General features: G+C 50.4%; 5 protein-coding genes across 5 annotated transcripts; 2 read left to right on the top strand and 3 right to left on the bottom strand.

The window, feature by feature from the left end:
* Positions 1–1,589: 1,589 nt before the first annotated feature.
* DUOX1 (dual oxidase 1) lies at positions 1,590–32,737 on the bottom strand. Its single transcript, XM_070378517.1, has 33 exons — positions 32,636–32,737; positions 30,476–30,559; positions 30,116–30,280; positions 29,191–29,378; positions 28,834–29,035; positions 28,563–28,729; positions 28,140–28,200; positions 27,921–28,017; positions 26,209–26,299; positions 25,134–25,236; positions 24,700–24,872; positions 22,957–23,132; positions 22,628–22,746; positions 21,673–21,810; positions 20,890–21,003; positions 19,961–20,160; positions 19,120–19,305; positions 16,678–16,903; positions 16,314–16,407; positions 15,874–16,049; positions 13,796–13,865; positions 13,459–13,590; positions 12,752–12,930; positions 12,288–12,518; positions 11,651–11,750; positions 11,305–11,354; positions 9,735–9,862; positions 5,623–5,776; positions 4,992–5,224; positions 4,585–4,743; positions 3,116–3,271; positions 2,844–2,972; positions 1,590–2,302 (listed from the first exon to the last, which is right to left on the bottom strand). Exons 1-33 carry the CDS (start codon positions 32,691–32,693, stop codon positions 2,180–2,182), a joined length of 4,662 nt encoding a protein of 1,553 aa, XP_070234618.1. The 5' UTR covers positions 32,694–32,737; the 3' UTR covers positions 1,590–2,179.
* A 2,536-nt stretch (positions 32,738–35,273) lies between these two features.
* Positions 35,274–46,091, top strand: DUOXA1 (dual oxidase maturation factor 1). Its single transcript, XM_005889386.2, has 7 exons — positions 35,274–35,490; positions 41,976–42,150; positions 42,473–42,530; positions 43,473–43,607; positions 43,855–44,068; positions 44,332–44,549; positions 45,221–46,091. The coding sequence occupies exons 2-7, from the start codon at positions 42,004–42,006 to the stop codon at positions 45,460–45,462; spliced, it is 1,014 nt and encodes a 337-aa protein (XP_005889448.1). The 5' UTR covers positions 35,274–35,490; positions 41,976–42,003; the 3' UTR covers positions 45,463–46,091.
* Positions 46,092–46,631: 540 nt separating this feature from the next.
* On the bottom strand, positions 46,632–50,243 carry DUOXA2 (dual oxidase maturation factor 2). Its single transcript, XM_005889385.3, is given in 7 exon segments — positions 46,632–46,857; positions 47,267–47,481; positions 47,836–47,947; positions 47,950–48,048; positions 48,304–48,438; positions 48,721–48,778; positions 49,869–50,243. Coding segments are annotated over 7 exon segments (960 nt in total). The 5' UTR covers positions 50,016–50,243; the 3' UTR covers positions 46,632–46,663.
* A 157-nt stretch (positions 50,244–50,400) lies between these two features.
* DUOX2 (dual oxidase 2) lies at positions 50,401–69,078 on the top strand. Its single transcript, XM_070378516.1, is given in 35 exon segments — positions 50,401–50,509; positions 50,883–50,959; positions 51,215–51,304; positions 51,561–51,725; positions 52,340–52,527; positions 52,682–52,883; positions 52,988–53,097; positions 53,099–53,155; positions 53,521–53,581; positions 53,717–53,813; positions 54,264–54,354; positions 54,631–54,733; positions 55,325–55,488; positions 56,015–56,190; positions 56,410–56,528; positions 56,893–57,030; positions 57,253–57,366; positions 57,556–57,758; positions 58,055–58,240; positions 59,318–59,543; positions 59,623–59,716; positions 61,575–61,762; positions 62,275–62,344; positions 62,779–62,862; positions 63,399–63,577; positions 63,718–63,948; positions 64,134–64,233; positions 64,923–64,972; positions 65,227–65,354; positions 65,609–65,762; positions 66,992–67,224; positions 67,445–67,603; positions 67,746–67,901; positions 68,009–68,137; positions 68,423–69,078. Coding segments are annotated over 34 exon segments (4,638 nt in total). The 5' UTR covers positions 50,401–50,509; positions 50,883–50,889; the 3' UTR covers positions 68,546–69,078.
* Positions 69,079–84,626: 15,548 nt separating this feature from the next.
* Positions 84,627–119,506, bottom strand: SORD (sorbitol dehydrogenase). The gene is made up of 9 exons (XM_005899312.3): positions 119,297–119,506; positions 108,989–109,022; positions 101,618–101,782; positions 99,572–99,731; positions 93,786–93,904; positions 90,936–91,001; positions 90,027–90,202; positions 86,408–86,529; positions 84,627–85,475 (listed from the first exon to the last, which is right to left on the bottom strand). Exons 1-9 carry the CDS (start codon positions 119,357–119,359, stop codon positions 85,310–85,312), a joined length of 1,071 nt encoding a protein of 356 aa, XP_005899374.1. The 5' UTR covers positions 119,360–119,506; the 3' UTR covers positions 84,627–85,309.
* Between the last annotated feature and the right edge of the window lie 1,454 nt (positions 119,507–120,960).

Here is a 120,960-nt window from a genome sequence, read left to right as displayed (position 1 = left end):
AGCGCGTCTAATTTCCTGCCAACAGCCATTTGTCTGGGAGGAGGGGAGCCGCGGAGAGACAAAGAGGCAGCGCGCCAGGCGGGAGGGAGCAGGGCGGCCCTGCCACGCGGAAGCCGCGCGCCGGCGGAGGCGGGAAAGCTGGCGCGCCGACCGCGTTTCCTTTCCAGAGGAAGCGAGGGCCTGCCGCGCCTCACCCGGCCCGGGTCGCTGGGTCGGGTCCCGAGACCTGCAGGCGGCCGGTCCCGGGCGGGATCTCGCTCGCGGCTGCGGCGCCCAGCGGGGTCGTCCGCGTGCGCCGCCTGCTGGCCGCACCTCCAAGAGCCGGGCCAAACCTTCCACGTCCCTGGTGGCCCCGCAGCGGCAACCCGCCTCTGGATACCACTGGGCCGCCAGGCGGAGCTGCTGTCAAACCACTGCAGGCCCGCCCGCCCGCTCCCATGGGCCAGCTGGGCAGAAACTCCTGAGGACGGGCTGAACTAACACCCTGGGGACGGCTGCCCTGAGAAAGCAGCCTGAGAACCGCGCCCGCAACCCCCACCCGCCACCAACACCTGCAGCTCCTAAGCGCGGTGTGAAGCAGGGGAATTTGGATTTTCTAACCCAGTGGTTGAATTTATCAAAATCGAGGATCTGTGATCAGACAAATTCAAGAATTCTGTGGGGACACTGGAAAGGATGACTTGAAATTGAGTCCTGCTTCAGAAATTCGCTCAGAGGTTGCCCTATCCTGAAGTAGACTTGGAGGGCATTCAGTTATTTTGCAGATTAGAAAACAGGCCCAAAGACGTTAGGTGATGAGTGCATGTCTCCTCACTGCCATCTCACTCCATAGAAGACTCATGTGGGCACAGGTGCTCAACCCTTCCACTGCTCAGAGAAGAGCTGGGAGTAACTGACGTCTTGGAGCAAGTCAGGTGACCTCTGGCTCCCTGCAGATTCCTGCAGTGTCCTGCTACACTGCTTCCCACTTTGTGCCCAGCCCACCTTCTCTAGAAGCCCCCACGCCTCCCCCTGTCCCTCCTGAACAGGCTCAGAAGCCCCACACCACCTGCCCTGAGAGGCCTTCTGTCAGGAAAGGTGCCGCTGAGCAGGGAAAGAGGTCTCTAGCCGCGGCAGGTGGCCTTGGAGGGGTTCCCTTATTCAGTGGGTGCTGGCAAGCTCAGAGACAATGTCTGGGCCAGCCATGGTGAACTAGCCACATGAATGGCTCTTCTGCCAGTACCTAACCCATCCTGGAGCAGAATAAAGAAACCCTTAGGGCAGAAACGGAGAAGGCAATGGCACCCCACTCCAGTACTCTTGCCGGAGGAGCCTGGTAGGCTGCAGTCCATGGGGTTGCTAAGAGTCGGACATGACTGAGCGACTTCACTTTGACTTTTCACTTTCATGCATTGGAGAAGGAAATGGCAACCCACTCCAGTGTTCTTGCCTGGAGAATCCCAGGGATGGGGGAGCCTGGTGGGCTGCTGTCTTTGGGGTCGCACAGAGTCGGACGCGACTGAAGTGACTTAGCAGTAGCAGTAGGGCAGAAAAGTGGTTTATTTATAAAAGAGACTATTAGAGCAGGAAGAGGGGAGGAGAGCGGAGGAGCACCCAGACATGTTGGGCCAGGTTCTGACGACAGTACGTGTTTAAAAACTTGGGGAAAAGATCAATTGTACTGTTGGAATGGGGTCCTCAGGGGGGCATTCCTGTAAATTGCTCTCTGTGGCTCTACCCTCTCTAAGGCATTTTCCAGCCCTTTGACAGTGGAGAGCTCAGAGGAGTGGAGATTTGGGTGGGGGGTAGGGGTTTTAGGATGCCAGAATCTATATGTGCTCCCACTTCATTCCTAAACTCACAGCCCTCTACACACACACACAATTTGTCTGTTCAAGCCTTTTGATTTTTTTCCTTATTTTGGAAGAAGAGGTGTCACTTAGTCACAAAACAATAATAGATCTCCTAGCTCCCAACTTTTAGTCCCTACACAGTGCCTTGCATTTCTCCAGGCTGAGACATTCTGGGCCTGGGAGTCCATGAACCCACATGGGGTGACTGACCATGGCCACCTGGACCGAGGTTGGGAGGTAGAAATGGGGAGATGGCTGAGGAAGCCAGAAACAAGAAATCTGGAGGTGACGTGTCAGGCCGAACCTCTGCTCAGCTAGACAATGGGCAGAGCCCCTGGGCAGGAAGCCTAGAAGTTCTCATAATGGTGGGAGAAATGAGTCCTGTCCTGCCTGTTGATGAGCTGACAAGCCTTTTCTACATTCTTGGTCATGCCAGGGGGGCCGCAGCTGAACACCCCAATCTTCCGGACCTGTTGGAGAAAGAAGTGAAGGCCAGCTCAGTAGTCACTGTCCAACTCAGTGTCTAACTCCATGTTCATGTGAAAGACCAGCAGGAGTCCTTGGTGAGGACTCATTCCATGATCCTGTGAAGGTTTACTCCATACTGTGCATGGTGAGGGCTGGCTCAGGGTTTATAAATCTCACCGAGTTTTGGAAGACTTGTTCTCTGTGAGGCCAGCCTTGACTCTTTTCCAAGGCATTTGCTAGCCCAGTGTTTGTCTGGATAGTATTAATGGTAAGGGTAGCTCTGAGTTTATGGTGAGGACCAGCTCCACCACTGAGCCCTTCCTTCGAGACAAGGCATCATAGCTTCAGAAGTAGCAAGTCCCTGCTGCCTGCTTCCTCCCTTGGCCCTTGAGTGGCCTGCATCTCTCCCTTTCCATTCCATCACCCCACCAGACTCCTCAGGGATGGGTCCTCCTCCCTTTATGGGTTTTGGAGGTTTGGGAGCTTTGCTCAGGCCTCAAATGATGAAGGTGAAGAAAACCTGAATGTGGGGTGGGAACTGACCTGTGGATGGACCTTCTGCAGAGAGTTGAAGAATGCCTCGAAGGGGGGGCGGCCAAAGTGGGTGACAGAGCGCAAGCCTGTGAACAGACTCCGGTTCAGCACCTTCTGGAAGTGCCGCTCACAGATGTACTGGGGGAGGAAGCAGAGGAGGAAGGTCACAGCCAGCAGACTCGGTCAGCTTCTCGTCCAGAGGCTGGTCCGCCCACCCACCTTGGCCATCCTGGCTTGCCCTGCCCACCCACAGAGCCACTCCTTGGTTGGCCCTGACACACCAGCATGGTGGTCCTGAGGTCGAACTTCTCAGCCAGCTGGGTGATATAGATGTGTACAGACACGAGGTCCTGGCGGTCATTCTCCTCCACCTCCCGGATGATGTCAGCCAGCCACTCAAACTGCCGTTGGGTCCGAGTCACCCAAATGAAGTAGATCTGGGAACACAGGGCTGGAGCTTAGGACCCAGCTCGTCTCAGAGTCCCTACCTCCCAGGAATCGCCACTCCTGGTCTCAGAGCAGCTTGTGCCTCTCCCCCGGCAGCCAGAGGAGGTGAGTGTATGGGGCCATGCTCTGAGGTGGGAGACAGAGTTGCCCTAGGACACGGAGAAGTGAAAGTGAGCAATAGCCTGGGGCCGTTGAGAAAGGACCCCTGTCAAGTGAGCTGAAGGTCTGGTGGGGTGGGAGGCAGCCTGCCCTTCCACTCAGTCCAGTGGGCCCTGTTCAAGCTGCTAGGCTCCCAACCTACAGGCTGCCCGAGGGGAGAGGGACCCAATAAGGGGTGCGTCACAGAACGGCCTCTGGGAAGACTGACTTGGCTGCCTGGAGTGGATGGGCATGGGCTCAAAGAGAGACCAGGGAGGACTTCCCTGTGGTCCGGTGGCTAAGACTCCATGCTCCTAATACAGGGGGCCCAGTTTTGATCGCTGATCAGGAAACTGGCTCCCACATGCTGCAACTGAGTTCTCAAGCTGCAACTAAGACCTGGTATAGCCAAATAAATAAATGGGTCCCTGAGGGACCCATCTCCAGCTTCTGATAGGAAGAAATGGGGCTGTGTGAGTTAAGAAGCAGAGACAGCTGGCACAAACAGGGAAGCCAGGTAGCTGTCTGTCACCCTCCGAGTGCTGACAGCATACAGGCTGGGCCTCTGCCCGCTGCATTCTTGCACCCCTGACTCACCTGCCGGGCCCAGAGAGACAAGCAGGGGCCTGCCACCAGGGCTAGGCTCAGGTGAAGGGGCCTGCTGTGGAGGGGCCTGAGGGCCTGGGCTGTGTTCCTGGAGCCGACCAGGCCCACCAGCCCTGCCTTGCAGCCTCTCCTCCTCTTCCTCTTGAGAGCAGGGCCGGTTTCACCGGTGCCCCACCCCAAGTGTTCCCTTCCCTCTCCCCACCCAACAGTGCTTGAGGGGCGGGCCCCCTCTCCATCCCTGGCTGGAGGGACTCTCAGAAGCAGATTCTATGTGGGGCACCGCATAACTGAGGGCAGAGCCTGCAGGCATCAGCAAAACCACTCTGTCCTTTAGGGTCCAGGAATAGTCCGACTGTGCTGTATGCTGCAGTCCATGGGGTCGCAAAGAGTCGGACACGACTGAGCTACTGAACAACAACAATATCCTGACTCTCTTGGGTCAGGCCAGCTCAGCCTTGCCTAGAACAGGGAGGCCAAGAACAGAGGCAGGGGACAGGCACAGATGGACACAGTGACAGGGAGCAGGGGACCACAGCTGGTGGGAGGAGGGGCCACTCACCTTCTTACAGAACACTTGGCAGCTGACTGATGACTTGAAGACCAGGTCTTTGAGGATGGAGGCAAAGGGGGTGACCCCAATGCCCCCTCCCACCAGCACTGACACCTCAAACTTATGCCACTCCTGGTGGCCCTCTCCAAATGGCCCATCGAGGTACAGCTGCAGGAAAGGGTTAGAGTTAAAGGGTTAGAGTTGAGTTCGGCTACCACCACAGTTCTGAAGCCAGAAATGGGAGGCAGAGAAGTGCAGGTAGGTTTATGGAATGAGGGAGCAGTGGGAGCCTTGAAGCATCATCCGGAAGAATCAGTCTCTCAAGGAGGAACACAGTGGGGAGTCTGGTGCCGCAGAACCAACGCCTACTAAGGGGATGTGGGAGCATGTGGTACACCTCGCCTGGGTCTGGGCACCTTTGGATATTTGGCACAGCTGTCATCCGTCGGGGGTGAGTAGATCTCCCTGAGGCGGGTGGTCCAGGGCCCCGCTGCCCGGATGTGCAGGCTAAGCGTCTCCTCGTGGGGCGCTGACGTCAGCGTGAAGGGGTGGTACTCGGTGGTCCCCAGAGCCAGGCAGGCGATCCGCACCCACTGTCCTGACTTGTACTCAAAGCCTTGGGGCCGCTGAAACTCCAGGTGGGTCACTCCTGAGGGGAGGTGGGCAGTAGCCCGCTGTTCTGAATCCAGCAACAGTGGGGCCCCCCATGAGTTTCCCCACCTGCAACCTCAGCTCTGCTTTTAGAATATGACAAAGGAGGCCTCCCCTCATCAGAAGTTACAACACCCCCAGGCCATGTCTACCCTGAGCAGGGTTTGGGCAGCACTGGGGCTGGTGGGCAGCAGGACAAGGAGTGGCCTGGCCCAGGCCCCTCCTCTCTCTGGTGTGAGAGCAGCTTAGGTCCCCTGGCAAAGAGCCTCTTGTTCTCACTCCCCCATCCCTACCACCTCAAGGACCCTGCTAACTCCACTGGACCAGGCTTTTCCCTGCCCTGTCAGCATCCACAGAACCACCAGCCTGCTCCCCCGACAGCCTCTAGGCTGGTACCTGAAGGCAGCAGCTCCGCCTTCACCACGCTGATCTCCACCTTCTTCCGGCTCAGGCTCACCAGCTTGTCCCCCACATAGATAAGTGCTGGGACCAGGAAGAAGATGTGGAAACGGGGCAGCTGGATCAGGGCGAAGCTGCCGTGGATGATGAGCTGGAGAGAGCAAAGAGTACAGCTGAGGTTGAAGCCACACCCACAAAAGGGTCTGACCCCTGCATCCTTCCCCAACTGGCCTATCCAATCCCCACCTCATCAGGTGCAGTGCTCCTTCCAGGCTCCAAAACCTAACCACTCCCAACCCATCCTCCATAGCATCCATCTGCATCTTCCTGATACCATCCTAGACTAAGCCACCTGCACTCATGTGGTAGCCTCCTAACTGTCTGCAGGCTGCCCTACTGTGATGTATTCTTTCCAAGACAGTCAGTATGACTTTTTAAGTTCCTTTTATCATGTCATCCCAGCTCAGAAAACCTTAGAGGATTTCCCACTTCACCACAAGGCCTTGTGATGCTCTGTTTTCTGCCTGGCAACATTCCCCGCTCCCTGTTTTTCAAACACAAGTTCTTTCTATTTCTGGACTTTCCACCTGTTGCTCCCTCTGGTGGGAAGGCCTTTCCCCTAGTTCCTCCCACCACCTCATTTTTCAGGTCTCCGCAGAAAGGCCTCCTCAGGCCTTCTCCCTTCCCCCAGCACACTCTCTATCCCGTCTCCCTGTTAACTCCATTCACTGTCGTCATCCACGATATTTGTGTTCCTTCATCCATAGACATGTTTACTGTTGTTCTCCCCACTGGACTGGAGAAGTAGGGACTGCATCCATTTTCCATGACACTCTCAGCTCCCAGCAGTTTCTGCCTGGCACATGGTAGGTACTCAATAACTAGTGAGTCAGTGGAAGGGGTTTCCCCAATTTACCCAACTCTTTTGGAGACTAAGACACCTAATCAGTCCTCTTTTTCCATTTAGTAACTAACAGGTATTGTCCAGCTCTGGTTCTTTCCCCAACCAGCTGGTCTAACATGGTCAGAGACAACTTGCCCCCTTCTTTCCGCTTGCTTGTTTGAGTCTGGTCAGTCTGGCTCCCCCCTCCACCTCTTCTCAGGATCTGCTCACATCAGACTCACAGTAGCAAGTCCCCGAGGTCTCCCTTTAGATGGCATTCACTCCCACCCTCCGCAGCCTATGGCTCTAGTGAGCATCCCTGCCTTGCCTCTTTAGCAATAATGTCCTGCTGGTTTTCCCTCTTTCCCTCTCTGACTGTTCACTTTCTATCTCCTGCACTGGCTCTGCTCCTCCCAACTCCTAATCCTATGTGTTGCCCAAGCCTGATTTCTTCACCCTCTGCTCTTCTCCTACAATCTCCCACACAGCGTGGCCTCTCAGCTGAGCCACAGCCCTTCAGCTTTGAATATTCTATTGTCATTCCCACCTCTCCACCAGTGCTCCTGCCTTTCTTCTTCTTTTTTTTTTCTCTCGATCAGGGATTGAACCCAGACCTCGGACCCTTGGCAGTGAAAGTGCAGGGTCCTAAGCCCTGGACTACTAGGGCAGTCCCTCATAGGTGCCATTCCTTCCACCTAGAATGCTCAGTTCCCACACTGCCCTGTTAAACCTTAGCTTATCTCTCCTTCAGGCTTAGCCCAAGTTCCGTCTTCTCTGTGAAATCTTCCCTAACCAGTTTGGCCCAAATGAGGCTCCCTTCAATGAGCTCTTGTAACTGACAGACTGGAACATTCAGCTCAGCAATTAATCCCATATTATCTGGTCATTTTGATCATTGCACGTGCATGGCACTAATCTCTGCAGCTAACCCTCAATTTCCGAGGGCAGAGTTTAGAGTCTCCCCCTCCTCTGCTGGGCCTGTGTGTGTGTTAGTCACTCAGTCGAGTCTGACTCTTTGCGACCCCATGGACTGTAGCCCACCAGGGTGCTCTGTCCATGGACTTCTCCAGGCAACAATACTGAAGTGGGTTGCCATTTCCTTTTCCAGGGGAACTTCCTGACTCAGGGATCCAACCCAGCTCTTCTGCATTGCAGGCAGATTGTTTACAGAGCAAGTATATCCTAGGCCCTCAACAGATAACTGTTCAAATGAACTCAGTCCCTCATTCAGTTCTCCATTCCTCCAGCTGAGTGTTCCCCAATTCTTGAACCTCTCCCCACAGAGCTAACTCGAACCTTTTTGGGCTGTGAATTGTCTCCAGTTTTCCCAAGATCCTCTTTCATTACAGAGCCCACGCCAACCCCTGAGGCTTTCTGAGCATCCACTGGCTGAGAACAATGTCTGGATGACTTCATACTCCTCTGTTTATACACCTTGCTTGGTGTTGGCTCTACCTTGAAACCGCAAAGCTGCTGCAGAGTCATGATTGATCAAGGAGCCTGGGGAACAGCCTGCCAGCTCAGCTTTGCTGCACTAGCTCCAGCCTCTACAGCCTGAATCAGGAGCCTAAACACCTTTGCCCAGGGTCTGCTCCACACTGGAGTCATTTACTTGTAACTTCTCTTTCTGTCTGAGGGCAAGTGGCCACATCTGAGATAAATGGAAAGGCAGCTGATGCTTTGTGCCTGCATGCTAAGTTGCTTCAGTTGCGTCCAACTCTTTGGACCCTATTGAGGAGCCCACCAGGTTCCTCTGTCCGTGGGATTCTCCAGGCAAGAATACTGGAGTGGGTTGCCATGCCCTCCTCCAGGGGATCTTCCATGACCCAGGGATCAAACCCAGGTCTCTTATGTCTCCTGAGTTGGCAGGCAGGTTCTTTACCACTAGTGCCACCTGGGGAACCCTGCGATGCTCCCAGGCTGCCAGTGCTAGGACTTCCCAGCTGAGGGTCCTGCACCTTGGTTAGCTGCTGACTTCTCTGTTGGCTTCCCCAGTGATCCCCAGAACCCAGGGATAAATCAGAAACCAGTCTTGCTCTCAGAAAACAAGGCTGGCCACTCTTCTGGATCTAGTTTTTTTAAAAAGCTGCTTTATCAGCAGGAACAAAACTATGATCTCCACCCCTAACAATAACAGTAACCCAGATTCTAGGGCTCTACCCATTATCAAGAAATTGGTGAGGGAGGCATAAATTAGCCACAGCTTCCAAAGAAACAAACTCATGAGTTCTCGGAAACATCTAAGCTGAGGCTGGGTAGTTCTCCAGAACCATGAAGTGCTGAGCCTCAGGCAAGATGGAACCAGACATTCTTACTTCCCACTGAAGACAGAGCTGCACCTGGGAGGGGGCAGGGCAGACAACCAGTGCCATCCAGACCCAGGCAATGAAGACCTTTCTCCCTTTGTCTTAGGACAAAGAAGACCCCTGTGTGCAGTTGTGTCTAGAGCCAGGTGACCTCCAGGGCAGCCATGTGTGAGCTCTGCATGTTTTGAATCCTGGCAGCCAGGCTATCACCAGTGGGGACGTCAGAGCTTTGGGACTTGGTTTACCTTCTCAGCAAGGCCCTCAGATGCCCTTTGGGGAAGTGCCTGTGTCTGTGAGGAAGGCAGGCCAAGCAGACCCATGCCGCAGCAGTACAGATCAGAGTTATCTCTGGAAACAGCCACTAAAGTAACAGAGAGCAAACCCAGGGGAAGAGGGAAAGGACAGAGGCAGGGAATCTGAAGGAAGGGAGGCAGGAGCCCAGGATAAGAAGGAAAGGGGAGAGGTGGAGTCTCAAAATCCATTTTATCAACAATCCAAAGAAGACACTTTGAGCAAGTTCATTGACATTACAAGTGGCACTTAGCTAGCTGGATGGGGTAGCTAACACCGCAGAAACAAAATGGCAGAACCTACTTAAGGGTGAGTTTCTCTTTAAAAAGACAATGCTTCCTTGAGTGAGTCCACCCAAGAGCCCAAACCACCACCCAAAGACGGGAAAGACTGACTGGGCAGAAATGATGTGGGGGTGTCTAGAAGGAATGTAGATCAGCCTGGTAAGGCTGCTCCTGCAAAACACATGCCAGGGAGTCAGCCTTCTGAGTGCTGCATGTTGGGTCAGTCTACCTGAGCGCCCCATACTATAATCTCCATCTTTTAAGGTGGATGTCTCGGCCATTGCTGCCTCCCTGGGAACATCCACCCAGACTCTGCTGGTCTGGTTCATATCCCAAACCCCTCACCAGCACATAGAGCAGGATGTAGAGGTGATGGGTCAGCCAGAAGCCCCGGAAGCTGCAGCGCCGGAAGTGGCGGGAGGCGAAGATGTACATGATGGCGAGAATCAGGAGCAGCATGACTCCCGTGAGACCTGCAAAATGAACATGGGGTGAGGGCAGAGGAACAGGGCCTCACAGAGCCGGCTGTTCTGAGGCTCCCAGGGTCCCCTCTCCACTCCACAGCTCTAGGCGAGTGACAGAAGCCCACCATCCTTCCCTCTTCCTCTCCCCAACACCACTGATAATAAGCGCCTTTCACTTCCCCAGACCCTGCTTGTCCTTCATAGACCCTGTCACGATGGTTATGTCTCAAGCACCCGTGTCATTATTTGTTTCGTATCTGTCACTTTCTTGACTCTCAGGTCCACAAGAACAGGGCTCAGGCTAGGCTAGTTCACCACTGCACTCGGGTGCCTCGTGTAAGGCCTGGCACACCACGGGCCTTAGGAAAATGTGTGCTGAGTGAATGAATGGACAGGGCAGCTACTCTGAGTCCTCTGAGTAGAACTCCGGATGTTGTAGGCCCTACCCTTGGGGAGTCGAGGCTTGGTCAGGGGCCAGGTAGTACTCTACCCGGCAGCCACATCACAGAGCATGAACACTGACACAGTGAGTGAGTGGGACCACATCATCACTGCTCATCACCAGAGCCCCCCTGAGTTCCACCCACTCAGACCTGGTGGGAGACCCCTCCTCTCACAGAGGATCCTAGGCAACACTGGAGCCATTCCAGAGAATGGTCCCTCATGTGATCAAGGAGGAGGAGGCAGAAGTGAGGAAGATTAGAGCCCTGTAGTGTGGAAAAGCAGAGATTAAGAAGGGATCTAGCCAAAGCCTATAAGTCCTGAATGGAGAGGAGAGCGTAAACATGGCTTGATCCACTAAACCCCAGTGTGCAGGATCAGCAAGCACTCTCTGAAGTTCAAAGCAGATCGTTTTAGGGTTTAAAGAAAAATAAAAAAACATGCTGTGTTTTACAGAAAGGAGTGTAACACATTTACAGAAAGATGTGTTACTCCAAGGAGGGAACAGACTTAAAATATAAATAGCTTCAAGAAGCATTTGAATAGATTCATAGCTAATAGCTCTAAAATGGGTGATTATGGGGAGTGGGGAATATGGGCTCTTGTAAAGACTACAGAACAGAGGGGAAGCCTATTTGCCAGGAGGGGGAAGGGTATTTGCCAGGCTCCATGAAGAGCCCAGCCCCTCCCCCACATAGCTGGGGCACAGCATTCCTCAAAGTCACTGTCATGGTAGGTGTGTGTGTTCAGGTGGAGGGGATACACTGCTGTTCCTCAGAGGGAGTAACTAGCTCAGAACTGGGGGAGGAGCCCAGCTAAGCTCTTGAGAGAAGGCCTGGAATGCAGTCCCCTATAGCCCAGGAAAGCACTCTGGGCAAGGGCAGAGCCTGGCTCACGGTCAAGGCCAGAAGCACCAAGCCAGAGTGACTGGGCTGCCTGTGGCAGGCAAAACCCAGAGCCTGGCACTCAGAGCCAGGCCCAGAAACACATGCAGCAGACAGGGCTCTCACCTGGCACAGTCTGGAAGAACCACCAGTAATACTTCTGGGGGAACTCAGATCTGTGGGGAAGGGAAAGCAAGTGAGGGGATGTCTAGGACTTCCAGAAAGGACCCTCTAGAGGAGGCACCCCAAACCAGCCACCAGTCTCCCTTTCTGCAACTTGGGATTCGGGGCTCAAGATGATCATTGTGCTATAACCTGGAGGGGGACCCACTCCTGAGCCAAGAAAATTTTTTTTCTTTTTTTTGAGCCAAGAGGATTTCTGCAAATAATTTCACCCTCTTCACCCCCAGGCCAGGCCACACACACACACACACTCTCACTCTCTCACTCTCTCTCTCTCTCTCTCTCTCACCCATTGTCATGGAAGAGGCCAGGAAAGAGGCAGGAGAGGACGCTGAGCGGGCTGATGGAGAAGAGGTACACGTTCACCACGTGGCCTGCACTGTGTAAGACTGAGGAAGACCAGACAGGGTAGGGATGAGCCTGGGGCCAGCCCACTGGGGGTGCTCAAAGCATTCAACCCCAGCAGGAGGACTCCAGCCAGCCAGAGTTGGGGGCCTGAAGAAGGACCCTGGGGATCTAGACTTCTGTTTTCTAATCAGCCTCCTGTTCCTCTCCTGCCTCACATACACATTATCCATGAAAACAACCCCAGAGGTCTGAAATTATACTATTAGAAATTCATTCCTTTGGTTTCTCTCGCAGAATTATGTTTTAAAACATAAAAGTTGGGGGAGATCACACACTATTATGTGCACTCATTTTGGGGTGTGAGTAACTTGTCAGTGGGAAGTGGTGAGGTGGACTTTACAGCCTGGGGCAGTGAGGGACTCCTGGGCTTACTTCACACCACCGTCATCCTACGAGAAGGACATCTAAGACTAACGCTCACATTACACGCGGGTGGAGAACAGGGGGGCTCTCAGAGGAAGGGGAGCCTGCAAGGGGCGAAGGAGATGGAGAGGATCCCTGAGACTCCCAGGCCCTGCCTGTGAGGACGATGGCAGTAGAGGCAATGAGGCGATGGAAGTCCACGGCGGCGTCGAAGGGCACGTAGCGGTTGAGGAAGGTCTCTCGCAGGAAGGTGATGAGGTTACGGCACATGGTGAGCAGGATGTAGGAGAACATAAAGGAGATGCTGGCCGCCGTGCCGCGAGACAGGATGATGCCCACGCGGGTGGTGTCCGTGATGCCCTTGTGGTGAGCCGCAAAGGCGTAGTCTGCAGAGGGCCCTGGCCGGTGAGCTCAGCGCAGGCCCCGGCCCCCGGCCACCACTGCGGCCCACAAGCCTCCCGCAAGCTCTAGTCCAGCCGGCACCTCGCTCCCCTGAGGCCCCGCCCCCAGGGCTGTCACTCATTGCCGCCCCGCCCCGGGGCTGTCCGTCCCTCGCTTAGGCCGCACTCCCAGGGCTGTGGCTTATTGTAAGCCCCGTCCCTCCACGGCTGTCACTCACAGTAGGCTCTCTCCAGGAAGAGACCCCCCGCAATCGCGTAAAACACCGCCAAGCAGCCGATGTGGCGCCGGTAGTTCTCAACGAAGCGCTTGAACTGCTGCACCGTCTGGTGACGACGGCTGCGTTGAAACTTCTCTCGGTGAGCCTCGGTGAACAGCAGGGGCTGGAACGATGTCACCCTGGAAGACAGGAAGTCTTGGTTCTCCGCTAGGGACCCGATGCTAATATGTACCCGTTCTCCAGAGAGGAGAAAGGAGCATCAGGTTATTTAAGACAGTAGGGTGTAGACCTCAAAGGCTCCTTAAGACCACCCTCCTTAAGCGGGCTGTCAGTGAGGGGACGCCCTTGCAAATGGTCACTTGGTCACTCTTCTTCCAGTCCGTTAGCTCTCAATTCCCACCAGCTCCATTCTCATCCTTTACTGGAGGCTCTTCCTCCAGGAAGCCTTCCCTACCTCCCAGGCATAGGTGACCACTTCCTTGAGCTCTGAAGCCTCCTGTTCTTACCACCATTACAGCATTCATCAGTGGGACACTGTAACTATCACTGTACCAGACTATTTCAGCAGACTGTGACATTCTTGGGCAAGGACTGTTCATCTTGCCCATACCCCCAGTGCCAGCACAGTGCCTGGCGTTAAATAATCAATGTGTGCGTGCCAAAGGGATGGGTGAACTGCTTGGGCTAAAGGGAAGGAGCAAGCATACTTCTTGCCAAACCTCCGGCGAATCTCCTGGGGAGGGTCTGTGTCGTTGGGGTACTGCAGTCTCCGTGGTGTCAGCTCCACCTCGATGTCAGCGTCCTTTCGGGGACGGCGAGCACTCACTCTGGGAGAGGGACTAGGACAGGAATGCAGATTAGGATGGGACCTTGGCCATCTGAGCCACCAGATTCTCTGCTGCCCCTCCCAGAGGGCTTTCTCTGCCCTTTTCTAATTTGCATGAAAGCACTACTTGGGCTAGTGAAGGTCCTGATCCCAGACATTGTGGAGAAATAAAAAGCACCCTGACCCTCTCCCTCCAACATCTCCAGATGAGGGCTTACCAGAGCTTCTCCTGGCTGATGTAGGAGGCTCGCCGGCAGAGGTCCTTGATGACTTCAGGTACCTCCACCCCTGCAATGCAGAGCCGGGCTAGCTAGAAGCTCAGGGTCCAGGGCCCAGGAGGACCTATCTCAAATGCACACCGCTCACCCCATGTCCGGACACTGTAGAGGGTCCCTGGCCAGTACACTGCCTCTGGGTGAGCCAGCCTCAGTCTGTGATCCCAGTGGTAGCTAGACTCAGCCATGAGGGGTTAGGGAGAGGGTTTGAAACCAAGGTGGCCAGGCAGGCTCCCCTGAGTATGTGTTCAGTTTCAGTCCTACACCTGAGACTGGTATCAGGCTTGTGGGCTAGGGTTCAGGAACTGTACATAATCTGCCTGATAAGACTGCTGCTGCTGCTGCTGCTGCTGCTAAGTCGCTTCAGTCATGTCCGACTCTGTGCGACCCCATCGACAGCAGCCCACCAGGCTCCCCCATCCCTGGGATTCTCCAGGCAAGAACACTGGAGTGGGTCGCCATTTCCTTCTCCCACCTGCTAAGACTACTCAGCCACAAAACCCTGCTAAGGATCCTCTGGCTTAAAAACTCCCAGGAGTTAAGTGTAGACTCTAGGTAGTACATGTATGGGAGATGACTATAAAATTCTTTCCCCTTTTCTGTGTTTGAAAGTGCTCGTAATAAAATGTTAGGGGTTGGGAGGAACCCTCCCAGAAGCCGCCAGAGCTAAGGGGCAGGGCAGGACTGAGCTGCAAATCCAGGTTCTCACAGGAGGTCTGGGAACATCCAGGTCACTTTCGAATGCAAAACCAGTCTTGAAGATTACCCTGGTCTATAGCCCAGAGGCCAAAGTGACTAAACTGAATTTAATGAAATGAGCGTTTAAAAATAAAGTATAGATGTCTGTCCTCTCATACGGTTCAGCAAACAACAGATGTGGGAAAATGGTAACAAATGGCCAATGTAGGTGAAGGGCAAAGGGATGCTCCTTGTACCATTCTTACACCTTTCCTGCAGGTTCATGATGTTTCCAAGTGAAATACAGAGGAAACAGCAAAGCACAACAACAATTAAAAACCAAGCAGAACAGTACTCAATGCTAACGCTCAACTTAATCCTCAAGCCTGGTCCTCCCACCCACACCAGGGCCTGGATGTCCCCAGGACTCGTCTAGGCTCACTTCCTGGCATCTGTCCCTGCTTTCCCCTCAGGCCCAGGGGCCTGTCTGGTAAAGGTGGGAAATTGCAGAATCAGGAGTGCTGGGTCTGTGCTCTACCAACCCCCCTCTCACCCTGGGGACCAGAAGCCCTGACCAGAGGCCCAGCTGTGTCTTATACAATTCACCCCTCACCCCATCTGGGCTGCTCAGCCCCCCAAATTCTCATAATACTGGAAGGGACTGGGTTTGGTCTCAACATGTTCCAGTGAGAATTCCAGGCTGTGAAGACTCTGTAACAGCCCAGAGGAGGCCACAGGCAGTCCCTCTGCCTGCTACCTGGCCCCTCCTCACCCTGACTCTAGCCCCTAATCACCTGAGTCAGACATAGGTGGGGCAGGTAGTCAGGGGGAGGGAAAAAAATAGAATGGGACTCCATATACTCAGCAAACATTTAACAAGCACTCCTCCGAGGGGTAAGGTGGGAAACAAAACCAGAACAGCCCACTGCCACCATCAGACCCCCAGCTGAGATGGGTATAGCCAGATACGAGGAAACACGTTTTCCCTCATGACGTAGGCACCAGGCACTGGGGCCTTTGACAGGAAAGCAGAATTCCAGCTGCCATCCCCAACCCTATCCTGACCCTGCCCACCCCACCAGCAGGGCTGCACAATGACTTTTCTGGGCCATGGGCACTACTGCCTTTCTGTATTAAAAAATTATATTTTAATAATTATGTTCGTATAAAGAAGAATATAACCCAAGCTGGATACATTACATATTTATCAACAGTATTATATTAATTCTTCTGACTGTAAAAGAAACATAAACATTTCAATGGCACCTCAAAGCATGTGGACCCTAGGCAGGTGACTGCTGTGCCTACTAACTGAGTCAGCTGTGCCCAGCCGGCTGCCCCACCTTTGACACAGAGCTGCGTGAAGCGGAGCTCGCTGTCGTGGTCCCGCAGCATGAAGTGGAAGTCCTCCCACGTCAGCTCCTGCTTGTCCTGGAAGCCTGACTCCCGGAACATGGACTCCACCACCTCAGCCAGCTGGGTCTTGGTCAGGCAGTTGTTGGAGATCTCAATGAAGGACCTGGGGCCGGGGGGAGGAAAGCCATCAGGCCCCAACAAGCAGCCTGCAGCTTAGATGCAAAGCCATCCCAACAGACCTTCAGAGCTGAGCCAACATGGAAGGGCCCTGACTGACTAAATCCCAAGCCCTCTCCGAGTTACAGCAGTCTCTGGCTATATGGACTCTATATCTGCTGTTTACCTCCTGCTCTCTCCTTCACGGCCCCCCTCTCTCCCCCACAGTTCCTTCCCTGGCCCACTCTCCCAGCTCTCCTGCAGCACCAACCTCAGCATTCTGATGAACTCATCCTTGGAAATGAGGCCATTCCCATCAAAGTCATACATGCGGAACATAAGGCGAGACTTCTCCTCGGGGGAGCCTGGGAGAAGAAGGACCCTGTGAGAGCCTCGGCCCACTGCCTACACCCCAGGCTGGCCAGGAGGAGCCTCACACTGGATCGACCCACTGCTGGACGCAGCTAGGGTTTGCTCTGCTTCCTGACCCCTACCCGGGCATTCCCAGGTGTCTGCCACGACTGGAGACCTGGCCCCAGTACTTCCCGTGTCTTAACAAGTCAGCTGCACCCCAGCCTCAGTCTCCAGCTCTTCTCATCTCCTCCTGTCTAGGTAATCACTCCCTCCTCCCTCACCTTTCATGAAGACCACCAGGATATCGAGGAACTCCCGGAAGGACAGGTAGCCATTGCCGTCTTTGTCGGCCAGAGAAAACATGGACTGCACAAACATGTCCTGGGGCTTGAGGCCCAGGGACTCGGCAAACTCAGCCCGGCTCAGCTCACACGTCAGGGCCTCCTGCACCTTCTGCGATGAGTCCAGGGGCAGGGCCCCTGCATCTGCCTGGTCGATGTCCAGCACCTGTACTTGGGCAGCAGCAGAGGAGGGAGAGAAAAAGACAAGGCTTCCTTGACTTGAAGGCCAGTGCAGGCTTTTGGTGCCACCTTTTAAGGTGACTGCTCAGCAGCCCCACCGCTAAGCACTAGCCCATCAGCCCTGTGGGTGGTCCCTGGGTCTCTGTATTAGCTGATTGGACCAGGGATGCACACTTGACCCAAGCAGAAGGTCTGAAATTGAGACTGGGAGGTCCCAGGACAGTCTTGACCTGAGTGTAAGAAAACAACCACACTGCTCCTTCATGTGCTCAGAGACAGAGACAGGAGGAAGTGGGGGGCGGGGTTGACTTCCCTGGTGGTCCAGTAACTAAGACTCTGTGCAGGAGGCCTGGGTTCGATCCCTGGTCAGGGAGTTAGATCCCACATGCCACAGGAAAAGTTCTAGCGTGCCACAACTAAGACCTAGCACAGCCAAATAAATAAATAAAAGGAAGCAGGGGCATGGAGAAAATGGAGGCAGCCTGAGACAAAAGTGGCCTTGTTTGATGACAGCTTTCCCTTTCCTGGTCCCTTTCAGACCAGATCAGTCTTCCCTTTGGACTTCCTGAGACACCACTCTGTCCTCAGAGTCACTGACCCTTTGTCCGTACTAGCTTTAGCAGGTGTCTCTTATCTCCAAAGGAGTTTTGACTGAGAACATCCTCAGCTGGGCTGAGAACACGTTGGGCTGGGGCAAGGGGAATTCTCATGGCAGGTCATCTTCAGCCCACCCTCCCTGGGGCTGCGTGATCATAAAGACAGACGGTGAGGGCAGCAGGCTACTGCACCTGTCCTCCCTGCCTGTCAACTGGGGGCCTCCAGGTCCAGGGCCGGCTGTGATTTTATGAGCTAAACCTCATTGCTTCAAGCAAGGTGCTGTGGTAGAAAGAGCCTGGGGCTAGAGGCAAGAGATCAGGGTTCATGTCCCAACTCTGCCACCCACTCACACTGCATGACCTCAGGTAGGTCCATTCAGCTGTCTGGCATTCATTTCCTCACCTGTCTTTCTTATATCACAGGGTTATTGTTAGAATCAATGAGAGGTTGTGTGGAAAATGTTTTGAAAGCACTGAGCAGATAGAAAGGGTTGGCAGCTACCCGCAGAATACAGTAACACACCCTTGACAGTTCCCAGCACAGGGAGTTCCCAGAGCACTTTGGGTCCTAAGCTGAGAGGAGGTGCCCAGGTCCTGGCAATGAGTCACCCCAGTGGGGGTCCCTCCACTCTCCTGCACACTCAGGTTCAGCTTGTTGGAGGAGTGAATGACATGCCATGTGCCTGGCATGTAATGAATGACCATTAAATAGTGCCTTCCTTCATAAATCCTTTCCCCAGTCAGCCAGCCCTGCTCCTTCACCTCAAACATTCATTTTCTTCCCCTCTACTAAGCATCTCTGCTCAGCCCTTCATGCTGCTTTCTTCTGAGATAAAATTTTTCCAACTTTTTTTGAGTACTTGCCAAATCTCACCTCCACCAAGACTACCTTACATCGGCCTGAAGCCTTATTACCTTTTCTGAACTCCTAGACCACTTACTTCCTGGATCTCTTTTGTAGCTGTCATTCTTCCCAGTTATCTTTCTTCCTATGCTCACACCATCTTCCTGGTGGGATGATAAACTCCACCAGTGGGGGCTGTATTTATCCTTCATCTCCCAAGCTTCTCCTCTCCACTATTCTGCTTCCAGGCTGCCTGCATTTCTGTACCAGATAGGGACTCAAGTCCTTGCAATTCTCTTCCTATCTTGTTTACCCACATCCTCCCAATAGACTCAAAAATCTGCAAGGTGAACACTAATGTCCCATCGAGGCCTCTGACAGCTGTGCTCCCCCAAGTACACGTGGCCAAGGGCCCCCATACTGCTCATCTCACCCTAAGTTCCTGCAGCCATTGGGGCAGGATGAGCTGCATGAGGGCAGCAAAGTGGTTAGCTGTGAGCAGTGAAATAAGAAATGACACATTCAGATAACCGCCTTCCTGGGCATTGCCTCCCTGGAATCTTACAGACGAGGGTAGGCTTGGGAAGGGGGCAGGAACATCTCCTTACAGCAAGGTCAGGTAACTTGGCCCAAATCACAGCAGAGTTGATTGTTAACTAGGAACTCGGGGCTTATAATCTTCCCTGGTGTCACCCCCTGGCCTCACACAGGTATACCACTACAGGCAGGCCCACATGGACAGAACCGACCCCACATACACACCTGGGAGAAAAGGTGCCTGAAAAAGGTCTCCAGGAGGTGGCTCCGCTGCTCGCGTGTCACTGCCGCCCTCATCAACTCCTGCTCTCGCAGCTCCCACTCCTGGAAGTTCAGCCCGCTCTCCTTCAGAGCGCCCCGCAGGCTCTCCACCATCACTTGCCGTTCTTCCTCCAGGTCAAATAGCAGCACCTTTGGAGGAGCCATCGGGAGAGCAACCATGTGTCAAGGCCTTGTAAGGCCAGAAGGTTTACGTGAATCTTGTTTTTTTTGGGGGGTGGTGCGCAGGGGGCACTGGAAAAAGCACTCTGGCCAAAGAGATATTGTTACTCCTGGGCTCCATGGAGTTAGGTGGCTTGCTTGTAGGTGCAGAGGTAGCACACAAAGGCACGTGTGCAAAGCTATTCTTCCTCTCTACTCCATACTGGAGAAGGGAGGGGAAGGCGGGAAGGACAGAGGATGGAGAGGCCCAGGAGCTCAACAGAGTCAGAGCCAAAGACCAGCGCCTGACTGAGCTCCCCTCCAAATCTCTAATTCACCAGATCCTGCAGCTGGGGACAGGAAAAAGGGCCCAGCTTCCTCTAAGGACACTCAGCTAGGGCCTGCCACGGCATTCATAGAAAGGAAGGGGGCAGACTGAGTCTGTAGGAGCAAAAGGGACAGTTGAGACTGTGGCATCCAGCAGACTCAGAGCAGCACAGACACATTCCAGTTTATCTCACCATCTAGCACCCCACCCAGGGACTAGGAGCCAGAAACCCTGCCTGGCCCAGGGCCCCTCCCCTCCACCTGGCTGCCCCCATGGCTGTGGCTGCGGACAAAGAGCCAGGGGCCGGCTGGGCCATACCAGGTCATACTCCTTGGGGATCTTGAGCAGCAGGGCGCGGCGTCCGTGGTTGCTGGACAGGATGAGGTTGACCTGCTGTGGGGGCCGCAGCTGGACGGTGCGGAGCACGGAGAGCCTGCCATCCACCATGTGGATCTGCCCGGGCTGCAGGTGCACCAGCACAGGCCGGCAGGGCTCCTTGCAGCCCTGCCATTCCACTGCTGGAGAGAGATGAGGCTGGGTCAGCTGGGGGCTTCCTCCCCGTGCCCCACCACCGCATCGGGGAGGAGGGCCGGCTCAGGGCTGGAGTTAGTTCAAGGCCTCTGAGCTCCACGTCCTGTCCTGGGTACTGGCGGTCATCCCCTGCCGACAGTCGCGCCTCTAGTCCATGAGCAGCATAACTACCATGTCCCGAGTGTTGAATATGTGTCCAACACTGTACCGAGTGCTTTACGTGAACTACTTTATTTAATCTTCACAAATCTATGAGGTTAGTGCTATTGTTATTATCATGTTACAGATGAGAAAAAAATAGGTTTAGATAGATTAAAATTTGTCTGAAGTCCAATAGCCCATAGGGGTGGAACCAAGATCCCAATCCTCAGTGAATGTGACTCTAGACCTTCTTTAATGACTTCCTTGTTGCCTGAAATTCCAGTGTGAGACACTGCAAAGCAGCAGTTTTTGGGAATTTGTGAGTCACAATGAGCCTGTGAAATGTAGGCAGGGTCCTGTGACTCCTCCCTGTGAGTCTATCACATTCTGTTTTTGGGGGACCATCAGGAGGAGCTAAGGAGGATGGAGGACTCCTGATCCAACTCCTCCTAATGCCCCAGTGACTCTTCCCGCCTGACCCGGCCTGACCTTTGCCCTAGGCTGCTGAGGGATTCAGGGGCTGTAGCCTGGAATCATGATCTCCCCTCCCCGACCCTGGCCAGCCCAAGGCCTACCTTTTATGCCCCCCATGAGCTTCTCACACATGATGCTCTGGCGGTCTTGGCCCTGGAGCCTCTTTAAATTTCTCCTCCGGAGCTGGGCAACGATCCAGGCACTGAGCAGGCTCACTGAGAAGCAGAGGCAGTAGGATGCTCAGGGGAAGGTAGAGGTCTGGGGAGATCAGTGGCTTCCTTCACAGGTTTCTTTCCTTGGGAAGAACCCCTGCTGTCCTCACCTCCTAGGTTACCCATTCAGTTGTCTCAAATTATGAAGTGCCCTGGGAGGGAGGTGCTCTGCATCCCACAGGAAGCTTTGTGGAGCATCTAAGGTGCCTGCCTACGCTTGCCTGCTTCTACCACTCGGGTCCCTTCCCAGCTAGAAATTGGTCCTTGTGCCAGAGACTGGACCCACTCTACCAGGCTGCTGATCGATCCACACACTTAGTCAAAGACTACCCAAGCCGTTGCCCCAGCAGCTACATCCCAGCCCTACTTCTTAAGCAGGCATTTGCTTCTGACAGTTTTCCACGCCTAGGCTCCTGTAAATTGCTGTGGATTGTGGGTTGCCCATGGCTCCTGAACCAATCTGGGCCCTGCGAGGGACCCCAGAAGACCAGGAAGACAATTCCCCCTGGACTGACTTATGTGTAGCTTTAATACTTCTCACGTCCCACCTGCTCTGATGTTTTCATCTCCTCGGAGGAACAGTACTCTGTATTGGTTGGTTGTCATAGATGCAGCTGACCCCACCCCCAGCTGATACCTCTCACCCAGCCCCACCCTGCCCATCACTTTTACCCAAAGGGAAGCAGCACAAAGTCCCGATGGTGACCCCGAAGCCAAATCCACTGCCTTCAAAATAGTCCCGCATGATGGGGGGAGCACAGGCTGGCAGGCCTTCGGTGCTGAGCTGTCCTGGCTGTGGGCAGGGGTCTCCTGGGGAGACAGAGGAATGTACAGGCCTGGGCGTGCTGGGCCACAAGCTCTGGGACAGGATCACTGAGGAAGGTAGGGTGGCAGAAAGAGTTCTGGGGAGCAGAGGAGAGGGGGCTTCTTACCCCTGCCATTGTACCAAGAATGTGGCATCTGCCTACTTGGGTAACATGTGGGATAAAAAAATGAACCTCAACCTGTCTCTCCCCCACACGCACATAATACACACACACACACACATAGAGCCCTTTCCTCATCACTGCAGTGGGATTAGGATATCCTTGGCCACCTGATGCGAAGAGCCAACTCATTGGAAAAGACCCTGATGCTGGGAAAGATTGAAGGCAAAAGGAGAAAGGGGTGGCAGAGGATGAGTTGCTTGGATGGCATCACTGACTGAATGGACATGAATTTGCACAAACTCCAGCAGGTAATGAAGGACAGAGGAGCCTGGTGTGCTGCAGTCTCCATGGGGTTGCAAAGAGTCTGACACAACTTAGCAATGCAACAACAACAAAGGATAGCTTGGCCCCCACTATGCTATAACCATCCTGGCCAAATGTGAGGAGACCTGGCCTCCTCACCGGGTCTTTCTGCATCTCAGTACTACCCTCGCTTGGGTACCTGCTGGGGTTTTGCAGAAGGGACCCTACATGGCTGTATGTGGCCACCTGGGGCCCCAGAACCCAAGTCTTCAGGGGCAGAATCAGGGTCACTCCCCACATGGAGTCTACTACCCAGCCACCCTGAAGCAAGCCCCCAGCTCAGGAGAGCTGAGGCACTAGATCCCAAACCCCACCAAGCGCCCCAGGCCACTCACCAGCATGCCAGAAGAAGACACTGGGCTGCAGGGCACCAGAGTCCACCTTGGTGACAGCTACTAGGACATCCCGTAGGGAAGTGTTTCTGATCTCTGCAATCTCTCTTTCAGAGAACAGCCTGGGAGTGAGAGAGGTAGTGAGCTGTTGAGATGGGTGAGAGAGGCAGGCCCCTAGGCCCAGGAACCCAGATGAAGGAAAAGACAACAGAATGTTGGGGTGGGAGTGGTGGGTCAGCTGGGAGTCAAGGGCCCATGGGGGCCATTCACGGGCAAAGGGTCTGGGACCCAGGCTGAGGTAGAGTCTGAGGTGGGAGCCAGGCAGGCCTTACCCATTCTTGCTGTTCTCAAACCAGTAGCGGTCACCATCCCGCAGTCGCACAAACTGATCAAGGATGATGGTGCTGAAGAGGGGTCCAGGGTCCCCGTGGCTCTCCAGGAGCCCCCCGGGGAGTAACTCCAGCCGGGACAGGTCCTGGTTGTACAGGGCCGCTGTGGCCTCCAGCACCTGGAGCCAAGAAGGGAGAGGTGCAAGGATCGAGTACCTGCCCTCTAGCCAAGAGCTGGCTCCCAGAGATCAGCCCCAGGGATCATCATAAAAAAGTGACAATGACAATAAGTCACTCATTATGCCCTGGGCACTGCTCTGAATGCTTTCTATAAGTTGACTCATTTATGAGAATTCTCTCACAGACTCAGCTGCTTATTTTATCAAGTTAAAACAGGCAGGCAGTCCCCTAGGTGACTTGTTCTTGAAAAGGTATGACAGTTGAAGGGTCAAAATCAGCACGAAAGTTGAATGGTTGAATGATGAGTCAGAAAAAGCTTCTAATCTTTACAGGTTAAAAAAAAAGTTTGGAAAATCGAATCCCTTCATATCCATTGCCTTTTAGAGACAGTATATGAACAGTGTTGTCCACCTGACTTTTACTGTAGTTCTTTTCTCCACAATGTAAATAAGCACTGTGTGCTATGCTGTGCTTAGTCTCTCAGTCGGGTCTGACCCTTTGAGACCCCATGGACTGTAGCCCGCCAGGCTTCTCTGTCCATGGGATTCTCCAGGCAAGAATACTAGAGTGGGTTGCCATGCTGTCTTCTGGGGTGGGGGTGGGGGGTCCTTCCCAACCCCAGGATTGAAGCCAGGTATCCTGCATTGCAGACAAATTCTTTACCATCTGAGCACTGGACCAGCTTAATTCCAATGAGGCCCAACTGAAGTTAAGGATTTGCTGCCTTTGGCATAGCTGGTGATTCCTATCTACAGGTTGATTTTATAAAGGTTTCAAGCCTTATGGACATATCACTTCTTTATAACCTTTCAATTCTCCACTTTCCAATAATTTTATAAAATAGTGAGGGCAAAAACAATAGAATAATTATTTACTGCTAGCTTCCCCAGTGGCTCAGAGGTAAAGAATCCACTTTCAATGCAGGAGAGGCAGGAGATGAGGATTCAATCTCTGGATCAGGAAGATCCCCTGGAAGAGATATGGAAACCCACTCCAGTATTCTTGTTGGAAAAACCGCATGGACAGAGGAGCCTGACTGGCTACGGTCCATGGGGTTGCAAAGAGTCAGACACAACTGAGGTGACCGAGTACAACTGTAGAAGCAATGCTGTGCCCAAAAGGTAAGGCAGCCAGAACTGGTCTGCTGGCTGGCAGGCCACGCCATTTGCCCAGGTCATAGCTCAGAGTGTGACAGCTGACTCTCCAAAAGCAGCTTGAATATTGGCATATGAAAGTACAGTTTGTTTCTGAATTAAGGACCTGCTAAGCTCATTCAGGGAGTTGTTGGGAAGAGTAAATGAGATGAACCCTATCAAGTGCAACAGATGCTCTCTAAACATTTGCTGGATCTGCACAATCACAGAGTCTAAAACTGATCCTGCTGGTATGGTAACTTCCATCCTGGTGTGTGATCCTGGGAAAAGCGACCTGGGTGAGCTCTGCCCCTCTCACCAGATGCTTGTCTCTGGAGCCTGTATCTTGCTGTCTGTCTTCCGTGTCTCAACCCAGCGTGCCCTGGACCTCCCCCCACCTGGCCCCACCAGCAGGGGCCCAACCCCTCCTCACAGTGCCATCACTCCGGGAGAGGGCTGGGTTGATGTCCTGCCATCTGGTAACTGGAGGCAGGCCCAAGGTTGCCCTGGCCTTGGTGTAAGAGGGCAGGCCCAGATCTCGGCCCCTGAGCAGGCAACTGGCCAGGTGGTCTGTGCGGGAAAACTTCAGTGGCCCAGGCCAGAAATCTGGGGATGAGATACCAAAGAGTCTGAGGGAGCTCCTGGACCTCATGTCCAGGTTCCCACCAGCCCTGGGACCCCAGCCATACCCACACAGAGGGAGCTGTGGTCTGCAGGTCAGAAGCTCTGTCAGCAATGAGAGAGTGCAGGTTTCCCACACCCCGTCCCCCCAACCCAGCATGCCTCCCTGCCTGGTTCTGGAGCTCCCACTGAACTTTTTCCCAGGGGCCAGGGCTGCATAGCCTACAGGGACAGCCTCAGCCTCACCTCGCACGTCCTCCACCACCACATGGTCCTCTCGCTCAGCGATCTGGGAGGCCATGCCCAGCAGTAGCGCATCCACATCTTCAGCTCTTTGTAGGTTGGGGTGCTTTAGGGGTGGGGAGAGGGGAGAGGTGTGGCTAAAGGGGCCAGATGTTGGGCAGTCAGGCTCCCTCAACCCCACACTTTGGGTCCTGGGCCCACCCAGTCCTGCTGTTTGCTCCCAAACTGGAGAGTCATTCCTCCTCTACAGCTTGATCCCCTACTCAGGATGAACAATGTCCCCATCCATCCAGAGCGCATGCTGCTAGGACACAGGTCTCCACAAGCACAAGGGACCTAAAACTTTACTTCTGTCTTAGGAAACTTGATGGTACAGTTGCCAAAGGCACTAGGTCTACATCTTGACCCTTGCTCTGTTAGCAGCCAGTTGTGTGACAGGACCTCTCTGAACTCAGTGTCCTGCCCTTAATAAAAGGGCCTTATTAATAAAATAAAATAAGTAAAATAATACAAAGGTATTAGCAGGACACTGACGTCTCTTTCAGCCCCGATCTATGACTCTGCTTTCCTCTCCCCTCTTTCCTCTTACCTACCCTCTATGAACATACTACATGGAGTATCTGATGTTGCTTTAAACGAATGGTTAATGCTCCTTACCCCTAGTGGCCTGGACAGATGATTCCTGCTAATCTCTCAGAATTCCTCCCTCCACCTTGCCCTCCTCACGCATACACATTCACACGCTGCCCAGGTGTGTCTAACCGGGAAGTTTCCTTGGGGGAAGGGATGGCTGGGGTACTCCAGTGCCTACAGAGGGGAAGGAAAACCTAGGAAGAAGTGATACATGTAGACCGCATCTGCACAGCCCCCACCCCCGTGCCTCACACTGCCCTGAGGTGGGGAGGAGGACTGACGTTTGATGTGCACAGCTACCTGATCATCTCAGACATTGGTAGGGAGAAGGCTGAGGTGCCCTGGGCTGCCTCCTCCACCCCAGCCCATCCCAGCTGGCTGCCTCAGTCCACTGCCCACCTTTACCACACACCCTCAGACACACACACACAACCTCAATCCTGACCTCTCGGCTCCAGTAGCTGTTGCAGACCCGGAGAGCTCTGGAGACACTTGAGTTCCTATTGATGACCCCCTGGAAGTGGCAGCTGGCATTTCTGAAATGAAAGAAGCAGGTTAGTGGTGACTGAGGCTATGAAGTCCTAATGTCAGGCAGGCATCAGCTCTGGTCTCCAAAGCTAGAGCCAAGGACCCAGGTCATTGATTCCCTAAGGTGGTGTGTGGTCAGGTCCTGAACAATCTGATTTTTGGAAGTTCCCTCTCTCCACATTAGACCAAATTTCTAAAACTGTATCCCATATTTTGCCATGTTTCATTCCCTCTCACTCTCTCTTGACAGATAAAAATATGGATATGGATATAGATACAGTTATAGATAAACTGTCAACAGAAAAAAAATGAACAACATAAGAGTTGTGAGTTCCAGTTTTATTCAGGGAACTTACTGAGGACTATAGTCCAGGAAACAGTCTCTGAGTAGCTCTGAGAGGACTGCTCCAAAAAGGTTGGGAGAGAAGCTAGTGTATATATACGATTTTGGCTAGAGAATGGGTGCAAACACTCGTCTCTGTAGAAGGTTACTGCTAGTCATGAGGATCAGTACCTTGGTTAATGGTTTTTGTGTTTTTCTATGTGTTGGGAGATAAAAGAATATGGGTTCATTAAAAATTTTTTTTCTGAGATATTTCTAGCTATCTAAGGAGTCTGTTTTTCCAAAGCACAGAGTGCCTTATCCTTTTTTTTTGTCCCAAATTCTTTTTCAGGGTATATTGTTGGAAGATAGCTGCAGTGGTTAATTCCACAAGTGGTTCCTTGTGGAACTGGATGGTGGGCAACATTCTTTATATATATATGTATATTTATGTATGTAAATTAAAACATATAAAAGGGATTATTAATCATTTTTTTGAAATTACTTGTCTATGGATAACTCAAGTACTACAATTTCTTAGCCATCATCAGCCATATCCAGAAATTGTTCTAGAGTAAAAAAATCTAATCCATGAATGTTTTCAATTATAATGCAGCTGGGAAAAAAAATAGACTGCCATGCTTTGTTTTATATACTTTTAACTTAATATATATGTTTTTAAAGTTTCCCTCTCATTATTTTGGAGCCAACACTTTCCTTCAGCCTCACACGTTTTTATTGTAATGCCCTCCAAAGGCTTATAAGCCCCATGTTCTGTTCTTATAGCTAAAAATGTCCCCATGTAGTGTCAACACCTGAGGTGCAGACCTGGGGGCTTTGTGATTCACCCTCTGAACCTCAATTAACTGGTCTTTAATTGGGGGGATTAATATCTACACCGGTGGCAAAAAAAGTGGACATTAAGGTGCTTAAAAACCGCTGAAGGGGACTTCCCTGGTGGTCCAGTGGCTAAGACTCTGCGCTCATAATGCAGGCGGCTCGGGTTTGAGCTCTGGTCTGGGAACTAGATCCCACGTGCTGCAACTAAAATATCCTGTATGCCGCAATGAAGACTGAAGATCCCACCTGCCGCAATTAAGACCTGGCTCGGCCAAACAAATAAATAAATATTAAACACACACACAGTAATGTGTTTTTTAAAACAATTGTTGTCCTTCTTTCCTTCCCTAGTCACTGTTCTCTGGGGAATGGGCATACTTCAGATTGGTAAGCCTGTCCTGAGGGCAGATTTTTCTTAATATGTACCCCCACCCCTCCACACACAAACACCTGAGCCCCTCTCTCACCTCATGTAGACGCCAGGGGGCACCATGGTGGAGAAGAACTGCTCAGAGGCAGCCAGGAACTCCGGGGAGATGCTGGGGTCCAGGAAAGGGCGGTATCCTGGCCGGAGCGAAGAGGAAATAGGATTGGTAAGATTTAGCCCTTAAATCACCCAACTTCCCCCCGCCCCCACCAAAAAAAGTTCCAGCAAGCTCTCCCTTCCTCCCTCCCCATCCCCTCACCTGCATATTCAGGGGGCATTTTCCGCAGGAAGCTGGGCAGCCACTCATACATGGCGATGTTCTGAGGGTCAAGAGAGGGGAAAGGGGAGGCCAGCGCTGGAGCAGCCAGGCCACGAGGGATCTGAGCTCAAGGAAGGCTTAGGAGGGAGACGAGGACCAGGCAGGGACAGTCGCAGGAGACACTCTCAGACAGGAGAGGTGCGGAGGTTCCTGTTCCCCACAAGCAACCAGGGCAGGTGGGTGGGGAGCGGGCTGCGAAATAATAATCAGAAAACCTCCTGCGTGAGGAGCGCTTTGCCTGCTTATCACCCTCAGGGGCTTTTCCTAGATGGCAGCTCTCTGGGCAGGGGAGGGTGGTTTCTGGCGGGGTCGTCCAGGGGAGGGCTCTGGAGTCTCCCGGGGACCAGGCCGTGGGGGACCCACCTGGTAGGTGGCGATGACCCTCTTGCGCGCGTGCTGGAACAGCTCCTCGTCCCCCCAGAGCGGGTACCGCCGGGCCAGCTTCTGCGCCCACAGGTTGTGATAGCGGAACCACAGCAGACCCAGAGCCTGCAGGAAGGGCTCGCGGTTCCCTCGCTCGGCCCCGAAGGCTGCACGCGCCGCGGGAAAGCAGGGAGGAGATGAGCGCGGGCTGGACCGCGGGGCACCCCTCGCCGTCCCTCGACCGCGCCCCGCCCGGCCCCCGCCGCCTCACCGTATAGCCCCCGCGGCCCGCGGCGGCCAGTGGTGGGATCTGGCGGCGTCCACATGAGCAGCGGGGCCTGCGCGGCCCGCGGGAAGGCGGGGTCGGGCCCCGACGCCAGCTGCCCCCCGGAGAAGCTCCGCAGCTCGTCGCTCCAGGAGTGCGAGGAGCCATAGATGGCGCTGCCGTCCAGCCAGCCGGTCACCTCGTTGGTCTGCGGGGACGGCGGGAGGCTGAGCCGGGGGTCGGGCGGCCAGGCGGGTCCGGGAGGGGTGAGGGCCCGCGGCTGTCGTGGGTGCGGCGGGATGGGATCCTCTCCGCGGCTGCCTCGGGTCCCGCCAGCCCTCCACCCCCGCCTGCCGCGCTCACCAGGTCCCGGGGGTTGCTGGGGCTCTGTCCGGTCTCGGGGTCCCAGCGACTCCTCTGGAAGGGCAGGACCACGTCCCCGCTCTGGTCGCGGTCGAACACGGGGTCTCCGGGCGGGATGTGGATGTTAAGGAACTCGGCTGGGCAGCCAGACTTTTCCACGCTGACGAGGTCCGATAGCACGTGGTAGCCTGCCAGCAATTGGGGAGGGCTTGGTAGGGCCAGCAGAGGGCCCCTGAGCCGTGTATGTAGACCTTCCCTTCAAGCTTTAAAACACTCAGAAGCCATTACGGGCAAGTCTAAGCCTTGACCTCCCCACCCCTTACCAACCCTTTGTCCAAACTGTTTTCATTGTCAAGTTTGGGCTTCTCCTTGGTAGCTGGGAGGTGCCCGTTGAGTGTGCCTAGGCAGCAGGGCTGGCAGCACTGGCTGTGACATGCAGCTGGAAGCAGCCTGCCCAGAGGGCCTGCCAGCCTCAGTGGGATGCTGCACACTGGAAAGCAAGTATGGGCCCCAGGGATGCCCGACAGGAGCTGAGCGTTCCTGCTCAGAGCCAACAACCCCGTCAGTGGGGTCAGGTCCACCTAGCACCCCCATCCTCAGCCTTCGTACCAGAATCAGCACCCTGCCCTGAAGCTGTCCTAGGAGCCACAGGGGCAGAGTGAGAACAGAGTCCCACCATGAGCCCTTCAGGATTATGCCCATGGTCCTCTCTTCCCACTCCCATCAACAGCTTAAGGTGGTGCAGATTTATGCCTCTCTCTTCTCCCCCTGCTCCCACGCCTACCCCACCACCCCATTGACTCCTCTTTCATCTCTCACACCCCTCTCTCAGACCCTCCGTCACTTCTCTCTGTCACTCCCTAATGACACAGAGGTGTCCAGCTGACCCCGCAGACCTCCCTTCCCCAGAGGTTGAGGCCCTCACCGAAGAAGACCCCCAGCACTGTGCGGTTTTGCAGCGAGGCCAGCCCTGCAGGGCCCCTCATGGCAGTGTTGCTCAGGGCCCGGGGGTTGGGCAGGTGAGGCTCTCCCAGGGGCTGGTACACGCCATCTGCATAGCTGGCTGGGACCAGACGCTGTAGCCGAGAGCCTAGTGGAGGAGAGGGAGACATAAGGATGAATTCTCAGGGGGCTCCTGGGCCCTTCTCCCAGGCTCCTCTCCAAACCACAGATTCTAAAATCTTAGGAATGAAGGAGCTTTTCTGGGTACCAGCCAGCCCTTGCCCCTTAGTGATGACTACTATCCTGACCCTGCAGCTCTGGTCTCCACTTGGCTCTCACCTACCTTTGCTGCCCCATCTGTGCTCCATGAGGTTGTTGTACCACCCATCAAATCGCTGTACCTCCCATGAAATGGAGTTCTGAGATCCTGTGTGAGAACAGAGGGAAGGGTCAGCTGAGCAAGTCAGTGCACGAGAGGACAGGCTGGGTATGGGTCCAGGGGGCCTGGCACTTGGAGCAGCAGAAAGTGGACACCCAGCACAGTGCAGAAGGAAGGGTACAGAGGGAGATCACCCAGGGGAAAGTGATGTCCAAATTCAAGCCCAATCTTTAAGCTGTTCAGTGGGAAAATATGGCAGGGAGCACTAAAGTTGTGTAACTGGTATCTACTGATAAATGGCCTCAGAGAGGAAGAGGAGGGTGGCGATGGGGCAAGGGAGGCAGGAATCTTCTACTGCCCTCACACCTCAGCTCCCTGGGGACAGAAACTCTTCCCAGCCCTAAAACATCACACAGTGCAAGAGTCAGCCACTCTTCCACCCAGGGAAGAACGTCATTCTGACTCACCTGTGGACAGGGGCAGAATGGAGAGGGGCTTGGCCCTGTCCCGTTGAGCAGAGCTCAGAGCAAGGGTATGAGCCATGGGGCTGAGGCTTTGGGGCCTGTTGCTACTCAGGTCTTTTTCCCAGTTTCTTGGGTGGGATCAGGGACTGACTGGTCGTGTGGATAACCTTGTTGCCTCCTCTTCTGGGGCATTATGTTCCCCACATAATTCCTCCTACTGATTCTATTTTATTCTCCAAAAACTAGGATCTAGGAGGAAGCACTCAGCTGTTGAGGGAAGAACTCAGGCAATGCGGGCAGAAGGAAGAGTGTAGATGTGGAGCAAGGATGCTTCTGGTCAGTAGATCAGATGACCAGCCAGATTCCTTTCTTTAGACTAGGAGGTTACAGGGCTTAGGCTCCCTCTCTGCTCACCTCAGAGAAGAGAGCAAAGAAAAGGACTCTCATCAGCCAGAGAGACTGTCGTTCCACTCAGACCAAGGACAGGATCTCAGAGCTATCTTTCTGCCCCAAGACCTTAGAGCTTGCACATCAGCACACTTATACCCATAAACTCAGCAGGGGATCTGAGACGGAAGATGACTCAGGCTGTGATGTTTGAGCAAAGAATTCAACTAAGGATCCAGGACTTGGAGCAGGAATTAGGGCGGCCATACACATGTGATTTCTAAAATATGATGAGCCAATGGCAGAACAAGGAGGCCACCTCTTGGGTAGGGCATGAGGGAGAATGCCTCTGGGAATAAGAGGCAAGAGCTGGAGGAAAAAATGGAAAATGCAAGGCCCAGGGAAGGAGAGGACTGGGAAGAATGGGACTGTGAGCAGCTTTGGCAAGGCAGAAGCTGCAGGGGCTGTCTCACCATCCTATGGCCTCCAGCCAAGACCCATCATTCCACAGACTTTCTCTGCTTTCTCTTCTTGCGTCTCCTACCCCTGATGATCAGGGACTTGATCTTTTACACCGGATTTGTGGCACCTTAAGGCCACTTTTCTCTGCAGAGACCCAGACTACAGAGAATGGCCTCAGATTCTAGTAAGCGGCAGTCCAAAGCTGAAGTAACAAGATGAAACTCTTATGGAAGTTATTGGGCTGGTGTCTTTTTTTTTTTTGGCTGCACACCAAAACTTGCAGGATCTCAGTTTCCTGACCAGGGACTGAATCCAGGCCATGGCAGTGAAAGCCAGGAATCCTAACCACTAGGCCACCAAGGAACTCCCAGATCTTAATGGGTTTTGTTTTTATCATATTGTTTTAAGACACTGGTGACTTCGCCTCAGCTTTGGGTCCAATCTGAATCCAAGATTCTTTTTTGTTTTGTGTGTCTAATCAGTCATTTCCTCTATGAGGTGACTTTATGAAAAACAAGAGAAGATAGAGGAGAGAGAAAGGGCCCCCAGATTGTAAGGAATACAATAGGAAGTACTGACACAATTGAAGGCTCTCTAGTTCTGTGTATTTGGGGAAATTTTTCATTTCATTACCATTCATCTAATCAAGAGGCTTGAAATGAGCACTCACCATGTGCAGGGTGCTGTGTTAGCTAGGGACTAGGGATACAAAGTGACACAGCTTGAAAATGACACAGCTTCTGTCCTTGGAGGATCCTGGAGAATCCTGGGTTCCTCTGCTCCTAGCCACGCTTCTCTAGTCTATACTCACCCATGGGCATCCATGGTCCAACCAGGAGTGTCCATACCAGAGCAAAGTGGAAGCTCATGATGAAAATGTTAATAAGGCTCAGGTGTTAGAACACCCTAAAACAGAAACCCTAGAAAAAAAGACAAGAGATGGAGAAAATAAGCTCCAGCAGTTCAGGAGAATCAGGGTCTCTGGAAGCCCCTGGAAATCAAGGCATGGGCGTGGGCCAAGGCCAGGGGACTCACTCTCTTCCAAGAATCTTTTATTCATTCAATGAACATGTGAAAAGCACCCACTACATGGTGGGCACTGACCTAGGCACTGGAGATTAAGTGATACAGCAGACAGAAACCTCTGCCTTCCTGAACTTTACTTTCTAAAATTAATTGGAAACCTTGCCTTTTTTTTTTTTTTTTGTCCATGCCATGCAGCTCTCAGAATTCTAGCTTCCTGACCAGGGATTGAACTGATGTCCCTTGCAGTGAAAGTGCAGAGTCTTAACCACTGGACCACCTGGGAAGTCCTGGGAAAACTTGCTTTGACTCGTCTTTCCACAATATGTGTTCCCTGGACACAGTCTTGCTTGTCGGCCAGAACACTGGGTAGAGGCCAGGATGCTGTGCAGTGGCCAGTCCAGTAGTGTGATCTTAGGCAGGTCACTTATCTGCTCTGGACCTTGGTTTCCTCTTCTGGCTATGAGAATATACAAGCCTAAACTGTCTACCTCCTAGCCTGGTTACTAAAATCAAATGTGAGAATGAAGTAGAATTCAAGGCAAGAAAATTGACAAGTGTTATGTAGATATGATATAGAGAGGGTAGGCTGGAGCTTGGCTTCTCTTAGCAGACTCAGAAGGGATGTAGCCCCAGGTGCTCGTGTGTTTGGTGCTGCTCTCTCTCTCTCTCTCAGGCCAGCACATCACCCGGGAATGATGGGGAAACTGAGGCAGCAGGGGACTCAGGCTACTGAGTCCCTTGAGAAGTGCAAGGCTAGTGAAGACCTCCTAAAGGCAATCTGGAGATTAAACAAACAAACAAAAACAACCTAGGCCCAGTCATAATTCAAAAGCTCAGCATGCCACTCTCTCCACCCCCCAGTGAAGGGCTTTGCATAGTTAAAGCCAAAAGGCTGGACCCGCTGAAGTGGCCACAGTGCCCCTTCCCTGATCTAGGATGTCTTGTCCCTTTCCCTCAGTCACCAGTGTACCAAAAGCATGCAGTGAGCTTTCAGGCCAAGCTAGGGAAACACCTGAAGGGCAAAGTGGACATGCTTCATTACCACTCCTTCTGGGTGGGTAGCCACAACCACTTACTTCCCAACAATCTTGAAAGGAAAGCAGAGCCTTATGACAGGGCAGTGAAGCCCCAGGCAGTGGTAGAACCTGGGAAGAACACAGGTGCCTAGTTCTTTCCCCACATGGCTGCTTTTCAGACCCAAAGTACCAGAGTGGTGAGTTCCCTGGGGTAGGGGAAAGATGAGTCAAGGCCATAGGTACTCCATCTTGGTCCCAAGGGTGGGCGAAAGGGGAAAGCCTGGACTCAAAAAGCCCAAAGTTCCCTCCCTGACATGATGCAGTGGCACCAAGAGGCGCTCCAAAGACAGCCCCTCCGTCCAAGCGAACTAGGCCACCCAACATTCCCATTTCCCGAAAAACCCAGTCTCTGCAAGCCGTGGAGGACAGGTCTTCACAGGCTCATTTTAGCTTCGGGTTAAGAATGGAGGCGCAGCGGCGCCAAAGCTGAAATTCCCCTTCCCTCAGAAAAGTGTGGCGGTGTCACCGCAGTCACCTTCCCCTGAGCTCCCGTGCACGCGCGAGCCCTCCTGGGTCTGACCTGCGGCCGCGGCGTCTCTCGAGCGCTGACTGCTGCTTGGCTCCCGCCGGGCTCGCTGCTGGGCCGGCGACGCGCGCTGAGTCCGGCGCCTTCTCCCTCTCTGCTCGGGGACGGGCAGGGCTGGGGGGTGAAGAGGGGACTGCGCGTCCCAGTTCTAAGGCGGGGCGGGGCGGGGTGGAGTGCCAGGACCCGCCGAGGTGCTCCGAGGAGACCCGGGCGCGCAAGGTGAGACTGCACGGGCTCGCCCAGCTCAGATAGGGTAGACGTCCGGTCAGTGGCGAAGCCACGTGAACGGAGAAAAGAGCGAGTCGGCTTCTAAAAGGTCTGCTGGGGATGGGAGAGGGCCGAAGAGGGGACAGGGTGCGAAGGGACAGGGGAGACGCTGCCCAATCCTCTCCACGCGGGCGGGTAAGACCAAGAGCACCGGTCAACGCCCGCAGAACCAGGCTAGGCGTTCGAGCAAGGCATCCGTCCTAAGACCTTTTAAGAGTCCGTGGTAACATCCACCACCCGGAGTTCGTCGTGAGATCTCGGGGGTCTCACCGCCCTCGAGCCCCGTCCGCGCCCCTCTGGACCCCGGATTGCATCGCTAGGTTTGTGCTAGAACTGCCCAGGGTTGTGCGCCAGGGGCGAGGGGAAGGAGGAGTCGGAGGACTGGCTGCGGAGTGGACCGTTCTCGCGCGCCAGTCCCTTTTCCGTCCCAGGCTGGGTGGGGGCGGGCGCAGCGCCGCAGAGACTGGGGTGCGGTCTGAGAAGGTTGAGAAGTACTTGGAGCTGGAGGGGCGGGGCGGGGGCGAGGGCCGGGGAGGGCGGGAAAGCATCCCGGACCTGGTTTGTCCGGTCATAGTCTATTTAAGTGCAGTAGGAGAAGAGTAGGGGTTGCAAGAAAGCCCCGCCAAGAGAAAGGGCGTGCGCTTTTGGTGCCAGGGCGTCCGGACCTGGTTTCTTCTTTATCCCATACCTGGGAGCGCTTCGTGTGAGGTTCCACTACGAAGAGGCGAGCGGCGCCGGCTGCCAGGCACGCACTGTTTCGAAGAGGCAAAGGTAGGAAACAGCAGTCCGGGTTTAAGTGGCGGGTATACTGCTGCGGTCTGTGCGGCCCGGGTGGGTGTCGAAGAGGGCCTTGAAGTGCTGTCCCCGCCCCGGCCCCTAGAGGCGCACTTCCCACATCCGCCCAGGTTCAGATCAAGTGGGAATTCGAAGTATTGTGAGAAACTAAGAGGCAAAGAACAAACAAAACAACAAGAAACTTACTAAGGCCACGAGGTTTACAGATGTAGAATCCTTACCTCGGCTTAACTGGGGTCTAGGTAATTCGGCTGGCAAGATTCAGCACCCCTAGGCTCCTTAATCACCTCAGCCCTTGTTAAGGATTCCTGCCCCAAACCACTTTTCAGATCTTGTTCTATTTCTCCACTTAACGGCCTTCTTTGGTGCAAAAGCACACGTACACGTGCCCACACACCTTCCTGAAGAAAAGAGACTGGGACAGGAATTCTGGACAGGGTCCTTTTAGCCATCCAGAGCTGTGAACTTTGAGTGGGGTCCACCCCAAACAGAGAAATAAACCATCACATTCTAGCAACTAGTATCACTAGTCAGAGTTCTTGACAACTCCAGGCAAGTCACCCACACTCCCTTTGTAGAGAATTGGTCATCTTTACCGGTTCCAGAAGAAGCAGGAGGCAATCAGAGAAAGACTTCAGGAAGAAATCCCTGAGAGGCCACAGAACATTAAGAATGTACAGAAGAACGTTGAAGCTCCAGACTTGCACTAGGCTGTATTTCCTTGAAGACTGTAGCTTTATTTCTTGGCCACCCCTAATACACACAAAAAGGAACCCCACTCTATCCTGTGGTAGGTAGGAATGGGTAATCTTTATCTGAATTGCAACTGAGCATGAGAAATACTTTAGTATTTTAAGAGGAAAGGTGTCCCTTACCTCTCAGGCCAGGTGGCAAAGGAGAAAAGGACGACCCCAGAATGTGGAAATTGGCCCACCCAGTGAGAAAACACCTCAACTTTGTCACAGGGGCCTCTGATGCAGGATTTTTGTGTCTAGATGTTTATGGTACTGAGAACTCCTTCCTTGTTTTGCCTATATTTCTATTTATATGAACCTGTATGTGTGTATATCTGACCATGCATGCATGCATGCTCAGTTGCTCAGTCGTGTCTGACTCTTTGTGACCCAATGGACTGTAGCCTGCCAGGCTCCTCCGTCCATGAAATTTTTCAGGCAAGAATACTGGAGTGGGTTGTCGTTTTCTCCTCCAGGGGATCCCATAGATGGAAACTGAGTCTCCTCTGTGCGACCCCATAGACAGCAGCCCACCAGGCTCTCCCGTCCCTGGGATTCTCCAGGCAAGAACACTGGAGTGGGTTGCCATTTCCTTCTCCAATGCGTGAAAGTGAAAAGTCAAAGTGAAGTCTCTCAGTCGTGTCTGACTCCTAGCGATCCCATGGACTGCAGCCTACCAGGCTCCTCCATCCATGGGACCTTCCCGGCAAGAGTACTGGAGTGGGTTGCCATTGCCTTCTCTGTCCAGTTGCCAACTCAGCCAACTCAGACTTGAATTGGCAGGCAGATTCTTTACCACTGAGCCACCTGGAAAGCCTATATCTGACTGTGTCTTTCTTGTGCTTATTTATATTAATATATATTTATATCAGTATAACAATCTGGTAGTCGGCTAAGGGAGAAGTGGCAGATTAAAGATTGACATGAGATTTTTCTAGAAAAAAATTCTACTGTCAGATCCTCCTTGGCAAGCCAGGAAGGAAGATGTCCCCAAGGGAAACCACAAACTCTGTGGAAAAAGCAGGATTGTTGGGTGTGAGGACTTTTCATTTCAGTCCCACCTTTTCATGCAGGAGGCCTATTAAGTTAATGATTAAAGCCAAATTAGGATCAGGGTTATCAAAAATTAACTTTAAATTGGGTTATGTAGATTAAAGAAGACCTAATTCACTAAACTGAACTAGAAGGAACTAAACAAGGCAAGTTTTATTCACCAACTGTCTTTTTGTTTTAGTCATCTTTAATAAATATTTTGGAGAATTGGAAATAAATTAGTGTTGTTCTTCTATACTTGATCCAGAAACCCTTTTGTTAGTGTTTCTTTGAAGCACAATGTTAATAGGGATGAGCCATTCTTATAAAATATTTTATAACCTCCCTTTGAAATAAATTGGAGAAGGAAGTGGCAACCCACTCCAGGACTCTTGCCTGGAAAATCCCATGGATAGAGGAGCCTGTCTGGCTACAATCCATGGGGTTGCAAAGAGTCGGACACGACTGAGCGACTTCACTTTCACTTCACTTTGAAATAAATGCAGGAATAATGCTAATACATGACCCTAATCAAAATACATTGCATCATCATTATTTCTTTATATTGCAAATGTTTGGCTTTGAAATTCCAACATATAACATGTACTCTTATTTGACTACTATGTATTCAAACTTGCTTTATCTTCCTATCTTATTAACCAAGATAGTCTACATTTTATAGCATTTCCTTAAAAGTATAGTCTTCCATCAAAATGTAACGGCTTCAGTCTATGTGTCGTAAGTTATAAAAGTCTTAGACCAAAAAATATCTGTTATAAAATATTAATAAAGTATTACCAACATATATTTTACAAAATAATTTAATCCTCAAACTCTTACTTATCTTTAGCTGGAGTTGAAATGTATGTTTCAGATTCAACTAACATGAACATTCATGCTCTGGAGACTCCAACTATTGGAAGAGGCTTTCTGAAAATTTTGTGAAGCACTAAAAATTGACAGCATGGGTCAAATCCATTCCTGTCCAATCTTTAGCCTCAATGTAGGTGATACTGTTGACTGAGTACAGTAGAGGACAGTGAGGAAGCATAGCTCCCTCTTGTGTGTGAAACAGAAGATGCCACCTGCAGGGAGAGGGATACATTCATACATTCATTCATTCCATCCACAGACTGATTAGCAAGTACATGCTGCATTAGTAAGTTTATCCCCTGATGCAAAGATGGAAAGACAAAGCCCTTGCCCTTTAGGAGATTAGAAGCTAATGGGTTCTAGACGTTCAAACAGAATGCAGTGTAATTACTGTGATTCTGGAGGTATGTTCAAAATGCCATCAGAACATTAGGGGTGGGAACATCTACACTGGCCTGATGACGTCAGGAAACTTCACAGAGGAGGTAACACGAGCCGAGACTTGAAAAGTGAAGAAGAGTTTTCCAAGAGAGCAAGAGCATTCCAGACATAGGAAATAGTATATACAAAGGCATGAAGGCTTGAAAGTGCATGTCAGATTCAGGGAGATGCCAGTAGTTTACAATGGCTAGAGATTAGGCTGCATAAAAGATGGAGATGGAAGTATAGGTGGGATTGGATCACAAAGGACTTTGCATCTGATGATGAAAAGATTAGATTTAACACGGAGCAAAGAAATAAAATGATTATACTTGCTTGTTAGAAAAATTGTCCTGGCACCAGGCCAGATAGAATGAGACAGAATTAGGGCAGAGGCAGTAGTAGGGAAGGAAATACATGGATGGTTTCAAGAAATAGTTAAGAGGTAAAATGGTCCAGGTCTCTGGCTTATTTGATTGATGAGATGGTGATGCCACTGAAGAAACAAAGAGAACAGAATAAAAAGCAGAGTGGAGACACTGAATTCAGTTTGGGACCTGTTAAATCTGAGGCGTTCATGGAACAGCCAAGTGAAAATGTCCACAGGATAGCTGGCCCTTTTGTGTTTCGAGCCCAAGTAGGAAGTCTGTGTGGAGACAGATCTGAGAAGCATCATCCATGAAGGGATGAACTTGCCTAGAAAATCATGAAGAGTTACTAGAAGAAGAAAGCCAAGGCAGAATCCTGGGGAGCATGACTGTTTAAGAGGGGAGAAAGAACTGGCAAAGGGGCCATGAAAGGGATGGCTATAGGCAGGAGACCTAGGAGAATGTGGTGTCATGGAGGCCCAGGGAGGAAGTTAGAAGAAAGAGAAATTACCACGGGGAGGGCAAGAAGGATGAAAAGTGAAAGTTTCCCTTGAAATTTAGCACTTGGTGACCTAATGGGGAAGGATTCCCAAGTGGCTCAGTGGTAAAGAATACACCTGCCAGTGCAGGAGACACAGAAGACTCAGGTTCAATCCTTGGGTAAGGAAGACCCCCTGGAGAAGGGGATGACAACCTGCTTCAGTATTCTTGCCTGGGAAATTCCATAGGCAGAGGAGCCTAGTGGGCTACAGTCCATGGGGTCACAAAGAGTCAGACATGACTGAGTCTCTGGGCTCTGAGCACACATGCACACAACCTAATGGAGAAGCTGGGGTTAGAGAGAAGCGAGATTCACTGGACTGAGGAGATAAGGCAGTGGACACACACAGAGGCTGTTCTTCCCAAAAGCCTGGCTGTGAAAGGGAGAACATGGGACAAGGTAGCAGCTGGAAGGGACCCAAAAGTTCAACGGAAAGAGCTCCTTCTCTTTGTGTTCTTAAAATGGGAGAAATTAAAGCATGTCCTTGAGAGAAAGAGCTGGCAGAGAAAGAGGAGCTGCAAAATCACCAAGAGAAAGGGGGATAACTGATGAGATAGGTGGTGGTGAAGGTGGGCAGGATTGGGGTCAGAGCCTAAGAAGAAAAGATTTCATTCCTCTGGGATGGGAGAGTTGAAGAGTTAAGAGAAAAAGCAAAACTTCATGTTCAAACTGAGGCAGAGGTTATTCGACTTGCCCCAAAGAGAGGTCTGAATCTTTAAATTGTCTCTTTGCCTGATACCATGCTTCCTCCCATAGATAGCACCAGGAGGTGGCCAGCCTAGAAGAAGAGGGAGAGTCTGGGAGCCACAAAATTTAGAACTAGAATGGGTCATGGAGATATCACCATGTCCAATTGCAGATGAAGAAGCTAAGAAACAGAGGAGGTTTTCATTTGTCTGTCTAGTTATAAAATCAGTCAGTAAAGAACTGGAACTAGACCCAGAACTGATTCCAGCCCAGGGTTCACTGTAAGGATTGTTGAAAGAGATAAACGGGGAGTAATGAAATGCCCCCCCCTCCTTCCCAGTCTACTAGCTTCTATTTATTAGTATTATTCTGTTCCAGGTACTATTCTTAACACTTTATAGACACAATCTAGTTTCATATTCACAATGACCCTATGAAGTTAACATTATCATCATCCCAATTTTTAAAATAACATCAAGTCTCTTTTGAGGTCAAGTAACTTGCAAGAGGCAAAGGCGGAATTAAAATGCAGAGCTTCTAAACTCCTAAACTTATCCTTCCATTGTATCACTTAACAAGACATTGCCTGGTCAAACTATAAATTATGAAGCTTCCTGGGTACCAAGGCCCCAGTACAAATCATAGACAGGAAAATGAGCAGAGCAGGGTTCCTTGATCGTAAGAGGAATTTTTTTTTTTTTTTTTTCACATTTTGACATGTCTGAAATTGAGATGTGTCTTACCAACAATGGCTGTTATAGTTTGTTTGTTTTGCTGCACTGCACAGCATATAGAATCTTAGTTCCCCAACCAGGGACTGAACCTGTGCCCCCTGCAATGCAAGCACAGAGTCTTAACCACTGGATCGCCAGGGATGTCCTGGCTGTCATGACTTAATTTGCAGTGATTTTTTTCTCTTTCTTTCTTTGTGATACATACAATAACAGCATCCATTCCATCTGGATTTCACAAGACACAGTTGATTCAGGTATCATTTTCCCAGTATTTCGTCTGCAAATGGACAAACTAGAGCCAAATAGCTTTGAGATCAGGGAACAGACAGAACAGAGCTGAGCCAGGGTTTGAGCTGAAAGGAAGCCTGGGAATTTAAATCAAGGAGAAGAGCGGCTGTTGATGATGTGTGGGTAGAAGGACGTCTGGTCCCGGCACTGTTCCTAGTGGAGGGCGGGCTCCTTCAGTGCTCACTGAGGTGTGCTAGTTCAGCTCAGTTGTTCTCCAGTTACCAGTGCAGGAGCCAGGGTGCTCCAGAGAGCTGGTCAGACCAGAGGGCCAGTCCAGGTCTGGGAATCAGCCCTCTGGTGATGTAGCTGGATTACATACACTTGGCAGAGCTCTCTGGCCTTTGTTCCTTTGGGGACTGAGAAGGAAAGCCAACCTTTTTGTAATCTGTACCATCCTCCAGCCTTATGCCTTACCTTGACAGTAAATACAGCTCTTTTTATGCTCTGTGATCTGTCTGCTTGTGCTGGAAGCCTGAGGGGGATAAAAGAGAATTATATTTCCTAAGACAGTCCCAGAGGAAGCGGAGAAGCCTTGAGGGTAGTGGTGGCACTGATTTAGGGGATCTGGGGATTATGAAGGGAGCATGGGGTGACAGAGAATGATTGCCAAGACCTTTATTCTCTCACAGCTAAGGATGGCTGAGGGATAGTGGAATGGTGGTAACAGTGGCGTCTGGTGAGCTCCAGAGAAAAGGGGTCTAGTGTACTCTCTGCTGCATCTCCAGCACCAGGAACAGTGCCTGGCACAGAGAGGGCACTCAGTGAACACCTATTGTTGTTGTAGAGCCTCTGCCTCCCCCGAACAACCCAAAATGGCTGCTTTTGGACACACATTCCCCTTCTACGCTGGGCCCAAGCCGACCTTCCCAACGGACACCACACTGGCCGTCATCGTTGCCATCTTTCTGACTTCACTGGTCACCTTCATCATCATTCTGCCAGGCATTCGGGGCAAGATGGTGAGAAACAAAACAAACCCTGCAGACCCCAGCCCCAGAGAGACCTTGACCTTGGGAGGAGGGGTCCAGACTCTCTGGTTACAATCAGATTCAGGAGAGAGAGTCTAGTCCTGAGAAAACATCAGCCACCCTCCCAGCAGAGAGCTCCCCACTCCCTGACAGATAATTACTGAGTATCTGTTCTGGGCCAGGCACTTTGATCTCAGTTGACTGAGTGACCTCAGCTTTAGAGCAAGCACCCTCCCCAAGTCTGGAAAGAGAAGGGGTGGATTTGGAAGGAGGGTGAGGCATCGTGAGCTATCACTCCCGCCCTGTGACACAGAGGCTGTTCTGGATGCTGCGGGTAGTGACCAGCTTATTCATTGGAGCTGTGATCCTCGGTGAGTGTGAAGGGCAGCTGCCTTGGGCAGCTCCTCCATCCTGTCTCTCCCATCGGGGTGTCCCCACAGCAGCCTTTGCTTCAGGGTGGACTTCTAGACCTCCCTTCCCACATCTCCCTCACCCTGGACTTATTCCCTCATATCTACCCTTTCCCTGAGAGGTGTAAGCCTCCACCATTCTGAACATTTTTATTCAGTGGAAAGGAGGTCAAATGAATGCCTGTGGGGAGAGGTTCTCTGGAGGCTGGAGGGAAAGAATGGTGGAGGGCTTCGCTTTGGGGATTAGGCAATAGGAAACATAGAAAGTCTCTGTGTTGAAGCTCCCTGTGTTTGCCCCAAACCGTTTATTATGTTAGTGTTTCCTCCCCCAGCTGCTTGAGTAGCGCTCCCTAAATGGGGGAAGAGAGGGGAGGGGGAAGAGGAGTATGACCAGGGGAGGGAGATATTGGATTCTGACCCATTTATTCATTTTTTAAAAATTTTATTTTGGGTTGTGCTGGGTCTTCAATGCTGCACAGACTTTATCTTTAGCTGCGGCGAGCAGGGGCTACTCTCTAGTTGCAGTGCATGGGCTTCTTATTGCCGCGGCCTGTCGTTGCGGAGCACAGGCTCTGTAGCATAGGCTCAATAGTTGTGGCGCATGGGCTTAGTTGCTCTGAGGCACGTGGGATCTTCCTGGACCAGGGATTGAATTTGTATCTTCTGCATTGGCAGGTAGCTTCTTTACCACTGTACCACCGGAGAAATCCCACCCCACCCCCATTTATTCATCTCATACATGTCGCTGGCAAAATTACTATGACCCAGGCCTTAGGCTGGTTAATGGATACACAATTATGAGCGAAACAGACATGGTCGGTCCCCTTGGTGCTTTCTCCCTGGCTCTAACCCAGCAATGCCCAGGCCTCCCTGAGTTCTTGTGTATCCAACTCCCCAACCCAGCCGTGAATTTCAGTTCTGAGTGGTCTGTGGGCCAGGTGAGCACCAACACGTCCTACAAGGCCTTCAGTTCCCAGTGGATCAGTGCCAACGTTGGGCTGCAGATTGGGCTGGGAGGCGTCAACATCACGCTCACAGGTGAGGGAGGGCTCTTACCTGTGAGGGAGGGCAAGGCGCGGCTCTGTGTCTTTGGGAGCTATGCTCAGAGTGGTCTAAAGAGCAATAGGATGCCGGGTGGTAGGAAGGGAAATTCTCAGGCCTTGGAAACAGCCTTCTCTCACTGGAGACCAGAGCCTGGCCCCATCCAGTGTGATAGGCCACTGCCCAGGTACATCTCCACTGTGGCCCTTGGGTCCCTGCTGAGCACAGCTGCCCTCTTCCGCAGGGACCCCAGTGCAGCAGCTGAATGAGACCATTGATTACAACGAGGAGTTCACCTGGCGCCTGGGGGAGAACTACGCTGAGGAGTATGCCAACGCACTGGAGAAGGGGCTGCCAGACCCCGTGCTCTACCTGGCCGAGAAGTTCACCCCACACAGCCCCTGTGGCCTGCATGGCCAGTACCGCCTAGCGGGACACTACACCTCGGCTATGCTGTGGTGAGCGTGGCCATAGGCCCTGCTGGCCTAGACTCAGGAATGGGGCTTCCACCCATCTCTCCTATACTCATGTGGAGATCCCTAGTGAGACAGTCTGGTGCCGGTGATCACAGTACTTGGTTGGGAAGCCCACAGGCAGGAATCCCCACCTCACCTCTTTGGGGTGTCCTTGGGTCCCCGAGCCTCCACCTCAGCCCCTCCAGCTAGAAGTTTGCCCCAAATGAGGCAGAGGTACCAGCCTTCACCAGGTCCTGGCTCTCCAGGGTGGCATTCCTCTGCTGGCTGCTGGCCAACGTGATGCTGTCCATGCCTGTGCTGGTCTACGGTGGCCACATGCTGCTGGCCACAGGTCTCTTCCAGCTGTTGGGACTGCTCTTCTTCTCCACGGCCACATCCCTAACCCCGCCCTGTCCCTTGCGCCTGGGTGCCGCCACACTGCATACTCACCGTGGGCCTGCCTACTGGATCACGTTGACCACAGGTGAGGCCCTGGGACAGGCAGTGGGGGGCTCAGGGCCAGGGCCCAGAAGGCCCATGGGGTTAAAGGTCTGCCTCTGGGGACCAAGGATGCCTTTCCCCTCTTTAGAGCTCCCTCCCTCTTAGATTCCTTATCCCCAGGCTTCCCTTCCTTGTATTTGTATGTATCTGTCTTTGTCATATCCCTTTTTCCCTAACTCTCTCTTCACCCAGCTCTTCCCAAAATCTTCTGACCTCATGACCCCTCCCTCTTCCCCAAAACACTTTCCCCTATGTCCCCCATTCCTGGAACACTTCTCTGTCCTTGCCTCACAGAGTCTTAAATTGCCCTGCAGTTTTCTTCTTTTCTCCTGTGCCACTGTGTCTGCCCCCTTAAGCCATTTCCTATGTCTCCTCCGGTGTGTCCTGCCCTCCTCCCCGTGCTTCTTGATTTTCAGAGTTCTCTCTCTCTACCCTGGGATGTAACTGAAGGAACACTGGGTTTAGAGTCCAAAAACTCAGGACAACAGACCCATAACAGACATATGACCTGATACCGATCATCTCTTGGAGCACAAGTTGTCCTGAAGCAGGGACACCAGGCCTCCCTCAGGAGGGGCCTAATGCTCTTAGGAAAATATGTCCTTGGGAGGTGTTCCTATCACTGAGGTGGGATACTTGTTGCTCCATCACCAGGACTGCTGTGTGTGCTGCTGGGTCTGGCCATGGTGGTGGCTCACAGGATGCAGCCCCACAGGCTGAAGGCTTTCTTCAGCCAGAGTGTGGGGGAGGACCCTGTGCTGGAGTTGAATCCCGAGGAAGGGGGACTCCTGAGCCCTCACTACCGATCCATCACTGAGAGTCCCGAGCCCCAGGACATCCCTCTGTCAGAGGCTTCCTCCGAGGCCCCCTGCGAGGAGCCTGACTGTGCCCTGTAACCGACTGTGCCCTGTGTTCCTTTCCCTGGTGGCACCTGGACTTCCAATGTGGCTCCAGACTTTTCTGGAACCCCCTCCCCCAAAACCACCAGAACTGCCAACAGGCTGGGTTGTATCAGTTCCCAGCCCCAATCTGAAAGTGGAATAGGGAAAGAGGCTCTATCTATTGGTGTTAAAAGTGGAACAAAACAAAAAGCTCTAAGGCAGACATCGAGGCTGCCCATAAACCAGACCAAGCAGAGATTACCTGTTTGTGCCCAGCAACCCTGCTCTCCCCTGGTGCTTTGCCTCAAGGTGGCATTTACTGAGACCCAGCTTCACCCACATAATGACATGTGTGTGTGCGGGGTTACAATGTGATTCTCCTATGGTCCCTCTCACTCTTCTGCATGTCTTTTAATTTCCTTTTTCCTGGGTCCCTTTTGTTCTTCTTTTACTGCCCCAGCTGGTGTGATTTCATTAATACAATGAAAGTACTGCAAGGGAGAAGAGACCAAACTTCTTGTCTTAGATCTAATATTAACTGAATGTGCCACATTCTCTCTGAGCCTCTGTTCTAAATTTGCCAAATAAGATTGTAGGATTTGCCAAGGACCTTAAAAAATTCCCAGGGTTTACATCTTTATGCCTTGCTGACATAGCTTGGCCCTCAGACACCACTACTTTGATGAATAAACTAAATTAGTGAATAAACTCCAAAATAATATTTCTTCCGAGCCCACTCAGCAGAGAGGGATCCCAGGGGGCCAGTGGCAGGGGTTGGGAGATGGGAAGACCTGTCTGGTCACTGCTACCATATCCTTGGGGCAGCTCTGGAGGATGCTGGCTTTGGTTGGTTCTTCCCTGGACTCACTAGGGGGCACCCTCTCCCGGGTTACTCTGCATTTTTCAGACAGATAGAACCCGGCGTGAGTGGCAATGCAGAGAAAGAGTGTAGTAGACTACCTCCAACCTAGGGAAGTCTCGTATGTCAGGAAAGCCATGAAAAGCCGGGGGAGATAATGAGGGATAGTTTCTAGAAAACAAAAAGAGAAAGAATTTATTTCCAGCTCACCCTGGGAGACTCTTTCCCCGGAGCGGGGGTCACATCTGAGGCCACCGGCCTCTCCCACCGCGCTCCCGGAGCTCCTCCGCTCGGCGGGCACCGCATCCCGGCCTGCGCGGGGACCAAGGCAGAGTAGGAGTCCGACGTTGAGTCCTTTCACAGGTTAGTACTGATGGTTAAGTCCGAGGTCCTGAACTGCTTATGCAGTGGGTTGCTGAGGATGAGAGGCGAGCTCCCCTTCGTCGGACTTTCGAGGTCGTTGACACTTCCTTCCAAGAAGAGGCGAAGAGCGCTGGGCCGAGCGTAGTGCAGACTCAGCACCGCGGCTCCGAGGAGGAGGCACAGGACGCCTGCGATAGCGCAGTCGGGGCGGGGTTGGGGGTGGGTAAAGGGGGCTGTTAGGGCTTCAGAGCCCGGCCTCCCCATCTCCATCTATTAGAAGTATCTGCATTTCCTCCCCAGACACACACATACACAGACACATACACACACACACACACAACCCGCAGAAAGATCTCTAGTATGGATACATGATACGCGGGATCTATGCTCAGTGGGTAAGAAACCGAAGGAACCCTTCCGAACTCCGTTCCCCTCCCTCATCTGCAAAATAGGTGTAACAATGTCCGCGTCTACGAACTATTGAGCGGGACAGATCAGATAATTTATGTGAACTCACTATGCAAACTGGAAAGCGCACGCTGGTATAAATCGCGTCCCCGCTCCCAGCCACCGGGGGCGTGTTCCCTTGGTCCTCACCAGTGGCCAGAGTGATCCAAAAGGCTGCGCCATAGTGAGTGGTGAGCTCGGAGGAGCCGACGCGGAGCTGGCAGAGAGGCACGCTGGAGATAGAGGCGAAGGCGAACACCGAGAAGAGCGCGAAGGCGCCAGTGATGAGGAGAGTCAGGCCTCCGTAGTGCGGAACCGGCATGGAGAGCAGCATGTTGGAGAGGAGCCAGAAGCAGAAGGCCACCCTGCGGGGAGTGGGCGGTGGCGCTGTGAGCCTGGTCCTCCACCACGCCCGGCTTCCCAAGGGCTCGCTGGCTCTACATCCCAACCCAGAATCAAAGCCCGGGGCTGGGATGGCAGAGGCGCAGGGAAACACCGGAGGGGAGTAGCCGGCGTTTAGCCGTTTCTGGTTCTCTTCGGATTCCGGCGATCGGTACCGACGTCGTAACTATCTGCCCCCGAGGCTGCGATTCTCACCCCAAGCGCGTCGGGCTGCAGCGGGAACTCACATCCCCCGGCTCACGCGCCCCCACCCCACCCCACGCCACCCCACCCCCACCTCTGCCACATACAAACACACAGACGCAGTGTCTTCTCACCATAGAGTGGCCGAGGCGTAGTGTCCCGCCAGGCGGTATTGGCGGTAAACCCCACAGGGGCTGCTCGGAGTGAACTTCTCCGCCAGATAGAGAACCGGGTACGGCAGCCCCTCTCCAGGGCCTCCGCGTACGCCCCTGCATAGTTTTGGCCAAACCGCCAGATGAACTGCTCATTGTAGTCGATGGTCTCGTTCAGCTGCTGCACTGGGTTCCCTGCGGATGGCGGCGAGGTCACCCGGCTGCGTACAGCTAGGACCCGGCGACTAAGCGGATTCAGTTGGGAAAGTGAGACTCCGAGAGAAATGGGTTTGGCAGCGGTTGAGGAAAACACAAATCAGTGAGGGCCAGAAGCTATTTGAACTTGTGGAATCTGTCCTCACAGGTCCCCCAGCTGCTCCTGCCATCCTCCCCCGACCCATGGTGTCTGTCTGCCAACCCCAGGAGCTCACATAGCCGCAGCCCCCTCACCTGTGAGTGTGATATTAACGCCCTCCAGGCCCACATGCAGACCGACGTGGGCTCGGACGCGTTCCACGCTGAAGGCCTTGTAGGATGTTTTGGTGCTAACGCTGCCGACTGACCATTCTGCGCTGAAGTGCGCGGCTGTGGGGAGACGCACACGGTGGGGGCGGGGAAAGGTCAGGGACAAGATTGGGGACGTTTAATTGGGTGAGTGGGAAACGGTGCACAGAGTTGGCGGGTGTTGGGTGGGGGGCGTCTAGAGCCCAATCCATATACACGGTATGGGTGGAAGCCCGGGCACTAGAAAGAGAACGGGAAGAGGGAGTGGGAAACCAACCGAAGTTCTCCACTTGCCCAAGCGTCCTCTGGTCACCCCCTTCCTCACCCCAGGTCCTCTCCCCATCCACTGCATGACACACTCACCCACAATTTCTGCTCCTATGAACAGGCTGAGAAGAACTCTCACCAACCAGAACCATCGCTGCAGGAGCACACACTGGGTCAGGTCTGGGTACTGCCTGACCAGATTCCCGCAGACCTCCCTTGACCCCACGCTGCCCTGGCCTTTAGTGCCTCTGCAACTTCCCTCTCTTGCCCACCTTTCCCAGTTACATTCTTGACCTTTAAAGGCTGAAGTCAAGTCATGCAAGTGCCTCTGAACCATCGGCATGTCTGATGTATTCTGGCTGCAGAATGTTTCTGGCTGCAGGTGTTTCTACCTCCCTAGCCCCATTTCCCAGTCCACCCTGCCACTGGGCTGTCTCTACCTTATGCTCTCCCACCACCCCCATCCCCTTTCTTCTCTGGCTATCTGGTTCCTACTCCTGGTGCTGCTTCCTGCTCGGCGCACTGCCATGGTGAGGCTCAGTGAGTCCAGAAGTGCTAGGCAGGCAGGGGTCACCTCCCTCAGGAGAGGGAGGCCTCAGGGTCTGGTCACCAGGTAGAGGGGGTGAGACACTACATCTCAGATATTACTAGGCATGCCAGTTTCCCAGAAAACCAACACAAGACCTGGGGAACCTTGAGAAAAACACAACTTAGGTTCTGGGAAAGGGGGAAATCTAAGAAAAAGTGCCCAGTTTACCACAACTTTGAAGAAATTGCTTTAGGATGGGGACACATGACAACCAAGTGCAGAGGCGAAACACAGCAGTCTGAGTTGCTGTTTTCTGTCCTCTTAGCCAGAAGGTCATCACCCGGAGGTCAGGAAGGGGGTGGAAAGGGAGTGGAGGTGCAGCCTGGGGAGAGGAGGAGGTCCCTGCAGCAGGTGAAGCCTTGAACTGACCCCAAGATTACCAGACTGGACACCTACTCTCTGCAGCAGCCTCCTGAATGTTCCAGCTAGGGGGTCCTCTCTGAATGTCCTGCAGAGGCTCTCTCCCTGTTTTTGGGAAGGGGTGCACACTGGACCAGACTACTGGTGTGCTCCCCTGTGTTTGTCTGGTTCATTGTGCTTCAGCCTGACTCTTCATGAAAGACCCTGCTGCCCTCCTACCTGTCCTGGTTCTCCAGAGACAAGCTATCCAAGATGCCCTCCATCCCCCAGACCAGAGCTTCTACTACCCCCTTACCGAGTGGCCACGAATCCCAGGTAAGATGAGCAGGAAGCTGGCGGCCAAGACCAAGAACACGAGAATGACGATGAGTAGCGGGACACTGAGGCCGGCGGCATGCCGGGGCTGAGGGTAGAAGGGCAGCACACCATTCCACAGAGTCATGCTGCAGCCCGGCTGAGCTGAGTGTGTTCCAGCGGGGAGAGCAATCACTGGCCTCCGAGTCCAGGTCCCACTTCCCTTTACTCTGTCCCCTGCGTGCGAGCACTGGACCCAATGGACAAGTCAAGTCTGAACGTCTCTGCTCCCCTTTAAGGAAGCCAGCAGCTAACTGCTCTCAGGCGCTCTGGATTGGCCTATATCGAGTTAGGTAAGTGGGAGAGCGGGCTCTGAGGGTTCGCTCTGCGTTTGGAAATCGCATGGGACCTGAAACCCCTTTTATAGCAGCGTGGGCCGAGCGCTGAGCGCTGTCGGGACTTCGCTGCTGGGTCCCGGAGGGAAAAGATCATGCAAATAAGAGGCGGAGGTCATTATGCAAATGAGAGGAGCCCCACCCGCCTAGCAAGAGGGAGCGGCCCAGTCCAGATGCTCACATCTGGCGCTGGTCTAGCCTAAGTGGAACACCTGCACAGCTGGCCTCAGAGGATCCAGAGAGGAGGGTGAGAGTGAAGCCGGGGGTGAATGAGGATCTGCGGAGCGGGGAAGGGAGGAAGTGGGGAGAGGCAGGAAGCAGAGCAGAGAGGCAAAGATTCCAAGAAAAAGACTTCTGACCGACGGGGTCCCTAAGCCAGAGGTTGGACCGGTACTTGGGACTTGATCTTCCCATCCCTCAGTGTCCATGGACAGGTATTCACTGAGGGATATGAGAGGCTTGTGCCCTTAAAAAAGTGCCCTCTGGGTGTGGGTCCTTGGCGATACTTCTAAAAGCTTCGCTCCAGAAATGGGGGTGGACACAGCTCGCGCCAACTGTCAGCGGTGGGAAAGGCTGGCTCTGTGTTCCTCATGGACCACCTCCCACCCCGCTGGTCTCAGGGTCAACATGCTCCGCGCAAGGCCAGAGGTACTTGTGCTCCTGGGAGTTCTGCTGTCTCTACTCCTGGATCCAACGGGTAAGTACCAGGCGCTAGTTCCCTTGGGAGTTGAGGAAGGGATTGGTGCAGGCAAGAGGCTTCCTGGGGCTGGAAAATGGGGTGAGATCGCTGCGCGGCTCAGAGAGATGGTAAACTTCCCGGCGCAGCCTAGAGGCCGCGGGAGCATCTCCACTTGGGTCGGGTTGGGGGCCCTCAGCTGGCGGACCGAGGCCATCGGGTCCCCCAGGGGTCGCAGGAAAGCTAGCAGTGAGCGGACCACTCTCTGACCCACAGGTGGCCAGGACTCACTCTCACTGACCTGGGAAGTGCAGCGCTATGACGGCTGGTTCAACAACCTGAGGCACCACGAGCGTGGCGCTGCGGGTGCGTCCTGCGGCCTGGGGTGGGGAACGGCTAGTGGAAGCCAGGGGTACGGGAGAACCGGCGCGGAGAAGCCGGCGGGAAGGGAGCGCGCCAGCCAGCCGGCCCGCTGCCTGCGCGGCCAGCTCCTATACACACCTGAAGGCTGAAGAAGGGGTCTCGTCGGTCGAGTGGGGGTTGGAGGGAGGCATAGGGCGAGATTCAAGGGCTTGTTGGGAACGGCGTGTTCTGACAGAGCCCGGCTCCCTGCTTCCCACAGGCTCCCGACTGCAGCGCCTTGTACCGGCCAACTACGCGGACGGCGTGTATCAGGCTCTCGAGGAGCCGCTGCTGCCCAATCCGCGCAGACTCAGCAACGCAGCCACGCGGGGCAGCTCCGGGAGGCCGTCCGGCCGCAATCGCACGGTCCTGGGGGTCTTCTTCGGTGAGGGCAAATGGGAGAACAGTTCCGGTGAGGGTTGACCTGGCGCTTAGCTCAGCGCCTAAGGAGATGGGCCCTGAGGCCGCTCTGCAAGTCCAAAGGACACCGACCCAAGACTTCAAACCACGTCCTCACCGTCCTCACCGTCCCCACCGTCCCCCAGCCCATCCCCTCAGGCTACACTTGGAGCCTTTCTTCGTCTTGGACGGATTTGAGGGTGTTGACCAGCTGGTATTTTGCTCTCCTAATCTTTCTCTTACCCCTTACTCCAACCCAGGAGTGCCACTAGCCTTCCCTGTAGCTCCTTGGAGCTAGGTCCCCTGCCGCCCCTCTCCTCCCAATGTGAGGATTAACTTCTTTACCCCCGGAGAGGGAGGGGGAGGTACGATCTGTTAGGAGATGGGGACTGGCTCCGGGGAGCCCTTATATTTATTGTATTATTTTGATTCTCACCACGACGTGATGGGGGTGGGCGAGGAGGGTACTATAACCCCACTTTACAGATTAGAAGAAAGTTTTAGAGCTGGTGGAGCGGCGCTTGAATTGGAACATCTGTCTTTAGGCTCCCTGGAGGTGGGGAATAGCGATTCTTACCAGATTGAACCCCACGACCGCAGGCTACCACGTGCTGTCCGACCTGGTCAGTGTGGAAAAGTCTGGCTGCCCAGCCGAGTTCCTTAACATCCACATCCCGCCCGGAGACCCCGTGTTCGACCGCGACCACAGCGGGGATGTGGTCCTGCCCTTCCAGAGGAGTCACTGGGACCCCGAGACCGGACAGAGCCCCAGCAACCCCCGGGACCTGGTGAGCGCAGCAGGCGGGGGTGTGGGGCTGGCGGGACCTGAGGCAACCGCGGAGAGGATCCCATCCCGCCGCACCCACAAAGCCGCGGGCCCTCACCCCTCCCGGACCCGCCTGGCCGCCCGACCCCCGGCTCAGCCTCCCGCCGTCCCCGCAGACCAACGAGGTGACCGGCTGGCTGGACGGCAGCGCCATCTATGGCTCCTCGCACTCCTGGAGCGACGAGCTGCGGAGCTTCTCCGGGGGGCAGCTGGCGTCGGGGCCCGACCCCGCCTTCCCGCGGGCCGCGCAGGCCCCGCTGCTCATGTGGATGCCGCCAGATCCCACCACTGGCCGCCGCGGGCCGCGGGGGCTATACGGTGAGGCGGCGGGGGCCGGGCAGGGCGCGGTCGAAGGACGGCGAGGGGCGCCCCGCGGTCCAGCCCGCGCTCATTTCTCCCCTGCGTTCCCGCGGCGCGTGCAGCCTTCGGGGCCGAGCGAGGGAACCGCGAGCCCTTCCTGCAGGCTCTGGGTCTGCTCTGGTTCCGCTATCACAACCTATGGGCTCAGAAGCTGGCCCGGCGGTACCCGCTCTCGGGGGGACGAGGAGCTGTTCCAGCACGCGCGCAAGAGGGTCATCGCCACCTACCAGGTGGGTCCCCCACGGCCTGGTCCCCAGGAGACTCCAGAGCCCTCGGTCCTGGACGACCCCGCCAGAAACCACCACCCTCCTGCCCAGAGAGCTGCCATCTAGGAAAAGCCCCTGAGGGTGATAAGCAGGCAAAGCGCTCCTCACGCAGGAGGTTTTCTGATTATTATTTCGCAGCCCGCTCCCCACCCACCTGTCCTGGTTGCTTGTGGGGAACAGGAACCTCCGCACCTCTCCTGTCTGAGAGTGTCTCCTGTGACTGTCCCTGCCTGGTCCTCATCTCCCTCCTAAGCCTTCCTTGAGCTCAGATCCCTCGTGGCCTGGCTGCTCCAGCGCTGGCCTCCCCTTTCCCCTCTCTTGACCCTCAGAATATCGCCATGTATGAGTGGCTGCCCAGCTTCCTGCAGCAAACACCTCCAAATTACACAGGTGAAGAACACTTGGGTTGAGGGGGTTAGGGGAGGGGGGTGATTAAGATCCATAGGACAAAGAAAACTGGTGGGTTCTTGTGATGAGAGTATGTGAGGGTAAGGAGCCTGTTTTTCTTACTACCCCTGTGGACAGAGTATCGCCCTTTCCTGGACCCCAGCATCTCCCCAGAGTTCCTGGCTGCCTCTGAGCAGTTCTTCTCCACCATGGTGCCCCCTGGCGTCTACATGAGGTGAGGGACGGTCTGGCTGAGCAGCACACTGGGAGAGGTGAAGATGCAGTGGCCTTGGGGCCTGGGACCTTTCATATACCCCACCCCCACAGTTTCATGGGGAAAGAGAAGCGGAATTTGGTCCCCTGAAACAGAACCCTGGGGTAGGAGTCCAGTCTTAACAGGGAGGTTTCTCCATTTCCTCCTAACAGCTTAACTTCAGTTGCTGAGAGCAGGATTTGTCCAGCAGCTGTGTAACTCTCTTCCCTCCTTCCCTTCCTACCCTGTGTGGACAAAGAGCAACCTCTACCTTCAGTCCACACTGATTGCCAAATCCCTGCTGCAGTCAAGGAAGTTCAGAGGACACCCCTTAGTACTCACCAAATGGCCTCTGAATGCCTCACCCCACATCAGCCCCACCCCAGCCTCTTCCTTGAATTCTCTTACCGCATCCTTGATTCCCCATTTCAGAAATGCCAGTTGTCATTTCCAGATGGTCCTGAATGAGAGTTTTGGCAGCTCCCCAGCTCTCAGAGTCTGCAACAGCTACTGGATTCGGGAGGTCAGCTTGGGGTCAGGGACAAGGGAAGGTGGGTCAAGGTCAGTCTTGTCACACAGGCTGGGAAAAGCAACAATTCCAGTTCATAGGTGTTGCTGCCTCAGGGTGGTGGGAGATGAAGGTAGAGTGATCAGAAAATTATCTGGGAACAGCAGTTCAACAGGCTCTAGGCCTGGCCAAGGGCCCTTTGTCCTGGGATGCTGCAGTGGTCTGGGTGAGGGGGACCCCGCACTGGGAAGGAGCCTGAGGACCTACCTTGAGTATGCTGTTTCTTTCCAGAATCCCAATCTGAACAGCTCTCAGGCAGTGAATCAGCTGCTGCTGGGAATGGCCTCCCAGATCTCAGAGCTAGAGGACAATATTGTGGTGGAAGATCTGAGGGGTAAGCACTGGAAGTAGAAGGGATGAGGGCCCAGAGGCCTGTGAGCCTGGGGACCCTTCTGGGTTAGTCACTAGGGAGTCGGACATGACTGAGCGACTTCACTTTCACTTTTCACTTTCATGCATTGGAGAAGGAAATGGCAACCCACTCCAGTGTTCTTGCCTGGAGAATCCCAGGGATGGGGGAGCCTGGTGGGCTGCCGTCTATGGGGTCACACAGAGTCGGACACGACTGAAGTGACTTAGCAGCAGCAGCAGCAGGCCTAGGGTACCTACAATGTAAGAACACACACACAGCAGCCATTAGAAAAAATTAGAGGAAAATAACTGTATTCTAAATTACCTACATCTGAGTATGTAGGGGGTAGCTTGTCCAGCACCATCTTGAGGTTAAGGAGGTGGGACGGGGGATTTGGTGACTAGAACCATCCTGAGTCTTAAGGGAAGAGTTTTTTGAGAAAAATTGCTCCTGGTCACAAATGGTGACATTGACATGTGCTGGATATGGGTAATGCCAACAGCCCAATTCAAGGCTGCTGGGTAAAGAAGGGTTAGGAGGACAGCCTAGAGCCAGGTCCTCTCTCCTCCTTAGATTATTGGCCTGGCCCTGGCAAGTTCTCTCGCACTGACTACGTGGCCAGCAGCATCCAACGTGGCCGAGACATGGGGCTGCCCAGCTATAGCCAAGCCCTGCAGGCCTTGGGGCTGAAGACCCCGGGGAACTGGAGTGACCTCAACCCCAACGTGGACCCTCAGGTCAGAAATAGTGATGATAATAATGGCAACTAAAGCTTTCTTGAGGTGATACTAAGTCCTTTACATGTGTAACCCATTTAATCTGTGTGAAGAACATTATAGAGTAGACACCATCATTGTCCCCATTTTACCCATGACATAATTGTTAAGTCCATCTCGGAGGCAGGATTCAAATTCAGGCATCTGATTCCAGAGTATCCTCACCGCTACTCTGTACCATTTCTGCAGAATGACCCCTGGGTGGGGAGCCATTGTCCTGTTCCTGCAGGGTCTTGCCCCATGAGATGGATGACCCTGAAGCTGCTGGTCACTGGAGACAGTCTGGGTGGTGACACACTGGTCCTCCCACCAGACTTGTCACCACTTGAGGGGGCTGCCTAGAAAGAGGAAACTCTCTCAGGGCTAAGCAGCAAGCCAGACCGCGGATGGGGTCCCATGTTTGAGGGATGGGGCAGTAGTGGCCACCCTCCTAACACAAAACCACACACGTATGCTCACACACTCCTCACCTCCTGTGGTGCCCCAGGTGCTGGAGGCCACAGCGGCCCTGTACAACCAGGACCTGTCCCGGCTGGAGTTACTCCCTGGGGGGCTCCTGGAGAGCCACGGGGACCCTGGACCCCTCTTCAGCACCATCGTCCTTGATCAGTTTGTGCGACTGCGGGATGGCGACCGCTACTGGTTTGAGAACAGCAGGAATGGGTAAGGCCTGCCTGGCTCCTGCCTCAGACTCTGTCTTGGCCTGGACCCCAGACCCTCTGCCTGTGAATGGCCTCCATGGGCCCTTGACTCCCAGCTGACCCACAACTCCCTCCCCACCCCTCTGGGTCTATTTTTCTCATCTGGGTTCCCAGGCCCGAGTTTGCTGGAGACCTGTGATCCCTTCTCATCCCAAACAATTCCTGGCTTTCCCCACCTTAGGCTCTTCTCTCCAGATGAAATTGCAGAAATTAGAAGCACCACTCTTCGGGACGTGGTGGTGGCTGTCACCAATGTGGACCCTGACACCCTGCAGCCCAATGTCTTTATTTGGCAGGATGGTGGGTGGCCTGGGAGAGCTCAAGCAATGGTGGCAGAGAAGGGGCAGAGGTTGTGTGTGGGGGGGTCACTTGGTGCTGTCTCAGGGGCTAGGCACCAGGCAGTTCCCTCTGTGTTGGTCTGGGAGGCCTGCATTAGGTGCCTCCCCCAGTAGAGACTAGACTGGTTTGCAGGCTGTACCTTGTGGTCGGGTTGGGGTGATGCTGAGAGGTGGGATGTGGAAGAGGAACTTTTGAGGGGAACAAGTTCCAGGGAGGTGGATCTGGGAGGGAGCAGTACCTGGCCCTTTACAGGAGAAGAGGGGAAGGATGCCTGGCCAAGGAGTGGGACGCTCAGGCCTTGAGACCTTCTGTGCTTCTCCCTCAGGTGCACCCTGCCCTCAGCCCCAACAGCTCACAACCGGAGACCTGCCCCGCTGTGTGCCCCTGACCGAGATTCATTACTTCGAGGGCAGTGGTCCTGGCTTTGGCATCACCATCGTGGCTTTGTGCTGTCTTCCACTAGGTAAGCCCTTCAGCCCCCTCAGCCATGTCTCTTCTCTCAGCTCCCCTCCTCTCCACAGACTGTCCCCACCCCTTGTTACTGACTGACCTGTAGGGTTCAGGCCTGAGTTCATTTGAAGCCAGCCTCAGGATGCCTTAGGAAGGGAGGGGCAGCAGCCAGGGCCTTGGAAAACCCACAGGTGAGGGGTTCCTCTCCCCACTGGCTCCTTCTGACCCCCTTCAGTGAGCCTGCTTATCTCTGGGGTTGTGGCCTATTTCCGGGGCCGAGAGCGCAAGAAGCTCCAAAGGAGAGGCAAAGAGAGTGTGAAGAAGGAACCAGCCAGTGATGGAGTGTCAGGTGAGATGGGGCCAAGGGGAGGGAAGCGGGAAGAGAACCGAAGGTGCGGGGTGCTGTGAAAGAACCAGCTTACAGATGTGGGGAGAAAGCCAGGCTTCAGGGTGCTGGCTCAGACTGGAACTGGCCTGAGGGCCAGGGCCTGGGAAGCTCTGCTGAAACGCTCTGCCCTGCCCGTCGTCCCTTCCCTAGCGATGGAGTGGCCGGGCCCCCGGGAGAGGAGCTATCCAGTCACCATCCAGCTGCTCCCAGACCGGCGGCTGCAGGTTGTGGACTGGCGGCTCTCTGTGCTCCGCACCATCCAGCTGCAGCCCCCACAACAGGTCAACCTCATCCTGTCCAGCAACCGCAGATGCCGCACCCTGCTGCTCAAGATCCCCAAGGAGTATGATCTGGTATGGCCCAGCCAGCCTCCCCAGCCTGGGCTGCCCTCGCCCATTTCCCTTCTACGGCGAGTCCCCTCAGGTCACCGTGTCCTCAGCTGCAGGGCTCGTCTGTGAGGGCTGACACTGGGAGGAGGCACTGGTTTCCAAGGTCCCCACCCAACTCTCCCTTTGATCCCCTTGGGCCACTCACCGGGCCCTAGCCGGGTTGGAATGGGAGCCTTTTAGTTTCCTTCCCCCAACCCAAGGACCTCTGAGGGGAGGCTGAGCCAGGAGCTTGAGCATTGGCACGGCCTTCCTTCTGCCAGGTGCTGCTGTTTAACTCCCAGGAGGAGCGGGGTGCCTTCGTGCAGCATCTGCGGGGCTTCTGTGAGAACTGGGCTCTGGGCCTGGACATGGCTGAGATGAGCGAGTATGAGCTGTTCAGGAAAGCTGTGACCAAAGAGCAGCGGCAACGCATCCTGGAGATTTTCTTCAGACACCTTTTTGCCCAGGTGCTGTGACCAGGCTTTTTGGAAGCAGAAGGGGCCCAGGGGTAGGAGGAAAACTACCCAACTGTCCAACCTGGGCTGGACAGTACCCTATCTAGGGTGAACTGAGCTTCTGTCCTGAGGGCTGGAAACAGACAGCCCTGCTGGAACCCAGGTTTTGCTACTCACTAGGGCATCACCTTAGGCAAATTACATCGCCTCTCCTCTGATTTCAGTTTCCTCGTCTATAAAAGAGTGATTAAAATAGGATCCATCCCCTTGGGTTATGAGGATTCAGAAACATAGTCTACGTTTGTGGTCTTCAAAGTGTGCTCCCTGGACCAACAGTAACAGCCTCATCTGGGAATTCGTTAGAAATTCAAGTCCTCAGGCCCTTCCCCCAGACCTAGGAAATCAGGAACTCTGAAGCTGGGACCCACAAGCCCTCCAGAGGATTCTGATTCACTCTAAAGTTTGATAAACACTGTTCTATGTACAATGTTTAGCCCTAGTGCTGGGTACATGATTGCATGTAATGCATGGAAGTTACATATATGGGCTTCCTTGGTGGTTCAATGGTAAAGAATCTACCTGCCAATGCAGGAGATGCAGTTTCAATCCCTGGGTCAGGAAAATCCCTTGGAGAAGGAAGTGACAACCCACTCCAGTATTCTTGCCTGGGAAATCCCATGGACAGAGGAGCCTGGTGGGCTACAGTCCATGGGGTCGCAAAAAAGTTAGACATGACTTAGCCACTAAACCACAGTAAGTTACATGTATGTGACTTTTAAAATCAGGCACATGGCAACCCTGTCTGAACTGACAAAAGAGTATATCTTTAGCCCCTTCCTGCCTTCCATTCATGTCTGCTGCAGTTTCTGTCACCGGTGTAGGCTCTTTCACTTGGCATTCCCAAACACTGTCCCTCCTTGCTCCCACCTCATCCCCTGCTAGTCTCCCCTCTGCAGGAGAGCAGAAATGAGCGACCACCAGGGCTCACCTTTCTGATCCAGACTTTGGGAGATGAGAGGGGTCACTGAACTGCTTCCAGCCCAGGCCTCAACTCTTCCTCTCCCTCCCTCTGCTGCTGTCCAAGTACAGGTGCTGGACATCAACCAGGTGGATGCAGGAACCCTGCTCCTGGACTCATCGCAGAAGGTGCGGGAGGCCCTGACCTGTGAGCTGAGCCGGGCTGAGTTTGCCGAGTCCCTGGGCCTCAAGCCCCAGGACATGTTTGTGGAGTCCATGTTTTCTCTGGCCGACAAAGACGGCAATGGGTACCTGTCCTTCCGGGAGTTCCTGGACGTCCTGGTGGTCTTCATGAAAGGTGAGGGGATGGTGGACCATCCCAGGTGCCAAGTATCTTTCAGCAGAGAGGTGACAGGGATCCCCCTGTCTCTTCCCAGGCTCCCCAGAGGACAAGTCCCGCCTGATGTTCACCATGTATGACCTTGATGGCAATGGCTTCCTCTCCAAGGACGAGTTCTTCACCATGATGCGGTATGGGGTGGGCCGCTCCAGTCCTGAGACGTCTTGGTATTTTAAACAGGAAAACAGGTCAGGTCAGAGGAGGATAGGTGAGGAGGTTATGTGGCCGTCTGCATTGAGAGGTGGCCTAGGTACTGCATTCTAGATGCCCAGAGCATCCAGCTTCAAAGTTTATCTGGCCAGGCCCCTGCCCCCAGAAGGGTCTGTTTCTTCAGTCAACACCAGCCAGAAAATTCTCCCAAGTGAAAAAACACAAACAACACCAAGATGACCAGTAACAAAGCCAACCAGCCTCTTTTGGATGCTGTCAGGTCTTTGCTAACTCTTCTTCTTTTTAAAAACTTTTTTCTTATTTTGGTTGCGCTGGGTTTCGTTGCTGTATGTGGGCTTTCTCTAGTTGCGGCGAGCAGGGGCTACACTCCTGTTGTGGAGTGCAGGCTCTAGACAAGTGGGCTCAGTAGTTGTGGCACACCGGCTTTAGTTGCCCCAAGTCATGCGGGGCATTCCTGGACCAGGGATTGAACCCATGTCCCCTGCACTGGCAGGCGGATTCTTATCCACTGGACCACCAGGGAAGTCAGGTCTTGGCTGATTCTTCTAAGGCTGTGCTTTACACAGTGAGAGCATGAATCCTGGAGGACAGATGCCCTTCGTCACTGCCGATGTTAATCACCAGGACAGGCAGGAGGAGAAAAATGGAATGTTGTTCTATATTTCAAACTTTCTCTCTTCCTGCTTCTTAAGCCATCTCTGGTTGTAGTGTGCCAATAAAGACCAGTTTGGGGCTCACAGACGTCTTATTCCTGGAGACAGTGCTCCAGTAACACAGCTTCCTGCAGCTCTACAAGGACAGGGTTCATATCTCATCCACCTTCTCCACACTCATTGGCACATAGCAGGCATTTGATGCATAGGCAACTGAATCAGATGAGACAAATGAGCAAATGAATAAACAGAATGCAAAAAACAGCTCAGATCCTTTTAACTTTTCTATCCCTGCAAACCTTACTCATTGCTTTCCGTGATCCCCTTCACTGCCACCTCTCTTGCAGGATAGATACAACAACTGGACGTGCTCTGAAAGGGCTAGGGTGAAGCTGATTGCAGTTGTCCCTCGCTGGGTATGCTGCTGCAGGACCCTCTGGGAGAGGGTTTCTGCGCCTGGGGGCTAAGCTCCCACCTCCTCATCCTGTGCTCAGCGTGGCTCTGGCTCAGTCTCACCCTGAGCAAGTGGGATGATATATTTTTTTAATGTGATGGCAGTTGTTTGCTGTGTCATGCAGGCAAAGCTTTTTTTCTGCTGGACTCAACACAAATGTGCACGTGTGTTTGCTTGTGTCGAAAGTGCACCTAAGAAAAAAGTATGGCCATTGTAGATGCTGTCACGTTGGGTGTAGAGACACTTCTGCCTGCGTCCTGGGGTGTTGGCACAAGGAAGCAGAAGCCACTGTGGCTACATCTCCTCCCTCAACTCCCAACTGTCTGTGCCCCCACTTAACCATGAATGGGGTGCCCGGCATGGGTGTGGGAGTTATCAACACGAGAGATCCTGCCACTTCAGTGGGCTGTGGCACACCTGGACATGTTCCTACACTCAGTGGACATTTATCCCCCGTTTGAGGGCTGCTTTCTCTAAGTGACTGGTCAAGGTCACTTTCAGTTTTGTTCTGCCTTTCGGGCCGTGGCCACCCCACCCAGCTTAGCGTCAGCAGCAGGCTGGATGAACACCTTCTCGGTGCCATTTCCTGGGTCACTGGTAACCACACTAGATAGTCTGGGGCCCGCCCCACCCAGCACCTGCCTGCCTAAACCTGACCTGGCTGGGTGACAGGCTGCTTTCTTCTTGGGTTCCCCCCACCCCCCGACCCAGGTCCTTCATTGAGATCTCCAACAACTGCCTGACCAAGACCCAGCTGGCCGAGGTGGTGGAGTCCATGTTCCGAGAGTCAGGCTTCCAGGACAAGCAGGAGCTGACGTGGGAGGACTTCCACTTCATGCTGCGGGACCACGACAGTGAGCTCCGCCGAACGCAGCTCTGTGTCAGAGGTGGAGGAGGAGGTGTGTAAGTTTGGAAGGCGTCAGGGATGGGCGTATCTTCAAAATGTGAGTTCCTGGTGCATAGCACTCAGGTCTTACTTCTCTCTTAGTCTTTGGTGCCTAGTACAGAGCCAGGCATGTATAATCAAGGGTGTCACCTACAGTTGTGCAATTTGTACACAAAGGTGCCCACGGAGGGGTCAGGGCAGGCAGAAATCTAGCCTACATGCTGCACACCAGCCACGCACATTGATCTGGGGTGAATCTGGCCAGAGGATGAGCCCCCATTTTCTGTATACAAACAATCTGCAGGGCTGCGTCCACCTGGAGGGGGACCCTTTTCCTAATTGCACGAAGTTGCCACATTGTCTAGCAGCAGCCACCTTGTGCGGGTGCTCCGTGTGGGCAGTGAGGGGAGCAAGGCTGGAGAGGGTATGGAGATGTGACCAAGCCACTGCCCTGTAGCCATCCTAGGACGGTCACCTCCCTGCACTCTTGGGGAAGCCTGTCCAGCTTCTTGTTCTCCTCTCCAGGTGTTGGAGACATTTTTAAACCAAACATCAGCTCTCGAGTGTCATTCATCACTCGGACTTCTGAGGAACGGTGAGCGGGAATGGGGCATGGGGAGGTGTCCTGACTGGGTCCCCTGCAGGGAAACGAAGCAAGTAGGGCTGGTGAGATCAGCCCCTGGGCCAGACATTTGCCCTCTGAAAGTTGCTCTTAATGCACAGTTGTTCTGAGTCTGTATTCCAGCTGCATCACACACATACCCACATACCCATTTACTGTTCAGGAGCCTGGCTCTTTCTGCCCCTCCAGGACACAATCTTCACACAGAACAGATGACCTGACCATATCCATTCCTTCGGTCCTGCCTTCTGCCAGACTCCTCTCTGATCAGTTTTATGGGCAGGATCTGTGGACAGAAATGAATCCCAGGATCTACCCCCTCCCAGCCCACCCTCAACCCTGACGTGGCAGTTCTTCTCCTGCCTGCAAAGACAAGGGGATCATGAGCCCCATTTTTCTTTCCTCAGTTCTTGCCCTCAGGGAGTGGGGCTCCCTGCCTCGAAAGCCCCGGAATTAGGAGGCCCTGGGCTGAAGAAGAGGTTTGGCAAAAAGTGAGTGTTTTCTAGAACCTTGATCCATGAAGACATGGGGAGAAGTCTCGGAGTCTTGGTCTGCCCACCTCCACCCACAAGAGACCATCCTGAGACTCATTCCACATGTCCCTGACCTGGCTGGCAGGCTGTTAAGTCGAATGACTCTTCAACCTCTTCCAACTTCTGCACCCTACTCTTTAGGCCAGGAGCCTGGCACTCGATGCAACACCAAGATGGCAGGGAGGGGTCCCCTGGCTCCTGCCTGGTTTGGGTGCAGCAGTGAGGCCTGGGCAGGGAGCAGGAGGAGAGACAGAAAGGACAGACAGGAGGAAGTGGAGATGGAGTAGTGGGGAGATGGAAGAGTGGGTGGACAGGGCAAGTCAAGATGAGTGGTAATGGCTTGGGAGAGTGGGAGTCACCCCCCAGAAGCTTTTTCTTTCATCTATTGCGGCCCATCCTGACTGCTGCCAGAGCACCAGGTCTCCTTTATAAGGTGGCACTTAGGGGAGGCCAGGATGCACTGACCTCAGGCTACCTGCCTCCCATTGCTGCAGGGCAGGGGTGCCCCCTCCCCGGCTGTACACGGAGGCGCTGCAGGAGAAGATGCAGCGGGGCTTCCTGGCTCAGAAGCTGCAGCAGTACAAGCGCTTCGTGGAGAACTACCGGCGGCACATCGTGTGCGTGGCTGTCTTCTCAGCCATCTGTGCCGGACTGTTTGTGGAGCGCGCTTACTGTAAGAGTTTCAAGTTGCAGGAGGGGAGGTGTGAGAGCCTTCTGGTTGTTTTTCCCGAACCTCAGCGTCTGGCCTGGGGGACCCAGGTGTTCTGACTCAGGCCTCTGTACTGTGCTGTTCCACCCCAATTCTACCCCCAGACTACGCCTTTGCCTCGCCACCCTCGGGCATTGCACAGACCACCTTTGTGGGCATCATCCTGTCACGGGGCACGGCGGCCAGTGTCTCCTTCATGTTCTCCTACATCCTGCTCACCATGTGCCGCAACCTCATCACCTTCCTAAGAGAGACCTTCCTCAACCGCTACGTGCCCTTTGATGCTGCCGTGGACTTCCATCGCTGGATCGCCATGGCCGCTGTGGTCCTGGCCAGTATGTGGCAGCTGGGCATGCTTGCCATGGCTGCAGGCCCCTGGGTCTAGCTGTGGGGGAGACAGTGGGGACACTGGAGCTACTTGTACTTCCTTCTCTCCTCCCTGTGCCTCCTGTCTCCCCGGGGCTGGAGTTAGTTAGGGTTGGCCGTGGGAGGCATCTCTAATGGGATCTGTCTCTTTCAGTTTTGCACAGCGCTGGCCACGTGGTGAATGTCTATATCTTCTCAGTCAGCCCCCTCAGTCTGCTGGCCTGCATCTTTCCCAGCGTCTTTGTGAATGATGGGTCAGTTCTGGGGAGGACCCCCCTTGGGAATTCTGGGGAAGGCCTAAGGGTACAACAGAAAAGAGGTAGATGGCCCTAGACTCTCCACTCTTTCACTGAGTGAGAGTGAGAAGTTAGTATCCTGAGGAAGCCGAGAGATGACTTCCTTGCCCTCAGGAAGGAAGCTGGCCATGACTTGCCAGGAAAGGACTTTGGGAGATGAAGTTGGATACTCTTTCCCATGTGTACCTGACACACAGCTTGCTTTCTCAGCCTGCCATCCATTTACTGGGCAAACATTTAGGAAACATGTCTATGTGTCCATCCTGGAGCCAGAGAGTAAGAATGCCAAGATACATGCAGTCATTCAACAAGTATTTCTTGAGCACTGACTCTGTGCCTGGCATTGTTTGAGCCTAGTGATAGAGCATAGAGCCTCATGGAGCTTACAGAATATGAACCAGGCACTCAAGAAAGCAAAGGTTAGCTGCAGTAGGGGAATTCAAGATTACACAGGAAGAAGAACTGCTTTGAGATCAGAGAGTAGAACACAGGAGGCTGGGGCCCATGTTCTTTGGAAGGATCCCTGGTCGTCTGGGCAGAAGCCCAGGAACCTCTGTATTCAAGGCCATCAGGAACAGAGTCACATTGCAACAGTGGTGGAGCTCTTCCTGCTCCAGCCTGAGGTTCTGGGTGTCTTTGCCCTACAGGTCCAAGCTTCCCCAGAAGTTCTACTGGTGGTTCTTCCAGACAGTCCCAGGTAAAGAGTAGATGGTATGTGGAGTCTGGGGGTTCTGAGGACTTCTGATTTTGTCCTCATCTTCCTATGAATACACACTTGTCTATAGTGTTGACAGTTTCCCTTTGAAGGCTCCAGGACAAGCTTTAGTTCCAGCTTCTTTAGTTAAGCTGTTCTGGGAGCCAGGGCAGAATGGGGACATGCTCTCTGCTACTCTCAGCCTAGGCTGAGGCCCTGAGACCCGGACTGTCTGACCCTGTCTCCGCTGCCCCCAGGTATGACAGGGGTGCTCCTGCTCCTGGTTCTTGCCATCATGTATGTCTTTGCTTCCCACCACTTCCGACGCCGCAGCTTCCGGGGCTTCTGGTTGACCCACCACCTCTACATCCTGCTCTATGTGCTGGTGAGGGACTTCTCTGGGTAGGGCCAGGCTACAGGGCAGAGATGAGCATCATGATGTGGGGAGGGAGAAGGCTGAATTGGACTCAAGAGCTTCGACTGAGGCCCTGAGATCTGAGGCCACAGTCTGTGGAGTTGTGCCAGCCCCATGCACTCAACCCAGGCCCAGGGCTGGGGCAGGAAGTGTCTGGGTAAGGTGGGTGCAGAAAAGGGGCTGGTCGGCTGGGCCTGAGCTGTACTAACTGGCCATGTCTTCAGCTCATCATCCACGGCAGCTTTGCCCTGATCCAGCTGCCCCGTTTCCACATCTACTTCCTGGTCCCAGCACTTATCTACATGGGGGACAAGCTGGTGAGCCTGAGCCGGAAGAAGGTGGAGATCGGCGTGGTGAAGGCGCAGCTGCTGCCTTCAGGTACCAAGCTGGCCTGACCTCAGGTGGGGAGCATGGGAGGTCAACTCATGGGATGTGGGGAGACAGCTTTCCAGGCCTCCTCACCCCATTGTTGTTTCTGAGACCCTCTGGGGAGCCCTACGGCTTTCCTGATGGAACTGCAGCCCCCAGAAAGTCTGGACTTAGTTTCCAGGACTTGCACACAACGAGAGGTGACTATTGAAAAGAGCCAGTTGAAAGGCATTCAGAGGGGTTTAAGGACGAGAAAGACCAGAACATGCATGGCCTGGGAGCAGGGCAGGGAACCGAACATCTCTCTCCCATTTCTTCATTCGGAAAAACCCCTCTTCAGAGACAGACAAATGGTCCAGACCACAAGAGTCTGTTGAGAGTCAGTGCTGGCCAGAGCAGGGATTCACATCAACACAGAGGGTGATGGAAGATATTTAAGGGTTGTGGGGCTGGCTGACCCTCAGAACTCACATAGTAAGAAAGTTAACCTCGTTCAACTTTATATCGATCAAGATTACTTAAGAGCAAAGTCTCAGCATGGTCTTCACATGCCTTTTGCACCCTCCAGTACTTGCAAATCTCCTTTTTCCACAAAGAAAGCACAAGCCTGAGGCTCAGCTGTGGTCAGGCAACAAACAGGATCCAGCTAAACTGTGATAAAATGTGGTACTTTCTATTTAGAGCACATAACACTTAGATGTGTAGGGTGGTGGTTAAAAGCTTGGCCTCTAGAGCTAGATAGAGCACATGACACTGGTTTTCCACCTGCCTCAGTGACCTAAATGTTCAAGGTAAACTGAGTTGAAAAAATAAATCAATTTAAAGAAAAACATCAGATCAATGATAATGCGGGAGGATGAGCACATAAGTCCCACTACAAAGGTAACGTTCACATGCTGGAAATTTGGTAAACACTGAGGTGGTACTTGGGGAGCCTGAGGTCCCCTGACCTAGTACACTGGTATCCAGGACAGTGGTGTCAGCCTGGGCCCTTAGTGGGAGGAAGCAGCAAAGAGGAGGGGAGGGGCTAGAACAGGGGAGCAGAGAAGCCCAGCTCTTGAGTTACCCAAGAAACATATAAAAGGGTCCTCCAACCCCCAACCCAGAAGCCCTACTAGGTCAGATCACGTGGCTGCTCCCTGTGCCTGAGGTGAGTGATGAGGACAGGGCACCTGCTGATTCTCAGGTACCAGGAACAAGCCCTCTGATCCCTGCCCCTCCCTGCCCACGACCCTCAGGAGTGACCCACCTGGAGTTCCAGCGGCCCCAAGGCTTTGAGTACAAGTCAGGACAGTGGGTGCGGATTGCCTGCCTGGCTCTGGGGACCAACGAGTACCACCCCTTCACGCTGACGTCAGCGCCCCACGAGGAGACGCTTAGCCTGCACATCCGGGCAGCGGGGCCCTGGACCACCCGCCTCAGGGAGATCTACTCACTTCCAACGGGTGACAGCTGTGCCAAATATCCAAAGGTGCCCACCATTGGGACCACTTTTTGGGGCTCTAGCATTGACAGAAAGTCCCCACCCTTCCTGACCCCAGGATAAGATGCTTTAGCTACTGTAAAGCCAGACTGGGAGAGGGCTGGGGTTCCTCAAAGAGACTGGTTCTCCCTGTCCCTCTTCCCCCACATATCTAACCTCAGAGCTTGGGAAGGGCCAGGCTCATCTCATCTTCCTCTTCTGTTGGCAGCTGTACCTCGATGGGCCATTTGGAGAGGGCCATCAGGAGTGGCATAAGTTTGAGGTGTCAGTGCTAGTGGGAGGGGGCATTGGGGTCACCCCCTTTGCCTCCATCCTCAAAGACCTGGTCTTCAAGTCATCCTTGGGGAGCCAAATGCTCTGTAAAAAGGTGAGTGTTTACTCTCTTCCATTCTTCAAAGAAATAGGGACAGACAGCCTGATTGTGTCCCCACATCACAGCAAAGCAGCATGATAAAAAGCCCTGGCTCCTTGAGCTGAGCTGAGTCAGAGCCCTAGTCATGTGTCCCCAGATCTACTTCATCTGGGTGACACGGACCCAGCGGCAGTTTGAGTGGCTGGCTGACATCATCCGGGAAGTGGAGGAGAATGACTGCCAGGACCTCGTGTCCGTGCACATCTACATCACCCAGCTGGCTGAGAAGTTCGACCTCAGGACCACCATGCTGGTGCGTCAGGGCCGGCCAGGGGGCAACTCTGGGTATGTGGGTGGGCCGAGCAAGCCAGGATGGCCAAGGCGCTGGCTGTGACCTTGCTCCTCTGCTCCCTCCCCCAGTACATTTGTGAGCGGCACTTCCAGAAGGTGCTGAACCGGAGTCTGTTCACGGGCTTGCGCTCCATCACCCACTTTGGCCGTCCCCCCTTTGAACGCTTCTTCAGTTCTCTGCAGGAGGTCCACCCAAAGGTCAGTCCCACTCCCAACCATCCTTCCCCTACCAGGACTTCCTGGCCCTTGAAGAGCCTGCAGCTGTGTCCTGAGCAGAGGACCTCAGGATGGGGTCCAGGGTTGGAGGAGGGCTTTAAATCCCACCCCTGCCGCCCCAATTCAAGCCTCCTCCTCCTCAGCGCCTGGGGTCAATGCCCTGGTCACTCCAGTCAGGCTTGGGAAGCAGCTCCTGGGGAGTGAGCATCTCAAGGCCACAGGCCTCTCCTCTGCAACCACTGCTCTCTCCCCACCAACACTTGATAGGTGCAGAAGATCGGGGTGTTCAGCTGCGGCCCTCCAGGAATGACCAAGAATGTAGAGAAGGCCTGTCAGCTCATCAACCAGCAGGACCAGGCCCACTTCGTGCACCACTATGAGAACTTCTGAGCCCACCTTCCCTGGTTCCCGGTCCCTCCATGGACCAGCCCTGCCAACAGTTTCTGTCAGAATTCACCTCAGGCCTCAGCCAGAGAGCTGAAAGGGCCTCTCCCTCATTGCCCTATCTGTCCCAGGCTCTGAGGAGTTAGCAGAGACACTTGCAGCTCACATCACAGCAGGCTGTGGCAGATAAAGTGGGGAAGTCTCCACCTTGTGATAACTGAGGTGAAGAGACAACTGCATTTTTCTCTGCTAGATCCCCATGTCTTTTTCCCTTCCACAAAATCAGTGAATAGTGTTGGTGTTTTCGTGGCCTAGGCATTTGAGGGAGGATGGGTAGGGTACCTGGTGTGAAGAGAAGGCTCAAGAGAAAATCTCCTCAGAACCCAGCTTAGAAGCTTCAGTGTTAAACCTGGCAGCCCAACTGTCTCAGTTCAGTCTCTGAGGGCTTTGCCCTCCAGCTCTACCCCAAAGCCCTTCCTGCTCCTAGGGGATCAGGAACGCTGAGTGATGCCCACTGCCCACTGCCCTCACCTCTTGGCAGACCCATCTCTTCCTGCTGGAGCAGCCCTTCAGTTCCAGTACCACGGGAGCCCAGCCTCTCTGCACATCATCCAGAGTCCCCTCTTGGCTCCCCACCTTCACAGGAGTTGGATGACCAGCTGTCCCAGTTTGCCCAGGACTCTCCCAGTCTTAGCGCTGAAAGTTTCTTGTCCTAAGAAACCCCTCAGTTCCAGGCAAATGAGGACAGTCAGTCACCTTCCACAGGGGCCAACCTGGGACATCCCCTCCACGCTCTTTAAGACTCTTCCTTTTCCTTCTTCAAGTGGCTCATTCCTCAAAAGCTAAGCTTTAATTAAAAAAAAATTTTTTTAGTATAATTTACATATAGTAAAGTGCACAAATCTTAAAGCTACCATGTACAACACGTGTTGCTACTACTATCCAGATGAAGATCTAGGACATTTGCATCACCCCAGAAACTTCCTTTGTACCCCTGTCAGTCCACCACCCCCAACCCTTAGTAGCAACCACTGATGTGAATTATATTATCACCCCAGATTCATTTGTTCATATTGAATGTATTCTTTTGAAACTGGCGTCTTTCACTCAACAATGTCTCTGTGATTCACCCATGTTATTGTGTTTATCAGTAGTTTGTTCTTTTCTCATGCTGTGTCAAGCTCCATTGTAGAGATGTACCACAGTTTGTTTATGGAGTCTTATGTCGATAGACATTTAGATTGTTTCTAGTTTCTGATAATTATGAATAAAACTACTATGAACTTTCTTATGACTTATTGTTTGGTGTACATAATGCACTCATTCCCAAGAGGGTATGTATCTCAGAATGGAGTTGCTGGGTCATAGAGTCCTCCAGCCAGCGGGACCTGTGGCAGGGAGAGTTTCAAGCCGTCTCCACATTCCCGCCCCAGGCTTCTCTCCCCATTGGTTCTATTCTACCTCTTCTGACAGGTCAAATGGCTTGAGCCCCCTACCCTATGTACCAAAGGAATCTCTGAGAGAACTGGAAGGACACCAGATCAGGGGCCAAGAGACCTGGACACTACTGCTAACTCTGCCTTTATAAGTAGCTACAGAAGAAAATCCTGTAACTTCTCTGAGCCTGTTTACTCATGTATTAAAATGTCTGTGTAGATACTAGGAAGACAGATAGTGATACTGGCCCAGAAAATTACACAGATGAGGAAATGTATGAGAATATATTGTACAATTGCAGTGGATGATGATTATTAAGCTACCTATCTCCTAACAGCATCAGACCTATAGGCCTCCAGCCCTCCTGCCCCTCGCCAGGTAGACAACCAGTCATTGATTCCAAACTCCAGCCCCTTAAGTCTCAGCCTTAGCTGTATTCCCAAATGTGGCCCATCAGTGCCTTCCTTATTCCTTTCTAAAGACCATTCAAAATATCTATCTGTCTCATCCTAACTCACCTATCCTTGTGAGACTAGCACATGTTGTTGACATGGCTGTTATGATTGTCCATAGTCTCTACTCAGCCTTATCCTCCCTAATGCTTGGGCCTGACTGAAGGTCTGCTGAAGACTCCGTGATCACTCTTGCCCAGGATCCAGGCAATGGCAACTGCCTGTCCAGCTGGACAGGGGGACATCTATGCCACCAAGATCTTAGGTAGCCTCAGGTGACACCCAGCCTGTCTGGCATTAGTCCTGATACCACACCCTAGCCAAGTTCCAGACGTCAGACTGAAGCATGTATTCATATGATCCGGCTACTGTCTAACCTTGACCAGTCTCCAGAAAGCCACATGTTGCATGATAGAAGTCAAGGACGCGCAGAGAGGATAGAAGTTCAGCGTGGTTATTCTCCAGAACTTCAACTGGCCCTACCCTTCCTGGAACCTTGAGGCCAAGTCTTGGGAAATGAATTGAAAGGCAGGATCAGGTAACAAGCAGGCAATGTGCCTTTGGATTGAGATAATGAGATCACGGACTGCAAAATGAGATCATGAGTGTAGGGGAGAGGTTAGACACTGGAGAATATGTAAACATAGGAGGCCACCAAAACTTCCAGAGAAAGAGGACTAGGGAAGGATGACTCACAAAATGTAACAGACATGTTTATATCTTATATCAACTCTGAGAAAGAAAGCAAATCTTTTCTACTTCAGGTCACAGATATAGGTCTCAGGTCCTAGGACAGAGCCCAGCCCAAGCCCTGCCTTGGGCATGGGAATGGGGTGGAGAATGGAACAGGGGTAGAGAAGGAATAGGGTGGGATTGGAGGGAAGTGGGGCTGGAGATGGAGAGGATGAGGACGAGATTTGGTGAAAGGGCTTCAGGGTTAGGTGGGAACGGAGTACATGAAGATGTGGGGAGGTGCTGAGGCTGAGCTCTAGGAGAAACACATGAAGGCTAGCTCTTTGCCTTTCCCCCCATATTTCCAGACCCAGCACCATTTGAGAGGGGAGAAAGTTGATAAGATGTGGCAACCTTCCCATCCACTTCCCATCCACTTACTCACAAGCATTTTTGAGTGCCTGAGTACATGCTAAACCGCTTCAGTCGTGTCCGACTCTCTGCGACTGTATGGGCTGTAACCTGTCAGGCTCCTCTGTCCATGGGATTCTTTAGGCAAGAATACTGGAGTGGGTTGTCATGCCCTCCTCCAGGGGATCTTCCCAACCTAGGGATTGAACCCATGTCTCTTATGTCTCCTGCATCAGTAGGCAGGTTCTTTACCACTAGCACCACCTGGGAAGCCCCAAGAGTTTTTGAATAAGAGGAGCCAATTTAGCATAGTCGTTAAGAGTGAGGGATTTGAGTCAAACTGGGTCACCAGCTGGGTGACCTTGAGCAAACAAAGGAACTCAGTGCATTTTGCCTCTTCATAAAAGGGGGAAAATCCAATGATAAAATTCAATTCAATTCAACAAATATATGCTGAGCTTTTATTAGGTCCCAGGCAAGATTCAGCTCCCATGGAACTTCTCTGTTAATGGGAGCAAATGGACAAGAAACAAGGAAAGAAAGAAAAGGAAGATAATCCTAGATCATGATCAGATCAGATCAGATCAGTCGCTCAGTCGTGTCCGACTCTTTGCGACCCCATGAATCGCAGCACGCCAGGCCTCCCTGTCCATCACCAACTCCTGGAGTTCACCCAGACCCACGTCCATCGAGTCAGTGATGCCATCCAGCCATCTCATCCTCTGTCATCCCCTTCTCCTCCTGTCCCCAATCCCTCCCAGCATCAGAGTCTTTTCCAATAAGTCAACTCTTCGCATGAGGTGGCCAAAGTACTGGAGTTTCAGCTTTAGCATCATTCCTTCTAAAGAAATCCCAGGGCTGATCTCCTTCAGAATGGACTGGTTGGATCTCCTTGCAGTCCAAGGGACTCTCAAGAGTCTTCTCCAACACCACAGTTCAAAAGTGTCAATTCTTCGGCGCTCAGCCTTCTTCACAGTCCAACTCTCACATCCATACATGACCACAGGAAAAACCATAGCCTTGACTAGATGGACCTTTGTTGGCAAAGTAATGTCTCTGCTTTGAATATGCTGTCTAGGTTGGTCATAACTTTCCTTCCAAGGAGTAAGCGTCTTTCAATTTCATGGCTGCAGTCACCATCTGCAGTGATTTTGGAGCCCAGAAAAATAAAGTCTGACACTGTTTCCACTGTTTTACCATCTATTTCCCATGAAATGGTGGGACCGGATGCCATGATCTTCGTTTTCAATGTTGAGCTTTAAGCCAACTTTTTCACTCTCCACTTTCACTTTCATCAAGAGGCTTTTGAGTTCCTCTTCACTTTCTGCCATAAGGGTGGTGTCATCTGCATATCTGAGGTTATTGATATTTCTCCCGGCAATTTTGATTCCAGATCATGATAAAGAGATTCAAAAATAATAAAACAATAATCTGAAAGTGAATCATTAAAGGGAGCCCCTTTAGATAAGATGATTAAGAAAAGGCTCCTGAGGTGACTATAAGATTTTAACAATTAAAGCACACAGAGCTTGCTGTGTGCCCAGTGCTATGGTGAATGCTTTATACATACTAATTCACTTGATTTTTGCTGTATTGCCCTATATGTGAGTGAGAGATCTGGATTTGAGCCCAGGAAGTTTTAACCAGAGACCAGGCCCTTAACTACCACTTTATTTTGCCTCTCAAAAGCATGTAAGCGTTCAGGCAAAGATAATGTATGATAGCCCTGAACTGTGTCTGGGACATAGCAATATTATTATTGTTATCAGTTATTATTAAGAGAGGTTGAAGCTCTAGGAGTCACAGCTCCATATTCTGAGGAGTTTGGAGTATTTGGGGCTTGAGTGATGCTAAGTGACTTGTCCTTTTAAAAAAAAAATTTTTGTTTACTTATTTAATTTTGGCTGTGGGTCTTCCTTGCTCCATGTGGGCTTTCTCTAATTGCCTCAAGCCGGGGTTACTCTCTAGTTGCAGCACAGGGGCTTCTCGTTATGCTGGCTTCTCTTGCAGAGCACGGGCTCTAGAGCTCGGGTTCAGTAGTTACGGCCCACAGGCTTAGTTGCCCTGTGGCATGTGGGATCTTCCTGGACCAGGGATCAAGACCAAACCTGTGCAGACTCCTAACCATTAGGCAGCCAGGGAAGTCCAAGTGACTTGTTCTGAGTCCAGGTCTGTCCTGTGCTGACTGCTCTCTCCCCTTCCCATCTCTCTAGGAAGGGGGAGGGGAGGCCTGCCCTACCCTCTAGGGACATCAGGCCCGCAGATCATGTGGAAGTCACTCCTTCCTGGTATTTCCTGGAATGTGACAAGGAGAGTTAACCTCCCTGCCCAGTCTCCAGGAAGTTGTAAAGGACTGGAAATCTCTCCAATCACCTTCTCAGGAATTATTTTCCTCCCTGCAGAGACTTCAGATAAACTGTAATATGAAGACACTCCCTTTTCTGAGAGTGAGAGGCTGGCAATAAAAAGTTGTAGGAGAAGTTGCCCCGAGTGCTTGGATGCTGGGTCGGTACCTGGGTTCTGTTTCTAGCCCTACTACTAAAATCATTGTCTGACCTTAGGGAAATCACCAGAGTCCTCTGGGCTTCAATTTCCTCACCCAGAAAACGAAGGGAGTAGGCTAAGACCACTTCCAGACCTAAAAGTTTACCATTTTCCTCTGTGCTCATTATCCTAACTGAACAGAAGCCCTGTATTAGGAAATAGAAGCCCTTCTTTGACCTTCCATCCAAGGTTCAATTGGCCAGGAGAAGGAAACAAACATTTAAAGGTGTGTGTTCTAGGCCCTATACCACATTTATACAAATTGCCTCATTTAATCTTCACATTAACTCTTTGGAGAAGGTATTGTTGCTCTCATTTTACAGAGAAGGCACCTGAGGCTCAGAGAGTAATTGCCCACAAACATCCAAGAAGGAACAAGCAAAATCAGGATTTGAACCCAGGTCCCATGAAATCTCAGAATTTCTGCTCTTTTCCATCTTGGTACGTCTAATGGTATAGAAAGAGAAGGCGATCAAGAAACAATCAGGGGCTTCCCTGGTAGCTCAGTGGTAAAGAATCAGCCTGTCAGTGCAGGAGACACAGATCTGATCCCTGGTCCAGGAAGATCCCACATGCCTCAAAGCAACTAAGCCCATGCATCACAACTATTGAGCCTGTGCTCTAGAGCTTGGATGCCACAACTACTGAGCCCACTCGCTGCAACTGCTGAAGCCCACACACCCTAGAGCCTGCACTATGCAACAAGAAAAGCTACTGCAATGAGAAACCTGCACACCACAACCAGAGACAGTAGCCCCCACTCGCTGCGTCTAGAGAGAAGCCTGTGCAGCAGTGAAGACCCAGCACAGCCAAAAATATATAAAATTATTAAAAAAAAAAACCCCAAACTACAGCATGGTGACTATTGTTAATGATACTGTATTGCATATTTGAAAGGTGTTTTAAGACAGTGGATTTTTAAAGTTCTCATTACAAGAAAAAAAATTGTAATTATATACAGTGACAGATGTTAATTAGATTTACTGTGGTCATCGTCTCACAATATGGATCATTATGTTGTATACTTGAAATTAATATAAATATTATTTTTCAGGTGGCACTAGTGGTAAAGAATCTGCCTGCCAATGCAGGAGACTCAAGAGACGCAGGTTCAATTCCATGGTTAGCAAGATCCCCTGGAGTTGAAAATGGCAACCCACTCCAGTATTCTTGCCTGGAAAATTCCATGGACAGACGAGCCTGGTGGGCTACAGTCCATGGGGTCAAAAAGAGTAGGACACGACTGAGCATATATACCTAATTTAAGAAAAGAAACAGTTAAACATTTTCATAATCTGTTTCTCATTGTTAATTATTCAAATGGCATTTATTGACCAATTGCTGTGACAGGTCATGTTAGATCCCACAGGGCTCAAAAGGACTGCAAGACACATCCCAGCCCTCTGGGAGTGAAAAATCAGTCCAGCTTTGGGGAGAAAGTGCAGTAACTCATTACACTTGCAAGCACAGTGCTTGTTCAAGGTCCGTCTTTCCTGTTATGCTGTGAACTCCTAGAAGGGAGGGCCTGGGCCCCTGCTGTTCACTGTCGTTTTTCCACTGCCTAGCAAAGTGCTGGGCACAGAGCAGATTCTCTCGGGCTTTATGGTACATAGATTACATCACACAATAAATAACTGATTAAACACCAAAATAAGTGGTAGAGCTGTGAGAGAGTTTAGGAAAAGTCTCTGGAGGAGGGAACCATCCTTGAAGGATAAGGGTCAATTGTACAAACTCATCTCTGGGCTGGAGTCCACATTCTACTGGTCCAGACTTGAGCTGTGTTCCCCTTCCACAACCAGACCTCCCTAAAGATGGCATCTCTAGAAGGAAAGAACATCTGTGAATTCCTTTTACCTTTGGATCTGTTGACATCAGTGTGACACGGTTACCTCATCAGTGCTAGTGACCCCAACGAAGGATCACTTTATAAGAAACAGGCCTCACCTGGCCTGGGTTCAGGTGCTGGGGAGCAACTAAGCCCATGCGTCCCACTGCTAAAGCCACAGTGTCTAGGGCCTGTGCTCTGCAACAAGAGAAGCCACTGCAATGAGAAGCCTGAGTGCTGCATTAAAGAGTAGCCCTCATTCTCTGTAGCTAGAGAAAGATTGCACACCAATGAAGACCCAGCAAAGCCAAAAAAAATTTTAAACTATATTAAAAAAGACACAAACATGCTGATGTATGGCAAAACCCAACAAAATTCTGTAAAGCAATTATGCTTCAGTTAAAAAATAAGTAAATTAAAAAGAAAAATAAACCAACAAACAGAACTCAGTGTCAGGGAGTCCACAAAACATTGCTAAGTCCAAAAGATGCAGGCATCCAGAACTAGAGGGAAGACTTGCCAATTACTGCCCTCATAAGAATGGTTACTCCCTTAGTCATCAGATAAAGGACATGATTTACTTAAGAAGACCAAGAGATAACACAAGGAGACAAACAGTTCACTTCTCAGACCCGTGGTTCCACCCTATGGTCCTGAGGTTTCTCAAGTGACTCCTGGGCCCATGATATAACAGATCAACTTGCCCAGCTTGCCAAGGGTCTTCTAGGGGTCAGGGGTGGGGTTGTAATCAAGATTGGGTGGCTCCCTACCTCTCCATGCTCCTTGGAACTGGCTGCAGCTGAAGGATTTCTGGGAATGGAGTGTGTCCTCTGTTTTGGGAGTTCATGATACGGCTCATGCACTTCTTCATTTGACTCTGAAAGCTACAGTGAATTGTGACATCCTTATTCACTTTTTAAAATGATACTGGTCAAACTTTTTTAACTAATAGAGATAAAAAAATGATGAAAGTCCTTCTGTTCCCCTCCCCTCAGACACCATGAAACCTCCCTCAAATCCTCTCCTCTGGGGTGAACTACCATTAACAGTTTGGTTTCTATCCTTCTAAACAATTTCCCCCACACACAGTCAAACATATGTATGTATGGGGTCGGGGAGGATCTGAGGCAGTTATTTAATCTCTGTAACTCAGTTTTCTCAGGTTTATAATGGAAGGAATACTAATCCCATAGGGTTGTTGTGAGGTTGAAATGAGTTAAGATACCTAGCATTCTCAGAAAAGAGTCTGGCCCAGGACTTCCCTGGTGGCGCAGTGGATAAGGAATCTGCCTGCCAATGCAGGTGACACAGGTTCGATCTCTGGTCTGGAAAGATTCAACATGCCGTGGAGCAACTAAGCCCCTACACCACAACTACTGAAGCCTGTGCATCGTAGAGCGCATGCTCTGCGATAAGAGAAGCCACCATATTGAGAAGCCTGTGCACCACAATGAAGAGTAGGGCCCGCTCACCGCAACTAGAGAAAGTCCACTAGCAGCAATGAAGACCCAGCATAGCCAAAAATAAATAAATTAATTAATTAAAAAGAGTCTGGCCCATAGTAAACATTCAAGAGGTTGGCTGTTATACCTATCCCCTCATTCTTTTCCACAGCAGCTTAGTACCCTACTGCATAGATGACACTACTGAGAGGTTTTACTGCCCCTATGACAGATGCCTGCTGCTGCTGCTAAGTCACTTCAGTCGTGTCCGACTCTGTGCGACCCCATAGACGGCAGCCCACCAGGCTCCCCCGTCCCTGGGATCCTCCAGGCAAGAATACTGAAGTGGGTTGCCATTTCCTTCTCCAATGCATGAAAGTGAAAGTGAAGTTGCTCAGTTGTGTCCGACTCCCAGCGACCACATGGACTGCAGCCTACCAGGCTCCTCTGTCCATGGGATTTGCCAGGCAAGAGTACTGGAGTGGGGTGCCATTGCCTTCTCCGATGACAGATGCCTAGGAACACACAAATAAACTAAATGGATCTCCTAAACTTAGGGGGGGGGGGCTGGATCCAGAACCCAGGATTCTGCCTGTGGCCCAGAGTTGTTCTTATCATACCACAGGGTCCCCACAGGCCCCCTTAAAACCAAAGAGGTCTGAAAGGGGCAGCTGGTCTCACTCCTTGTTCTTCAATGAGATCCTACTCAGCTGCCCCATCTCATTTGGACCCCAGGCTGTCTCTGATGGGTCTCCAGGGCAGGGGGCTTTAAAAGCAGGTGAGCCCTCCTCTTGCTCTGGACATACCCCCAGGTCCTTTCTCTGCTACCCAGTGAAACATGCTGAGAACATATAGCTGCTCTGGGATCAGTTCAGGCCGACTGCTGAGAAGCAATGGCTCAGAGCTCAGAGTGAGATTAGGCTACTTATCAGGCTACAGACACTCCCAGAGCTCCCTCTGTGAGCACCAGGCACTGCACCAGCCATTGAGGGGTACCTCCATAATGTGGGTAAGAGGCATAGCCATGGCCTTAGGGAGACCCTAGCCAGTAGGGACCAATCACTTACTTAGGGCTCCTGGGTGCAGGGTTCCCCTGGGTGTTCACAGGGGCAGAGCAGGGCAGGCAGATAAAAGGGAGCTACTGAATGCAGTTACCTGGTTCCTACTTGTCCTGCTTGGCCTCCACGTCTAGGTGCCATCTCCTCCTCCTAGCCCTGACAGGTTTATGGAAAAGCAGAGGACACTGGGTCATGGGCAGGCTGAGCCTTTCCTGTCACTCTGGGAACTTCTTTGAAGCACTTTTGCAAACTTGAGGCACAGAGCTGGAAAAGCCTTGGGGATCATCCACCCTGCCCATTTACCAGCTGAAGACAAGAGATTTGGTGAGGAAGGGGCAGGGCCACAGTCATGGAGCCATTCATTCTGCCCCTGTGACCACCCTGAGGTAGGTGTTATCTTTCCTACTTAAAGAATAAGGAACCCGAGGTTTTTAGAATTTGAGTTGCTCAAGGTCATAAGAAAATGTAGTAGCCTAACATGTAACTACCTACCTCTTTCTTTCTATGGGGAGCCCAAGACATCCAAACACCCCACTGGCCTCTTCCTTTATCACCGCTTCCAAATGCAGGAGAGCTTCTCTGGTAGTTGGGCCAATGACAAGATGCATATTGAATGACAGAAAACTTTTCCTCAGCCAACCCCAGCAATATCTGTCTTTCCCCTGGAAGATTCACTCCCTTTGGAACCCTGTTCTGGAAGAGGCAGTATGGCTTTAGGGACCAGCCAAGTTCTAGTTTTGTTGGGTGTGCAGCAAGATGTGGGAATTTTGTATGTGGTAGGTGGCTCAGATAGTAAAGAATCTGTCTACAATGTAGGAGACCTGGGTTCGATCCCTGGGTCAGGAAGATCCCCTGGGGGAGGGTATGGCAACCCACCCCAGTATTCTTGCCTGGAGAATCCCCATGAACAGAGGAGCCTGGCAGGCTACAGTACATGGTGTTGCAATGTCAGACACAACTGAGCCACTAATACTTTCACTATACTTTTCACCAGGGGAAGCCAAGTCTGGGGTGCCCAGGGGAGCTCTGGCTAGAGCCTATCTGCCCCTGTGATGTGTTGTAAGCCCAGCTGTTGTTCCCCAGAACAAGCAGCCCCAGTTTCCAAAGGTCACAGCTGAGTCACTTTCTTCACCTTACCCTAGATTACAGGCTCCATTTCCTCTGAGCTTTTTCCTCATTCACTCCCTCTAAACTCATATGTTTTCCTCTCTTCTGCTTACTTAGCAGTTTTTCCAGAAGTTCCTTAGAATCATCAATCCTTGAGATTATAAATGCTGGCAGTCCTATCTCATCCCATTTAGAGGGTGACAAGGGAAATGACTCACTTTAGTGTTTCTGAAAACACATGACACAAATATGCAAGCAAACTTGAAAATCTACATTGTTAAGCTACATATATAAGCACAGCGTTAAATACATATGTGCTTAAAAAAGCAATGTGACAATTGTATTTTAATCACTTGCTCAGAAATTCCAAAAGAGTACTACAAACTGTCAGTCTGCAAGGTCTGAGAATCCAAGATTTGCATCTTATTAACTATTTGAATTCTTTCTATACCACGTTGATTTGCATATATAAGAGAAGTCAGGGCCCAAAAGGAACATTCTATACACACCATCCTCACTTCCTCCAAGTGACTTACTGAAGTGAATATCTCTCAGAGTGCCCTGGCATTGAAGTTTGGTGGAGCGGAGATAGCCTTCTACAGATACAGATCAGTCGCTCAGTTGTGTCTGACTCTTTGCGACCCCATGAATCGCAGCACGCCAGATCTCCCTGTCCATCACCAACTCCCGGAGTTCACTGAGACTCTCGTCCATCGAGTCAGTGATGCCATCCAGCCATCTCATCCTCTGTCTAGAGCCTTCTAGTATAAGCTTATTTACAGGGAGGGTCCCCTGCTCCACAGTGATCCAGTCACAGCTCCCCATGAATCCTACGCCAGCCCTTTACAGGGGCTGTTTGTTCTCACATCCTGCTACAAGGGATACTGAGTTTACTAATACGAAGATGAAGGCCTGAAGAAATGGTGTCCTGTTCAGGTTACAGATGGTGGAGGCCCAAGTCTCCAGCTTTCCCAGGGTTGGCCTGAAGCCAGAGCACCAGTGGCTGTATGACACCATCTTTGAAAGCTCTCCTACTCTGCAGAGTCCTCCAACACTGTACGTGGACTCAGGCACACCCAAACTCAGATTTTCTTAGGTGGTCTCAATATTCTGTTTTCTTTTCTAACCAAGACACCTTTAAAAGGTGTAAACTCTTCAACCCAGCTATTGTCATTCTAAAATACAACTTCAGGAAAGAGTAAGTTAGAAGCATGAAAATGTATGTACAAGGATAGTCATTGAAACTTTATCATAAGCTCGAAACCCTGCAGAGTATCCAAATATCCAAACCACTGTGATTTGCTTTATAAATAATGGTACATCCATATGATGGGATATGGTGATGTAGAATGATGATGTATGACACAGTTAAGGGAGTGGCCAAGATGGTGGAGTAGGAAGACCCTGAGCTCACTTTCTCCCACAGGCACACCAAAATTACAACTATTTACAGAGCAAATTATTAATGAGAAAGACCTGAAAACTAGCAGAAAAGATCTACAACTAAAGATGTAAAGAAGGAATCACAGGACTTCCCTGGTGGTCCAGTGGTTGGGGGTCTGCCTTCCAATTCAAGGGACATAGGTTTGGTCCATCGTCAGGGAACTAAGATTCCATGTGCCACAGGGCAGCTAGGCCTGTGCACCACAGCTGGAAAGCCCAGGTACCCTAGAGCTCTCAATCATCAACTAGAGAAGCCTGCACCCTGTAACGAGAAGTCCTTGCACCACAACTGAAGAAGGTCCACAGGCCAGCAATGAAGACCCAGCACAGCCAAAAAAGGAATAAAGGACTCACAACAAGACAATTAGGAGGGGCAGGATAGTCAAGTCACACATCCCCCAGCGGATGACCCACAATGGGAGGATAACTACAATTGCTGAGGCTGTCCCCATTAAGCAAGGGAACCAAGTCCCACATCAGGCTCCCCCTCCTGGAGATCCTACATGGAGAACCACAGCCAGGCTGTGCCTCTGCCCACACACAGGGAAGTCAACGATGGGGCCACACCTCCCCAGGCCCAGCTCTGGGCCTGCAACCTCCACCTCAGGATCACACCTGAGAGCCTGAGGCTAAGGAGTAGAATAAGGTGATGCCAAGAACCTGGGTGTTCCTACAGACAGCTCCTTTCTCCTCCCTCCAGCCACCCATTAACATACAGACAAGACTGGAACTGAAACCCAAGAAGAGCACTCACATCTAGAGCCTAAGGGACACCCCTAAAGGGGTCCTTACTCCACAGGGCCTCTGGATGATGGGAACCTTGTTAAATATCAGCACTCAAAAGAGACCAGCGCAACCCTTCCATGAACAATGGAGGAAACCAATACCTGAATTGGGAAAGTGACTTGGGAAGTCACACAGTGAGTTAGTTGCAGGCCTGGGATTAGATACAACCCAGGACTCCTGCACCAAATCCTTCACAACAAGCTGCCTCTTGTAGGCCTGATGGTTGCAAGACCCTAGAGGACAGAGGCTTCTCTCCAACACATCACCTTCAAGAAGCTCCTGCTGATGATAAGATCCACTGAAAGATCTTTTGGCAGAAACATCTTACATGAATCCTGTTACCACTTCTAGGTACCCAAGGAAGGAACTCAGGGTCTGACTCAGAGAGGCTCTAAGCAGAGAGGACAGTCAGGAGGGAGACAGGGAGGCCGTGGGAGTGCAGCTGTGGTGCTTCAGGATGGCAGCGGCTGCACCGGAGAACCTCTGCTGCTGCCTGACAGATGCTCCCCTCGGGTGATGAGTTCCCAGCCAGGCCACCTCACTGCTGCCCTCCCTGAGCCCTCAAGGACCTCAGTGACCTCGGTGTGTGGATGTGACAGTGAAGTTGGAGACCTGCCTGCTACCCAGGCATGTGGGTCTTGTATATTGGCTTCTGTACTCCAAGCCCAGACTGATATCATGTACAGAGGACAGTTCTGGGGAAAGGCAAATATCCAGTAAATTCTGTCTCTCCCCCCAACTCTTAACCTCTGGTCCAACCGAGTTCCCATGAGACTCCTTTGCTCTCCCAATGGGAGCAAGATAGGAACCAGGAAGGAAGAGGCAGGACTGTGCTACACAGAAGTGACTGGGATGGCCTGACACCCAGGGACGGGAGATCCAGAAGTGACTTATGACAGCATCCACCGTAGCCAAATGTGGACAGCAAGAGGAAGTGGTTGGAGCTGTGTCCCCATCTCCTTTGAGGTCCAGGGGGCAGCCTCCCCCTTGTACCCTTTAACCTGCTGGCAGGGTCCTTCTTCTCAGGTCTCCACCCAAGTTGGGAGTGCCGGCTGGGTGGGGTCCTCAGTATTACCCGGTGCCACACATCAGTGACAGAGCACACAGAGTCCGGCAAGGCCACCCAAGTTTGGGGAGCTCGTGGGGAATTCCTATTCTTGTTTCCGGAACTGATTCACTGAATCAATATTTATTGAATATCTAGGGAAAGTGGCAGGAGAAATGAATTTCTGGGCTTCCTGCAACCCCTTCCAAACAGTGGAGGGAACATCTTAATAAGGATGCAGAGAAGAAGGGGCCCCAGCACCAGCTCAGTTCACTGACATGGGTCCTCTGCCACCTGGAGGACTTGCTGGCCCCTCATCCCATACCACTTCCTCTCCCACCAACCAGGCTCTCTGCCCCTGCTAGGGAAGCTGTGAAACATCACAGTAGGTAAAGCTCTGGGAGGATTTGGAAATGGAAAGTGTTTCCTGAACTGTTTTCAGTCAGCCCATTCACTCCTTGAAACTGCCTGCATGGAGGTATCAGGAAGCCCATTTAACAGACCAGGGAGTAGCGGCTCTAAGGCCTTAACACAGAAGATCTAGCCCCATCACCATTGTGAACTGAGCCACGTTTTTTGTCCTTGGTGTTCCTGCCTTTCCAGGAGTCCCCACTGCAACTCCTAAGTCCTTTTCAGGTTCAGTGGCTTCCTCTCTCCGCCAAATCACAGTCAGAGGAAGAGTGGCTACTTGTGAATTTAACATAGTGAGGCCACCTCCTTTAGGGGTATTTCTATTGGAAGACTTCCATCTAGAAAGGGAAGAGTCTTTCTCAGCCCACGTTCAAGAACGCTGGGCATCACTGAGCTGGAAAGAGTTTTAAGAGAAGGGAGCCAGCAAGTTGGGCCCTACCTAAACAGGACTTGGGGAAGGAAGTGGTGTGGCTCCTGAGTGCGTGCCTGTGCTATGTGTAAACGCAAGATAACTCCAAAGATAACACGAGAAACGAAAAGTAGTGTGAGATCTCAAGCAAATTACTTGATTCTCTATTTCCTTAGTTGTAAAATAATTATATTTGGCTTGCTGTGAGGATTAGAGATCATTAAGTTTTCAACAGTCAATGAAAATTGTACTTGATGCAGAAAATGAGTTACTTTCAAAAACCCCAGATACTTCCTTTCGTGGAACAGGTAACCAAAGTCAACTTCTCCCCAAACAGGGCCACAAATGGGGGCAGCAGTCATGTACTACAAGCAGAATTTATTACCCAAATCAATTTGAGGAACTCCAGGCACTGGTTACAGCCTTCCCTGGTCACAAGAAAACCAGAACCTCTTCAAACTCACCTGCCAACCCTAGCTGATCTGAGGGGTAGGACTGTAGCCCAAATCATGTCCCAGCTATTGTATCTTCATTCGTGACCAGTAACCTCAAAGTCACAAATGGCATGGTGTGATTTAGACCCCAATCTTACCCAGGAAAATCCCATAATTAAAACAGACAAGGTTGGAGCTATCACTCAGACAGAAAGGTACAAAGACCCTTAATTGGCTTTGAGGAGGGAAAGTTTCCTGCTCATAAAGACTGAAACTAAACCAATTGTCTAATAATCATTAGTGAACTTTGAGCCTAGAAGGGCATGCTAATCCTGTGGGGTAAGACAGGTGTACTGCCCAAACTCTCCTGGGCTAGTCTGTACACGATTTAAGGTCTCCCATGAGGACCTTTAAGTAGGCACCTCCTGGTTGCCTAGTAACAAAGGAGCCTGCAGTGGCTGCCTCCAAATGTGCAAAAGGGTTCAGGCGGGGCACATTGGGAAGGTGATTCTTCACCTTGCAAAGTAAGTCACACAGAATTCTCAGGATCTGAAGAGCAGTGCTGCAAAGTTCCTTGTCTGTTTCTACATTTAAGGAATACAAGCTGGTTTGATTTCACATGAGATTGTGATTTTATTTGTTCGATTTTTATGTGTCCTAGATCCAGGAAAGTGAGTCCCTTATTCTCCTTTTGTCATAAAACCAAACAGCCCTAGTGTCAAGGGAGAGGCACTGTGCTCTGAAGTAAAATTGTTCACAACCTTTCACCCTCAACCCGGAGCTGCAGATTTTTGTGAAAATCAGCTTCTGGGCCACTTAAGTCTTGATAAAGTTGTAAATGGTCTCTTCTTACCTGAGCTACCATCTCCCATCTGGCCACAGTCACAATAGAAGCAGGAATTCAATGGGCAGATTTCTTTCCTTATTCAACTTCCAGGTACTCCAGGAAGAAGGGGAGTTCCCAGCACCTGCCTGCCAAGCTCTGCTCTACTTGAACTTTGATCAGCATAAACAGGTCATCCTGACTACAAGTTCCCCCAAATTCTCCTTACTTGTGTTTTTTTATTTTTATTTTTTTAAATTTTATTTTATTTTTAAACTTTATAATATTGTATTGGTTCTGCCATATCTTACTTGTGTTTTTAAGGCACAACTCCCCAGCGTACGGCTCTCTGTTTACAATGAATTATTTTAATTATTCTAACTACTCAAAAGAAACTTCCACCACTCCCAGTCAACCACTGAACTCCAACATGCTGAGAGTGGGGACAACGACAGAGCTCAATTCACATCATGGATTCTGGTCGTTGGGGTCACACTTGATCATGACTTTCAACCCCAAACCCTTTTTGGATGTTTCAAAGGCCTCCAGAGCTTTCTCCAGAGGAAACCGATGGGTGACCAAGGGCTTTACATTCACAGACTTGGATGCAAGCATTGAAATCGCCATCGGCCATCTGGAAAAGATCACAAGCATTACACTCAACCTTCAGGAGGAAACAGGGAGGGCCCTAAAACTACCAAGCACAAGATCAGCTTGGCCACACTTACTAGTTTTTTGGTTTTTTTTTTTTTGACCACATTTATTTGTAGATTTGTGGTTCTGCAAGGTCGGTTCTACAAGCCAACAATGGGTGGAAATGATCTTATGACTTGTAATTCAGGAGTACAGAGTCTGTTCCCAAATGCAATGTCTGCCATGAAGCCTAGAATTTCTCTGGCATGAAGGTCTAAGGCATATGTAAGCCACAGTGAAGAGGCAGATAGCCTCAGGGCGGCAGCCCAGGATGATCTAATCACACCCTGTAGCAGCTCATTTGGCAGAGTTTACAGGAAAAAACAGCACTCTGTTGACAGGACAGATACAAATTCTAAAATGGGAGAAAGGGCCACTGGTGGGGAAGATGGTCCTGGACAGAGTTCCCCAGCAGGGAGAGGATCGAGCCACAAAACACATGTTGGCATTTATTTAGACCCCGTCACTTCCCAGGGTGGGACCTGGGGACTGGGAGTGAGAACCAAGGAACTGGAGTTCTTGTGGTTGCCCTCGTTTCTCTCCTTCTCTTTAAAGAAGGAAGATGGAGATCTGGCCACTTAGAACCGGAAAAGAGAGCGCCTGGGCGATGAGGGGAAGACATTCAAGATGAGCATGCCTCATAATCTCCCTCCCTCACTCTCTCCCTACAGATCTGTCAGCTCTGCCCTCCCATCTTTAACCAGGAGTGAATGCTCTCTCTTTGGGGCCTTATCATATCGCATGGCTCTCAATGCGGCCAAGGCGTGCCTCTCATGAATAAACAGGCAGAGCCTCTTGGTCCCAGAGGCCGTGGAGGGCCTCCCTTGGACTTGCTGGCCGCTTGCCACCCTGGTTCACCCACAACATACTCACGTATTGCAGTATCGAAACACGCCCTTGATGTCCACCTCCCTGGTGGCTGCGTGCACGAGGGGCACGCTGGTCATCTCAGAGCCCAGCCCCACCAACACCAGGGTCCCACCAGAATGAGTGGCCTGAAGAAGAGGTAAGGACAGAAAGCTAAGAAAATGAGAAAATACAGACTCCACTCACAGTAGCCCTGTTGCCATGAGGATGCATGCACGGTAAGTTGCTTCAGTCATGTCTGACTCTTTGTGACCCCATGGACTATATAGCCTGTCAGGCACCTCAGCCCACGGGATTCTCTAGGCAAGGGTACTGGGGTGGGTTGCCATGCCCTCCTCCAGGGGATCTTTCCAGTTCAGGAATCAAACCTGTGTCTCTTATGTCTCCTGCACTGGCAGGTGGGTTCTTTACCACTGGCACCATGTGAAAAGCCCACTGTTGCCATAAAAATAGGTAAATATCCAGAAATTTCAGAAAGCTTGATTCTTTTTATACAGCTGAACTCTTTAGCATGTTAACCAGACTCAGCAGAGCAGCAGAGTGAACACGGTCTCCATTAAAGGTCCTGAATGCACTTTACCAGTGGAGGCACAGTGGGAGCATCTCCTGCCGCCCACAGCACCCCAGGAAACAGCAAAAGTTCTCCAGAGAGCAATGAGGATCTCCCCTGCAACCAAGGCTGACCCTTCAGCGGCCTCTGAGCATCTTTCAAAGCTTTACTTAGTACCAGATGTCAGTGTCAGCCACTTTCTCCTCCAGAGTACTTACCCACAAGACAGAGGGTCAAATTTCTAAGGGGCCACCAACTACCAAGCACTATACCAATGGGGAGGGCTATAGGAATTCTGTGGTTCAACAACTGCCTTAGGGGCTTCCCTGGTGGTCCAATGGTTAAGACTCCCAGCTACCACTGCAGGGGGCACGGGTTCGATCCCTGGTGGGGGAACTAAAAAATCCCAAAAGTGGTGTGGCCAATAAATAATTAATTAAAATGCTTTAAAAAAATAAAAACTGCCTTATATGTGAAGGCTGGCAATTAGAAATCTTTGTTCCAGGGACATTCACCTCAATGGTATAAGTCATAATGGAGTCATCAATTTCCTCTTTGGAGTGGGCAGGAGAGCAAAATTTCCGCTGACAACTTCCACATAACTTTACATGAGTGCTGAGCCTGCTCCAGAGATGTGGGGGAGATCATGGTGCTCAGTGTAGTGAGAGACAGAAAAATGGACAATTTGCTCATGCTAAGTTTTTACTATAGCTAACAGTAGAAAGCACTTACTGGGGGCCATTCTAAGTGCTAACCACAGAGATTTAAAACAGCACACATCACAGCTTGTCTCCGCGGGGAAGGATACATCCTGGAGAGAAGCCTGTAGTATAGGGGTGACTCCTGGCAGTTGTACTTTTGAGCTGTGGGCCCCGAGACGGTGCTGTCAGCCATGGTCGCCTCATGTGTAAGAACAGGACAATGCCTTCCCATAGCAGGACTAAAGGGGTAACAGTCACAGAGGCCTGCACTAGAATGGGCTCAACGCATAGCTCATTTGCGGGTTTAATGGAGGAGCAGTCACTTACAGACCACCTGTGACATACAAACACTGTCAGCCAAGGAAAGGGCATCTCACGACGGGAAAATGTTGCTGTCCTCACTGAAGGGGAGGGGTTCAGATTTGTGAGTGAGCCACGGAATACACTGAGAAACTTCCCAGGAAACCTGCTGTCCACTCAGCATTTCCTCTCTACCTGGTAAGAAGGGAGAGAAGCACCACTGAACTGGTCATCACAAGCTGCCAGGAGGCCAGTAGCTTACTGACCACAGGCAAAGGAATGCTCAGGCCATTGCTTAGTGGGTGTGACTTTCACAACAAGGAGATGACAGCAATGCTAAACATTTGCTAGGTCTCCTTATGAATATTATCCAGACACAACACGACAGAAGACTGACTCTCAAAGGAGGGCTTTGCCCTATAAAGCCATATCTTTTACTGCCTCTCTGTTGAATTGGGGGTCACTGTCTTGTCAACAACTCAAAAACAGCACACACACCTTACTGCTCAAGCCCTCAAGGTGTCTGGCACAAAACCAGGCCTATGGCAGGAACCCAAGATATGCCATGAGTCAACATGGCTCCACTGGTAACACACAGGCTCAATGCCTGCTGGATTTTGGTTTCTCTTAGCTCCTTCCCACATGGTGATGCTGATTATCCCCAACAGTGGAGCCGAGAGCTGGTTGATTCCGGCTGGAACCGGTCAGGGCAAAAGTGGCACCTGCTCCTCCCTCTCCCGTTGCTTCCCTGACACCCCGGGGTCACAGGCATCTTGGTAGGAAGAGGGGAAGGCAGCTCTGCTTGGGTGCCAGGCTTGAGGGCCGTGCCACACAGGTTGAGGGATCAGCTTTTCCCAAATGTCTTGCATGGTGGAAAGTGCCCTTGTGCGTGACTCAGTGTGACTCAGAAGGGCAGAGGCATGTGCTGTTGTGAGAAAGCAGTCTGGGGACAGGGCAGGGGTGCCCAGGGGTGGCAGCTGCCGCCATTCTCCCCAGCCCAGCCCCTTCCACCCCAGAACTGGCTCCTAGCCCCTCAATCTCTTCCCCTCTGGAGCAGCCGGATGGAGCAAGGAAAGCCCAGGCATTGGAGTAGTGCGCTCCAGGCAAGTCCCTGGGCCTCTCTCATCATAAAACGTGTAAAATGAGAACTTACTGTGAGGGCTAGTATGCAGATTAGGACCATGTCTATAAAGCACACAGCCAAAAACACGGCCCATGGTGGAGAGCAGAGCCGAGCTCGTATTCCTTCTTTTCCTCATACTTTGGCAGTGCTACTCCTCCCTGCCCCTCCCCTTCCAACATCCATAAATTACTGGTGGGTTGCTAAAGGGTGGGTCAGGTATTGGCAGCTTATTCGTTCCTGGTTCTGGGAAAGGACAGCAGAAGACAACTGTGACCCTAAAAACACACCTCATCTTTGTGACTAACTGAATTAGTGCCCGTCACCTTGTATCAATGACTCAAAGACTGTAGTTTTCCTCAATAAAACAAGATAGGGATTTCCCACACTCATCTAAGGCATGGTTCCCTGTTCCTCCTATTGATTGTTTTTTCTTTTTCTTTTTTTTCACCAAGAGCACTACTTGGTAAAATCCTATCCTAAAGGTATGAGTCACTTAACATCTTTGAAGGCCCATGTGTATCTGTGGCCTAGTTTGAACATCACAATGACCCAATGAGGATGTTAGGGAAGTGTCATTACCTTCATAAGAGAGATAAGAAAGCAGATAACAAGGGATTACCTAATTATGTTTTGCAGGGGGAGCATGCCTTCTACTGGTGCCTTCTACTGGTTCACCACCCTGGGCTGCTTACTCGAAGCTGCCCACCAGCTTCAGCTACCCTTATTTCTACTGGGCCTGATGGCTCAAATGGTAAAGAAGCTGTCTGCAATGTGGCAGACCTGGGTTCGATCCCTGGGTCAGGAAGAGTCCCTGGAGAAGGGAATGGCAACCCACTCCAGTATTCTTGCCTGGGAAATCCCATGGACAGAGGAGTCTGGTGGGCTGCAGTCCACTGGGTTGCAAAGAGTCGGACATGACTGACTTAACACTTTCACTTTATCCCTACTCACGTAGATGCCGGCTTGGATGGAGGTCTCCACCCCTGTGCACTCAATTGTGACTTCTGGCTTGCTGCCCAGCAGGCCTTCCACTTTCTTGGCTATTTCCTGAGGGCTCTCGTTGGAGATCTGGAGGATGAAATCAGCCCCGACTTCCTTGGCTTTAGACAACCGAGAGGCTGACAGATCTACAGTTGAACAAAAGTTTCTTTCAAACTAAGAAACTGGACGGTGGATTAGGGAGAAAAAATGAAGATGCAGATTCTGATGCCAAGGAAGCTCTGTGTAGTGGTGTGGCTGAGCCCAACACACACACTCTCTGAACACACACACCCTCACACACAATCTTTCGATAACTTCTCAAACATGTACACCCTTCTATATCCCCATATACCCCCATACCTACCACATAGCTCTCCACAGCTACACACATACACTCTCTCACCTCCTCACACAAAACACACAGTGACACCCTTCTGCACCCCATTCCCTTCAAATATCCACAACACCCCATAAAGTACACAACTCTACACATTCACCCACACACTCTCAGATACGTTACACACATACATACACACTCTCTCACAGATGCCTTCTCCACATACATACACCCAGCTTCAGTTTATACCACACCTCTCCACACTCACATACTCACATATGCTGTCAGATAACCTCTCCTCACACATACACACTCATGTCTCTCGTTCATATCACATACCTCACACACAAACATCCTCTTATAAACATATCACACCCAACTAACTTCACATCACATACATACACTCACACATACACACCCCCTCTGAGTTTGGTCAAACAAGGGCTGAGTCTCTTCTTAGGACCAAATGGGCAGTTTAAGTATCTGAGGTTCACATATAAAGAGCCAGGTTCTTATCAGTGGTTTTCTTAAGAAAAACTTACCAGTCACCACCACTTGAGCTGCACCCATTGCCTTGGCTGCAAGCAAACTGACCAGTCCAATTGGCCCTGAATAAAAGAGTAAATAGGAGACAATTCTGAAATACCAAACACCAGCTCTCCCCCTTTTCCAGGCCAGGGACAGGAACTGTACCTTCTGTGGGCCTCTAGCATCTCTGCCCCAGTCCCTGACGTACAGTGAGACCTTAACAACTGTTTGCTGAGTGCATGAGTAAATGAACACATGAGTGCTTGTTCTCTACCTGGAATCTGCTCCCAGTGCTGGGCTCCTGTTCTCTTTGCCCCCCACCCACCTTTTCAGAAAGAACCCCTCATGTCTCCCCAAGGTGAGATGTATCCTTTAAGGTGCCCCCTGAGGACCCCCTGTCAGGGTGTCCTAGGTTGTCTTCCCCATTTCGGTGTGCTAGATGGTTTTAACACAAAAACCAGATCACAAATACACTTATGCAGGATACCTTTGAGGATCTGCTTTTTGGACACTCCAAAAGTGAGTTAGTGAGTTTGCCCAGAAAGCAGAACACTGGGAAATAAGCAACAAATGGGTTAAGTAAACTACAGCAGGATACTATACACCTGTTAAAAAGAGGAATTCCCTGGAGGTCCAACTGTTAGGAGTCTGTGCTTTCTCTGCCAATGGCATGGGTTTGATCACTGGTCAACGACCTAAGATCCCACAGGCCATGTGGTGTGGCAAAAAAAAGAAAAAAAAAATATATATATATATGTCATCTAACTCTTATCTATTGACATAGAAAAATGTTCACAATATATTAATGTTTTTGTAGGTAAAATGAAGCATGATCATTTAGAATGATCTCATGAATAAAGCAAAAACAAAACTGAAAGATTCTACACCAAATTCTTACCAATGGTCCTCTCATGCTGATGGTGCTATCAGTGAATTTTTGTGTGTGTTTGTTCACATGTGTGCAGGCATGGTATGAATAATTTAATTTCTTTTTCTAAGGCAAAAATGTATTACTTATGCAGATTAAAAAGAAAAAACCTGTCACCTGGATCCTACAGTCTGCTTGGCTCATTGAGGCACATCTGTTCTACACCCATCACCCGCCATAGGAAGCCCTGCAGTCACTTATTTGGCCCTGCCCCAAAAAAATCAATCACAAAATGTATAAGGATTAACTCAAAATGGATTAATGACTTGAACATAAGACCCGAAACCCTAAAACTCCTAGAAGACAACATAGGTAGTAAGCATCCTGACATCAGTCTTGATGAGTTTTTGGATTTGACAGCAAAAACAATGGCAGTAAAAGCAAAAATAAACAAGTGGGGAATTCCCTGGCAGTCCAGTGGTTAGGACTCCATGTTTTCACTGCCAAGGGCCCAGGTTCAGTCTTTGATCAGGGAACTAAGATACTGCAAGCTGCATGGTGTGGCAAAAAAAATAAAAATAAAAAATAAACAACTGGGACCATATCAAACTAAAAAACTTCTGCATAACGAAGCAAACATCAACAAAATGAAAAAAGCAACTTGTTGAGTAGGAGAAAAATATTTGCAAATCATATATTTGATACGGGTATTAATGTCCAAAAATATAAAGAACTTACCCAACTTAACAGCAGAAAAACAATCCAATTTAAAAATGGGCAGAGAATATGACTAGACATGTTTCCAAAGAATATATACAGATGGGCAACATAAACATGAAAAGATGCTCAACGTTAATAATCAGAGAAATTCAAAGCAATATTACAAAGAGATATCACTGCACATCTGTCAGCATGGCTTTTATCAAAAACACAAGTAACAGGTGTCAGGGAGGGTATGGAGAAAGGGAAAATCTTATGCATTTGTTAGTTGGGAATGTAAGCCAGTCCAAACACTATGGAAAACAGTATGGAGATTAAATTAAAAATTAAAAATAGAACTTCCATGTGATCTGACAATTCTGCTTCTGCTCAGAAGTGGAATTTTATCCAAAGAAAACAAAAGCACTAACTCAAAATGAATCTCCACTCCCATAATCACTGCAGCATTATTTATAATCGCCAAGACATGGAAACCATCTAAGTGTTCATCAGTGGATGAACAGACAGAGAAAATGTGGTGTACACACACACACACACACACACACACACACACACACACACACTGGAATATTATTCAACCATAAAAACCCTGAGCTCATAGTTATGGAGACTGGACTGGATTGCCAGAGGTAGTGGTGGCAGTGAAGAAATGGATGAAGAGGGTCAAAAGGTACAAATTAAACCTCAATAATACAAAAAAAAGTGTACACCAGCTCACACCCACAAGGAGTGAAGCATGTTGTCCCGGTCACCTGAAGCAGTTAGAAGCCTAGATGATTCAATCTGAGGTTGCCAGGTTTGTTCAGCTGGGTGGAAACAGAGGAAGAAGGAGCTAGCTATAAGCCTATGTGGACAGAGTGCTGGCTCCCCATGGGCTGGGACTCACTCCTGCTGGTCCTAAGTAGTAGCCATCTCATTCTTGGAAGACCAGGAGACCAGTTCTCTGGGATGATCTGAAAGCTCCAAAAGATACCCTTCCCTTTAATCCCAAAAATATTTCCCTAGTTTCCTGTCAAGGGTTGAAAAATAATTCCAAATTGCACTCTTTAAAGTGAACAAATGAGTTATGTTGCCTAGGAGATAACATTAGTTAGCTACCTTGCCTGCAAACATTTATTTAGCATAGTGCTCGTCACTGAAGGAATGGCACACTGTAATCCTCCCTAACCAGAGATTCGAGAATCTATTTCAGCCCTCGGAGTGGGGATGAGATGGGCAGAGGGGTCTCACATTCCCCTTTAATGAACTCATAACCACAGTGATATCTGTTTCTTACCAGCTCCACACACAAGGACCTTGTTCCCCAGCGTGACTCCAGCTCGCCGGCAGGCATGGATCCCCACAGACAGTGGCTCAATCAGGGCCCCTTCCTCAAAGGTGACATTGTCAGGAAGCCTGAGGAGTCATTCAACATACTCAGTCCCTCTAGGTTAACAATAATAACAATAGCTAATATTTACTGAGCTTTTATTTATATGCTGAGCAAAAGGGCTAAGCAATTTACCTATAGTCACTCTTGTAAATCCTCAGAACAGTTCTGTGTAGACATTATCATTCCCACTTTACAGACAAGGAAAGCAAGCTTTGCAGGAGTGAATGACTTGCTCCAAAAGTTCAAAATCAGGGACTACTGAGAATCTTAAAGGGTTTAAACTGGAAACCAGGTACGTCTGATTCCAGAGCCCGTATCATACTGCCTCCCTCTGAAAATGCCATCCAAGATAAGGTGCGGTGTGGCTGTCTTTAATAAACGAGTTCATTTCACAAGGGTTTAACTTAACCACATCCCAGCATTTCATCTGCTTCTCAAACTTATAGCCTTTCTGGTTTCATTTTAGCAAACAACCCAGACTATCAGCAGCTTTGCAAAACAGTGATTAGAAGCTGACATCACTCTGTACATCGTCCCCCATAGTACATGCTCCAAAAGAACCACAGTGCTAGCAGCAGCTGCCTGGCTGTCTCTGGACTGGTTAAGATGGGAAAGGGCTTGTCTCCACATAGCAGATTAAATGCTGTGTCACCTTCGCCACTGGGTTCTTGGCTTTCACTTCCCTGTCTACTGGCATCTTGACCCTTTTCGCGATACCACTGATGAAGACAGCAAATATTTGCATAATGCTTTACAGATTAGAGAGCTTTCTCCTCCATTATCTCATTTAATCCTCAGCATGACCTTGTCAGGCAGGAAGGGCAGGCTTTGTTGTTTTTTTCTTTTTTTGGCGGCTTGCAGGATCTTGGTTCCCCATGCATTCTCAGTTGTTCAGTCGTGTCTAACTCTTTGTGACCCCATGGACTGTAGCCTACCAGGCCCCTCTGTCCATAAAATTTTTCAGGCAAGAATACTGGAGGGGTTGCCATTTCCTCCTCCAGGGGATCTTCCAGACTCAGGGACTGAATCCGAGGCTCCTGTGTCTCCTGCATTACAGGTGGATTCTTTACCCACTGAGCCATTGGCTGTGAACAGGGATTAAACCCAGGCCCTCAGCAGTGAAAGCCTAACCACTGGACTGCCAGGGAAGTCCAGGGAAGGCTTTGTTTTTTATTCTATAGAAGCAAAACTGACTGAAGCCATAAAATTAAAAGACGCTTGCTCTTTGGAAGAAAAGTTATGACCAACCTAGACAGCATATTAAAAAGCAGAGACATTACTTTGCCAGCAAAGGTCCGTCTAGTCAAAGCTATGATTTTCCAGTAGTCATGTATGGATGTGAGAGTTGGATCATAAAGAAAGCTGAGTGCCAAAGAACTGAAGCTTTTGACCTGTGGTGTTGGAGAAGACTCTTTGAGAGTCCCTTAGACTGCAAGGATATCTAACCAGTCCATCCTAAAGGAAATCAGCCCTGAATATTCATTGGAAGGGCTGATGTTGAAACTGAAGCTCCAATACTTTGGCCACCTGATACGAAGAACTAACTCATTGGGAAAGATTGAAGGCAGGAGGAGAAGGGGATGACAGCAGATGAGATGGTTGGAGGGCATCACCGACTCAATGGACATGAGTTTGAGTAAACTCCGGGAGTTAGTGATGGACAGGGAGGTCTGGCGTGCTGCAATCCATGGAGTCGCAAAGAGTCACACACGACTGAGCGACTGAACTGAGCAGAACTGAAGCCAGAAGACATTAAGAGACCTGCCCCAAATTACAAGCCTAGTGAGAAAGAAAGTAAAAACTTGAATCCAGATCTCCTGATTTCATATCCTCTGCCTGTCCCACATCAGCTGCCTTTTGGCACAAGCAGTTCTGTAGTTAACTTTTGCTAGTTCCTCACTGCCCAGTACTTATTCAACGCTCCCAAAACCTCCACATGCAAGAACATGAAATCCCTAAAATTCCAAAAAGAAATAAGTGGAAGCCAAAGCATGGGCTCATCTCCATGACCCTTCTGTTCACAACCCTCCACAAGATAAATAACAAGGTCTACATTCGGCCTGACAGGTGCCCACAACCCTTTCTTTCTCCCCTCCCCTCTGCTTCTCTTACACCATTTCCCCCACCCCAATCCACTCTTCTGCTCTGATTATTATCATCATCCCCCTACCTGCTGAATCTATCCCATAAATTCAATATTAAGGAAAAAACTCTGAAGAGAAATATTGACTTGCAAACTCTCTCAAAGACCCCAAATCACACACACACTCTCTCCAATAGTCCTGCCTCATCACATTTGGGTCTCGCTCAAAGCTGGTACTGGGACTAAAGTGAGGGTGGCCTGTGGACAGGAACTGTGTGCTCTTCTCATCCTCACTCTGACTTCCCTATGACATAAGAATACCAAGAGGAGGGGCTTCCCTGGTGATCCAATGGTTAAGAATCTGCCTTGCAATACAAGGGACACTGGTTCGATCCCCGGTCCAGGAAGATCCCACATCCCTTGGAACGGCTAAGCCTGTGAACTACAACTACTGAGCCTGAGCTCTAGGGCCCATGATCGGTAAATATTGAGCCCACCAGGCCACAACTACTGTGCTCCACAACAAGAGAAGCCTCTGCAACTAGAAGCCCACACCTGGAAACTGGAGAGTAGCTCCCACTTTCCACAACTAGACAAAGTCCATGCACAGTAACAAAGACCCAGAGCAGCCAATTAAAAAAAAACAAACACAGAGAAATGGGATTGGAGATGGTGATGAGAAAGGATTATCCTGTGGGAGATTATTCCACTGACAAGGCAGATGTTGCCTTATCACACATAGTCATAGCCAGAGTCCTGCGAGCTGCCCTTTTGCCACAGACCTGGGAGGAGCTACTGGTCCTCTTTCCCCAACCTTATTGTGTGAAAGCTGAGGGAAAGGGGATGAGTTTCTTTCCAACTCTAACTGTTCATGATTTTCTAAACACCAGAAGAGAGTGAAAAAGTTGGCTTAAAGCTCAACATTCAGAAAACTAAGATCATGGCATCCTGTCCCATCACTTCATGGGAAATAGATGGGGAAACAGTGGAGTGGCAGACTTTATTTTTGGGGGCTCCAAAATCACTGCCGATGGTGACTGTAGCCATGAAATTAAAAGATGCTTACTCCTTGGAAGGAAAGTTATGACCAACCTAGATAGCATATTCAAAAGCAGAGACATTACTTTGCCAACAAAGGTCCGTCTAGTCAAAGCTATGATTTTTCAGTAGTCATGTATGGATGTGAGAGTTGGACCATAAAGAAAGCTGAGTGCCAAAGAACTGATGCTTTTGAGCTGTGGTGTTGGAGAAGACTCTTGAGAGTCCCTTGGACTGCAAGAAGATCCAACCAGTCCATCCTAAAGAAAATCAGTCCTGAATATTCATTAGAAGTACTGATGTTGAAGCTGAAACTCCAATACTTTGGCTACCTGATGGAAAGAACTGACTCATTTGAAAAGATCCTGATGCTGGGAAAGATTGAAGGCAGGAGGTGAAGGGGACGACAGAGGATGAGATGGTTGGATGGCATCACCGACACAATGGACATGAGTTTGAAAAAACCCTGGGAGTTGTTGATGGACAGGGAAGCCTGGCGTGCTGCAGTCCCTGGGGTCGCAAAGAGTCGGACATGACTGAGCGAATGAACTGAACTGAAACACCAGAGAACGACAAGGTAACTTGGAGGTTTTCATAGTGGGATTCAGGGAATAGGCAAAGCTTCCCTGGTGGCTTAGAGGTTAAAGTCTCTGCCTGAAATGCGGGAGACCTGGGTTCAATCCCTGGGTTGGGAAGATCCCCTGGAGAAGAAAATGGCAACCCACTCCAGTATTCTTGCCTGGAGAATCCCATGGATGGAGGAGCCTGGTGGGCTACAGTCCACGGGATTGCAAAGAGTCGGACACCACTGAGCGACTTCATTTTCACTTTCAAAGAATGATCAAGAAGCCAAGGGGGAAGCAGGAAGATAGAAAATAAGATGGGTAGGAAAATAAAGAAGCTGTCGTGGTGTGCAAATCCTCACAAAAAGAAACAAGAGAAGAGGGTGTGGACCCAGGGCTAGGCTGGGGACACAGACACAAAATACCCTTGGAGAGGAAGAGAAGTGGGGGTAGTGTGTCCCCTGAAGGCCCTCTGCAGCCCTCCCATTGCCACTGCCAACCAGGACACTTCCTTCCCCACCTCTCCCTACAACCAACCCCCGCTCCCCATTCCCAGTGCAAGGCTCCTTTTCAGGCCTATCATGGTACCATCCCCCAAACATAAGGCCACAGCTATGACGCAGTCATTGCACTGTTTACTGAGCTCCTATTACGTGCCAGGCCTCATGTTGAGTACCTGAGACGCTTTTCCCATTGAATTAATGCACTAAAATGTATTAATTCTATGCATTTCATCATATCGATGCTATTATTTCCATTTTACCATCTAGAAGATTGAGATTACACAGTTTAATTTGCTCTAGGTCACACAGTTGGCAAATAGCAGAGATCAGTGGTTAGTCTCAAGCTTTATCACTACGCTCTTCTGCCTTCCACAAAAAACTTGTTGGGCACCTTGACTTGAAAAGGGCCCAGGAAAGGTGGGCTGGTTTAGGAACCACTTGCTCAAAGGCAGACTCTGCCCTTGTAACTTGTTCCCTCCTCGAGTGCCAACTTAAACTCACGAGGTCCCTGGCCTGTGACTCCTCTCAAGGCTTCCAGTAGGCACTAGAAAACTCAGATCTGTCAGACTGCCCCTGTGACGAGTGCCTGGCCTCCGCTGGACAAGCCCCATCTTGGCCAAGAGGCACCGCTGGGGCCAGGCTGGGGTGCGGAGAACACACCTGGCCGGTTGAGAAGGAAAGTGGCACACCAGCATCCCAGAGCCCCATGCCAGGCCCGTGCAGAAGGTATAGCACTCGGTTTCTGCCAGACATAAGTTCCCCAATCACTTTGAAAGCTGAGCTAGGACAGTGAGGACAGGGCAAGAGCCTGAGAATCACTGCCACCCTGTCTGGACTTCTGGCTCTGTTCTGGGGCCAAGCTAATCAGCCTTCTCCTGCCTCTGCTAATTCTCACATAATCCTGGGGTCCACCTCACCATCACTGTTATGGAAGTCAAATAAGCCATGCAGAGACCTAGCACAAGGCCAGGCAGGTAATAACAATCATTGTGTCTTTACATGCATGGTCACATTTAATCTCCAGGTGGTTAAAGAGACTGAGGTGAAGAAGGTTCATTTCCACAAAGTCACTCACTAGGAGTGAGTGGACCCAGGGTCCCAAAGCTCATGCCCTGTGGCTCTACGCCACAGTAAACTTTGGCTGTTGCTATCATTGTTGTTAAGGTTCCTACTGTTACAAGATATCTTTGTTGTAGCTGCAGTGGAAACCAATAACAGAGGACAATCCCAATAAGTTACCTCCAAGACAGCTGGAGAGGAGTGACTGATTTCAGCAATGATTTTCTATTATTGCTCTACTTGAGGGAAAATTAGACTGAACGACTAAATCTAAGCACCGAGGGTCAGTCCTAGCCCTAAGGCAGGCCTGCCGAGAGAATGCTTAATGTCTGGAATTATGAGCGTAAAAGAAGGAAGAAACCACTATGGGAAACTAGAAGAAAGAACACCAAAAAACAGCAGGGAAGAGGTCCCAGGTGCCGTGGCTGGGCCCTGGGCACTGACTTGTAGCAGAAGTTAGCATTGTGCTTGTAGAACCGGCAGAGGTTCCCATCATCGGGGGGCGTGGCGCAGAAGAAGATGGTAGGTGACAGATTGTATCGGCCAATCTTGCAGAACTCATCAGTTTCTCGAGGAGCACCAGGCTCGATGGCGACACGATCACCTGGTGGAAAACAAACATACAAACAAACAAACAGAGGGGCAGAGATGCTGGTAAGAGTCACGTGCTCACAGGTAAATGCCAACAGGGGGATCTGGCCGAATGAGCCTCCCTCCCCACTGGGGACCCAGGGTAGTCCAGGAAAGCCCAGCCTGTTAGTGTCTCCAAGGGAAATACCAAAGGCAGCACACACACTCTGGAAGAAAATGACCAGTCCACTTCTCCACAGGATGGTTTGCCTTGCCTGCCCTTTTTTCAACTCATGGGATAAGTCCTCCAGTTCTATAGCCACTTCCCAGCTTATGAAACATAACTAGTCCCAGCAAGCCAGGTTTTGTTCCCATCTCAAACTGGTGCAGAAGAGGTAGCTAGTGTGTGGAATTTGCAGTTTTTTCTTCCCTGTTTTGATAATATGCTGACAGGAGTCATAATGATGGCACATCTTGTGTTCAGTCTCCTAGACAATAACTGATTCCTGGTTAGTAGAACCACTAAGGCAAATGACCCATAGAGGCTTCAGACTCTGTACATCAGAGAAACACTAAGGCTTGTGAACAGCCGGCTCTACTGTACTTCTACTCCATGTCTCACTACGTCCACTTGGAAACCCAGCCTTAGACTGGCTCTTCTAACTTCTTAGTATGAAAAATTTCAAACATACAACAAAGTCATAGGACTTACCCCATGAGTTGAAAAACATACAGCAAAGTTGAAAGAACTGTATGATGAACACCCAGACGTTCTCTACTTGTTTCTTCAATTAACATTTAGCTACACTGATTTTATCACATATCCATCTCATTTATCTCTCTCTCTTCCACCCATCAATCCACCTTCTTTTCGAATGCTTTTCAAAGTAGGCTGCACATTCAAGTACATATCACTCAGCTTCATATCATTAGACTGTAGCTTGCATATCATAACTACAGTTCAATACTTGTTTATGGTATCTTGTTAAGGTAAAATTTAGATGCTGACAAAATGCAGACATGTACTTAGCTTCTTCAGGGCTAGTGGATCCCTCCTGGTACAGCCAGGCTCAGAGGGCCTTGTAACTAACACAGGACGACACCTCCTGAGAACTCTCTCCTTCCCAGAGAGAATCTGTTGTTTCCAGGCTATGAGGTGGGCTCACCAGGAAAAGAAGGTTAAAGCCACAGCTGGCTGTTCCAAGACAGCTTGGATTTAATTCACTGTGTTGGGGAACATCGCAATCTGCCGTAGCTGAGAATTCCGCCTGAATTAAGCAAATTCCCAGGTAGCTCAGTGATAAAGAATCTACCTGCCAAGTAGACTTGGACTCGATCCCTGGATCAGGAAAATCCCCTAAAGAAGGAAATGACAACCCACTCTAGAATTCTTGCCTGGAAAAATCCCATGGACAGAGGAGCCTCGTAGGCTACAGTCCATGGAATCGCAAAGTCAGATACAACTTAGTGACTTAACTATAGCAACAAAAAAATATTGATGGTTTCCAAGCCATCCAGTAAAATCAATGCTGCATGGAAGGCCCTGGTTCTCAGTGTGTATAGATATTCTGTGGTTCCTGTGGCTGCAACATCTTCCCCTCCCCTTTACCTGGCTTATTTCTTACTTGTCTTCAGGTGTTGAATTAATTTTCTCTTCCTCAGATGAGCCAGGGTTCTGGAGAGTAGTCTACACTGATCGCACCCTGTATTCTCCTCTGCTGCCCTCAACACAATTTTGATTAATTAACTGTCTGTCCCAGTTGCCTTCCCCTGTGTAAAATCCAAGTATGTAGAGATTGAGACTGTCTTGTTCACTGCTGTGTCCCCAGTGTTTACCAGAGGGCCTGGCCCTGAAAAATCACACAGAAATATATGTGCTGAATGAATAAACAAATCCATTGGCGAAAGGGCTTTGCTGACCTGGTTGTAGGTGCCTGACCAATGATCCCACTTTTACGACTGTTCCTGAAGCTTCATGCCCCAGCACCATTGGCTTTTTCACAACAAAATCTCCAATTCGACCATGCTGCCAGTAATGGACATCTGAGCCACAAATTCCAACAGAATGCATCTTCAGAAGCACCTCTGATAAGAGAAAGGAGAAGGAGAAAACAAGTGAGGAAGGGAAGGACCCCTCTATCTCTCTGAGGTGTTTTTCCTCTGGACAAATGAGAGGGTTTGGTTTCAAGGTCAGGTATAAAACTTAGATCACAGAGGAAAACAAGCTAAAAAGCAGCTTGACTAAGTCTTACAAGGCAAGAAAGCTTCCAAACAGCAAAATAACTGCATGTGAGGGCTAATTCTATGCATCAGCTTGGCTTGGCTATGGTGCCCAGCTGTTTGGCTAAATGCTCGATGTTGCTGGGAAGTTACTTTTTTGATGTGATTAACATTTAAGCACATCCATGTTCACTGCAGTATTATTTACAATAGTCAAGTTATGGAAACAATCTAAGTGTCCATTGATGGAGGAATGGACAAAAAAAAGGTGGTGTTATATATACAATGGAATATTATTTGGCCATTAAAAAGGAAATCTTGCCATTTTCAACAACATGAATGGACCTTGAGGGCATTATGCTAAGTGAAATAAGTCAGAGAAAGACAAATACCATATGATTTCACTTAAATGCAGAATCTAAAACCAAACCAAAACAAAAACCTACCAAACTCAGATACAGAAAATGGACTGGTGGTTGCCAGAGGCAAGGAGTGGAAGGTGGGTGAAATGGGCGAAGGGGGTCAAAGGGAACAAACTTCTCCTTATAAAATAAATATCAATAAGTCTGGGGAGGTAATGTACAGAATGGTGACGGTATTTATAATACCGTGTTACATATGTCAAAGTTCCTGAGAGAACAGATCTTAAAAAAGTTCTCATCACAAGAAAAAAAAACTGTACAATAGTTATTTGCAATGACAGATGTTAACTAGACATTGTGGTGATCACTTCACAGTATATACAGATATTAAATCATCATGTTCACCTGAAGCTAACATAATGCTGTGTGTAAATTATATAATACTTTAATAAAACAAACATTTAAACCAGTATATTTTGAGTAAAGCAAATTATCCTCCATAATGTGGATAAACCTTCTCCAATCAATTGAAGGCCTTAAAAAAGTCTGAGGTTTCCTGAAGGAGATGGAATTCTCCTTAACTTAACTTACCTGAATTTTCAGCCTGCTGGTTATCCCTACAGATTTCAGTCTAGGCAGCTCCTCTGTCTCTGTTTCTCTCTATATAATAAAGCTAATATAAATAATAATGTCTCTCAGTTCTATTTCCCTGGAGAACTCTAATACACCAAATAAAAGGTGTTAGTAGGAATAAGTGTGTCAACTACCTAAGAGGAAAAAAACCCTGTTTTTTGAGGAGATAACTGTTTCCAGACAACTAATATGCTATGCTTGAGTCTTGAGATTCCCAGGTGGTGCCTCAGTGATAATGAACCTGTCTGCCAGTGTAGGAGATGGAGATGTGGGTTTGATCTCTGGGCTGGGAAAATCCCCTGGAATAGGAAATGGTAATCCACTCCAGTATTCTTGCCTGGGAAATCCCATGGACAGAGGAGCCTGGTGGGCTACAGTCCATGGGGTTGCAAAGAGTCCATCACAGCTTAGCGACTGAGCATGCATGCCTGATTCTTATCTATCATGAGAAGGAGGCTGGTACGATTCAGGCTTGGCAATACTTTGTGTGCTATCAGGCTGAGTTCTTCATGCTTGTTTTGTTCAAAAGTGCAGCTTTAATTTAAACCATCCAAAGACTTCAACTGGCATTTCTCCTTCACAGGTTTGAATATAGTGAGATTTGGTGATATTGTTGTTGTCAGTTTTCCAAGTTTAAAATAATGATTGAACTGAGCCCCTTTGCTGAAATAAATCCTAAAGGATTACTGGCCTAGTATGACTGAGTTTACCACATTACAAAGTATCTCCCTGAGAAAAAGCTCTGCCCTAGGAAGACAAAGAGACCAGAGCTCTGCTCCGCACTCGGATGTTTTACACATTGCCCTTGTCACAAACCACGGGAGATCCACCAGGTGTGGCTCCGTAGAACTTCCTCGTCCTTGGTGAACAGAGTAAGAAGTTGCAGGGCACATCCTGAGATCAAACTTAGGGAAAAATCATTTGAGTCATGAAAATTATCTCGGAGTTTCCTCTCTTGAAGTTAGCAATTTATAACATGAGATTACATTTGAGATGCTAGAATGCTAGCTGAAATTTACCATCATTTCCCTTTTCAACTCAAGGGTGGCAAGGGATAAGAAAATGAGAGAAGCATGCTGCAGAGAGAAACTGAAAAGCTTCCTTTGGGTCCAGAGAAACCCTTTTCTTTTCTTTTCTTTTTTTTTTGCCACCTCTGGAATCCACACTAACTTTTCAGAACACAATGAAGTGCCCTTTCACTTCTCTGAATATCATATCTCGGTAGATACACTTGAGCCTTAAATATACATTACTTGCTTAACACTGATAGAAACAGCTATTATCTGTCTTCTTAGTGCGGGCAAGAGGAGCTACCCCACGTCCGAGGTCAGGGGCAGAAGCCGGGAGGACCCCATGCCCGAGGGGAGGCGGCCAAGAGGAGTTACCCCACGTCCGAGGTCAGGGGCAGTGGCCGAGAGTACCAGGCTGCGATGGCGCAGGAACGGCTGAGAGGAGCTACCCCACGTCCGAGGTCAGGGGTGGCAGCCAAGAGGAGCTACCCCGCATCCTAGGTCAGGGGCTGCGGCCGACAGGAGCTACCCCACGCCTGAGGCCAGGGAGGAGCAACCCCACCTCTAAGGAGTGGTGGCTGCACGGGCACAGGGGGGCCTAGAGAGCTATTCCACATTCAAGGTCAGAAGGGGCAGCGTGAGGAGGTACCCCTCGGCCAAGGTAAGGAGCAGAGGCTGCGCTTTGCTGGAGCAGCCATGAAGAGATACCCCGCATCCAAGGTAAGAGAAACCCAAGTAAGACGGTAGATGTTGCAAGAGGGCATCAGAGGGCAGACACACTGAAACCATACTCAAAGAAAACTAGTCAATCTAACCACACTAGGACCACAGCCTTGTCTAACTCAATGAAACTAAGCCATGCCCGTGGGGCCACCCAAGACGGACGGGTCATGGTGGAGAGGTGGAGAAGGGAATGGCAAACCACTTCAGTATTCTTGCCTTGAGAACCCCATGAACAGTTTAAAAAGGCAAAATGATAGGGTACTGAAAGAGGAATTCCCCAGGTCAGTAGGTGCCCAATATGCTACTGGAGATTAGTGGAGAAATAACTCCAGAAAGAATGAAAGGATGGAGCCAAAGCAAAAACAATACCCAGTTGTGGATGTGACTGGTGATAGAAGCAAGGTCCGATGCTGTAAAGAGCAATATTGCATAGGAACCTGGAATGTCAGGTCCATGAATCAAGGCAAATTGGAAGTGGTCAAACAAGAGACGGCAAGAGTGAACGTCGACATTCTAGGAATCAGCAAACTAAAATGGACTGGAATGGGTGAATTTAACTCAGATGACCATTATATCTACTACTGCGGGCAGGAATCCCTCAGAAGAAATGGAGTAGCAATCATGGTCAACAAAGGAGTTAGAAATGCAGTACTTGGATGTAATCTCAAAAACGACAGAATGATCTCTGTTCGTTTCCAAGGCAAACCATTCAATATCACAGTAATCCAAGTCTATGCCCCAACCAATAACACTGAAGAAGCTGAAGTTGAACGGTTCTATGAAGACCTACAAGACCTTTTAGAACTAACACCCCAAAAAAGATGTCCTTTTCATTATAGGGAACTGGAATGCAAAAGTAGGAAGTCAAGAAACACCTGGAGTAACAGGCAAATTTGGCCTTGGAATACAGAATGAAGCAGGGCAAAGACTAATAGAGTTTTTCCAAGAAAATGCACTGGTCATAACAAACACCCTCTTCCAACAACACAAGAGAAGACTCTACACATGGAGATCACCAGATGGTCAACACCAAAATCAGATTGATTATATTCTTTGCACCCAAAGATGGAGAATCTCTATACAGTCAGCAAAAACAAGACCAGGAGCTGACTGTGGCTCAGATCATGAACTCCTTATTGCCAAATTCAAACTGAAATTGAAGAAAGTAGGGAAAACCACTAGACCATTCAGGTGTGACCTAAATCAAATACCTTATAATTATACAGTGGAAGTGAGAAGTAGATTTAAGGGTCTAGATCTGATAGATAGAGTGCCTGATGAACTATGGACTGAGGTTCGTGACGCTGTACAGGAGACAGGGATCAAGACCATCCCCATGGAAAAGAAATGCCAAAAAGCAATTTTTTGGCTGTCTGGGGAGGCCTTACAAATAGCTGTGAAAAGAAGAGAAGCGAAAAGCAAAGGAGAAAAGGAAAGATAAAAGCATCTGAATGCAGAGTTCCAAAGAATAACAAGAAGAGATAAGAAAGCCTTCCTCAGCAATCAATGCAAAGAAATAGAGGAAAACAACAGAATGGGAAAGACTAGAGATCTCTTCAAGAAAATTAGAGATACCAAAGGAACATTTCATGCAAAGATGGGCTCGATAAAGGACAGAAATGGTATGGACCTAAAAGAAGCAGAAGATATTAAGAAGAGGTGGCAAGAATACACAGAAGAACTGTACAAAAAAGATCTTCACGGCCCAGATAATCACGATGGTGTGATTACTCATCTAGAGCCAGATATCCTGGAATGTGAAGTCAAGTGGGCCTTAGAAAGCATCACTACAAACAAAGCTAGTGGAGGTGATGGAATTCCAGTTGAGCTATTTCAAATCCTGAAAGATGATGCTGTGAAAGTGCTGCCCTCAATATGCCAGCACATTTGGAAAACTCAGCAGTGGCCACAGGACTGGAAAAGGTCAATTTTAATTCCAATCCTAAAGAAAGGCAGTGCCAAAGAATGCTCAAACTACTGCAGAATTGCACTCATCTCACACGCTAGTAAAGTAATGCTCAAAATTCTCCAAGCCAGGCTTGAGCAATATGTGAACCGTGAAATTCCAGATGTTCAAGCTGGTTTTAGAAAAGGCAGAGGAACCAGAGATCAAATTGCCAACACACTCTGGATCATTGAAAAAGCAAGAGAGTTCCAGAAAAACATCTATTTCTGCTTTATTGACTATGCCAAAGCCTTTGACTGTGTGGATCACAATAAACTGTGGAAAATTCTGAAAGAGATGGGAATACCAGACCACCTGACCTGCCTCTCGAGAAATCTGTATGCAGGTCAGGAAGCAACAGTTAGAACTGGACATGGAACAACAGACTGGTTCCAAATAGGAAAAGGAGTACGTCAAGGCTGTATATTGTCACCCTGCTTATTTAACTTATATGCAGAGTACATCATGAGAAATGCTGGGCTGGAAGAAGCACAAGCTGGAATCAAGATTGCCAGGAGAAATATCAATAACCTCAGATATGCAGATGACCCCACCCTTCTGGCAGAAAGTGAAGAGGAACTAAAAAGCCTCTTGATGAAAGTGAAAGAGGAGAGTGAAAAAGTTGGCTTAAAGCTCAACATTCAGAAAACTAAGATCATGGCATCTGGTCCCATCACTTCATGGGAAATAGATGGGGAAACAGTGGAAACAGTGTCAGACTTTATTTTTGGGGGCTCCAAAATCACTGCAGATGGTGACTGCAGCCATGAAATTAAAAGACGCTTACTCCTTGGAAGAAAAATTATGACCAACCTAGACAGCATATTGAAAAGCAGAGACATTACTTTGCCAACAAAGGTCCATCTAGTCAAGGCTATGGTTTTTTCTGTGGTCATGTATGGATGTGAGAGTTGGACTGTAAAGAAAGCTGAGCACCGAAGAATTGATGCTTTTGAACTGTGGTGTTGGAAAAGACTCTTGAGAGTCCCTTGGACTGCAAGGAGATCCAACCAGTCCATTCTGAAGGAGATCAGCCCTGGGATTTCTTTGGAAAGAATGATGCTTCCTTCATTCACAAAGGAATGATCCAGTACTTTGGCCACCTCATGCGAAGAGTTGACTCATTGGAAAAGACCCCGATGCTGGGAGGGATTGGGGGCAGGAGGAGAAGGGGACGACAGAGGATGAGATGGCTGGATGGCATCACTGACTCGATGGACGTGAGTGTGAGTGAACTCCGGGAGTTGGTGATGGACAGGGAGGCCTGGCATGCTGCGATTCATGGGGTCGCAAAGAGTTGGACACGACTGAGCGACTGAACTGAACTGAACTATTGCTATAAATCAGTAACCCAATTGACCTTTGAGTAACAAAACCCCAGAGGCTCCAGGAAAGCTGCCTTCAGTCTGATGTTCACACAGAAGCTACAGTTCTGGGTGAGGCAGGGAAGCATGCACCCAACTCATCAAGGATAGAAATTGCCCCTTGCCACCTGCCTCACTTCCTGCTGCGGGACCCCAGGGATGAAAGGAATTGGGAAACTGTCAGTTGGAAGCTGCCACAGCTAGGAGGGTGGCATGAGCTCCCCAGGTAGAGACATCACCCTGGGAAATGTGCGGGTCAGCTCGGCTGGGCAGGTTTGGCCAGAAGGAATGGAGCAAAGGTGGCAGGAACCCTGCCCCAGTGTGCTCACCCACTTCCTGCTCCTGTTTGATTAGGGTAGTAGGGAAGGGCTCTACGCAGCTCGTCCCACCCCCAGTGGAGAGAACAGCCTGGTCTTTGGAGACTGTCCTGGACGTCCCCTTTTGTATTTACAAGATTACGATCTAAAGACTCACGCCTTTCCAAAGTTTGGAGTTAGGACATGGGTTGGCCATCCAAATGGCAGTTTATAGAGGACAGAGTAACCTAATTCTGTCATTAGTTCAAAAGAGGGACAATTCTGCCTTTGTCCATAACCTGAAGAATTTTATGTCAAATTCTCTGGGACAAGTCAGCAGTTTGATACAGTAAGTCCTCTGGTTCTATCACTGTTTCTTTTATTTCATGTAGCAGCCGATTGAATCTATCTAGCCATACTGTGGACAATAGAACTAGGTTGAAAGTCTAAGAAAAGCATAGTTTTCTTTAAATTAATTACTTTAATTGGAGGATAATTACTTTACAATATTGTGATGGTTTTTGTCATTCACTGACATGAATCAGCCATGGGTGCCCATGTACACCCCCATCCTGAATCCTCCTCCTATCTCCCTCCCCCACCCATCCCTCTGGTTTTTAATGGAGGTTTTTAAGTAACAAACAGTAGGAAAAGAGGGAGAAAGGAACAGCATATGTGTGTCTCCGGGGTAAACAACAAGAAACAATAAAAGACAAGTCGAATATTCCACGGACCTACCATTTGGGCCTGGTTCAGGGATAGGATAGTTTTCCTAAAGGAAACAAAATAGAAAAATAATTTAGCATGTACAACAACTTTACCTTACGAACATTTCAAAGTTTCATTCAATATTTCTTCTTATAATTAACACAGATTCAGACCATACCGCTGCTGGGTGGATGTCGGAGGGGTTATCCTGAATCCTGCTGACTCCAACTGCTGACCTCACCCAGCCCACTGGTGAAATGTGCCATGGACCAAGGAAAAGTACACAACTTGCATACCCTGGCAGAAAGGATACTTCTGGGTCTCTAATGTGGGGTGTGGATAATACATTCTTACATAGTTTTCTTTGGTCTGGCGAACTTGTACTGGGAAAGGACGAGGTGTTTCCAGCAGTGGCACAGGAAGGCTTTTGTCTCTGGACATGTTGGAAACTGTGTGTGCTCCGCTCATTCACATCAGTGCACAGACTAACGCTTGGTACTCTCTTTCAAAACCTCCCACTGGAGTTTTAGTTTGGGGGGACACAGAGGACCTGCATTTTGCACACGCTCACTGGGTTAAAAAGCAATCTGATGGTCACAGCTATTTATGATGAGGATAATGATAATTTACCGAGCTTTTTTTCCCACTGCCAACTAGCTAGGAAGTTCCTAATGACAAGGTAGAAGGACAGTGAGTGGCCAAATCCAAATGTTCATTTTATTAATTCTTTGAAGGCAGCCAAGCAAGAAGAGGGAGAAGGGATACAAATAAACCATTCACTGGACATACCATGTGCCAGACAGTCTACTGGGCTTTACATACATCCTGGCACATGGCCCATCACTTGCAGATGGGAAACCTGAGACTAGCAAGTTAAAAAAACCTGATCAAGGTCACAGGACCAGAATGGACAAACCAGGTCTAACCCCAGGTGTGTCCGACTCCCAAGCCTGCCTCATTGCATCTCATTGCACCCTCCAAATGGAATTTGCCTTTTCTCCTCTAGGGGTGATGTAAGGAGCAATCAGATAATGAGAATTTTGGAACTGGGCCCAATGCAGAGTGCTCTAGAAGGAAGCATGGCTCAAAGCTTGCCTCCTTCACAAAGCCTCCTCCAGATGCTTTTATGGGAGCAATAAGTAATCCTAGTGCTATTTTGATTGGAGAAGGAAATGGCAACCCACTCCAGTGTTCTTGCCTCGAGAATCCCAGGGACAGGGGAGCCTGGTAGGCTACCATCTATGGGGTCGCACAGAGTCGGACACGACTGAAGCGACTTAGCAGCAGCAGCACTATTTTGCTAACATGATAAGAACCTTGTTGCCAAAGACTATGCCTTCAATCTCTGGCACCAGATACAGTGCTCTGCGCCAAACCTGGGAGGCTTGGTACTTGTTAAATAATCACTCTCCATAACAGTATTTCCACAGAAAGTCTGAGGTTCTTGCTCATCCAAGATTATCAGCCTTTTCTGTTATAACAGCTCAATGCTTATTTGAACTCCCTGTTTCCCGTGAATCAAAAGATCAAAGGGTTAACGCTCATGCTCATTAGTTAACACTGACCAACTTCTCTGTGTCAGGTGCTGCTCATGCATCACCTCAGCTCATCCCCAGGACAACCCTATGTAATGCCTTATTATTATCCCATTTTTGGTCTATGATGAGGGTGAGGAACAGGGAGATTTGGCCATCTGTTCATAGTAACAATAAGGTAGTAAATGATGGAGCTGCACCCAAAGTAGCTTGATGGGGGGACAAGAGGCAGTTTTTTCATCTCTTAATACATTTGGAATGAAGAGAGGAAAGGAGAGAGGAGAGAAGAGAGGGAGGGAAGAAAGCCATCTAGAAACAGGCAACTCCAGATAGCTGGCTGTCACCAAAATCTTTCTCAAAGTTGCTGGTCCCACATCTGACATTATACAGCATCAGAGACTGCTGTGTAAGGTTATGTTTCTGTTATACGGAATGAAAATTTAAATTACATGCTAAAATGAAACTAAGACTAAGTAAGGCTTTTTATTTCAAACATGGAACTGCACTCTCCCCATCCCCACCCATCCCCTACCCCCACAACCCCCTAAGGTGCTAGTAGGCAACTTTCCAGGCACTGGGAATTTGGGATGGAAAGATGGTAAGATCCAAACTCAAAGCAACAGTTAGGAGCACCAAGTTGCCCTTGGGTCACCAGAGATTATTGTAACTGGGAGTTAACAGAGCTCACAAACTTTGGTCTTACCACATGGGCAAAGCTGCAGTGTCTCTCCTGGACACTAGAGGGTGCTGTGCCGATAACCTGTTTTTTCCTTAGTAGCAGAACAGACATGGGGAACTTAAATACCCGTCCCTGAAAATCATGTCTTTTTCTGTTCTCTTTCTTGCTGAGTCTAAAGACTCTTACAGCTCAGTTTGGCTCTCCTCTCTCTTCTCTGCAGGAGACATGCCACCTGAGCACAAGACCATGTTAAGATCAGTCCTTAAATTTGTAAATATTATCCTAAGCATAGCTGCAGGGCTCACAATGTTTTCAAAAGTTATGGTTATTAAAAAAAATCTTGCTTTTCATTTATGGTTGGTTCCTTGGTATGATGTTGGCTAAATCCTGTTTACTTAATCTCCTTTTCTGTCTCATATTACGGTGGTGATATTCATTTATCCTATTTCTCATGTATCAAAATTTCTTAGCTCCTCTGAGATCTTATAATTTCACTTTTAACCCCCTGGCCCCCTTCTTCATTCCCAAAGGTTTGTCATCACACATATTCAAAGTCTCTTGAACAGGATTTCTTATTTTTCTGTGAGTGATAGTAACCAAGGGATAGAGAGGAGTTGAGTAACACTCTTTACTGAGTTATGTAAGTTTTACAGCATTTTCACTTTGAGTCCCTTCTATGCCCTTCAGGTCTTCCTCCTCCACCACCACCACAAATAAATCATGTAAATACTTCAGGAAGAACTCTGTGGGAACACAGAATCATCTCAGGGGAATCTCACATCCTAAATGTTATCTTGCCATTCCTAAATATATTTTCTCAAATTAGCTTAAATATATATTCCCTGAATATGCCCTATTGGCCCCCTTTCCTCAGCTTCCAGTTGTCCATCTGAGTATGTCTTGCCTGGATGGTAGCAATGGTCTCAAGATGAGGAGAAATTAGGAGAAAATGCCCTCCCCCTCCTCCAGCCAACATGACTCTGGAATCACCTATCTGTTGAAACACAGGTTCCCCTCCAGGAGCTGTGTGTCCTTGGGGCAGTTACATAAGGTCGTTGGACTTTCAATCTTCTTCCTCTGTCTAACGAAGATAATCATAAAAGAGAGAGCCCTTGGGAATTCCTCAGTAGTCCACTGGCTCCAAACTCTCTCTGCCAAGAGCCTGGGTTCAATCGCTGGTCGGGGAACTAAGATCTCACTAGCTGTGCAGTTCAGCCAAAAAAAAAAAAAAAAAAAAAGAGTGCCTGACTCGTAGTAAATGTTAGCTCTTATTACAAAAGAAATAAAATCAAAATCCTTTCTGTAAAATCAGCTCACAACGTGGTTGAACCAGCTCTAGACAACCGTGTCCTTTTTCTTTTGAAAGGGTAACTTTTAAAACTATTTTGGAGAAAAGTTGTATGTCTCTTGTTTCTCAGGTCAACATTAAGGGAACTAGACTGCTTCTGAAAAGGCTGGAATTTAGGAGAAAAGTCAAGTAGGATTCCAGCATTTTTTAGGCTTGATTCTAACAGTTGAGTGTAAAGACCGTGCCCCCTGCCTCAGAGTAAGGGACAAAGGGCACGGCTGGGAGAAAGCGGCCATTCTCGCCCCCTGGTCCTTGCAGCCCACCTTTGCCGCCTGCACTACTTGCCAGGTCTCCTGTCAACCTGCTGGCTGGCTGCCCTGCACCCTTAAGGAGACCAGAGCAGAAAATCTTATTTTTGTTTCCCTCACTCCTCAACTTTCCCCCTCCCCTGAGGGCTTGAAGGGTGTTTTGAGGGTATGAGGAAAATTCAGTTTTCCATTTGGCCACTTTATCCTAAGAGGCTTTGTTCTAGCCGACACTGGTCCTGGCAAACTCGAGGTCAAAGTAGAAGGGTCAGACATTCTTGCAAAGTTCACTGAGCGGGTCTCCAGCCTCCAGCCCAGGCTCTTTGGGCTCCAACCAGTCTTCTGCCGATAACAATCTTTCTAAATTGCAAATTCATTTAAAGTGCCCAGTGGCCCTGCAAAATCCTAAACCCCCTCATTTTGCAAGCTATTTACCTCCTTGCAAGCCTCCTGCAATTTCCAAACCACCCCACACTCACTCCCTCACCTCAAGGGGGCCATTTCTCCACTGGTCAATCCCCTTTCTTCTTCCTTGAGATCCCACAGGAGGTGAGAAGTGAGGGGAAGGGAGTTACCTGGAATGGCTTCCTAATTCCTGTGGGAACTCAGGGAGATTTGAGGTTTGGATGTATAAAGATTGCAGTGTCAGGGACATCCAGGTGAGGTTGTCCAATAGAAGGTTGTAACCCTGGGACTGGCTCGGATGAATCACGAACATGGAGAGAAACAATCACCTCCTGCAAAAAAGACTCTTCTCTATCCCCACCACCCTTCCTCTCCTGAGCTTCCGCAGCACCTAATTGAATCCATACATGATGGTTAAAAGATTCTCAGCAGTGATAAACTTTAAAAAAATTCCTCCCTATTCAAAACGTATGGACATAACTACGCATGAACCTATTAGGTGGTTCTTTATTTACTGATTAAGTGCTCATTGCGTTCAGGTCTAGGTAACCGAACATTAACATTTCTAAAAAATTATTGAGCTGAATATCACTTCACAAAATTTGACCATAGTTTCTCCAATAATTAGTGTTCTTCATGTAAATCTAGTTTGGGGAAAACTGCCAGCTTTAACAGCCACACTAAAAGACTTATGAAGTGGACATCAATGTTATATATGAGTATACACTTCTCCTCAATTTCTCTGTCATGCAGTTTTGAAAGAAATTTACCCCACACCCACCCATAATTCTAGTGTTCCTATCAGAACAGGGTTACTTTTACCAGGTCTGTTAGTAGCGCCAGGATGTATAATATAAAATGTTAAAATCCTGTTTGTGGTATTGTTTACTGCTCCTCCTGCTTTTAGGGGAAAATGTCAGCTTTGTACTTCCTGGCCTTTTGCATTTGGCCTTTGGCACTGCCCTTCTATGGCATCTGTTGGCACAGATGGCAGTATTTGCTGGATTTAATTGCCTGTTGTTATCTGGTTTTGTTTTGTTTTGTTGTTGGAACATAATTAAGATAAAAAAGAAAGGAGTTATTTCTTTGGCCTATTTGTTACTACCTCATTTTCCTGTTTTCTGAAGGAGTTTTAGATTCGGCTTCAACTGCCTCTGACTGATAAGTCTAGCTCAGGTATTAAAGGGTTAAGCAGCCTCGTTTCCTCACTCACAGTAATCTCCCAGTTTAGCCCAGCTGTTCCTTAAAGCCTTTCGGGGCCCTTTAATTTAATCCTATAGAAGCAGGCAGCTCAGCCTACTGGTGGCAAAACCAGGGAGACAGACCTGACATTTAGGATCACCTCAGCTGCTGTGTGATCATACCCCCCTCTTTCTACAATCCTCTCCTCCCCAACCAAAATCTTAACAGCAAAGTGTATATGCAAGAAAGGGACCCCTTGAATGTGTATTACAGACTCAGAATTATCTCACTTTTTAAAATATCATTATAGATTCAAAGGAATTCTTTGGACATCAGATATAATACATTTCCTCACAGAGCAAAAACTAAGAAATATCTTCATGGTACTCTGATTAATGTTTAAACTTGATGCCAATGCACTATTTTCTCTGCCCTTTATAATTAAACAACATCAACCCGTCGCTCTGAAATGATTATTTTCCCTTAACCAGTTCTCTCTTCATACAGCTATCATAAAACAAAAACATCTGACTATATCCCCTCCACCAGGTGGGGGCTGTGCTGTTCTTGTTTTCCCTGTCCCCAGGCTCCTGCCTGAAATCTGAAAGAACTGGTAGGTAAGAATAAGGGAGATAACATGTTCTCAGCATGGTCGATGGACTGCTGCTGATAGGTGATGCAATATGTACAGAAATTATTGGCAGGGGCATTTAGAGATGTTTACAGCATTTTGACATTGCTGCAACATCCAAATGCAGTGATACAAACATACTGATCCATGACCAATTGGAAACAAAACTAAATTGGTCCTTTATCTCAGACAGTTTGGGAAACACAAACTATTTAAATTCTCCAATGCATGAAAGTGAAAAGTGAAAGTGAAGTCGCTCAGTCGTGTCCGACTCCTAGCGACCCCATGGACTGCAGCCTACCAGGCTCCTCTGTCTATGGGATTTTCCAAGCAAGAGTACTGGAGTGGGGTGCCATTGCCTTCTCCAACTATTTAAATAACTTCCCTCAAATAGCTTCTTCGGGGAAAAACTAATTAGACTATTTCATATCCCAATTCCATGAAATAATAATTCAGAGAAAGAATTCTGTAAGGGAGCAGAATTCACCATCCCAAAATATGTCTCTTAGGCATATTAATTATTTTAAGCTGGTTATTTTTGAATAAGTTCTGAAAACCCAAGTGACACATTTGTAAGGAAAATCTCCATTTATAAGGGTGTCTTCCTCAATGTACCAAATAGAGGAAGATGACCAAATCTCTCGAAACTCGTCAGTGGAGAAGGCAATGACTTAAATCTGTATAACAACCTTACCCTTGTTTTCTGAGCTTTCCCTGGCAACCTCCCATAACTGACTCTCCCCACCCTCAACATCTTCTTTTCTCTTTAGCTGTAGATGGTATTCAAGGTGAGGGCTTTGGCCATTTTGGCAAGTTTCTCAGTTTTCCTGGGTCTCTCTCATGTATGCATATGTAATAAAATTTTGTTTGGTTTTCTCCTATCTCATGTCAAGGTCCTATCTCAGACCAGCCAGAAGAACCTAGAAGGGTACAGGAAAATTTCTTGCTCTCCAATGCTATCTAATTCTCACACAACTCAGAGGTGAGTACTACTACCATCCCCATTATAAAGACAGGAAATTGAAATGGAAAGTAATCTGTTAAGTCACACAACCAGAAGCAGTAGAGCTGCTGGCCACTCTGGCCCCTACTTGGCTTGTGATCTCATTACTGTCTCCATTTGAAGAGGACCTCAGCGAGCTGACAGTGTTTGCTGATAAGCTGTTTGTGCATCAGCTTGGTCACCTCTTCCATTGTTTCTTTCAGGTCCACATGTTCTCTATTTAAAATGCTAGGGGTAAGGAAGAGTGAAGGAGTGAACGTCCTAAGTCCTCATTATAAGGCATTATAAAGAAACCGGCAATCTCTCAGTGTATATATGTGTACACACTCCTACTCTGATTTACCACCCAACTTACAAATGCCCCAGAGCCCAAACCACAGTGCAGGCCCAAGTCCCCTGGCCAAGGAGCACTGACTCCTTCCTTGCTGTGACTGTGGTGACCACTAGTTACCTAATAGTGAAGGGGTTTAATTTTTCCTTCCCTGCAGCCACAGCTTGGAGAAAGAAAAGGGAATCCTGCATTTTTCATAGGCAGTTTAGAGGAAGGCTGGGTATCAGGTTTCCTTCCTGGTAGGCAGGCCACAAGTTTCAAGTGGCTGCTGAGATGTCTACTCCCAATTCAACCCCAAAACACTTAGCCTATCTGCTTTAAGGGGGTGCTTTAAGGGGGTGCAAGGGCAGAGATATCCCATCAGTTGGCTCCCTATGGAGGTGCTGGGCGACACGCATGCTCAGGAGGGAGTGGCGAGGGCCAGAAGGGTCTGTGTTAGGTTGCAAGTGTTTGGAGAAGGAAATGGCAACTCACTCCAGTATTCCTGCCTGGAGAATCCCATGGACAGAGGAATCTGGGAGGTTCTCAGAGACACTAAAAGGTCCTGTCCCAGAGACATCTTAAATTCAAACCAAACTTACCATTTTAATCTACTCTCTTTTGTCCAGTAAATGAACCCCATCACCTCCAAGAGTTGGGGTCTTCCTGAATCCACCCTGAAGCCTTTCACCCAGTGAGTGTACCAACCCCACCACCACAGGCTACATTCTTCAGCCTATCACATTCTCATCTCTTTCGGATACACTCACTCCATCCCAGCCCCTAATTTGGGCAGTGGGTGGCTTCTAAGGCACAGTTGATAAAACCAATTTTAGGTGAGCCTCCCCACCCTCTTCTACGTTCAATGCTTAGTTCTACAGAGCCACATAAACAGTCTGGCTGAGCAGTGGGAGAGCCTGAGTTTAGGAATTAAGGCAACGGAGAGCCTGGGGGTGTAATTACAGTTCTGCTTATTATTAGGTACACTGACTTTCCTTAAGGCAGGCCCTGATCATTCAGTGCCTGTGTGATAAGCTTCGTCATTTGTGTCCGACTCTCTGCAACCTTATGGACTATAGCCCGCCAGGCTCCTCTGTCCATGGGGATTCTCCAAGCAAGAATACTGGAGTGGGTTGCCATGCCCTCCTCCAGGGCATCTTCCTGACCCAGGGATTCAATCTATGTCTCTTATGTCTCCTGCCTTGGCAGGGGGGTTCTTTACCACTGGCACCACCTGGGAAGCCCGAGCATTCGGTACACCACATATTTATAAGACCAGAAAAGAGGACACAAAATTTTGTCCTGCTCTTAGTTTGTACTTGCTTTTCCACTTGCCTGAATGTCCCCTAGTTTCCGTCCTCAAGTAGCATCCATCTCCTCTAGGGTCTCTTCCCTGGGCTAAAGGCCCCTGTGAGGCCTTTACTCTCTGTGGCCTCCAGCAAAGTCCTCACACTTGTATCGTTTAGTGCATCTGAGTGTCTAGAGCAGCTTGGGTGTCAGGGCTGTGTCCTCCTCCTCCTCTCTGAGCCCCCAGCCCAATGTATGGCACACAGCAGGCTCCCTCTCATCCAGTAAATGTTTGTAGATGCAGGGCTGAGTTTGAGATAACTCTGTAAGCTGTGTATAGCTGTACCACTTTCCTTTCTTCATAATACCATCTGGTGTCTGCAGCAATAAGAACTAACAGTGACACTTTAATTCAGGATCTTGGCTGGAGGCTCCAAGGGGAGTAGAAGGAGCACTGGAATAAGTGTCTGAAACTCTGGGTTATTCTGGGCTCTCTTAACTAATGAAGCCTGTCACCTTGGGGATGGCACTTCCCTCAACTGAGTTGGCTCTGGGCAGGCATTCTGGGGTCCACAGACCTCTAGAGGATCTATGAAGGAGGGCCGTAAAGGAAGTCCATGAACTCTGAAATTGCTGCCAAACTCAATCTGTTTGCATCCTATGGGGACAGAAACCATAGATTATCAAATAGTCAAGAACTACTTGACTACTTGACTAAAGCTGGATAATTTTCCAAGTCTCTCCAATTTAGATCCTGGTGCATATTCTCTGAGGGGGAAGGAAGTGCTAGGGAATAGGTGAGATGGCTGGCACAGGACCCATCCCACATACCAACTGCCCAGGCCCATTTGAGATGGACTTTGTCAAAGGAGCCCTGGCACAACTACAAGGCTGACTCCGCAGCTCCCAGAACTTTGGTCCCATGAGCCAGGGAGCAGAGGCAGGGTCTGGGGTGCAGGAGACACATACATATTGCTCTTAAAGGGACAAGGGAGAAGGAACGGGAAGGAAAATGGCTGAAACATAAACCACGTGTGGACTAAGAGAGATAAGGAGGAAAGGCGCTTTAGAGACATGAAGACTATCAAGATCCATAAATTTGGCACAGGCATGGCAAACACCAAGAGTCCTGGAGATGGAGATCTGTGCTGACACTAAACGTGGAAGAAGCTGGCACTTTCGGAGTATCTATTAGGTGCTAGGAATTCTGCTGATCTAATAATCCTGCAAAGGGTGTGTGATCAGCCCCAAGCAAGAAAGATTAAATACGAGTACCACAGCTTTTAAATGTCTGACTCTTCTTTCTGCCTGCACTGTCTAACCAGGAAAGAAGCCCAGCACGTGTCCTAAATGAGGCAGCCTGTCTGATACCACTTCTGCAAAATGCAATGACAAGGGGCAGGACTATGAATCCGAAGCTGGCAAAGGAGGGAGAGGGCTTCAATCATTTTGCAACCTTCCTGGGCTCTGGCCACGTGCCGGCCACGGGGCTAGGTTCCGGGAGGGACGTTACAAGAACCCTGCTCACCGCACCTTAGAACGAACGGCCAACTGTCCCCCTCCCCCCAACATGGTAACCAGCTCGATCGCCGGGCCAGGACGCGCAGTGTGGGGCCCGCACCGCGCTGGAATTGGCGAGCTGAGACCGCGGCTGGGCTTGGAGGCGAGTAGGGCAGGAACAGGGTAGTCTTCCCACTCCCGATCCAGTTTTACCAAGCGCAAGTCTCCGGGTCCGTGCACCACCAGGGAGAGGTTCTCGGGCTTGGCCGCCGCCATGTCTGTCGCTCTCTCCCTCTCGGGTCGGGGCCGCTGTCCGCAGCTGGTGAGGTGGCTTGGTTGGCGGCCCCTTGGAGGGTTGGGGGTGAGGGGCGGGAGGCTGGGCTTTGACTGGGAGCGCGCGCCCAGCTCCGGGCGGGGCCTCCTTGTCCCTGACAGCCGGGGCGGGGCTAGCGGAGAGGGGCGGGGCTAGCCTTCCCCAGGGCTAGCCGGGGGCGGGAGTGGGGAGGGGGAGCGGGTGGGGGGAGGGTGCGAAGAAAGTTAGAGAGTGAAAGGAGGGGGTAGGGAAGGGAGAGGGAGAGGTAGGAAGGGGGTGGGGAGGGGTGAAGAAGACCAACCCAGCTCCACCTGCAGTGCACAGTTGGTCTGTCTCACATCCAAGGGGACCAGTCTGCCCTGAAAGTAGTCTGCAGAGGCAGTACCCCTCAGACCAGAGTTCTCAAGCTTTAGCTGCGGAGTAATGAGGATGGGCAGTGTGGGGCAGTTTCTCAGGACCAGCACAGAGATTTTGATACAGTCTAGTCTCAACTGAGGCCTTAGGGTCTGTATTATTAGCATTGCGAATGCTGAGGCTGCAGGTGGCCAATGGTGTGCTGCACTGATGCAGTGTCTATGTTGGGCGCATGTCCCCAGAATGCAGCACAGTGCCTGGCACCAGAAGTGAATGAATGAAATGGTGCATCGCCCTGTGGGCCTGATGCTTAAGTGTAAGGAGGCCATGCAGTGGAATCTGTGAGTCCCTTTCTCTTACCCAGCTGCTTTTTATATTAGAAGCAGGATTTCTGCCCAAATTCTTCCTTTAAGTCTCTCTCCCCTTCAAGAAACAGGGAAGTTTAACTCTAAGGGGAGAGAGTTGCCCTCTGGGAAGGCCTAAGTCTGCAAAGACCCAACCCTGCTTTGAGGACTTTGAAGACAGTGTATGGATTTCATTCCCTACACCCTTTCCTCCTCCAGACACTCTACCAGATCCTCTCACCTACTCCTGGACACTTTCCCCAGCACCTTATTTCTTGACGATGTTTTAGTGTGGCACCTACTCCGTGCCTCACATATGGGGCATGGCCTGTCTTTTCACTAGTAATCCTCCCTTCCTCAGATGTACTGGAAACCCACTGGGACTAAGGCCTCATTCATTAAACAGAACCTGGTAAACTGGTCTATACAATGAAGGAGCTCAAAAAAGAATATTTGATGATGAACATGGATCAGACTTTGGAATGCCAATAATGACACAAAAAGAAGTGTGTGTGTTGGTGGGGGGGAGTATTACAAGGTATAACAAGGCAATGGGATGGATTTTGTAGGGGACTTACAGTCAGTCATGTTTTTGCTTTGAGACGCCTCCCACAAGGTTTGGCTGTGCTTGGCTGGTTCCCCAGGCTGCTCCTGCACTCTGCTGAGCAGGCCGTAGAGAGATGACTAACTAGGGGTTGCTTGCCTTCACTCAGGCACCTGAATTTAAAACAGCTTCACCTTCTTGCCTTGTAGCATTTCATCACAGTCTCCCAGAAGGTTTTTCCAATGAGTAAAGCTGAAGATGGAGAAAACCTCAGGAATGGCTTAAGAGCGGAAGGCTACTTGAAGTAGATACTTCTTGAGTT

The sequence above is a fragment of the Bos mutus genome, chromosome 10, assembly GCF_027580195.1.
Source record: "Bos mutus isolate GX-2022 chromosome 10, NWIPB_WYAK_1.1, whole genome shotgun sequence".
Taxonomy (NCBI): Eukaryota; Metazoa; Chordata; class Mammalia; order Artiodactyla; family Bovidae; genus Bos; species Bos mutus.
Note: the sequence above shows the minus strand (reverse complement) of the source record. Positions and strands in the feature narration are given on the sequence as shown.

Coding starts and splice junctions, on each gene's coding strand:
- DUOXA1 (XM_005889386.2), top strand. CDS start 42,004: ATGGCTGCTTTTGGACACACATTCCCCTTCTACGCTGGGCCCAAGCCG. Junction 42,151..42,472: donor CAGGCATTCGGGGCAAGATG/GTGAGAAACAAA, acceptor CCTGTGACACAG/AGGCTGTTCTGGATGCTGCG. Junction 44,069..44,331: donor TACACCTCGGCTATGCTGTG/GTGAGCGTGGCC, acceptor CTGGCTCTCCAG/GGTGGCATTCCTCTGCTGGC.
- SORD (XM_005899312.3), bottom strand. CDS start 119,359: ATGGCGGCGGCCAAGCCCGAGAACCTCTCCCTGGTGGTGCACGGACCC. Junction 109,023..119,296: donor GACCCGGAGACTTGCGCTTG/GTAAAACTGGAT, acceptor TGTTTCCTTTAG/GAAAACTATCCTATCCCTGA. Junction 99,732..101,617: donor GGTCAGGCACCTACAACCAG/GTCAGCAAAGCC, acceptor GTTTTCCACCAG/GTGATCGTGTCGCCATCGAG.
- DUOX1 (XM_070378517.1), bottom strand. CDS start 32,693: ATGAGCTTCCACTTTGCTCTGGTATGGACACTCCTGGTTGGACCATGG. Junction 16,904..19,119: donor TCAGGCACCTTTTCTCCCAG/GTGTGTATGTGG, acceptor GCCCAAGTACAG/GTGCTGGACATCGACCAGGC. Junction 2,973..3,115: donor ACCTCAGGACCACCATGCTG/GTGTGTCAGGGC, acceptor TTCCTCCCCCAG/TACATCTGTGAGCGGCACTT.